At 39.7% G+C, this 126,135-nt stretch overlaps 1 protein-coding gene across 3 annotated transcripts; it reads right to left on the bottom strand.

Annotated features, from left to right (window-relative positions):
* Positions 1–28,619: 28,619 nt before the first annotated feature.
* Positions 28,620–103,334, bottom strand: znf385a (zinc finger protein 385A). 3 transcript variants are annotated; one of them, XM_053642850.1, is made up of 8 exons: positions 102,318–103,334; positions 60,808–60,953; positions 48,919–49,029; positions 41,283–41,454; positions 32,749–33,072; positions 30,056–30,234; positions 29,530–29,622; positions 28,620–29,026 (listed from the first exon to the last, which is right to left on the bottom strand). In XM_053642850.1, exons 1-8 carry the CDS (start codon positions 102,325–102,327, stop codon positions 28,787–28,789), a joined length of 1,275 nt encoding a protein of 424 aa, XP_053498825.1. In that variant the 5' UTR covers positions 102,328–103,334; the 3' UTR covers positions 28,620–28,786. The 3 variants fall into 3 exon arrangements, with proteins under 3 accessions (XP_053498825.1, XP_053498827.1, XP_053498826.1); XM_053642852.1 differs by lacking the exons at positions 60,808–60,953; positions 102,318–103,334 and adding an exon at positions 53,753–54,128; XM_053642851.1 differs by lacking the exons at positions 60,808–60,953; positions 102,318–103,334 and adding an exon at positions 53,137–53,709.
* Between the last annotated feature and the right edge of the window lie 22,801 nt (positions 103,335–126,135).

Below are 126,135 nucleotides of genomic sequence, written 5' to 3' on the forward strand. Positions count from 1 at the left end.
CAAAGAAATATCATTTATTGTCAGATAGTGCATGTTAATTAAGGTAAGAACTAATAACTTGCTCTTATAGGAATATTATCAGTGACAGGGTGATGTGATAAGGTTAATTATTTTTCTTCTGCAGTACATCCTGATATGTTTTTTCCCCTCTTATATCACAGAAATTTTCCAACAACTACATTTTTCATAATTGAAAAAAATGACCCATGCATTTTGCTCATTTACTGTATATTTTACGTTTAATGTTGTAGAATGTCATGTTAGTTCCTGTTGTCACTTATGTTATAAGAGCTATAAACAATCATTCCCTTACCAGCCTCTCTTTTATCTTTTTACTGAAGCTAATAAGATTTTTTAAAAAATGCAGCTTATCACACTGGAGACTGCTTCCGAAAATGTTAAATAAATGTTTAAAAAAAAATTAATTTAGGCGGTGTATGTGCCATACAAGTCATGATGTAAATTGTTACTATAGAAACCATAACATATCAGAACGTATGCATTAATGTAAATCTTGCAACTATTGCCAGAGCTGCTGTTATAGAAAATGATACCACAGTGCAGTTGAATGCTCAAGCCTGATTGGTCAGAACATGTGCATTATTTTTGTAAAACAGCATGGCTCATACAATAGTTCCACAGTAGTTACCGGCTTGTTTGTCATGCATCATCACCCTCTACCAGCATGCACTGCCTCCACAACATGAGAATACATTTTCTCAGGAATATTTTCCCCCTTTTTAGTTCAACCCATGAGTCCTTTATAGTAATAAAAGTTGTAAATATTGCATAAAGTGATAAAAAATAAAATAAAATAATTAAGTACACTGCATGAAAATTGCATATTAGCAAGTGGAAATATCTTGAATATTGACAATTTAATTTCCAATATTTCCTATAATAACATTACAATGAAGCAAATATAAAATTATTAAACCTATTTGTAGACGTTTTTTTTTTTTTTACTCATTTCATGCTTTACATTTTCTCCTTCTGTTAGTGGATAATTTTGCTTCTTTCTTAAAATAAATGCTTAAAATTAGCAAAATGATCTTCTGATAGCGTATTTCAGGGTTAAAATAAATTAAATGTCAAGTAAGATTTGGTTTATTGTAATCTTATTATAGGAAATACTAGATAAATGTGACTATTATCATGATATTTCCACTTGCTAACATTTTTTTTTTTTTTGCAGTATTTAGAAATGTTGGAAAACGATAATAGCATTTAAAACAGACAGGAACATAAGGGTTATTAAAAGCCAGAGCAGCGTGGTGCCCATGTCACAGCATGCGTGGACAGGCTTCTGCAGGACAGCAGGGGATTGATGGCAAGTGAAGCCCGAGGTGTGATGCAACGTGTAAGAGAACGTGTCAAATGGGGAGGGGAGCTCACTGAGTGACATGGGGATGCTCTGAGAGTTGCGTGCTGCTCTCTGTTTTCAGCAGTCACACGAGGCCAAAAATAAAGCCAATGAGAAGAAGCCCAGTCCTCCCCACTGTAAGAGAAACTTCAGACACTCTCCTTGCTAATTGGATTAATTGCTTGTGATGCGCTGAGGGACTTCTCAGAGACTCTGTTTGGCTTGTGATAGGTTGGGCTTTTGACAAATTACAGCAACTGAAGATTCTGGAGACAAGACCAGATACCAGATCTTTACTTCTTGAGTGCTTGCATAGCATGCATATATCTCGTAACTGGTCAATGTGTCGGCTTATGCACATTAGAGATGGTAAAATATGGGAAAAAGTGGGTTAAGAACTTTAACAAAACAAGTGAGACCTACTGTAAATGTCCTTAATTTAGAGCATACACACACTGTTCTCTGAACAACCCTGAAAAAAATCTGACAAAGTAGAATACACACAAGGCAGAAGACCTTTAAAACAGTGTTCAGTAAGGAATAAAAAACAACCGGGTGGTCTTCAGTTTACTTCACATGAGGAATAGATCCAGGTGGATCCTGGGAACACTGGGCATGAGGCAGGACTACACCATGGATGGACACCAGGCCCTTGCAGAGCAGCATACACATACTCTTTCACATCTAGTGGCAATTTAAAGTTGACAATTCACTTACTGGCATGTTTTTGGGAGTTGGAAGAAAATCCACACAGACAGCAACCCAAGCTCACAATACCTAAAATAACAATAGCATACCTAAAAATAATTTAAAGCACAACATATATAACTGTTACACACGCTTGCTTCATGCAAACAGTTTTCCAGAGAGGAGTTCTTTCAGGAGTTCTTCAGAGACTCTCAGTGGCATGTGGTGTTGGTTGGATGCCAAGTTTGTTCCAGAAACAGCTCAGTTGTGTTCAGGTTGCATAACTGTACAGCAAAGCATGTGATAGCTTTCACCCTTCCCAGTTAGTGCGAAATAAAGGGAAAAAAAGGCACTAGCAGTGTATGTTTTTCAACCTTTATTTCTCATCAGTTATAGGCCCTCTTCAAACTTGGTATTAATATCGTTCTAAAGGGGCCATATGAGACAGAGTACCATGTACGCTATGTATTGTATGTTTCTCAAATGCATTTACACATGACTATATTTCATGACTACAAGATTTGGCAAATCTGCTGAAAGCATCCTGAGGTCAATTCAGAATCACTCTTAAAAATACTAGCCCAATACCAACAATCAAACAAAGTGCATATGTCTACAGCCATCATACAGCATTTTCTAAAACAAACCAACAGGCAGTTAGTTTGGCCAATAAAAGCAATGCTCAAACAGTCAGAGGAAACCTGGCAACACTGGAGACTGCATCAGGATGCATTAGCGTTCACACTACAAATATACTGTGGCTAAATGCGTCACATAATACCAGATCTGAACACCACCTTATACTAATATAAAACCCTTGATGTCTCTTGTGTGTTAATTCAGAATTAATAGCATTGTCATTTACAAAACTATTAACATTGTTTACTCTTCTCTGGTATTTACAGTATGTGGTCTTGGAGAAGAGGTGTTTCTTTAAGGCAATCTCAAATACCGTAATATCTCTGGGATATTATGTATTCCACTCACTGCTTTCTGCCATCCACACTATGTCATGTGACAGGATTCAATCTGTGGATGCTAGAAAAAAAACACCACTCCAGTTTTGATTTGGCTCTTCAGAAACCTATCAGAAACTGACACAGCTCTTCTTCCAACATTTCCAATTTATTGTCTCTGGAAATAGTGCTGTGATGTTATTGGGTGTGCATTTTAATCATTTGCCCCTTGTCTTTTAAAGAGGTAATCAGTCTGTTTCTCCATGTTTTGTCTGTTTTTCTTCATCTCCATCCAGGCTAGCATTTTATTTTGAGAACCACTGCCCAGAACTCTTGGCAGAACTCCTGTCAACTTCTTGAGCCATTTGTCCAAGTAGGTGGGTTAATGTTAGGAGGCAAAACAGGGATGGAGTGAAATGTTCCTGCCAGTAAAGATTTATCATTTATCTTTTTAAGATCATTACAGTGTTTCACAGTGTAAGTGATTTATTTGCATTTTAAAAAGTATGATTAGAAGTACAATATGAGCCTATGACAGCTCCAGTATGAGTAAAATATGAGTCTACGATAGCTCCCACCACTCACATGCTCTCTCGAGACACGGCATGAGTCGTTGTTTGTTACTTGTATGTGTTCTCAAGGCTAATACAAGAAAATCTATATGTGTATGTATTAAGGTGAGATGAGATGAGGCCCCCTAAGGGCTGCTGGTTTCTGAATTTTCTCCTTTCTTGAGTGAGCTGGTTCTGGTCAGGCACTGTTCCTGTCTACTGGCGTGAATCCACTGGGGATGAGAGTCAGTGAGTACGGACGTCCGAGTGACGGCTATCACTGTTGGGGGAGGTCCAAAGGTGGCTTCTCCAACCTTCTTGGTGTTGGGGCTTTTCACTAGTATTGTATCACCTGGGACAAAAGGGGAGTAGGTTTCTCTGCAGGTAAAGGGAGAGAAGCAAAGACATTACCATGCACATTATTACATTTTTTTCAATTAACGTTTGAGTGTAATCGACGACTATCACGCCTGTAAAAGAAACACCAGGGTTAGCTTTAGTGGGTTGGAACTGGTTTGCCCATTATGATTTCAAAAGGAGATGATTGAGACTTTGGATTGGGCGTCATGGAAAGGATATGAAGAGAGGGTGAGCCCTCTTTTGCAGCCCACTTAGCCATCTCTTCCGCCCAAACAATTACCAACCTGCACAAATGGTGCAACGATGCTTAACTTAGCATGAGCATCAGAGTTATGAGAGTTAGAGGGCATGATGGTTGTGGAATCAGCTGTACTTCCTGAATAATTGTCAGTTTGAGTGATATCACTGATTTAGACTGACCACTTCTACCCAGGTCTAATGATTTACATACAGAACAAATAACACACAACATGGACAACATACAACAAAGACAGAACACAACAAAGACAGCAGGAAGGTGCAGAGTGGCGGTAAAGTATGCTCAAACAGAAAGAGGAACAGAGACAAAGAAAGCAATAGTGTGTGTGACCGAGATGGACTCAGTTTATCCTCCTATTTCAAAATTCTTTGAAAATAGGATTATACTATTTATATTTACAATAATGCAGAGAGAAACACTACTCTAGTGCCGGAGCCAAATCCACCAATTTCAAAATTCTTTGAAAATAGGGTTATACTATTTATTAAAGATTCAACTAACAGTTGCTTCCAATTGCTTCCATAGAACACCACGGAATATTTATGCAACACATGTAGTACGATTTGGATACATGAGATATCTACTTCAAGGCAGAGCAAACAAATTAAATTTATTCTTAGCTCTCAGTAGATATCCTGGAACGAGCCTCCAGAAAACTGTTAAGATTTGATCATCTTTTGCTTACGATTTTTAAGAAAATAGAAAACGAAAATACACAAAAAATATTGGCACCCTTGCCCCGCCATACACTTTCCACACCAAGGCCTTGTGCGAGTTTGTCAAATAACATACAGACACACAAAATTCAAATGGCAAGATCTCTGATTTATTCAAAGAAAGGCAGCGTATATATCATGCTTGACACACAACAGAGACAATGGGTTAACTATTGACTGGCTAGGCGGAAGGGCTTATTTGCATAAAACAGGAAGCATATAAACGTAAGACAGGAACAACTCCATATATGGTTTTCAGGAAGTCAAAGGAATATGAGCAAATGTTATTCAGGAAGGTATGTAAATGCATGCAAATGGTATTCGGGGAGACAAAGGAATGCGCAAATGGTGAGGGGCTTTATCTGTCTGTACCTGGTTGAGACTGGTTTCGTGCAGTGGTGGAAGAGTAAGGGTATGTTTACATGACAACGATGTACTAAAAACGGAAGTTTTTCTTCTGCCTTTTTGAAAAGTTTCGCGTACAGACGACAACGTTGTCAAAACGATCCCCGTTCACATGGATCCGTGTAAATGACTAAAACCGCTGTATTATGCATGCCAGGCCAGTAGTTGGCGATATCACGTTGTAAAGAAACACTACGCGCCTGCACACATAAGCATTCATGTCAACATGTCTGATATTTTGATCTGGGCAAGACCTAAAACCACGTACAAGTAAATGGGGGAGCTGTGGATTTTCTGGATAAAAAGTACAACAATGTTTACATTTCTCAAACAATTTCAATGGTTTATGATCTACGTAGAGTTACTTAGAATCTCGATAGTTAGACTTGGAAAATTATAGATGTCAAGCATAGATGCTTGTCAAGCATAGATGTGGCTTATTTTTCTTGGTTAATAAATGCTGAGACATCCCTAATGTAATGTAATATAATGTAATGTACATGAAATGTGCATAAAGGATTTTTCATTGTGGAAATAGATTTTTCTGTCTTCAATCCCATCATTTAGCTTTTCTTGTGCTCGAGGTCAGAATTCTGTTAACAAAGCTTAATCATTTTTAGATACTGAAAAAAAAAAAAATAGTGAGGCACTGGCAGTCAGTCTGCTTTCTATATTTTATTAGCAATAAAAGGATACAGATATTCTCCAAAACAGACAGTTACAAAGTTAATTATATGATTTTGAATACCCTTCATCGGCATAGATATGGGTTAATAATGTAACAAATGCGTCTCCGCTGGTCGTAGTAGTGATGCAGTAAATCTACACTTTGCTGGAGAAGCATCAATAAACTCAAAATCTTGAGCGGCACAAACAGTCCTGTAGTTTTGAATGTCTCGTGCATTGTTTTGAAGTACTCATGTGCATTCCTATAGACTGAACACATAATACAAAGGGGAAAAGCTGCAACAGAGAGGGAAGAGTGTTCACAGAAAACTATGATAGTGAAAATAAATTAAGATGAATAAGGGCATTCAAAATAGGTTGAATCTGGATCAGTTAAGGTACATGCACACAGCTTTACCCATATCAAAGTTTCTACTAATACATCTGTTCAAATAACTGTTTCTGTTAAGGACATGCACTGATAGAGAAGAGCTCCCATTGGTTGCAGTCTGTAGGTATTGGCCAATCACGAAAGTCAACATTGTGCAATCAAACGCAGGATATCCCCACTACGCTTAGGTACGGAACTCACTTTTGTAGGCTTTCGAGTGAATAAAAGATAGAAACCCTCTTCATGTCCCAAAAAAAATGTAGCCGGTTTAAACTGGAACTCTGTCCCCCCTTGAAATGGACCCCCCACCCATTGGACCCCACCAATTTCCAGCCCTGATTATAAATTGATAAATAAATCATAATCTTTGCAACTAACACTAACCAGCTAGCTAAGATAAACTAACTTGACAGAATTTGCTAGAGGTTTTTAAATAATAATAACTGTTCATAGTCTTCATAACTAACACTAACGAGCTAGCTAACATGACCTCACCTGACAGAAGTTATATTCATAATATGATCTCACAGTCATTGTTAATGCTAGCTGACATCTCCTTGAATCTATGAGAGGATTTTTTTCAAGTAATATTCATAAATGAATATCATCTTTACTTCTAGAACTAGCTACAATTTTAACATACCGTGGGCTAACAAGAGGGTTTAGAATAACTCTTAAAATTCAATTATTACATTACTCAGACTTGTCCAAGGAGTTGTTTAGCACTTCATCTCCCGTGTCATGCGTAATTACACCCTTCAGGTTGTTCACACTAAACAATTTCTCACCTTACTTGCTATTCTTTGCTTCATTTTAGCATCTGCTACTTTAGGCTATGTATATATGTAGGATTGATTAACACAAAGACAGTGATTGTAAGAGTAAATTAATCTTCTCTTCTGCTCAGGAACCAGGCATAGAGACAATAGCTAGCAGCGATCTGGTGCTCTAAAAATGCACTTGACCTGAAGGAGAGAGATGCTAGCACTAGCCTATGCACTGTCATGTCCCCTGAGTAGCCTTATGTCTCATTGGAAAGTAGATAATAAGCATGTGTAAGTAGTTACTTAACCCGTGTTTTCTGTCACACATCACTAGTTCATTTTGAAAGTCTCCTACACTCTTTGAAACATCGTAATGTTTTACTTTTACAATGCCGTAAACACGCAAGTTGGACCATGCTGCATTCTGAAAAAAGAAATGTAGTTTGTATGTGCGTGGGAGAATGTAAAGGCTTCCAGGGAGCCTCAAAAGAAGCTGAAATGTGTTTGAGAGGCAATCTCAGCACTTACTGAAGAGGCATGGATTAAATCTCTTTGTCCAGTGATGTGCACTATCCTTCTACTGCATTTAGTTTCCTTTTAGAAAATGTTCAGCTCACATTTGCACAGCCATTGTATTATGTGTTTTAATGGAATTTGTCATTTAAAAAAATATTTTTAGGTCAGAACCCAGGGACCCAAGTTGTTGTGGTGTGGGTGGGTGAAAGGTTTGAAATGGATGAAAGGATTTTTTTTTTACACCTTGATGGGTTTTTGAGCAAAACAGTAATTATTTAATGCTCTGCATATACAGTTTGAGGCTTGAATAACTTGCACCAGAGACCCTAGAATTAGTGAAGGTACAGTTACATAAAATTCCTTCTTCATGAATGTCCAGGTAAGCAACTAAAGGCAACAACAGTTACCCTTTAATGCTTAAATATTATTGATTAGTTTAGGCTATAAATAAGACAATTTGAGGGTTATATTTTGTTTCCTCGTGCCGCTTCATGTTACCACTTCTGAGTAGTGCCACAGACTCTGAACTGATTAGACGTCTGTTTTGAACTTAAAGAGGGGAGAGTAAACATACTTTTCTGAAAGCAAGTGCAAATTTTCTCCTTTCTGAACTAATATCTTTTTAATATACACACATAAATGTATTGGACAACTAGGGGGGCACAGTGGCTTAGTGGTAAGCAAGATTGTCTCGCATTTCCTGGGTCAGAGGTTTAATTTCCTCCTCTGCCCTGCATGCACGGTGCTTGCATACTCTCCCCGTGCTTTGGGGGTTTCCTCTAGGTACTCTGGTTTCCTCTCCCCAGTCCAAAGACACGTGTTGTAGGCGTGCATTGATTGTCATTTCTAAATTGTCTTTGGTGTGTGAATGGGTGTGTGATTGTGTGCGCAATTGTGCCCTGCATTGGGCTGGCACTCTGTCCAGGGTGTCCCTCACCTTGTGCCTGAGTTCCCTGGGATAGGCTCCAGGCTGCCCCCATGACCCTGTGTAGGATAAGCAATACAGAAAATGGATGGATAGATGGATGGTATGTGACAAATGACTACAGAAGACTAGAAAACAAGAGCCACTGATCTGTGGCCAATCTTTTCATACATTCATCAACTTGTTCAGTCCACTGAAACTTCCTGATTCTACATCTGGGCCACTGTGTGCCAGTTTCATTGACAGCCTCTGCCCTAGGGCTGTCCTCAGTTAAGGTTTACTTATTTTCCACAAACTCCAATAGTTTAGTGCTCCAATAGAAGCTACCTTGTAGAAACAGTTACTGTTTCTGTAGCCCATTTACAGCCTATTACAGATTAATTCTCAAAATCAACAGATGTTTATGCATATAATGTTTCAATTTAAGTGTTCATACACCACGGACAAAATCATACACGAAGTTTATGGAAATGCTAGCATTTTGTAACAGGTGATTCGCCAAGAATGATATGAATGACATTACTTGAAATGAATCTTTTTGCATCTTTATTGATGGAGTCACATTACTGGCTTCACATTTCTCCATTTTATACACGTCTGCTTGGTCCCGCTGACCTCTCTCCCTGGCAGTGCTTTCCTCAGCACTGATCAGAAATGTTTAAGGGAAATTGCAGCATCAGAGGGATCATGATGGGCCAAGCAATAGCAGGAAAAGAGATTGGAGAGGATTTAACTTATGCGTTTGCTGATTGCAATGGAGAGAGCAATCTTTACCTCGTTGGGATTTTTTCCTCTCATTTCTCCCTCTCTTTTCTCTTTGTGTGGATCCATCATAATGCTGAAATTGGACACTACTTGGCATGTATGATATACTACATATAAGTCTGGGACTGACTTACACCAATGATATGACCTACAGCAAAGATATCTACCTATCAGGTCTTGATTTATTTAAAAAAATCTGAAGCCTAAGGGTTTAATGTGTCTTTAAGAGTGATGAGTATGTGTATTTACAGGTGTTATGGGCAGATTCTGAGTAAACAGTAATGCATGTGATGCATTATCATGTCCAAACACTACTTCTACAGGGGCATAGGCCATGGGTGTAAAGGTAATTTCAAAAGCAATAATGTAGCTCTTCCTTACTAATCCCCCTTGACATTTCTGCCTTTTCTTTCCATTTTCTGAGGAAGACAAAAGAAACTGAAGTCTATTAAAGACATTATTCATGTGGCTCCCAGTGCTGCAGGTCCATTATACCCAAATAGGTAAGGTTATTGCTTCTATGGCATTTTGGAGATGATCCTTAATGGATTTTGACATAGCTCCTCCTAAAGCTATGTGCTTAAATTATTTCATTTAGGATGTCTGGCAATGCCAATAGTGATATTGGGTTAAAGTGGACACTTTTAAATTACTCCAGAATAAGAGTAGGCTTACCTATCTTATATTAGTTCAGAATATGAGCTTTCATTACAAAATGGTTTTCCAGTTGTTTAAACATAAAGACTAGACCTTGAGGCAAGGTTATCAAACTCTTACAAAAATCAAACACACAGTTTTCAACATTTAATACACCTGCTTTTAATAATCTCATGAGTGTCTCATGTGTGCAAATGAATCACTATTACCAGTTGACTGCTCATGTATACAAACTGTAACTGGATTGTTTAGTTTGCAACCAGATAATGAAAACGGGATTTGACCAAAACTGAGATTTTCCACCAATAATATACTTTGACAAGGCTATTTAACAAAAACACAACATACACTCACTGTCCACCTTAATGGGAACACCTGTACACGTACTTAATTGTGCAGTTATCCAATCAGCCAATCATGTGGTAGCAGCACAATGCATAAACTCATGCAGATCATACAGGTCAAGAGCTTCAGTTAATGGTCAGACCAAACATCAAAATGGGGAAAAAGGTCTGCACTTATATAGCGGTTCTACAAAGCACTTTACACTGTTTCTCATTCACACACACACACTAATGACAGCAGAGCTACCATGCAAGGCGCTAGATTGCCATCAGGAGCAACTTGAGGTTCAGTGTCTTGCGCAAGGACACGGCGGCATTCAGAAACACGTGTGCCAGGAATTGAACCGCCAACCCTACGATTACTCGACAACCTGCTTTATCACCTGAGCCACAGCTGTCCCATCTCTGTTATCTCTTCTTTATCTGCTATCTCTATCTTTAACTGCAACAAACTTTGTAACTTTTGTTTTTCACACCATTCACAGAATGGTGTGAAAAACAAAAACATGATAAGAGAGGTCAGAGGAAAATGGCCAGATTAGTTCAAGCTGCCAAGGAATGATATAGTAACTAAAATAATTACTTTTTACAACTGTGGGGAGCATCTCAGAATGCACAATACATCAAATCTTGAGGTTGATGGGCTACAACAGCAGAAGACCACACTGGGTTCTACTCCTGTCAGCCAAGAACAAGAATCTGAGGCTATCATGGGCACGGACTCACCCAAACTACACAACTGAAGATTAGGGGGAAAAAATCACCTGGTCTTCAACTGTCCAGTTTTGTTGAGTCCGTGCCCATTCTAGCCTCAGGTTCTTGTTCTTGGCTGACAGAAGTGGAGCCCAATGTGGTCTTCTGCTGTTGTAACCCATCAACCTCAGTTGTAAAGAGTAATTAGTTGACTTACTGTAGACTTCTTGTCAGCTCAGACCATTTTGGTCATTCTCCATTCTGATGTTTGATGTGAACATTAAGTGAAGCTCTTGACAACCCCCCCCCCCCCACCCCCCCCACACACACACACAAAATCTTGCCTTAGATGTTATCTTGCGATGATAGCGTGCTGGCTAAAAGGCCAGTTTAAACAGTAACATATTATATGTCAAAATATTTTCGATGTTCCTGATCTGTCATGTCACCATCAAAGCAGAAACTAGGCAGCTGAAACCTCGAAAAAGGCCAGGTGACATTATTTCACTCTTCAACTGTCCAATTTTGGTGAGCCTATGCCACATGTTACCTCAGATTCATGTTCTTGACTGACAGGAGTGGACACCAATGTGGATTACAGACCCCAAATATAGACCCCTCAATGTTTGTTGTGTATTCTGTGATGCTTTTCTGCTCACCAGGGTTGTAAAGAGTGGTTATTTGAGTTAATGTAGCTTTCCTGTCAGCTCAAACCAGTCTGGCCATTCTCCTCTGACCTCTCTCATTAACAAGGCATTTCCACCCATAAAACTGTTTCATCTGTTAAATCTGAAAACAGATTTACTTCTTGTGTTCAATTTAAGCCATATCATGGAATGCACTTTCACACATTGCTCAAATAATCATATGAAAAATTTATGATCACATAAGAAATCTATGTGATTTGTCGATAGTTTGTTTTCTGTGCTTGAAGACGATGTTTCTTAACCTCTGAACACAGAATGTATATGATTTTTGGTGTTAAGTAATGGATGCTTCAAGTATTCAAGGAAGGAGGAAAAGACAAATGTGAAGCTGGATGTAAGCCAAGGTCAGAAGGAAGCTGCTAAAGGAGAAAAAGCAATGGTGCCCATTAATATTCACTTGTTTGCGCGTGCTCAATTTGAATTCAGAATAAAATATGCTCAGGTTATTGACATAGACATGGTTTGAACTTGTGGCAGCAAACAAGCCAAAGAACCAAATAATTATGAACTGTGTACACTTTATTCACAATACATAAGGTAAAAAGCATCTAGTTATCTGAACTGCAATTGAATTGCAAATGTTATAACAGGCTTGGATTCACCAAACATGCTTTCTTTTGCTTGTGCACAAACAATGTTTGTCTATTTGATTGTATCCATATAACTTATTTGCAAACGTCAGAAAATCTAGGTACAACCATTGGCCAAAATTATGCACCTACATAATATTATGTAGATTATATTAGCAGCCACATTCTGTATATCCTACATGTCATTTTAGCTAAAAACAGCCAATTTAAATGCTTTCATGCTATCAGGTAATTTGTATAGATATTCATTAAAAAGTAAAATGTTTCTGTGTGTTATACGAAGAGTTACCTCACCTGTTAAACTTTTGAACAATAACTTGTTTATTTACATAGTACAATATAAAAAGACTTTATAGCGTTTGACTAAGTAATTGTAAGGCTGATATAGGCTCATATTAAAGCTTTCTTGTTTGCTTGGCTGTAACTCTGTGGGGATTTTATATATTTATTTAAACATTTTAATGTTCCTGACCTGATAAAGTGTTGTGTTTCAGTTGCTGGGCTATTCTGCATGAGGGCCAGTCAATGTATTACTAGGAATAGTTTCATAGCATATTAACCTTTAAATAAGCACACTGGGTATAATTCAGATAGCTAAAACAATAAACAGCAATGTTATCATGGTAAAATAAAAAATTATTTGAATCTCTCAAGCGCTCTAGACAAACAGGTGTACGAGAGAGTCTCATTAAGCCGTCTGTGCATACATCATATAATGACCAAATGTAATCTCAATCTGTTTTCCATTTGCTCACTAACCGAGTTAAATGATCAATTAGTCTCATGGAGATGGACTAGTGGATGATCTCCTCTGCATTACTTCATATAACAATGAACAGAGTGAGATAAGATGACAACTCTAATTCATCATCAAATCTTTCATAACCCATCCTCTAACATATTAATGAACCATTTCGTACATTTAAAATATGTATGTGTGTAAATGTTTGCATGTGAGTCAGAAAAGGGAGGAAATGGCAGTCTCTAACGATGTGTACTTAAGTGTGTGTGTGTACACTGCACTTAAGATAGTCTACAATTCATACAGTGACGATCATGAACCATTCTCAACAACATGTCAAATTATATTTATCTATCTTCCAACATCATAAAATGTATCAGCACGGACCACATAAACTGAAATTTCAATTATAATAGGACTAAAGTTGAGTTGCTAAACATCAACAACCACAAACTGCCTACATATTGTTTCAAATTACTTTTTTAAACACAACAGCAGCTTTAAATTCTAGAATCTGATTGGTCAGAAAAAAAACTGATTAATTTTCTATAATATCAGCTCGGCCAATAGTTCCATATCACAGGTTTATATTATGCACTCACTGTAATATAAATTTTTTTCTATAGTAACACATCATTCTAAGGAACATGTATGATGGATACTCCATATAATCTAAGAATAATAATTGTATAAATATTTCATACAGTGGGGGAAATAAGTATTGAACACGTCGACATTTTTTTCAGTAAATATATTTCCAATGAGGCTATTCACATGAAATTTTTACCAGACATCAGTATCGAGAAATCAGGAAATATAAAGCCTTCACACCATTAAAGTCTAAAAATGAAGTTATGTGTAATAAAGAGGAATGACACACATATTTTAAAGAACAAAATATTACTTGAAAGAAAAACTCAAGAAAGAAACAATTACAGATACTTAAAAAAACAGACTTAAGTGCAGTGACAAACTTACAGTACTTCCTGTTTCTAGTAAAGCCACACAAACATGTTCTATCCCTGATTATATACCATACATAGTATATGAACAAGTTTCTCACATTGTCCCAATGTAGTACATGTACATTAGCTAAAGGACAAGGGTTAGGGTTAGGGTTAACTCTAACCCTAGGTTACTCTACACAAATACCTTACACATCATTTAATGTAATTATATTATGTGTTTGATAAATGCATCAATTTACTACTCCAAATAAGTAAACAAACAAATAAAACATTACTGCAAATGCTGTAATTGTACTTACTACTGACTGTTTCCTTAAAACAAAAATGATCAAATAAAACAATGCTGTTAACATAATAAGCCGAATTTAAAACTTTAAAAGAGAAAACATTAAGCCTTTTTTTTAATGGGAAGACCCTTTTTCTGCATTTCTGTTACATGCAGATGTGTTCTATTTAAGTATCAGTTGAACTACAGCATCAATCTTGCATAAAATAAAAAATATATGCTTGTTGATTTCGATTTTAAATATGCATGACAGATGGATGGATGAAACAGACCTCATTTACTGTGAAGAAGCGGTCATAAAGTCACGTTTGTGTGAAGAAAAACATGTTTCTGTCACGTATCTCAGTTTTAATCACATAAACTTCTTAATGTCATTTTAAAAAGCTGTTTTCATTTTGTCATGTTTGTCAGCCTCTAAGCAGAAAACTTAGAGTAATCTTTCGCCCACATATTTACCAGAGGTGCTGGCTTTCAGATGAGTGTTCAACCTTTCAGCAGGAGATGTTGGGTGGAGCCAGTGATTAAATATTGATTAATGATCCCTTCATGAAACTGTTTTTTTTTAATTATTATTATTTAAAACTGGACAGTAATTTCCAGTGATATCTGATGTTTTAAGTAAGTTCTAGTTCTGTTGAGTCATCACAGATATTATGGTTAGAAAATCACATCTATCCATCCACACTGTCCCTGCTTGCTCGAATGCCAGCGCATCAGTCCTTTGTAGCCGAGCCAGAGCAGTTCTTTGTTTGCTAATAAATAGTTTGCTTTCATATGACGGGCTGACTCATCTGATGCGTTAACTGTGTAAATATTTTGTGTGTCAGTGAATAGTTTTTTTTTTGTTGGTTTGTTTATTACTATCCATCGATCCATCCATCCTCTATACCGCTTATCCTTTTCAGGGTCAGGGGGAACCTGGAGCCTATCCCAGGGAGCATCGGGCACAAGGCGGGGTACACCCTGGACAGGGTGCCAATCCATCGCAGTGCACAATCACATACACATTCACACACCCATTCATACAGACACTTTAGACTTGCCAATCAGCCTACCATGCATGTCTTTGGACTCGGGGAGGAACCCGGAGTACCCGGAGGAAACCCCCGCAGCACGGGGAGAACATGCAAACTCCACACACACAGGGCCATGGTGGGAATCGAACCCGACCCGACCCTGGAGGTGTGAGGCGAACGTGCTAACCACTAAGTCACCGTGTGCCCCTGTTTATTACTATAGTATATGTAATAATACAAGATCATAATGTATGTCTGGCAGTGAGTGAAATCTGTTACATGTTGCTGTGGCTGAATTCTGACAAAAAACAACAACAAAAAAAGCCAAAAACATTTTGGCCAAAGTTGAGTTTCTCAGCCATTTATTTGACTTGACAACTCTACTTAAAACCAGTAAATGTATAAATGTTTGTAAAATACTTGCTCGAATGCCAGTATGTTTGTTCTTCATAGGCAAGCAAGAACAGTTCTCTTGTTAATAATATTTGTTTACATACTGACTGACTCCTCTGAGAGCATGGAAATGGGAAAGGGAAAGAACTGTTAGCGTCCCACTGTGGTGCTTCTTGTGCAAGAGTGTTTGTGTGAAGAGTTCGGCTTAATTATCAGTGTGAGGAGTTCGCACTTGAACCCGTCGGCATGTATTGTTCAGTCACAGCAACCTGAAGAGACTAAGTGAGAATCTCTCTTCTTATTCTACTATTAGAGACACAAGAACACGTGAGAGTGTTCTGAGCTAATACTGAGCTAATGCTCTGATCCAGCCAAAAAAAAAGAAGGCTTTCTGCTGTGTGAGAAGAGACACGGTGTTAAAACCATTCCCATTTCCACCTGATTGTTATATAAACCATCACACAGTGCACAGATTTGAACATGGTGTATTTTGTTTTTTATCAAGATGCTTGTTGAATGTGTTCATTAATTTTTTTGGCCTGCACGCAATGGCCACTTGAGGCACAATATGTTCATCATGAAGTATGCAACACGTGCAACACGTGCATCATGAGGCATGCACGTTTGTCTGAAAATTTGTAGGCTAACCTTAAGCTATTATCATCATTTCCCTTGGGGAAAATCACATACATTTCACATGATCATATGTTTTTCTTATGTGAGTAATATGTAATATATATGTATGTAAGCATGCAACATTGTGTGAATAATAAATCCACATCTCCTACACTATGTGGCCAAAAGTTTGTGGACACCTCTCCACTAGATTTTGGCATGTAGCTGTGGGGATTTATGCTAATTCAGCCACAAGTGCATTAGTGAGGTTAGGCACTGATGTCCGGTGAGGAGGCCTTGGGCACAGTCATATTCCAGTTCATCCCTAAGATGTTCAGTGGGGTTGAGATCAGGGTTCTGTGCAGGACACTCGAGTTCTTCCACTCCAACCTAGGCAAACTATGTCTTCATGGAGCTTGCTGTGTGCACAAGGGCACCATCATGCTGGAACTGGTTTGGGCCTCTTAGTTCCAGTGAAGGGAAACTGTAATGCTATGACATACAAAGACATTCTAGACAATTGTGTGCTTCCAACTTGTGTGTGCTTTCAACTTGTGTGTGCCAACAGTTTGGGGAAGACCCACATATGGGTGTGAGGTTCAGGTGTCCACAAATTTTTGCCCATATACTGTACATATGAAAATAAATGCATAATGTGTAACAAAAAAAATCATGTGTGAAAAATTAATCATGCATAAAAACCACATCAGATAAACAAACTATGTGAAAAGTGGATAATCTCAATGTACTACTGTATACTACGGAAAATCTGCTGCAGATTTGCACCTAAGAACTGCTGCTGTAATTATAAAGACTGTCCTTTGCTCATCCCCAGGTTCTGTTCATACAGAAAATCCTTTCACACTTTGTACTGTTTGTCTTTACTTTTCTACAACAGGCTATTGTAATGATTTATAATCTCTCCATCCCATGTCACACAGAAAATGATGAGTTCCCTTTTGAGTCTGGCTCCTCTCAGAGTTTCTTCCTCACGTCGTCTCAGTGAATTTTCACTTCCATTGTCGCCTCTGGCTTGCTCATTATGGATCTAAATCTACATCGAGATTTCTGTAAAGCTGCGTTGTGACCATGTCCATTGTTAAAAGCGCTATACGACCAAAATGTAATTGAACTGAAAATTGAACGTGGAGATACTGAATGCTACACAACATCTGAGGCGCTGCTGAAGTCACAAAGCAGTCAGTGCACACGTCTATAGTCTGCGCTCTAATGCCAGAGTGGATGTCAGTCTGTGGCAGACAGGCTAGAGAAGGGCAGGTCATAGGACACAGCACCAGATTTTGTTTGTACATCAGGGAGATGATGTACTTTACCTTATTCACCTATCCAATCAAAATCTGCATACAGCTGCATGGTGTTGCATTGAGTGCTGCATCTGGCATAATGACGGCACGATTAGAGGACGACTGACACATTTGATATGCATATTACTTAGTGAAGCAATACATGCAAATGTAATTGCATGCCTCAGCGACACAATGGAGTTTAATATCTAGAATATGAATTTAAAAAAACAAAGCCAACATGAGCCACAAGGTACTGATTTCCTGGCGTTTATTTTACTTGGAGTGATTTGAATGGACGGCGATTATCATTTAATCTCATCTTAAATTAATTATCATGACATGATTACATTTGCGATGGCATGTTCATTCCTCATGGATGTGTCATGGTGTGAAAACACCCCTTCCCTTCTTATTCGCTGCCAAAAGGCATGTATTTGACAAGCATGTAAGACTATTAATAAGCAGAATATCTACTGGATAACAGTATGATTCAGTGAAATATGTAACGTGTCAAGTCAGAAACTGCTCTTGCATCTTGTCCCAGTAATAGTCTGAATATTGGTTGAGCCTTAAAATGTCTGATGAATGTTTACATGCATTTGGCAGCTAATGGAGCTCTCCATTTTGTAAGGGTGAAGCCTGAACCTTTCAGCCACTTTTCCACTTCATGAGATGTAGTAATACTGACGTGTTAGTATTATTATTCCTCGTCTCTACCCCATCTTGTCTATTTCACTCTCAAGCAGATGAGACTTGGTAAACAGGGTATATGTGAGCTTCAACACAGTGCTACTTTAATTTTGTCCCTCCATCAGACTCTTTTCAGAATATGTGCTCATAGCCTCAAGGCATGTACAACCCCAATTCCGAAAAAGTTGGGACAGCATGGAAAATGAAAGTAAAAAAAAAATTTATTCACCCTGTACTATATTGAAAACACATTATTAACACATTATTTGATTTTTTTACTTTATGAATTTAATTAAAAATTTTAAAATATAAACTCATTTCAAATCTGATGACTGCAACACACTCTAAAAAAAAAAGTTGGGGCAGTTGACTTTTTACCACTGTGTAACATCACCTTTTCTTTAATAACCTTTTCTTTAATTAAGCGTTTGGGTGCTGAAGAGGTTTAGCAAGCGGAATTTTCCCCCATTCATCCATTATGCATTTCTTCAGCTGTGTAATTGTATGGGGCCTTCATTGCCTTATTTTGTACTTCATAATGCGCCACATATTCTTAATCGGAGACAGGTCAGGACTGTCTCACGTCCTTGAACCGTTACAAAAAATGGCTCCCTTGTGCAAGGAATTGTGGTCAATATTAGCGGAAAAAGTGTCCATGGATCCACACACCAATCTACCGGAAATAGTAGACCATCCGGGTACCTTTTTGGATACTCATTTCAACATACTAGGATTTGGGACACACTAATTCTAATCTCAGATATTATATAGGACAGATAGTAGGCTCATTGAGACAGAGCAGCGGTCTCAATATAAAGGCACCTGTTCATGGAAGACTCCAGGGTGTATTAGAGACCATCAGCATTACCTAAATAACCTGTGTCATAAAGACCAATGAGTTGCCAAACCAATCTAGGACAAAGTTCCGGAAAAGTATCAGTCAGGGTTTGGTTATGAAAAATATCGCAAACTGTGAACGTTCCATGGATTAACCAGAGAACAAACCAAGTGGCCAAAGGTCAACTCTGAAGAAGCCACCTTACAATAGAACACACATCAAAATGTAATTCATTTAAATGTTTGTGCATCTCTTATGTGATATCGGCATGTCAGTGGTTTGTGCTGAATTCATTTATATTCTTGATAGAAGCTGTACTCAATATTGGTAATTATAATATTTTTAAACAATGAATTATCGTTATCTACTGTAATATCCTATTAAACAGGTTATAGACAAATATTTTCACACATATAGCTCAATTCTCTCTAGTAGATCTTGTTGTACTGAAAGCACAGTGTTATGTGAAATCCACCAGGTAGAACCACATTTATGCACAAAATGTAGCTGTGAGTTGGCTTTAGAAATGCAGCCCACTGACTGGAAGCATTAGTCACTTATACTATCTTTTACAAAAAAAAGTACTGAACCTTACCTTGAACTACCTTAACAACAGTGGAAAATAAAAACAGATAACAGCATGGCCATGGGTCAGCGTTCTGGTTGTGAGAGAGAGTAAGGCTATTTAACAATGTACAGATATGCTACAGACATATCGTCTCCTAGCAATTTCCCCCAGAGAAATTTCTTACAGACATAAAGAAAATTCAGCCATGCTGAATAAAGTAAGGTTGATTGGATTCTCACAGCTCTTGTGAAGGGGGTTATCGATGATAGCACACACTGCTGCGTATTGGGAAAATTGCTATACTTTGTGTATGTTACATTTTTTAATTATGTATTTCTCACATCCTACTATCATTTTGAAAATATTATGTGATTACATCTGATCACTGCATCACTACAGTGCTGAACACAACTCATTTCAACATATTGTTATAGTTAGAAAAAAAAAAAACTGGTGTGATGTGGCCCAATGCAGAGCCATAATCAGCATGCACTGAAATATTTATTTCTTCTTATACCATTGCAACTAGCACAATTTTTTTTTATTAAAGAAAACATGGTACTTTTTATCCAAGCATAGTTATATTTGTGGAAGTTCCTGTTATCACTTACATTATAAGAGCTATAAACTGCCATTCCCTCACCAAGTTGCCTCATGAAGTTGACAAACTGTATCTTGTCATATTACCAAGAAACTGCAAAGCCCTCTGTCCTGAAAACTTTCCTGTTTTGGAAACGGTAAAGAAACAGCTGACTGTTACAACGCTCTACCACTGGAGATATATTCCATCCATCCATTTTCCGTGCTGCTTACCCTACAGCCTGGAGCCTATCCCAGGAAATTAAGGGTACAAGGTGGGAGACATCCTGGACGAGGTGCCAACCCAATTGCAGGGCACAATTGCACACACACATGACACATGACACACAAATGCCAATCAGCCTACAACACATGTCTTTGGACTTGGAGAGGAAACCCCTGAAGAACAGGGAGAACGTGCAAACTCCACGAGAAACAGAGCAGAGGTTGGATTAAAACCCCCAACATGGGATGTGTGAGGCAAACGTGCTAACCACTAAGCCGCCGTACCCCTAAACTCCTTCCAAAAATGCTAAATAAATGTCTCCTCACAGCAATCCTTACCACATCAAAGACAACACACATTTTTAAAATCTGTTTACATGGAACGTCCACCATACAAATCCAAAACTGGTTTAAGATGTTACTATAGAAACAATAATGTATTTGAAAAAGAGCATTAATATAAACTTATGATTTGGCTTACTGCCAGCAATACTGTCCAGGTTTCTATGTAAAATGTATCAACACCTTCTGACCAATCAGATTTGAGAATTCAACAGTGCTGTGGTATAACGCAGCGTGATATGTCAGTTAAGTTCACGCTGTCCTTGAGTGAACTTGGATGAATGACGCTATGTTTTTGTACCACTAAGGTCACTTTGTATTTTTACAGTTATTGACACAGGCACTTTTGCTATGCACAATAGAACAGCCCTTCTCTAGCCTGTCCATCATTGGAAAAGGACCAACACAGGAGCATCACTGAACAGAATAAAGGTCAGTGTTGCTGTGGTTTTCAAACACTGTACACACACTGGCCACTATTAGATACATATAGTATCTTGGTGGTGCACAGATAATCTTCCTCTAGCCCATCAGTGTCATTTTCTGACCACAGAAATCTTTTTTTATCTGACATTTCGGTCACTAGTCTGTCTCATTCTAGCAGTGACACTGATGTGTTTTAATACACCACACACACTACAATGTTACTTACTCAGCAGCGATCCTACATTGGTCCTATCCACTAATGGACCAAGTAAAGGAAGAGCTGATAAACTGTGCATAACAACAAATGGACTACAGTAACTGTATACATACTAAATGCTCCTACATGGCTGTAGTACATGATATAACAAGCTAATATATTGTGTATGGGTCTGTGTGTGTGTGTGTGTGTGTGTGTGTGTGTGTGTGTGTGTGTGTTGTGCCCTCATCCTTGTCCCTTTCAAAACTTAGAAATGAGCTACATCAGACCCTTGATGATACTTTGGGAAACAAAAATGCTCTTTAAGCCATTAGTAGTGTTTGTGGTGTGTATCACACTCGTGAAGTGTGTCATAGTGTGCCAAAGTAGTGGTGCGCCTAAAATCCCACTCTCATCATCATCATGTCCTACAATTCCTCTTACAGCTTGGAACCAAGCGAAAACCAAATGGATCATGGTACAACACAACACATCCCTGCTGGAAAAAAAACCCAAAACAAAACAAAAACAAAAACTATAGAAACCATCACAGTAATTCTAATAGTTCCCACTACAAATAAAATTACAAACTAACAGCTAACCATTAAAACCATTACCATTACTGGTCCTTAACGATATCCACTAGACTTTACACGCCACCAATAGAGGCAACAAATTACCAGTAGAGACCCACAGGGACCATTACAGTTTCCATTAAAAACAATAGAATTCCCATTATAATCATTAAAACCATTACAAATACTATGAGGGTTTCTATTTTTTTTTTTTTTCAACAGGGATTTGTAAACTTCTTCAGATGTATTGCGGCCTGTTCATATCAAGGCAGAACACACATCTTCACATTATAAAGAATATTATTATGCAAATAACAACTTTAGAAACAACCATTGCAGCCTAAATGTTTTCTGCAGCTCTTGCTCTTCTTATGAAGTGGAAAATCTAATCAAACAGCAATGTGGTGAGTGTGAAACCATTCCTAATTTCCTGTCAGAAGGAACAAACCAAGTTTCTAAAGTTTCTAAAGCTTTCATTGTCAAAAACTATTCATTTTGGTGGCACTTCAGTGAGGGACCGGCGCGACACCGCCATCTTGTGGTAGCATATAAGCTTACCATTATTGCCAGAAAAATAAGTTGTGCTTGCGCGCCCCCTAGAGATTAATTAGCGGAATGAGGCAATTGTGTTCTTATATTAAACGTATTAGTTGATATTTAACACTTGTCTAATCAAGTGTCTTTCCTTTTCGTCATTTCGCGGGTTATACTGAGTCTGAGAAGGAAATTACCTCATATTTATTCCCCTGTGAAACAGGAAGTCATGGTTGAACAGTTTCCTGTTCCTAGTCACCCAGGTGTACTAAAAAGTGTAAAATATCAGTGGGAATATACTTTTATAAATATATTTTTCACATATGAATTAATAGGGGTGCCAATAATTGTTGCACACCTATATTTAACAAAGATTTTTATATAGAACCTGTGTTTTGTTTGCAATTGTTTGATATCCATGAAAGCAGAGTATTTTTGTGATTTTTTTTTTTTTTTGTGACTTTTAAAGATCAAAAGGTTATCTAATAAAGACAATTTTTCACAGGCTTCTTTGCTCATATTTACCAAGGGTGCCAATATTAGTGGAGGGCACTGTATTTGTATACCACTTTTACCAATAGACCTTGAATAAAGCATCTTAAAAGAAATACGGATGCAAGTTTAGGTCCCTAATCAGCACCTCAGAGGTGACAGTGTCAAGGAAAATCTTTTGAGGAAGAAACCTTGAAGGGAACCAGACTCAGAAGATAAGTTTCACATCCTGTTCTGGGTGACAGTGAATAGCGGCATTATAAATCATCCACTTCTGCAACTGTTTTCAGTAAATGGGGTCTGATCACAGAAGCAGTTGATTCAGCTGAGATTATCCACTGACGTTTGTAGTCTTACATTTGGGAGTTTTGGGGGCGGGAATGGGGGGGTGTGGGTTGGTAAGTGTAAATATTTAGGGTATCCATGTGGGAGCATCAACAGAGTTTAATCATCACTGATCAAAATATGATTATCAGACACACCTGAACTCCCTCAATACTCACCATGGATGGGAAACTGATTTTAGACAATATCTAATAGTATAATCAAAATGGCTACAGTAATAATTGTACACTTTTTCAGTCAAAGAAGAACTCATAATGAATTAAAGCAGACTCATTGAATTTAGGTTTAATAGTCTTTATTGATTTATAGACATTTTGTTCCTGTGGTAACTCCAGGTTTCTTTTAATATCAATAGTAGTTTCCATAAAGTTCTGTGTTTCATTTAAATTACATCTATAGTATTTCACTCACATAGGCTATGCATTTATTGGTTGATCTCTTTATTGCAAAAACAAGAGTAGCCGGTATGGATTGAATATTGCTACGTTTAACCATACATACTCTTCTGTCCCTTTGACAAATTCAAAAATATCTTTATTGGCAAGACGAGGTTTGACCAAAAGCTTCTCAGGGTTTCCCTTATCTCTGCTCCTGGAGAGGCTTAGGGTAGAATAAGGCTACGGCTAAAACACACTTCATCACTAACATTACACCCGCCCTGAAAGACTGCATGAATCTACCAAAGGACTCCAGACATTTATGTACACTGACGATGCTCGTTCTGGGGATGACTATAGGATGAACATGTTCTTTACAGAGTTCACAGATGAATCTAAGTGTGTCTGTATCATGCGTGTGGACTGTGTTGGGAAATGAATCGCCGTTACTCCGTGGAGTTTGCAGCCTGACATGGCATCGCTGAAGCTTCTGTGTGAGTGGTGCTTACTGCAGATCAGTGAGCACCATGGGCAGCTGTGGTCTGATACAAGTCGTCCAGTCCAGCTTGACTGATTTCTGTCTGATATACACACAACGCTAGAAGATACACACTGACAAGAACTATAGCACCCTTGCTAGTGCCACACTAATGAGAAAAAAAAATCTCCAAATGGAGGTCACTTTAATCAAAGCACAATGGTGGATGCTAACATTTGTTAGCATTTCTGTAATGGCATTATCATGATAATGACACTGTACTTACTAAACCTGCTGACCACACACACAAAATGCAACAGTGGAATCTTGAAACTTAGCTACATATGCTATGCAAACGATATGGCTGACTATATATTATTTTCACTCAGATTTCCTGTATTTTGTGCCCCTATCAAAGATTTATAATGACCTTTTTTATGTGAAGGGTGAGTGAGAGTCCATCACAACCCTTCCTGCTGCACTGAGAAGGCCAACATCGCCGTGGACGAACACAAATTCCCATCAGCAGGCACACACGAATCAGTTTACAGAACCCTGTACATTTGGTTTATGCTCATCTAGAGCAAGTCACATAATTCGATTGCTTATTGCATTGCAAATATCCAAACAGTATGACATTTTAGCGCATCACTCATCAATGGAAGGGCTTTAGGTGTGTCCGTCAGTACCTTATGCAAAATCCCTCCAATGTTATGAAGGTCTTGCTTTCTAAATGAATATTTCTGTTTCCCCACATACAGTGAGTAGGCCATGTCCCCATTGAATTTCATCCCATGGTTCTCTACCTAAAAAAATATTTTTTGGGTGTATTTCCCCCCCCCCCCCCACTACAGTCTTCACATCACTAATTATAATAATCAACAAAACAGTGTTTTATGAAAATGAAAAAAAATATATATTATAATAATAACCACAACGACAAAACAATAACAATTAATCAACCGTAGTAAAAGAATAGAAATTATATGCATTGCATGGCTTTAGATTCAAGACAGGAAGTTCAGACCGAAGAATGGGAGAACAGTCTCATCCCCTTGCAACGTCACTGTGATCCTGTGGCTTCTTCCTGTTTAGTTATTATTCGTTCCATTTTTTTTTTTTTTTTGTTATTTCCCTGCCACTCTCTCTCCTCCTCAAATTTCCTCCACCCTTCGCAGGGACAGGTGATAGAGTCCAGGATTGATTTTAGCCAGGATGCAGGAGGAAATATTAGAGAAAGATGAGGGTTCATATTGATGGCCTTTCTGTTGATGTTGCATAACTTGTGTACATATGAGAGAGAGAGAGAGAGAGAGAGAGAGAGAGTGGATGGACACAGGAGACTGTGTGAGTCCAAACCTTTGCTCATATTGCAGGGGTGCCCATATATTTTTGGGAGCAGGATAGGGTAAAATAACATATGCAATAATGCAATTAATGAACCTGCTCGATTAGCCCTATTAGATTCCCATTTCGTTTAGGTGATCGTCTTAATCAGTGAGATTTATATACCTACTGCTGTGAAAGTGAAGCATTTTCATTCACTCATTATATTCATTATATTCATCCTTCATAGGAACTGATTTCTGGCAAATGAGATACACACAATTTTCTCTGAGCTGAGAACAGCAGCGGCTCGTGACCATAGAATTAGGTGGGGCAGGACAACATTAATAACAACACAGCCTCAAACTTAATTAAGTTGATAGTATATCACACTTGACTTGATTCCTATCAGCTGTGTTTGATACAGCAGGTGTGTTTCCTGTGGGCGAGATGAACATAACAGCATTAATCAGGTTTGTCAGGTTTCAGCAACATTTCCAGCTGACCTACCTCTTAGAATCCACATAAAATATATATGTGGATATTTCATACATTTCCTATTTATGTGACTTAAATTTTGTGTGATTCTGTGCACCGTATGGTATTGCTGTCTGTATTTATTGTTCGTATTTACTTTTAGTCCTCGTCAATGTATATGTCTACTACATGTTGCACAGTAGTTTCCTAAAGGAACTGTGTTTCGTTTTTACCATGCGATGTGCTAAAAATGACAATTAAGCTGACTTTGACTTTAAAGGCTTGAAGCTAGCCCAAAATATTCAGCATATTCAACATTTTCCTTAATTTTTTCAAATCTTTGCATGGGAAGCAAGGTCACCGTGGATGTACCGCAACCCCATTATCTCCCCTGTCTGCTGTTCCTCCCCCGAGATGAGGCAGCATGATTCCTTCCCCAATGGGCCTTTATTAGCACTTCTTTCAGTTCCCATTTTGATCACTAGGTGCAGTAATAAATCTATCGTAGCGGTTCTTAACATGGGGGTCACAGAAAGCAGTAACAGGGAGGTCACAGAAAAACTTTTGTTTTAAATGATTGTACACAGTGGTTCACACAGAAGCCACTGGCAGGGTTTTGGATATCTGTGCACGCCGAATAACAAGAACTGAGTGGCATGGCATTGAAAAAAACTCTCCCATTTGCATCAACCTATCTCTGTTAGGCTTTCTTTTCAGTGCTGGTGTACCCGAAGAACAAGTATAGAGCCAGATGAACATAGTTTTCATCTTTTCCTCAGCCCTATTGAGCCAGGACTGGACCGCCTCGCATCCTATCAAAGCCCAACCTTCCCACTGAGTGAGCAATCCGAAACATTGGGGGGTGGTCGCAAAACGCTGTCATTCTTAAAAGTGGGTCTCACTCGCTAAAAGGTTAAGAACCGCTGTTCTATGGAAACTAAGTGGGGAAGAGAATGTGTTGCCCCATGATTGCGCAACATCTAGAAAGGTGGCTTAAGTCTATTTAATAGCAATGATTTTTTAAATCATTAGTCACTCAAAAGATGTAATTAGTATTTCAATGGAATGGAGTTGTGAATGAGAAACATTAACAGTTCTTAAATGGCTGATTATATAATTGGACCTGCCCCACCTGGCCCTATGGACAAGCCACCACAGATTCAGTAGTCATTTTGCCAGCATACCTGCATTTACTTTCTATTTTTTGTCTCTTTGGTGACACCATGTTTACCTGAAACATTAGTATTGTTAATGTAGACCTGCAGAAATAACCATATAAATATTACAAAGAGGGAAAAGAAGAGATGATTTTTAGAGAAGTTTTTAGATTCATATTTACACAGTAGTGACACCCAGTGGTCAAAGCAAGAATGTCACCCTTAAAAGTAGTTTATTAAGCCAATTTATTTACGCCTTAATAGACTCCATAGGAAGGATGCAGTTTGGACACCCCTGTTATATTGTCTTTCTCGCAAAGAACCCACACCATCCAGCTAATACCATCATCATTGGGTCTACTAACAGCTATACCATCTTCTCTATAAACATTTTTTTCATTTATGTGATACTACCAATGTCAGCCAACTTGGAAGTTCTGGACTATGCTACACTACACAAGAATAAATAAATATCTACTGGTCTTCCTTTAGGAACTGAGGGTTGATTTCTGCTAAACAGCAGATCATCAGCTTATGTCTTCCTCTAACTTCTGGAGAGAAGTTGAAAGTTGGCGGATTTTATTTTCCCCTCAGGAAACGTTTAGATGTTAGTGTTCATTCTGAATCCAAACTGTAGTACCACTTAGTGTTGTGAGTATGTTTCCCCACACTGCCATGAAACCAGATTGCCTTGTAGTCACACGCACACACAGACATGACATCCCCTCTGGTCGTTATTCTCACTTTTCGTTGAATACCGTAGTTCTTCCGAGGGTCCGATCTAAGTACATTATGCAGAGCAGCTTCTCCACACTGGAAAGAGGGCAGAACTTCATAGGACATGGATTGATTAAAAAGGAGATCACTGGAAGGAGCTATCCTACAGACAGAATGGGTTTCTCTTGTTGTTGTTTTTCCAAGATGCATAGGACTGAGGACACGCCGAACATGACAGAAACTACTCGTACTGTACACAGTACAGTACAGTACTCGTACTGTACACAGTACGGTACATAGTATATATGGAAACAGCTAGAAGTAGTAGTCTTTTAGTATGTGTGCCGGCCTGGGCATGTTACATGTTACACAACTCTCCAACAGTTTGTTTCTTACATCCAGGTCCTATGTTACTGCTTCTGTCTCACTCTCTGTGTGTGCGTGTGTGTGTGTGTCTGTGTGTGTGTGTGAGACAAGAAGGGAAAGATGAATGCTGAGCTGAAGTAATACTATATACTGTCTTTCTATTCATTGCTAATCACTCACTCAGTCACTCCACAGAAAAGAGAAGGGTAGGGCACAGGAGAGAAGGAATAAAACTCTTGTCCAATCTTTTCCCTTTGTTGTCCTCCATTTCCTTTTGTTCAAGTTTTTTTCTCCTCCGTCTTTATAATCGAGCAGTTGGTGGATGAGTTAATTCTAGTCATTGCTGTGCAGTTTGCTATTTATTTTTCTACTTGATTACTTCACAGTGTGCTTTTGGAGATGCTGCTCCTGGCTGGCTGAAGTGGACAAGGGTGTGTCAGTAGGGTGAGAAAAGAATGGGCCCGTGTGAGGTGCGGATTGGCCCTGGGGCCGGTCTCAGTATAGCATGGCTAAGGTGCGAGGCCTGTAAGAGATGATGATGATGATGATGATGAGGGTGTGGGGCGGGAGCTGCGGCGCGGAGAGCTAGCGGATTGGACGAGGCGGCAGCTGCCATAGCTGCAGCTACAGCCAGAGGACTGGGCAGGAGGCCAGCACCCAGCGCTTTGGTGAGATCCTGAGGAAAGGACAGAGAAGGACAATTATGCAACACGGCTGAATTTGACATGCACTTAGCAAACTTCATCAATAAATCTGACCGTATCCTTGCTTACCCTTTTAATGTGCCAAAGCAGAACTACGGCTTGTTAGACCAACCAATAAATCTGACATATAATACCAAAGTTACAGTGGATTTATGCTGTGTATAAATAGATACAAAAGGGTTGCAACCTCACAACATACTCTGTGAGTATATACTCTGTAAGAAATGATAATTAGAACAGTCAGGGTGACTTTGAGAATAAAACCTGTCTTCAACAGGTCTTCTCTAAATCCAGTCCTACTGCCAAGTGTATTTTCCTAGTATTAATTTCCTTTAAGACCCCTGATCCAGCTTATTCAGTTATTCACTAGCTTCCAAATATAAGAGCCAGGTGTGTTGGAATGAAGTGCATAAGAGTGACTTGTCCTGAATTGGGATTGGTGTTAAAACATGTAGGTAGTTCTGTAAGAGCTCACCGTGAGGTCTGCACCCCTGTGCTTTTTGTGTCGGCTAAGGAGTGGGTTGGGCTTCCCTGCTACTCCATCTCGGTGTCTTCGACTTGATATGTGCTAGGGATTCAAACACATACAGTCATCAATAGAGTACCTCAAATGTTTGATGCCTCACGTAAAAGTATGAGTTATTTTAACTGTCACGATATGGAGAGGCAGAGACGGATGCATGGGCAGATTTAAAGTTTAGTAAAGAACAAAACAAAAGACAAAGCAATACATATGAGGCGGGAGAGCATAATGTGACAACAGAGGACAAACAAAGCAAGACAAAGAGTGCGGTGCAAACAGTGACTATATAGTATAGACACACAGGTGATCGCTAACAGGAATAAAGATCAGATGCAGGTGGTCATGTGACTGTGATGCAGAGGTGCAGTGGCTGCTGGGAACTGAGGTTCAGAGTTGGATTCATGGATTCTCTGTGTTAATAACTACAAATGAATGAATGGGCTGCTCTCCTTAGACTTCACTAGGCTGTTTGTCTCACCTGTTTGAGCTGCAGTTCTGAATTGACCCGCACGTTGCAGATCTCACAGTGGAAGGTGCGTTCCTGAGTGTTCGGGTCTGCGGGCCCACTCTCTCCACTGGGCTTGGGCCCCAGACGAGGATACGCCTTAATGGGACCCAGTCCGCTCCGGGCCTCCAGAATGGTTTTGTGTTTGGTGCCTGAGGGACATAGAACAAAAGATAAGACAGTTGCTATGGAATAAATAATTCTGTTAACTCAGGTGAAATGAAGATATATTAGCGGAATAAGACCTGGGGCTATAATGTCATGACTCAGACGAACACAATCTGTTTTATGACCCTAAACGTTTCACTCTGTGGAAGGAAACGTCAGGGAATGACAGGGATTTGGACTGCTTCATGTTTCTGGTTTAATTCAACACAGGCGTAAATTATAATGCTCGACCTGGCCACTAGGGGGCACTGTGCTAATGACTATTAGTTGGAAAAATGGATTGACAGAAGTTTATGATTAACAATGCCAATCTATATCATCACTGCTGTTGTAAACAAAATTCTTCAGATTTCTGAAAACAGTTCAAGACTACACTATTTTGCCAAGTACTAACTTCATCAACTTCCATTGTGGTGTTTAGTAAAGCATAACACATGGATGAGTCTCAAAAACATAGCTAAAACTAGCCTTTTAGACAAACAGTGTACTATAACCACATTTAAAATCATGACATATAAAACCACCAAGTCCCATCAGGAAGCCACCGTCAGGACCTGCCATCAAGAAGTCTCATACTGACCGAGAGTTTACCTTTAACCTCCTGATTCCTGAGCGATGTGTGTGTAGAGTTTAGGCTATAGTAAGGGGCTACGTATAAGGGTTAAAGGGAAGGCTTGAGATCAGAGTAAATGATCTAGAGCGCGCTGGCCAAACATTGCATTTTAATGTTTGTTTACGCCTCGGCCCCACTTTGGACAGACAATAAGATTTGCCTGTCTCTTTGTCTGCAACTATAACAAACAGATGGGATGAGTGTGGTCAGCAAACTAAGTACACCAGCAGAGCTGTCACAATGAGTACACACAGCTCTTCCCCGCTTCTTGGATTTATTTTTTATTTTTTTTCCTCCACTTTGCTGTAAAACATGTGCTTTTATTTTTGGGCCTCACTAGCTTTCTGGGATTTGCTTGATGAAATAGTTGTGTAACTTCCAGATTCCTTAATTATTCCCTCTCATCCCCGCGATATCATTCCAATCAATCTGCAAAGTTTGTTTTAAAAGCCTGTTCATGTGTGCACAGAAAGTTAGAGCATGTGCAACTTGCGCTACATTTCCAAGAAACATTTGTATCTTTTAAAAAGGTATCAAACAAGGTCCATACAAAAGTTGATTCAGGTGATTAAAATGATGTGGAAATTGTAATAATGGTTTAAGAGCCTGCTTATTTAACTAGCGTGGCATGTTGTCTGCTCTTGTCAACCTACCAAAACAGCCATCTAGTTTTAATGCACTTTAAACTGCTGGCTCATGCATGAACAGATGAAGTCATGAATACACAAACAGATGTAGCCATATGCTGCACTGTCTTTAAAAAGAACAATTTGTAACTTTTGTGTCTTTCAAGGAAGTCATATATCAGCACTCTTCTCTGTCCTAAAAGAATGAATGTCCTGGCTGTGCAAACAGCTGAGTCACTGGCTGTCTTTAAACATTGAAAACCTACCTCTTCATTAAGCACTTAAAAGAGCACTATCCATCTATCCATCCATCCATTTTGTGTGCCGCTTATCATGCACAGGGTCGCTGGGAGCCTGGAGCCTATCCCAGGAGACTCAGGGCGCAAGGCGGGGGACACCCTGGACAGGGTGCCAACCCATCGCAGGGCACAATCACACACACATTCACACACATAACCTATTGAATTACCATATGTTTCTGTAAGCAGTCATGTAAGTCATAAATGTAAATGTTAGAATGTTTTTTTTGTTTGTTTGTTTGTATGTTTTTATTTTGTTAGGAAAAGGGTCATAGCTGAGCAGTGACGTTCTAACGTGAAGATCCATTGCGTGGCACTTTTTAGGGTGTCTTTGAAATTACATGATTATAACTAGAACATATATAGGTCTCGATTTAGGCCTAGAATTACTGCACATTTAAAGAAAAGTCCCATTTTTGGACTGACTACAAAGCCCTGCTGGTCCTCTTTCATCACCATCACACACACCAAACACAAAAAAAAGTTAACATATAGTAATAAAACGCACAAATAAGGTTTTGCGTCAGCTCTGGGGTATTGTGATGGAGCTTAGTCGTGCGTAAATCACAAACAAGCAAGTGAAAGCTCTCCAAGAGAGACCTAGCAACTATCTGATTTTAGCCCTCTAAACAGTCGTTTGTAATTGGTAGTGTAGCTCTGCAACTCAGTCAAGTGTGTATAGCCTTGAGAGCACATTTCTGTGGCTCAAAGTGCAAGTTAAACCATGCATTTTTCAGAAAGTGATTTTTTAAAGTGCTTTTTAAAAAAATAATAATAATTATGTTGTCAGCATGGCAGGCATGTAGGTTCTCGGCAAACATGTAGCAACATGTTTTTTTTAAAAAAAACCCTCTATAATGCATTTTTGGTGCATTAATTATTCCTGACATGTTCTGCTGTGTAGATGTAGAAGCTTGTGATGTAGAAGGTGTAGCAGCTCGGATTTGTGGAAACGCTCACCTTTGTTGTGAGCCTCCAGCTGAGAGAGAGAGTTGACGGCCACTTTGCACAGCGAGCAGTACAGCAGTTTCTTGGCTTTGTCCTCCTCCGTCTCTCCGTTAGCAGGAGTAACTGCGGTCACTCCCGGTGCTCCAGCTGGCTCCGGGTTTGAAGACCCACAACCGGGCGAGGCACTGCTTACAGGTTGGGGAAGAGGAGTGGCAGGGCTTGGCATGAGGGCAGCAGTAGAGGGGCCAGGGGAGTCCGGAGTAGAGGGTGCTGACACAGGCGCAGGCCCCTGCGCTACCACAGGCCTGCTCAGCTGTGACACGAGCTGCGTCTCTTCTATAAAACAAAACGGCAATGATACAACACATTATTACAGGCACTGTTTGTTCTTAGTTTTTTTTTTTTGCTTTTCGGACGATAAAAATAGTGGATTGGAATGTAAGTGTTTCAAGTCTGCACCTCAGGAATCCTTTTGCCTTATTTTGCTTTTAAACATCAGGCTGAAGTGAGGTTGAGTGGTGAATTCATTGCCAAGTAGTGTATGCTACAAAGTTTATGGGGCATAAAAATAGTTTGTAAAAATACCAGGCCATGAACTTAAGTGGTTAAAAGTTACATGAAACGTGAACATAAAATGCTCTTTTGAATTTATACAAGAAAATAAGACAGGTCCTGACAGAGTTAATATGATTATTTATCTTCCCTATTATTTGGGTGGAGAACAATGCTACATATGCACATTTACACACACATGCATGTTTGTCTTACTAACTTTGCAAGGACCTTCCATCGAACTATCCATTTTCCATACCACAGGGTCACAGGGAGCCTGGAGCCTCACCCAGGGAACTTGGGGCACAAGGCGGGGGACACCTTGGACAGGGTGCCAACCCATCGCAGGGCACAATCAAACACACACTCACACACTACGGACAATTTTGAAATGCCAATCAGGCTACAACGCATGTCTTTTGACTGGGGGAGGAAACCGGAGTACCCGGAGGAAACCCCTGAAGCACAGGGAGGATATGCAAACTCCACGCACATAGGGCAGAGGCAGGAATCGAACCCCCAACCCTGGAAATTCAAGGCAAACATGAAAACTTCTAAGCCACCGTGTAAGGACCTTCCACAAATACTAATGGAAACATATTAAAGAAAACATATGGGATCATGCACACACACACACACACACACACACACACACACACACACACACACACACACACACGGTTCTCTGAGTAATGCATTTGGAATTCACTCAGATTTAGGAGGAGTGCAATGAAAACCAGCTAAATTTAGGTGGAGACCCCATGTATTTGGGTGGGAGAGCATTACAGAGAAACACATTTAAGTTAAAAGTTCCAGATTTTAAGGGTTCCCCTAGACAGATAAACCAATGAACACTGTAGTGAATGCTTGTCACATACTGTACACTTTTAGGGGGGAAAAGGTTCAGTACCTCTACAAGAGTAGAAAGGAAAACAAATTTGTTTTGGGACAAAATCAATCCCAGATTATGGTTTTGGACTGAATGTGCAATTGTGCATTATGCGATGGAGAGGAATTTTTCCTGCTTACATTATTGGATTATTTTGAAGCTATGTGACAATCATAATCAAATACAGGCTCTGTCTTTCCCTATGTGTTAGGCTGCACCTTACATAAGAGATGGGTTTTATGTAGTGGAAACGTTCAGGCTGAATACGGAAATCTCTTTTTTTTATTTTTTTATTTGTGGTTTCAAGTCCAAGATGACAGGTGGAAGAGCAATATCATGATGGAAATCCATAGGCTTCATCCTGGAAGCCCCCCAAAGTCTGCTCCCCACACCCTCCCCCCATCATGCCTCACAATTCACAGATCAAATATGGACGTGCGTCTTCCAGTGTCAGCTTTCTTTCAGAACATCACAAGTGCTCTGGTGGTACACGCAGGATGTTTGAGTGACCCATTACTTGCAGAAGGGGGGGGGTGGATAAATGACTCTATCTACACAAACACCACTGTGCACTGTCAGCACACTGAAGAAGTGAATACATGGAAAGATTTATGCTTTTTAATGAGCTCCATGTTACAGTAGGTGTGGCTTTAAAAAAAAAAGTCACAGAATTCCCACTGTAACTTTACACTCCTAGGATTGCTCTCACATCATTCATCAACTGTAGTTACATAATCTCACAAATGCGCACAAAACACGATCTGTTATGCTACATTTCTAAGCTCTGGGTTAAAAGAAACATTAGTGTGAGTGGGTGGTGAGATACTGCGGTAACCGCAGTGTGCAAGTGGTTTGGGTCGAACGAGGTGAAGAGACCCGCTTAATGCTCAACCACTGCTATTTATCACCATCATCATCATTTTTATCATTTGCATGCTCACTATATCAAGTGCCCTTCTTCTGCCATTAGTGCATTCTACTGTAAGCTGATGATTCACTCTTTTACAGTGTTTATATTTCAGATTGAAATGAGACAAGGTATCGAATAGATCGGCATCATCAAACTACACCTTAAATATTTCAAGACTGGCTTCAAAGGCTTAGAAATACTCTAATTCTCTAATGTGTGGGTAATTGATCACACAAATAAGAACCTAAAATGTTTCTTAGCAGTATATTCCCATGTTTCTAGCATGTTTTTCAGGTTTTACGGCAGCAGACACAGAACTGTGTGTGTGTGTGTGTGTGTGTGTGTGTTTGTGTGTCAGGTGAAGTGCAGGGCCGGTGCAGACATGGCTGAGCCTCACAGGTGGATCAGGTGTTGAAGAGGTCAGATAGGATCGAGGGCCAGTCGCCTGCCATCCCACTTTCCCCCCACCCATCATTTATCATGCATGAGCTCTGAAACCACTAAGCCCATACGAGCTCTGAGACTGATTAATTATAGAGAGGGCTACGTTTACTCACACACTCTCTTTTTCTCTCTGGCTGGCTCTCTCTCCAAACAGTGAGTCAAAAAAATGTACACCTCAAATGAAAAATGTCATTTTTATAAACTCAAGATGTTCTGCCGCTGTAGCTTCAGTCCTGGATTATGATTTATTTATTTTTTTTAAACATCCAAAGAGATTTAGAGGAGATTACAGATATGTGAACTAACCAGAGATATGTGGTTATGTTTGGAAATGAAACGGAAACTGCTCTTTCCATTTTCTATATTCAGCTTCAAAGCAGTTACAAATTCTGTGTCCATACAAACTATTGTCTGGGAGTCGAAAAGATGTGGAGTGGTTTTAAAGCATGCAGTCCAGGCTGGTTTTAGTGCAGCCCTTCATTAGAAAGGGAGGGACTGACGGAGAGAAAGCCAAAGGAAGTAAACAGAGGGTCTGGAGAACAATCTCCCACGTTTACATCCCCCAAGCCCCGGGATGGCCTCGTCCCCAGAGCCTCGGGCTAATACAGAATCCAGGAAACGAGCTCTATTTCTTGTGGAGAATTAATCAATTGGCTGTCCTTACAGCAAGCTGAAACTGTACACCTGTGCAGGCTAAGAGGTGATGCCACGGATCTTTGTATTGTTTTTCCAAGTTCTCCAAGAGGCAGCTCCAGTGATGCATGCAAGCCAACCTTTAATAAATAATAACAAGTCGAGCACCGTCGCATATCGGCAGTTCTCATGAACGTGTGGGAGTTTTCCACATTCTCTCCAACATGAGCCCCCACCTAAGTTACACACACACAAATTAGGCGTGTAATGCAAGGCTACAATCTGGATCTGTTTAGTACTCCAAATATCCTTATCCGCATTTGGATTTACACTTGAAATGGGCGTGGCCTAAACCTGCAAGCTTGTTTTTAACGAACCCTATGACTATAAGGCGGCCAAAAACACTAGAAAACCCAGAAACAGAAATTCCAGCATTGTCAGCATGATGTGTGAATTCTGGCTCTGACATCACTTGAGTTCATAACATTTTTAAACGTTTTTTTTCTTATATATATATATATCTGACTGCTGGGTTGTGCCCACATGAAACTTTTTTTTGTTGCTTCCTGTGGGATCCCTGTGCGGATGCACACCTCTAGGTTCAACCAGATGCCTTTCCGTGCCTTAAACATCTCTGACAACAATTAATGCACCTCCTATTTCTATCTTTTTAGAGCACATTACTTCCCTCTATCACAAAATCAAACACACATTCAGGCTGTGGTGTAACATAATGCAATAAAAACCTCACCAAAATTTGAAGCGCAGCATAAATCTTCCAAATTCTTGTGGCATATGAAACACACCACAATACCCAGAGTGAACCCAAATCTAAACCCAAATAAAAGTTTTGCCACATTACAAAAACACACTGGAATTAAGCAGAAGAAACCTCAGGGAACTCTGAAGTACTAGATAATTCTTTTAAACTGTTATGGCACACGCAAACACCATTATTCTTTTCTACCCCTAGATACAGTGCTTCAAGCAGCCAGATGGGATTGCAGCTGTTGACTCCTTTTGGGTTGTCAGCTCTGTGGATGCTCCATTGTGAAACCGATATTAAGGGAATGCTGCTAGAAGACTGATGGGAGATATGAGCTAGCAGGGAATGCACTGGAATTCTCTAAATGAGTGTGTGCTAGGGCAGAGGGTCATAGGATGGAGGTTTGGATGGAAAAAGGCATTCTTTCACATGTATCTGGTTACACATTTAGATCATAGCTGGCTTGTTTTGGCTCTCTCATGCTGGAACTCATCCTGTCCTGGCCCTTATGAATGTGTAAGCAAATCCCTCGGTGAGACATGGCTATACTGTCCCTCTGTTCTGTCCCGTCTTTTTTAACCCTACCCTATCAGAGCTTAGCTAAAGAAAACATCATGAAATGTAGGATTCCTATTCTGTCTCTACACTTCCAACTCGTGAAAGTATGTACATGAAAATGTGAACGTCTGTCTCTCTGGGCCTCTCAGATTATAACTGTATAGCGACATCCAGAGAAAACTGAAAAGGACAGTCTTTGGAAAATCCAGCTTTGTGTGCTTCCCACTTTCCTAATGGTTTGATCCAACCTTGGGTTTGTCAGGATGAGTTAATGGAAAGAGAACGCTGAAGAGGGAATGGTAGTGTCACCCTCTTTCATCCCTCTCCACAGCTCTTTATCCTCCCATCTCAACCTGCTGTCTGAATCATCTGCCCACATTTAATCACTTTTGATTAGACAAAGATCAGCTGTGATGTTTCTGCTCTGCTATGCCGCTGGCCTCTTCTGCAAGCTAATCCCCTTAGACTTGTGAAATCCCTGTTCGTTTATGGCGGTCTGGGGGAGTTAGTGGTTCACCCACAATCTCCCAGTCACATAGCATTACTATCTTTCTTTCTCACTATTCCCCAAGTGCTGCCAGCTTGAGCCCTCAGAATCCAACAGTTTATTTTGAATGAAAGACAAATTGCCTTCTAATACCTGGCCCCACCACCTACAACATTGTAAGCTCATCAGCTGCTTCCACTTAATAGAGATGCAAAACAACTGCCATGCATTGAAGCAACATGCAAAGTCACAGCATTCATGTGAGATTGACCTTTAAATCGGGATCAATATTTGAGGCCTTGGCCCTAGACTTCAGGACCACAACTGAAGATTCCCAAGCTCTGTCCATGATATTAGCAGCATGGTTATACAGGCTTAAGTTGAGGACTTTGGCGCTTGGCCCTATAACTGACCTGTCAACCCTAGTGCTCTTTTTTTTTGTTGCTCTTTTTGAAATGCAAAGGTCAAAGAACACACTTGAAGGAGCTAGAACACATAATGGAAAGGTTTATACTATTTTTTCCGTTTGAAACCCTGAATCATTTGCTTAGCACACAGGGTTCTAGGTGATTCACATGAATCTTTATTAGTTGTAATGAGTACTGGCAATTGACATGCAAGGAATACATGATGTTTTTAACATAATCGAATACAGACATGGAAAAGGACCCATAAGTTCAACCTGACCGACTAGAGCAGCAGGTGATGATTTAGTGGATTCAGTATGTGCAAGGATGGACAGCTAGAAAGAATTACAATGCTGCATACAAAAAACTCTCCAAAAAAAATCGCTCACATTTCAACAGTTACAAAAAAATTCCAATGCAATTTGGCCACATAAGACTTCTTCCATTGATATACACTGACTGGCCACTTTCATAGGAACGACTGTACACCTGCACATTCATCCATCCATCTCAGAACTCTGGGCATAATGCGAGGGGGACACCCTGGATGTGGCGCCAACCCATCACAGGGCACAATCGCACACACATTCATACACTATGGACAATTTGGAAATGCCAATCAGCCTACAATGCATGTCTTTGGACTGGGGAGGAAACCGGAGTACCCAGAGGAAAATTCCAGAAGCATGGGAAGAACAAGCTCCACACACACAGAGGAGGCAGGATTTGAACCCCCAACCCTGTAAGTGTGAGGCAAGCATGCTAACCACTAAGCCACCATGACCCAACCCCACAAATTTAATGTAAGCATAAAAATGATGCAGATACAGATTAAGAGTTTCAGTTCATGTTCACATCATACTTCAGAATAGGGAGAAACTGTGACCTGAATAACTTTGACCGTGGCATGGTTGTTAGTGCCAGACAGGCTGGTTTGAGTATTTCAGTAACTGCTGATCTCCTGGGATTTTCTTGCACAACAGTCTTTAGAGTTTACACAGAGTTTATTCTGACTGAAGTAGACAATGAGTGTATTTTAGTTGCTAAGATTTGTCAAAAAAGTACCTTTGTATGAAATAGGACAGGTTATCCAGAGATATACCATTTAAACACTGGGTGTGTTTTATTTTTTTTCTTTCGATAGTTAAGGGTTTATAGTTTCCTAATGGGATTTTCGATTATACACTTTAGGAAACACTATGTCCTTAAAGATTCTTGATGTGGTTCTAATAAAAAGGTGTCTCTGTTAAATTACAGTGCTGTGAAAAAGTGTTCTTATTTCTTCTGTTTTTGTGCATATCTTATGAATTGTTACAGAAATTAAAACAAAGATAACACAAAGGCAACCTGAGTAAACACAAAATACAGTTTTTAAATGAGAATGTTATTTACTGAAGCAAAAAAGTTATCCAATACCAACTGGGCCTGTGTGAAATTGTATTTGACCCCGTAGTTACTAATTCCCCAAATGTAGGAAATCCATGGGGTTCAGCTGGATGAGACACAACCAGGCCTGATTACTGCAAACCCTGTTCAATCAAATCAACACTTAAATAGAACTTTTTCAACAGCATTAAGTTGGTTAAAAGGTCTTACCAAGTAACACACTATGACAAAGTTGAAAGAAATCCCAAAAATGATGAGGAAGAAGGTGATTGAAATACATGAGTTACAAAGGGTTCGAAAGATATTTCAAAGGCTCTGGGACTCCAAAGAACCACACTGAGAGCCATTATCTCCAAATGGAAAAACACTGTAGTGAACCTTCCCAGAAGTGGCCGACCTTCCAAAATTCCTCCAAGAGCACAGCGACGAATCATCCAGGAAGTCACAAAAGAGCCAAGGACACCAACAAAGTAATTACAGGCCTCTCTTACATCAATAAAGGTCACTGTTCATGACTCCACTATCAGATAGACACTGGGGAACAATGGCATCCATGGAAGAGTGGCGAGGTGAAAACCACTGCTAACCCAGAAGAACATTAAGGCTTGTCTGAATTTTGCCAAAATACACCTTGATGATCCTCAGATCTTTTGGGAGAATGTTCTGTGGACTAATGAGTCAAAAGACAGTTGGAAGACAGTGGTGGTGGAAGTGTAATGGTATGGTGATACTTTGCTGCTTCAGGACTTAGGAAACTTGCAATAATTGAGGGAAACATGAATTCTGCTCTCTACCAGAAAATCCTAAAGGAGAATATCTGGTCTTCAGTCCATAAGTTGAAACTCAAGCGCAACTAGATTCTGCAGCAAGATAGTGATCCAATGCATAGGAGTAAGTCCTAGCCCTAGAAGTAAGTAAAAGCCTGATCTTCAGTTATTGGAAGCATTTGGGTGCAGTTATTGATGCTAAAGGTGGCACAACTAGATTTAAAGTATAAGGGGGCAATTAGTTTTTCATATGGGTGATAGGTGTTGGATTACTTTTTTTGCTTCAATAAAATAAATAAATAAATAAAACTGTATTGTGTGTTTACTCAGGTTGCCTTTGTTTTATATTGTATTATTATTTGAAGACTAGTTGAAGATCTAAAACTATTTAGTATGATATATACACAAAAACAGAAGAAATCAGGATGGGGCAAATACTTTTTTCACAGCACTGTACATGTCATTGAAACTGAGTTAAACATCTGATCTAAGTAAGAATTTGTATTAGTTTTGATAAATGAATTCTGGAAGTTTACTGCGATGCACTGGTATCCCATTCAGGGTGTATTCTGTTCTCATGCCCAGTGTTCCCAGGATCAGCTCCAGATCCACCAGACTCTGATCAGTATAAATCAGTTACTGAAGATTAATCAATGAATGAAATTTTGGTCTTAGGTTCAGACCTTTGAATCTTACTATATGCTTTGTTAATTTTGCTACGCAGAGTGTGCAGACTGTAATCATCACCTGTTTTGCTGGAGTCAGTCTCTGTATTGGACGTCAGGGCTCCTGGGGGTGATGGGGAGGAAGTGGGGCCAGGGGGAGGCTTGTCACTTTCCTGTGGACGAGTCTTAGAGGTCTCAATGCCTTTCACTCTCCTGGCATGGCGGTTCCCCTTATAGTGGGCCTCTGCCTGACTCTGAAATGAAAAAGAAGTTTTAAACTAGTGCTGTTGGCCCAGTGTTGTCCACAAAAACTCAGAGCCAAACTTGGATTTGTTCTATTCAATTTTCTAAAAGTATGCATATTTTTCCTTCACTTAACTGGCTTATACCTTAGGACTGAAATACTGCAATGTAAAAATAAACACTAAGGACTGACAAATGCTCATTAACAAAGCAACCTTTTCATTATACAAGGAAAAAACACAGCAGTGACCGTCATGATGTCATACTACTATTACACAGTAAACCAACTTGGTCACAATGAGCATAATGAACACTTCCTAAGTAAGGCCTGTCAGTGCTGTGGGTTCCGTTCTTTATCCATAAGGAACTAGAGAGTTCCAGTCTGCACTAGCAAACCATCTGCACACATACAGTTGATCTTCTTGTAAGCATCAGTGGTCCTAGTACTGAACTTTGTGGATCACCTATATCTGATGCAGGTCCTGCAAATATATATATAGTTAAGTGGCTAGAATTAAATTACTGGTGCTGAGTGAACCATGCATACAGAAATGAAATTAGGAACAGGGATACACACAAACATCTGTTCCATTTTTGGATGGATTATTTTTCAGAATATAGAAGACATTGACTAAACACACAATGTCTAGAAATCAAATATTCATGAGTCCACATGAGAAAAAAAATGTCCACTGCCATACATTTCAGCGTGAACAGAGTAAACCTGGAAGTACAAGTAGTCTGTGTGTTCTCTGGAACCTTATTCTGCTTTTATTTTTTTTTTTACATATGATAAATATGGGTTCAACATATGCAGAAATACAATTTGGGTGGTTAAATTATACTTAAATTGCAGCACCTGGAAAATTCTGCTGTTTTTTTCTAGCCACCATGTCATCCTCCTTTACCGTCACCCTCTTGCTATTTTTTAAAAAAAAGCACATAGTGAACTATATTAGGTACTAACAGCAATCTTTACACTATGCTTCTTGCTACTAGTTACCCAATAATTACTGATGCACAAAAATTTCAGCCACAGAATGAAAAGCATTATTAGCCAAAAAAATAATAAACGTCCTCTCGCACTGAACTGCTTTTATTTCCAGCAAATTTCTTAACATGTGTAAATATTTGTATTCACATAAATAGATTCAACAACTGAGACATAAACTGAACAAGTTTCACAGGCATTTGAGGAACAGAAATGGAAAAATGAGTCCCTGAACATGGGGGGGCGGGGGAGGGGGGCAATATTAAAAGGAACAGTCAGTATCTGGTGGCCTCCAGCTGCTTTAAGTACTACAGCGCATCTCATCCTCATGGACTGCACCAGATTGGTCAGTTCTTGCTGTGAGATGTTCCTCCACTCTTCCACCGAGGCATTTGCAAGTTCTCGAACACGTCTGGGGGGACACGTTACATGTAATTTTCCACTGCAAGGACGATCAGCTGTCCTTCTTGTCTCCCTGTAGCACTGTCTTAGGCGTCTTACATTACAGACATTGCAGTTTATTGCTCTGGCCACATCTGCAGTCCTCATGCCTAATTTAAACCCTTTCCAATAAAGATCCGTAAAGCTTATTAGGCTTTTATAAAATGATCCTTAAAATACAGTCTCCTGAAAAAAGGGACGTTTTCTGTTTTTTTGCTGAGTATATATATATATATATATATATATATATATATATATATACATATATATACAGTGGCTAGCATGAAATTACTGATGCTGAGTGAGCCATGCATACAGAAATGAAATTAGGAACAGGGATAAACACAAACATCCATTCCATTTTATTCCATATATATATATATATATATATATATATATATATATATATATATATGGACATTTTGTGCTCCTTCATGTTCAGAAGCAATATAATCTCTCATATGTGGAATGGTACACACCAGTCCATCATCCTGCTGACTTGACCTCTGGTGGGGATGCAGGTTGGATGTTTCCAGAAATACACATTTAGAAACTGTCATCTGTGGTAAATGTCCTCGTTATGGAGGAGAGGAGTGGTCACCGTGATCCACACACATGCATTACCTAATAGTAGCTTAAAGCGTTAAACACAGTCCATCACTGAAAGCAGCCTATTTGGATAGAACTAGTCGTTATTAGTCGGAAGATTGTCCGGCTGTCACTCTCCTACAAGAATGGAGAGCTGATGACAGCTGCCACTGGCACTGAAATACACAGTGAGAAAGAACGCCTGGCACTGGAGCACAGAGAACATACTGAAGCAGCGAAGCAAACATTGTAGAAGTGAGATTTGGGAAATGGCGACAGAGAAAGTCCTAACATGATCCCATCTCTGTGACAACATCACACAAATACATATTGGGGTGAAATTGGGCCAGCTCTCCCTGTCCATGCTGGCAGCATGTGGCCCGTAATTGGTGATGACGGAGCCGTATATAGCTGGTAGTCTGTAATCAAAGCCCTTTGAGGCACATAAGGGGTTGTCTGTCCAAAGACGTGAGATCAGATTTGAGGTCGCAGAGGCGGAGTAGGCAGGTCACTGCTTAGGTAGCTCGGATATATGGGATCAAGGAGGACTTGCAGAGTCTATCCTTTTGAATGGCACAAGCGGATGCTCACGTGCTCTGAACCCTCCACCAGGAGGCTTACAATGTGGCTTGCAAATAACATACCAAGGTTTAAGTGTTGAGTATATGTTAAGGGCAGACATATGGGTTAAAGTCATGGAGAGGAAAAATAATACCCGATGAACTGATAACTGATCGGAGACCAAACAGAGTGGAAATAAACACATATTCAAATAGATGGTGTATGTCATTACAATGTTTGGGCATGTTAGGCCCCAATTTACCAAAATATCCCAATAAAGAGTACTAATTTGCACGTACAATCAGATAAATCGCACTCGCGTTTAATGGGTGAGCTGCTTGTGCTTGAGTTGTTCTCTCAGAAGAGCAAACTGAAACTAGCCACATTTGTATTTGTAACCACATGTCAAGTATAACACAGTGAGACCTGGTCACAATACAAGAATGAGGTCAGAGGAGAATGAGCAGACTGGATCGAGCTGACAGGAAGGCTATGGCAACTCAAATAAGCACTCTCTACAACCACGATGAGCAGAAAAGCATCTCAGAACGCCCAACACACCAACCTTGAACCTTGAGGCGGATGGGCTACAACAGCAGGTCTGCAGGTGTTCCAATTAAAGTGATTGGTGAGAGTATAAATATAATAACAATTCCCGCCAGGATTTTGCGATTGTATGATCGCAGAAATGAATGCAAAATCAGGAAACTCTGCAATGTACGGTAGCGCTTGCAATTTTTGAAAATTACTGCAGATTTTCCACAGATTTGGGCCATGTGACATCATCACAACATGCATTGAACCAAAGTCCTCTTCGATTCACGTGTGTTGAGCATGAGTATAGTCAAACGTCTCATTTCACAAGTTCAAGTCTTTTTCCGCAAAGAAAGCACAAAAAACTTTGCAAACTGCATTACAAATTTTCAACAAAAAAAACAGCAACAGCAAAATCAAGCATTTTTGATTGCAACAAGCACAAACAACTCTGCGAAATCCTCTAGGGAATGACTAACAACTTTTGTGAATCGTTATGATTATTCTGAGATACTAAGACTGATCGACTCATTTTTAAGACGTAGTAATTTTGACCTCAAATGGCTTAAACTTAATACCTACCCTTCGGTTGTATCAACTTGTGCATGCAATTCTTGCACCCAAAGTGACGTTGAGGCTGCTGTAAAACACATTACAGGTACCAAACGAATCTATTTTTATTGACACTGCTCTGTATTTTGCACTTTAATCTTGAGACTCCTCAAACCTAAAAGCCTAAGATGCACCACCAAGTTACATAAGGTTGGCTGAAGGTAAAATTTAAAGAAAATGTGAAAGCAATATGGAGCTCATGGTGCTGAATGAAAACAACCTTCCAACAACATTTCTTTCAAAGGACTAATAAAGGCAAACTCCCACAGTGAACAATACAATAGCAGAGTACTGTTTCTCACAAAACCAGGTGTGGGCAAAATGATAGATGCAATTGCAAAAAAAATAAATACTTTTTTTTTAATTAAAAAAAAGTAAAGAAAGAAATTAACCCCCCCCCCCCCCAAAAAAAAAAACATGGCAATGAGTGTGGCAAAAGGGGGAGCAGCAGTCACACATTTTGCAGCTCTGATTTAAAGCTCTGCATATTTTAAAGAGGTGATCTTAAGCTCCAGCAGTGATAGAGAGAGCTCAGGCCCAACGACTGACCGAGCCACAGAGGAGTGCGAATGCAGGAGGAGGGAACAACATGCATTCAACCCTATCTTGCAGCAAAAAGTAGCACAAAGCAATGACATCACTCCTGCAGCGCAGCAAGGTTATACGTCCACCTCACGTGACACACGCAGGGACGCGGGGACACTGCGAACTGCTGCCTACGACAGCACAGCAACGCAGCATCACAAAGCTCCCAGCTTCTGGTTTGATGAATGCAGAGCGTGATAAATGCTGGCAGCCAATCTGCAGCTGCTCTGTTACCACAGAACAGGGATTAGAAATATACAGATCCATAATGAAGCATGAAATGATGGTGGTATGGGGTGGATGGAGGACGGGTTTTTAAGGAATCAGCATGATGCTGTCTTCGGGAGAAACTGCTGCATTCACTCACGCAGGGATTGTAATATGATCTTTCTAAAAGTGGTATTGCAAAATGCAGCAAATAAATAGGCAGGAAATCTGTAATCCTGAATGACTGATGCAGCTGAGTTTTAACTGATACCTCATCCCAATGTCTTTTTCCTGCTGATTGATTAGCAATCTGTCTCTATCTACTGTCTGTACCAAGAAAACATGGCTCTTTTTGATAAGCATGCATCACGAATACTTTATATACACAATATACATTGGAATACATATTATTCCAATTTATACATAATACATTATGGAATACATATTATTCCAATTCCATATTAGTAATATTCCTACTAAAAATGGTTATACGATCATTGAACCTATTTCTAGAGACTATTTCTGTGTAATCTTACCAAGGCAGATTTGTTTAATTCAGAAAATTGAGCTTCTTTCTAGAAATTGGTGAAGCAGGGGTTCTGAAATACAATAAATAAACAAATAAATAAATATTGCAGACTCCTTGAGCACAGATTTATTTTATGAACAAAGTATTCAAATACTAGGCATATTATTTAAATGTGTAATATACTATATTAATTATTTCTTTCTGAACTTTTTACTCACAGTTTAATTAAAATTGTCATTAGATTCCAGTTGTAATAATTTTGATAATGGTGGGTTGTTGTTTGCACCATTGTAACAAAATGAACAAATTAGACCCCCTGGCTACGCTTCGGCCCACCTTAAGAGCCACAGGCTTAAACAAAGTAAAATAACACAATACACAATATGTTCACCTGATAACTACAATTAAAACTGATTAGTATGTCTATAAATAGGTTTCATATTTTTGCAGTAGGGGTAGAGACTTTTACAAATCTGGACAGCTGCTGGTATCAGAGATACACACTAAAAAGTGTACTTCTTCATCTTTTATTATTGGGAATGTGTCAATCTTTCCAAGCATGCTTGCAGTATGTATGCAGTATCAAGCTGGATCGACTACAAGGCTACGAGCTGGGCTATAAGCACAGAGCTTCTTCAGACAACACAGGTCAATATGGAATTCGCACCTAAGACAACTACAATGATGCGTCTGGACCAACAAAGCAAATGAAGCCCAGAAAGAGTATAAATAATCATTACGTGTCAAATGGGACCTATGTTTAGCCGCACAAGATCCTAAAATAAATGTCACCCCAATATAAAAATATGTTGTTATGTCTTTATCTTAACGCCAGCTGGACAGGCTTAGTGTGCCTCCCTGTAAATCATTTGTTACTGCTTTGACCCAGCAGCTTAACAGGCCTCCGAAGGCAAGACTAGAATTCTCGGGCTTGCCCTCATCTCTCCATGTCTGTGGCTTGGGCTCAAAGTGAGCTCTGCATCTGTTGAGTGGACGCTTAAGATTACAGCCTTCCTCCAAGAACAACATATTCTACCCATGATTATAGTGTTGCTCAATAGAAATAGCGCAGGATTGCAGGACACTCCCAGACTTCGCTCTAACTAACCTCATGCACTGTGCACTCCTTATCACAGTTACCATCTGAAGGCAGTGGTGAAATCTTCCAGGATCTGGTTTCTATTAACACGGACAATCGTTGCAGTGCTATTGTAGTGAACAAGTGAAAAAAAACAACAACATTTGAACAGTTTTTAAAAGAATTTAGCAGGGGTGAAAAAACCTCTAGCACAGGCCCCTGGGACAAGCATACTTCATGTCTGGGCTATTAGTTTTTTATTTGAAGTTGCTTAATGGACAAGTAGGTTCAACAACCAGAGAAAGAAAATAAACCCTATTTGCTCCTGAGTTTTGCAAAGCAGAAGTTTTCATTTGGTATGTATTTTTGCACTTAACCTGCTACACCACGATGCTGTAACTAACTCGAGCGAGCTTCCGAATCCCACCACCTGCTGCAGTACTCACATCAGCTGTGTCGTAATCCGTCTGTTTTTATGCACAGATGGCAGACAATCTTTTCAGAATTAGGAACACACGGATATGGAAGCACTGACTACACCGAGCAAAATAAAGTCTTCCACAAAGCTGTCATAGTTGTCAACAAAGTCATCTCATGGTTAAACAAATCGACAAAAAATGAAGACACAAACCAGACAAAAATCTTATTCTACTTTAGATTAGAGGACAGCACCACAGTTCATAGCAGAAATATTCAACAGTGACATACATTAGAAACTTTATCAGGGAGAGGATAAAGACTATGCCTGTGTAGTCATCCCATCCTGGGGAATGCATACTCCCATTCATTTCCCTCAGTCTGTATTAATGCACTTAACTAGCTAACTAGCTCACCATACATCATTACATTATATTAGCTCTCACTTTTTTAACCAGTTAATGAATTTTTGCCTCTTTTTGAGAAAAGGGAGGTGTGTAATAGACCATAATATATTATTCTTGTGTTCATTTATTTTTTTTACTTTTTGTATTAGATTAATTTTAACCAACATCATATGCTGGAAGAACATGACTGCCTGTAAGACATAAGATCTTAATCATGTCTGCAAACTGATACAGAGTTTACGAATCTCTTTGAAATCCAGCACAGATTTCACATTCTGAGCCTCCACGCCAATAACAAAACAGCATGCGGATACACAGTACATTTGCACAGAGGTGGAGCTGCTGTGTTCTTCTGGATCTAAATGTGGTTTCAGTAGAATTAATCACATTTTCAAACATAATATTCGTATTTTTTTTTTTTTTTTTTTTTTTTTTTGTAGCTACCACATTGTTTGTTATGAACACAAACATCCAAACAGAATGTCCAAAAAGTGACCAGCTAGAGCGACTGCTTAGATACTGCACCTCTGAGTTGAATCGAATCTGGCAGACATTACAGGAGATGATGGGCCGCTTGGTCTTAACCAGTGGGACGCCGAAGGTGTGGTTGATCACCGCCTTCTGAACAGGATCCATCTGGAAAAGACAGAGAGAAAGAAAAGAGAGAGAGAGAGAGAGAGAGAGAGAGAGAGAGAGAGAGAGAAGTGAAACAGCTGTTGTAGGCAGAAACCATATCTATAAGGCACAGTCCTATTAATCATGTTGATGGAGAAGTCTGAATGGCCCTCAGGCTAGAGATCACCAGAGAGAGATAGAGATAGGGTTAGGGACAGTAAAGGATCAGGACACTGTACGTAGCACACTGCACGTATTAAATGTAACAAGTTATACTTTTACAGAGCATCAACGACTTAGCTAATTACTCAACATGACCCTACTTATTTCCTGATATAACTGAGTGGATTCCCTGCCATGGCTTTGTAGTTAATTAGCAAATTAGCAATTAGAATTCACACCAAATCCAATGTGTTGATTTTCAGGCGTGAATTCCACCACAAAGCAAACATAATATTTCAGGAAATTACTGATAATACTGCATTATTCATGTATTAATGGAATTTCAGGAAACATGCTAAATTCCTTTACCAAGAGGTGGGTTTTCTCCTGGAACCAGTCAGCACAGGCTTTACAAAATTTGAATAGGATCACACCTTTGTCAGACGCTCTCTAATGGAGGTGTATATTATGACATCACGCTAATAGATTTCATGAGGTACCCATCTTCCTGGAAACTGGTTGGCTTGAAAAAGTCATGTCTGCTTCAAAATCAGCTCCGAGCACATACAAAAATGATTAATTTTATAATATTGTCTAGCAATTTTTCTCTCTCTATTTTAGCTGCTAATTCCCACACCAAAGCCAGCCCTCCCTATCATACAACAGCTATCAAGGTGAGAGGACGAAGACTAACTCGTGCTTCCTAGTCCTTCCTAGTCCCAAACTCGTGATCTATTGACAATGGGCATGATGATGAACACTTTACTTTAGCACCGATTTTCATTACGGTACACATTTCAAATGGTACACAGTTCTCCTTGAGGTATGATTTCTAGAAAATGAACAGCACATTTTGTACAGCATTTAGCATCGTATAAATATCTATGGTCTGAGACCGCCATAAGGCTAAAATGCTGTTACATAGGATTTAGTTTGTGTGGATACAGCAAATAGAACAGTACAGTTTCTAATGGTGTAATGCTGCACTTTTATTTAGAAGCACTGCTTATACTAAACATTTCAACACACAATAAGAACATGCTTACTTTACACAAGGCACTTTTTTAACATTTCAAAACACATTTTGTTGGAACTTCTAGGATCAACCGGCTCTGACAGGCATGTCTATGAAAGCCTCCCTTGGCTGGATGAGAGAGGAAAGGCCGCAACGAATAGTCGCCAACTCAAACAAAAACAGTTTGAAACTCCTCATGGGTGTGGTATCCAGGCAACCGTTGATAAAAAAGTAAATACTCAGTGGAGTTAAGACATAGAGCAAGTTATGATGGTGCAGGCAAACACCATGTGAAGAGTAACAGACCAACATCATCAGATTGCTCTTATCTCAGTACTCATCCCAAACTCATCCACATAATGCACAGTCTATAACAGTGCAGCAGACGAATGCTGGATTAGTCACTATGGCTGCAGTGTCACGAATCTCCAAGGAATTAACTGCAGGCGGCAGTCAGTTGGTTAATCCGAACACCTCAAGCCAGAGCATGGCAACAAAACGGATATAATAGTCAGCTCCAATCAGCTCAGGAAACAGACGACAGTCTTTGGAACAGTGTACAGAAAGACACCAATGCTGGAATGTAGAGCTGGTCAATATATCATACTTGATACTGTGATGTACTGACATCATGATACGTTTTTCCTAAGTGTCATCATTATCATCAGGTTTCAAAGCCGGACATTAAAAACTATTTATGTGCCAGTTGTTTCTATGGTTACATGGTATACCGGTGCAATGGTAGTATCACAATTTTAAAGCTTCAAAATACTATCGATGTCACTGTATTTTTCAAACAGTAGTATCATTGTACCATAAGTAATGTTGTCTGTGCGGCAGTTAATACTATTTTCGCTAAAACGCCACAAAACTCTGCTTTTGCTGAATACACAAAGGTTAGTGACATATCATTTAACACAAATTCTTTACCTTAATCTTTAAAGATGTCCTTTTTGCTAAAAAGTATGCGAACATTGCGCTAACCGCTGTGTGTAAATACTAAAATTAGCCATGTTTGCTAGTAAGCGAGCTAACGTTCCCAATTTTTCGGAGTTCGTTTCCAGATCCAGTTATTTATTCCTAATGTTGTGTTCATTCTTAGTACTCTGAGGACAATTTTCATTTGCATGATTTCATTACTCTAGGGATCAATCGATGAAATATGTGGCACATTTAATTAGTTGCTTGACAATTGTATGATTGTTCTTGAGTTTTTCCAATAGCCCGTTATTGATTTTCATTAATAAAGTGAAAATTCAGTTTGTCTGTTTTCATTTATATCTATGTATTTCTGTAAATTTGGTACATTTTGTAAATTCAAATTATGAATTAACACAATATTGCATGGTATCATGATACTACTTGGTACTTCAGCTGGTATAGTATCGTAAGATATGTTTATGGTATCGTGACAACCCTAGTTGTGTCATTGTTCCCTGCTTTCTTTCATGCAGTACTCAAAATTGTATAAATGCTGGACAAAAATCCCTGAACCTACTGAACCTAGTGTTCCTTTGCTAGCAAAACCTCAGCAAAATTATACATTATGATACAATGTATCATGAAGTTGTCTTTGTGACGATATTTTGGAATGATATTTTTGCCATATAGCCCACCCCTACTGCAAAAGCCTCTCATTAGCCCCAGATTAGTTATAGGGCACTGAAGCTTTTTAAAGTCCACTCAAAGCACTTTAAAACCACGCACATGATGAATTAATAGCAAACAGATTCCTAAATGTCAAACTGCCACTGCTCCAGCCCAAATTCCAGGGAGTCGTCCCACAGAGCCCTGACAATCAGAACAAAAATAGCTATGAGTGGACTCCTACAGTACATCTCCTATAGTACGTCATTTTCACTGAGTGTAGAGGACAGAGCTATCAGGCCATATGGCATAAATCAAGAGGAATGATCTCACTAAAATAACAGTCCACTCTTGGTTAATAAGTAATGCTAATATCTTACATATACTACTATAGAAGAAGTAAGATCAATTATTAATCTTGACACTTAATGCCCTTAGAACCCATCTTCCAGACGACTACTACTCATTCTCATAACTTCATGAATTACCTTTTCGTTTTACTGTAGTTAGTGAATAATTCATAGTAATGACTAAATAATATGAGGTGAATAACTGACTGAGCCCTTTACAGGATACAGTACTGTTACTAAGGATTTTTATTCCGTCATTTCTCATTCTGAATATGAAATTTTACTTACTTTATTGTTATTGATTTTCACTCTGTTCCACACTCACATGGACAAAACTGAATCAGGTGAGCATTTCCATTTAAAAAATAATGAAAACAAGATCATTTTACTGTATATAAATCTAAGATAAATCATAACACAATAAAAATGAGTGATAAAAGAAATCTGCCGTTCTTATCAGAGGTGGGATAAGTGATTTGCTGTATCTCTCAGCCCTCGATCTACAAGTACAGTAATGAAGTAGTATTCCAAGTATTTTCCATTCTTATCATTTTTGTGGCACCTGACAGTGTCTGTGTCTACACTGTACACATCAACCCTGTGACCCACTGGGCAGCAAGACACTTAACATCTGTGCTGTCGACACAGTAAGCCGGACACAGAATCTGCTATCTCCCCATGTACGGGGAGAAAACACATTCTAGTCTATTGGGCAGTAATCCATCACACACACACACACACACACACACACACACACACACATACACACACACACACACACAAAACTCGGACCACTTGTCAAAACCACTTTAATTAAACAATGGCATGTGGCTCTCATAAACACACACATTCCACACACAAGGGACAAGTGAAACCCCTTCACCGCTCTCTCTGGTAAATATTTATTTCTCTAAGGATATCAGACATGCACTAATTGACCCTAAGGAATATTCCAGCTATATCAACAGACAGCTATACAGAAAAATCACCTCTCTCTCTGCCCGAGACACTCACCTTTCTGTCCTCAGCACACACAGCCACATCGGTCTCCATGTGTGGGTTTGTGTGTGTTAGCTTGTAGGAAGGGGTGTGTAAAGAGAGTGAATATCTTATCCAGAAGCGATCCACCTGATTTTCCCACACTCACTTATTCTAACATACACCAGTCCAAAGGCTACACACACCCTCCAGTGTTTACAGATCATTTAGTGTTTACAGATCATCATGAGTCTGTTTGTCCTTTTCTTCCTGTATTCTGTCCACACTCTGAGCAGTAGTGTTATGATATATCATTTTCTCTCTCTCCTGTTTTTCTCTCTTGATGTGAGCCTTCTGGCATCTGATGCTTCTCTCTCTCTCTCTCTCTCTCTCTCTCTCTCTCTCTCTCTCTCTCTCTGCCTCTTTCTTACTTCTTCCTCCCCCTTCCTCACTCTCTCTCACTTATTAATAGCCTCGCTCAATGTTCTTTTTATTTTTCTCTTTCCCTGACCAACTTCCTTCCATCTCTCTGTCTCACATATAAGCACTCATTTACATTCACATTCTCTCTCTCTCTCTCTCTCTCTCTCTCTCTCTCTCTCTCTCTCTCTCTCTCACACACACACACACACACACACACACACATACTCACTCAAACTGTCCAGATGCAGAGGAAATGTCATGCAGTCTTCCCCCTCTCTCCTTTTCCCTCCTGTCACTCTCTTTTTCTCTATTCTTCTCTCTTTCAGAGTGTCCGTCTTTCCTCTACACCCCCACTGTATCAGCGCACGACTCCACACAGCTTGCCGGATTTACTCCTCCCCCAGATCCCTCATAGTGACTCAAACTCTCACACTAAATACATCCCAAACTTGAGATCTCAAGCAGCTGCAACTCCGCCTCAATCAGAGGAAAATGTGAAGACCATAAAGCCTTATGGTTCAACTCTCTGAATGTTATTCTTTACCAAAAATGTCAATGTCATGAGTGGAACAATCTCTGTTACCATAAGATACAATGAGATTGTGGCAGGATCATACTTAAACAGGTCATCGATATAGTTAACGTAAATCATAGTGAAAATATGGAAATATTCTGAAGTGTTTTGTGTGGCTTATACCACAGTAATTTGGCAATACTAACAGTTTTTTTTTTTAAATGTATTAAAGAAATCCTACCATTTATCCATTTACATTTTACTGTATACAGTTTAATGTTGTGGAATTTCACACACATTAAGCAACACCTTACAATACAGTTCTTTAATTAATCAGTCCATACAGGATTTCACAGAGTTTTTTTTTCATGATCGTTGCAGCCATTTTTTTGTGCTTTTTTGCAGAAAACTACTTGGTGAAATTGCAATTGCACTAAATTGTTTTGCGCGGTCTTTCACAGTGATATTTGTTTGTAAATGAAACCTTTTAGCTGTACTCATGTTCGACGCACATGAATCGATCAGGGCTTTGTCTGAATGCGCGTTGTGAGGTGTCGCCTTGGCCCAAACCTGCGGAAAATCTGTGGTAATTTTGAAAAATTGCAAGCTCCCCACAAATATTGCAGAGTTTGCTTGAATTTGTGTTCATTTCTGTGATTGCAAAATCCTGGAGGGACTGATTAATGCTTAAGTGCTTACTAGCTTAAGTGTTATTGTAGTAGTTCTTCAATAATTACTATGCTAAAAACAGTCGATCATTCACCGGCCACTTTTCTTGTCTCCCTTGTAGTTAACAAGACACACACACACACACACACACACACAGAGAGAGAGAGAGAGAGAGAGAGAGATTTTCATTTTACCAGGAAACCACAAAGCCCAATATCTTACAACATTACAGTGAGGGAAAAAAGTATTTGATCCCCTGCTGATTTTGTATGTTTACCCACTGACAAAGAAATGATCAGTCTATAACTTTAATGGTAGATTTATTTGAACAGTGAGAGACAGAATAACAACAAAAAAATCCAGAAAAACGCATGTCAAAAATGTTATAAATTGATTTGCATTTTAATGAGGGAAATAAGTATTTGACCCCTCTGCAAAACATGACTTAGTACTTGGTTTAAAAACCCTTGTTGGCAATCACAGAGGTCAGACGTTTCTTGTAGTTGGCCACCAGGTTTGCACACATCTCAGGAGGGATTTTGTCCCACTCCTCTTTGCAGATCTTCTCCAAATCATTAAGGTTTCGAGGCTGACGTTTGGCAACTCGAACCTTCAGCTCTCTCCACAGATTTTCTATGGGATTAAGGTCTGGAGACTGCCTAGGTCACTCCAGGACCTTAATGTGCTTCTTCTTGAGCCACTCCTTTGTTGCCTTGGCCATGTGTTTTGGGTCATTGTCATGCTGGAATATCCATCCACGACCCATTTTCAATGCCCTGTCTGAGGGAAGGAGGTTTTCACCCAAGATTTGACGGTACATGGCCCCGTCCATCGTCCCTTTGATGCGGTGAAGTTGTCCTGTCCCCTTAGCAGAAAAAAAACCCCAAAGCATAATGTTTCCACCTCCATGTTTGACGGTGGGGATGGTGTTCCAGGGGTCATAGGCAGCATTCCTCCTCCTCCAAACACGGCGAGTTGAGTTGATGCCAAAGAGCTCCATTTTGGTCTCATCTGACCTCAACGCTTTCACCCAGTTGTCCTCAGAATCATTCAGATGTTCATTGGCAAACTTCAGACGGGCATGTATATGTGCTTTCTTGAGCAGCGGACCTTGCGCGCGCTGCAGGATTTCAGTCCTTCACGGCGTAGTGTGTTACCAATTGTTTTCTTGGTGACTATGGTCCCAGCTGCCTTGAGATCATTGACAAGATCCTCCCGTGTAGTTCTGGGCTGATTCCTCACTGTTCTCATGATCAATGCAACTCCACGAGGTGAGATCTTGCATGGAGCCCCAGGCCGAGGGAGATTGACAGTTCTTTTGTGCTTCTTCCATTTGCGAATAATCGCACCAACTGTTGTCCCCTTCTCACCAAGCTGCTTGGCAATGGTCTTGTAGCCCATTCCAGACTTGTGTAGGTCTACAATCTTGTCCCTGACATCCTTGGAGAGCTCTTTGGTCTTGGCCATGGTGGAGAGTTTGGAATATGACTGATTGATTGCTTCTGTGGACAGGTGTCTTTTATACAGGTAACAAACTGATATTAGGAGCACTCCCTTTAAGAGTGTGCTCCTAATCTCAGCTCGTTACCTGTATAAAAGACACCTGGGAGCCGGAAATCTTTCTGATTGAGAGGGGGTCAAATACTTTTTTCCCTCATTAAAATGCAAATTAATTTATAAAATTTTTGACATGCGTTTTTCTGGATTTTTTTGTTGTTATTCTGTCTCTCACTGTTCAAATACAACTACCATTATAATTATAGACTGATCATTTCTTTGTCAGTGGGCAAACATACAAAATCAGCAGGGGATCAAATACTTTTTTCCCTCACTGTACGTCTGACTCTGATACTGGAGACTCCTCCAATAAATGCTAAATAAATATCTCCTTAAAGAAAACTTCATGATATCAAGGATTAATTATGTATATAATCTGTTTATGTGGTGCAGCTTCAGTGCTGTCCCTGTGTGAGTTGGTCCTACAGAAACAATAACACAGAACAAGCACATTAATACAAACCTGTTATTTGCCTACTGTCAGACCAGTCAGAGCTGCTATTAGAGAAACTTAAACAACAACCTTCTGACCACTCAGAATTGAGAATTTAACGGTGCTTTGGTATAACCTACCCAGTCTCACAGAAAAAAAATTGCTCAAATGAGAATTACTGCAAAGTTTCAGGCACATACGATTCTCATTATCCATGCGTTCACATGGAAATGCGACGCAGTAACATGGGTATTTTCAAATGCAGAAAGTCTCTGTAATCTCTGTAGCCTATAGAATTCACAGGTTTCCATATACCTTGCTGGGGGTATGATGGTTTAGAGATTAGCACATTTGCTTGGGGGTTGGATTCCCGCCTCTGCCCTGTGTGTGTGGAGTTTGCATGTTCTCCCCATGCTTTAGGAGTTTCCTCTGGGTACTCCGGTTTCCTCCCCTAGTCCAGAGACATGCGTTGTAGGCTGATTGGCATTTCTAAATTGTCCATAATGTGTGAACGAGTGTGAGTGTGTGTGCGATTGTGCTCTGTGATGGGTTGGCACCCCATCTAGGGCATCCTGGCTGTCTGCCTCGTGCCCCGTGTTCCTTGGGATAGTCTCCAGGATCCCCATGTTGTGTGTATGATAAGCAGCACAGAAAATGGATGGATGGATGGATGGATGAACGAAAGCCTGATTTTGTTTGCAGAGGAGAAGCTTCATGAGCCTAAAATTTCCACGTGAATTGTTAATATGTTGCATATTGCATATTGATCAAGTTAAGTTGTTTTTATTGTCATTCTTCTATATAGCTTGTGTACATTGGAATGAAATGTCATTTCTCCAATAGTGTAGTGGTAGCGGTGTTTGTGGCATAACTAGGTGCTGATAATAAGTTGCATGTAAACTTATTTTGTGTGAGGTTGGGCTAGGTACATCATAGTTAACTTTGAGTAGAACCGTAAAATCATGGTAGTATCAAACCCTAGCTCCCATTGTATGCCATAATAAAATGATTGGAAACTATGCTGAAATTGTGTGGGGATTATTTTGAAGGGATAATATTCCCCTCTTACACGTCAGTCTGGAACAGATGTAGGTGTTAATGTGGAATATTTGAGCTACGTATGTGTTCTTGTGCAGAAACCATGATTCCTAGAACACGCAGCAGGTGAACAGTGACAAGTCAACATACAACGTTGGTGACTCACTGAGAGGAAATTCCTGATTCTGCAGCGTAAGTGTGTGCCAGACATTCAAACTGTAAACCCCTACGCTACAGCCAGCTGGGGTAAATTAAGCAGGCACGTCACCACCCATGAGCACATCCATTCAGACAAGCAGGTACATGGCAAATCACATGAACGTTACATTAAGGATCTTGTATGTAGCAGTCACTTGTCTGTTAAGTCTACAAGACCAGATCTGATTTAAATTGAAGTGTATAACAATGGCAAATGCTGTTAACTTAGGCTTGTGCATTGTGGAGACTAAAGTGAACTCAGCCAGAATGACTCCAGCATGGTGTTTTATGTGTCAGCATAATTAATTTAACCTGTTTAACAGTTACAGGAGAACCTCCTAAAGAACAGCCTGTTTCTTTTCAGTGGGGGGCTCCATCAAGTGGACGCTAAACACAGAGATTTCTCGACAGCTGTTTACAGATTCCTTCCCTGTCCCCAAGCCAGGAAGGACAGGAGAGCTAAATATTTCATGCAGATCACAGTTTTAACAGACATAACACTGGTTTGAACTTCATTCTGCTATTACAGCTGTATTTCTATATCTGTGACAAAAAACAAAAAGATGTCACAATTTATTATTCACTTATTCAGCTTAAAGCATATGTTTAGTACCTACTAGGAAGTTATCAGTAACTACAGTTAAAAAAAAAAAAAAAAATTCTGGCAAATTATGTAGTTAAAGGTGCATAAGGTAAGAGTTTGCATGCTACCTAGAGTTAGCATTAGCAAAGACTGCCATGACCACTTTCAAGCACAATCGGACATTCAGCTGCTTGAAAGCCAAGAAATAACACAATAAGCACGGAATTCGGCTCATGCTGATTTATGAGAAAGGTCTAGAGTGTCTTTTGTAATCTTGTTTTTCTTCGTAATGTGCTCTCATAAGAGTTATGCTCCAGTATTTGCATTATTAGTATAGTAAGCCACATGATAAGCCATTCAGCTGCATAAAGACCAAATTATAACACTATGAAGACCTGAAATTCAGCTCACACTGATTCATCAGAATGATCAAGAGTGCCTTTGCTCTTCTGTTTTGCTGTATATATATATATATATATATATATATATATATATATATATATATATATATATATATATATATATGTAATTGATCAGTTATGTAAAGCCGGCCTTTATCCTTTATACATGTTGCGTTTACTTTGCTAATTATATACCCAGCGTCATCCCTGTCTCCATTAATAAATGATTGCATTATAGAAGAGCACTGCCGGTGTTTATTTTGGTTTTACTGCGTTTCTTGTCATTACGTTTTTTGAAGCACATGTTATTTTTACTTGCTGTAAAGTATCTGTCTTTGCTGGGTGCTTATCAGCATATTTTTCTCTCTTCGAACTTACTGAGTTAGGGTGGCTTGAAGGGGCACTGGGGAGTGTCTATGAAAAGAGACTGATGTACACAAAAACAAGCAGGCTGTCCCGACCCACAGTTTTCCAAATGCGTTTTCTGAGTGACTTTTATTGTATGAAAACCATTTACTATTGCACCGTTAAGAGAGGAACTGACTGATGGGCCAGCTGAGAGTTTATAAGAGGTTAGAGATAAAATCTTAAGCTAACAAAGGCCTTGTGTTTGCATTTCACTGTATAATAGTGTCTTGCACAATCTATCCTTCTTATATTTCAGGATTCCAGTGCTATTTTATTGAACTGCTAACTGCTGCAATCCTCAAGATAACGTCCAGGTGTGCTGTCCTGTCCATTAAAAACCCAGGTCATGAAATTCTTATAAATTCCATTAGGTAATGTGCCGACACTGCAGTGTGCTTTCAGCAGTGTCCTAGAGGGGAGGTCAGTCCGTCCTTCCAGCCTCTCCAACACCCCCATCTGCTGGGCAGCAGGCACATCTCCCTCATCAGCCTCACCCAGCATGTACCACTACACACTAACCCATGGATCAGGAACAACAGATTTATGGGCTGATTTCAAAGGTCAGACTGCTACAGTGTACACATGCCCATCCCTGAACTTGCTTGAACAAAAATGGCAACTTGAAAAGAACAAAGTTACAACTAAGTCTGCACACAGAATAAAAAAGAAATTTCATGTGATTCTACGATGTTTGAATGTAACAAATGTGGTCAAAACCATCATTTAATTGAAAAAAACATTAGAGCTAAATTTTTGCCAACAACTGCAGCTACAAAAAATACATATGCATAACTCATCTAACTGAATCCTAGCTATTTAAAATTAAAACATCACTTGGCTAAAATATCATTTAAAGGATTTGGAAGAACTGAGGGCAATTTGCTTTAATGATCTGGCACAGAAACTGTATTTTCCCTCTATCTGCGCTCTCATACATAGCCAAAGGGCACAGCAAATTTTACACTGGCAATAACTGTGAGCAAACATCTAAACCAACATTAGAACTACAAGTCAAAGTTGGCTTCGACACACGAATAAAAGCAGGTGTCTTTTTTTAACATGTTCTTTCAAATGCACCCTGTAAACTAGGAAGAGTTCTGAATGAGCAAAACTGCTAGCATTGGAAACTGAAATGATTAGCCATAAATCACCTTGTGTTTATTCATGGCCCAGGGCAAATCAATGAGATCAGCCAAAGCAAACAACCAGCAGACATTTGCAAAGGGTGCATGTGGCAAAACATCTTTATCTGGCATGTTAGTATGATTAAAGCATGGTGTTCTAATACACTCTGTCAGAGGATGTGTGTGGTGAATCAGACACCTTGGCTGGTTGATCAGACTCAACGAGCTCAATTTATCTAATCTGATCTTTATAAAGATCAATTTATCTATTGATATGATGTGTGGGTGTCGATGAGGCTTTACCATTGGGAAATTACCAAAGAGTCCAAAAGGAGTAGGACAAAGTTGTCTTTACTCACTGTGTTAAAATTGTGGAAGAGTCCAACACTGTGAGGCGGGGGTGTCTCCATGGGGAACTGCAGGAAGGGCTTCATGTCCAGATGAGGCTGGATCATTGTGGGGGTCCGCAAAAATGTGGGGACTGCCCCTGTTCTGTTGATACTTCCTGTATAAAAATAAAGGCAAAAGATTTTTTTGATAATATAATCATTGTTTGATTGTGAACAGGTCTGTCGAGGACTAACAAAGAGTCTGAAACAAGGCCAGACTTTTGCTAGTATTTAAGGTATAGTTTAGGGTTGAAACACAATATCACTGTCTGTAACTGTATCTGTTTATTGCTCCATATATATTGCTGGATGTGGCCCAACTGAGACAGGCACATGAATATTTTTTTAAATCCTAATGCTCTGAAACAGCCCTGTCTCACTAAGCCTCTCTCTTTGTCATCTTCCTCCTTCTTCCGCTCTCTTCTGCCCCTTCTCTCCTGTCCTCACTCCGTCTCTTTCCTTTAATCCCCTGCCACCAGTGCAACCTTGTGGATGAGGCTCTGAAATGAGCTGCTCTTCAAAATGCATCTTTAGCAAGTAGTTACTTAAAGCTGCTTAATTTTCACAGTTGGATTTTCCTCGCTTCCAGTTCCCAGAAGACCTCTTTTCTTCTTGTCTAGGGCTCTCTCTTTCATCTCCACCTCTCTATTTCTCCCAGACATTTTCTCCAGTTCTTTTTCAAGTCTGTTTGTCAGCCTCTTTTTTTGATTCTGCAGTGCACTTCTCAGATGGGTTTCTCAGCAAGAGCCATCAGCAGGTTGGGCCTGCTGTGAATGCTTCTGTCACTGAGGGCTGCTGACAGGATGTTATGAGAGGAGAGGGAAAAACTGGTCGAAAAGAGGAGAGAGAAGAGATGAGAGAGAGTTTGAAGAGAAAAATGTGTTTGATGCCGTTCATTTTCAGGTCGTGCTCATGTGCACATCTTGCTCCTTTTCTACGTTGGCACCTCAGGCACAAATAATCTTTTGCTTCATTAAGTGATAGTGAGTGTGCAGACCTGCAGGACTTCCTAATGGCAGGTCAGGACACAAACAGCCCATGAGAAAGGAGACGGAACATCAGTGGTGGAAATAGAAATAGAAAGCAAAAGAAAGAACATCTACTTGGTGATAAAACACTGGTGATCTGGTTCTGGTGTTTCTAAAAGGGTGGAACTCCTTGGTGCATCCTGTTCCTTTACACCTAGGCAGTAGCTTCATGGGTGCTGAAACCACTGTGTGGCTTATTGCTTACTCAAAATGACACTATACAACAGTTAGATTGAAGCAATAAGCCATGAGATCATCCAATTCATGACGAGATTGAGGTGTGTGTTGTTGGTTGGGGGATTACATTTGAGGTACATTTCTCTTGCTAAAGCTAAATGCAAAAAAAAAAAAAAATCCAGTTGTCACCAAGTTTGTGGAGATCTACCTTCCTGAAGACTTTAGCTCTAACCATAATTGTGCCCAACTGACCAGCTAAACATTGCCTTAAGAAGTTCTTGATCAACTAAAACAGGTGTGTTAGATTTTGGATTGGATATGAAACCTACAGGAAAGTAGATCTCAAGGAAGAGGGTTGGTGACATCTTTAGGACATCTTTATGTCATAGGATAACATTTTTGTTAGTTCTGTAGTCAAAGCCAACTCCAAGAACAAGTCTTAAAGGGGTCAAGGCCGAGTCAAGATTGAGTCCAAATGAAAGCAAGACAGATCAAGATTGAGACTAAAAACCATTCAATCCTTTTCAAGGTCCATCTTTTTACTTCATACATACACTGCATCAATGATTAGGTTGTGTCTCCAAGAATAAGGAATTATTTCTTGTCAAACGTTGTGCATGCAGAAAGAAAAGGCCCAAGGCCCTTAAGAAGTCCAAGTACAAATGGCAATAAATCAAAGGCATGTTCAAGTCATTACAGAAAACATCTTGATTCCTAGACTTGATTCCTGTGTATGAATAACTTTGAGTGGTAAAATATGTTCTTAAAGTCAAAAGTACAACCTCTGACTTTGTAAAATCATCCAAGAATGGCATTATTTTTATTCATTAGTAAACTGTCACATCTGATTATGGCACTGAGGAAACCCGCTTGCAAAGATGTTCTTTAGCGCTACAAACCAGCATGATCACCAGCAGGTGTAGCAGAGGAGACATTTTTACAGCTCACATAACTGTTCTGCATAAGAGACCACTGCACTGTGGGGCCCTAGCGTCAAAGTGTTTACACCACATACATGGCAGCATGCACTACATTTATAAATATTAGAAACATAGAGGATATCAGACCCTTTGCATACCAGCTGTGAAGCAGTATAGCTATTGTTAGAGAGAGAGAGAGAGAGAGAGAGAGAAGGAGAGACATAGATGTAGAAAGAAATACCTGAGAAGGCAGGGAGTGAAGCAAAGTGGTGGAAAAGGGAGGTGTGTGTGCATGTGCGTGTGTGGTTGTCCTTACAGTCTTGAGAGTCATAATGTGTTTGACAGTGCACCACAGCCAGAGTGTATAAATCAGGTCCCGGCTGCTTACTCGCCCTAGTGTATAATTACATCATTAAAATGAAAGCACCCTTTCGAGACCTGGTTCTCACTATAAATCACATTCATACGTGTCCTTTCAGGCATGTGTGAGAGAATATATACAGAGTTTGTTTACATGCAATATAATGTATCTGTACATATGCAAACTTAAAATAAACTAGTGCGTAATGTCATGATTGGTGGATTTGGATTTAATCATCAGCAGCATCGCATACAATAACAAAAACACACATAATTAGTTAGCCCAGATCAAGGGCTTATACATACATAACTCAAACAAGAGTGCTGATTAGCCATCGAAGCACTGTCAGATGCTCTGCTGAAAGACAAACAGACTTGATGATGGTACTGTGGTCTTAACAACCTCATCAAACCCCCACAGAGCACACCAGCTATGCTGTAGTGGCTCAAGATCTAAAGTCTCTCCTAGCTGGCCCGGAGAACCTGATCAGGGCTGTGGGGTGAATGATGGACACGGCTGTCTGGGGAGACAGGGAGGGGGACAGTGCGGGTTTTGGAAGTCGATAAAACCTTGTGACATGCCAGGAATCCTGCAACACATGCAGAGGGCCATAATCACGCCTTTTAAACAACCCACAGTGCAGGGACTGTGCCAGTGACCACAATATTACAGCCAACAGAGAGTGAGTGTATACGAATAACAACATGGCAAGAGGAAGCGGCTGTAATGTGAATGTTTGAAAGCATTGGAAGGAGGATGTAGAGGCTGAGTGTGAATAATAGAGGGTTGGGATTTGTAAAGGGGTGGTGCTGAGGTTTTATAAATAGACAGAAGTGCACCAGAAGATCATGGTTGCAGGAAAGCAATTGACCAAACTCAAATAACTCTGTTTAGCCCTGATAAATAGAGGATCATACATTTCTCTAATAATAATCTTCTTTGGTGCATTTGTTATTTGCACTGATCTTGTGAAGCAGGAAATGGGATGAACACATTTTAAAGACCATCATGGAAGTAGCTGAGTAAAATGGTGAGATTTCTGATATTGTTCAGGTTTTTAAAAAACAATGAACAAATCATTCATATTCATATGGGTCTTTTGAGATTTTTCTCAATTACTGACCAACTGTCTCGGTTCTGAGGATTCAGTGGTTCAAATCAGTGTCTTCAGGGGCAACAAAGCACCAAATAATCTGTCCAGGTTTTTAGACAAGTGGTGGCAATGGAAGGCGGCAAGATCAGAGTAATGAGTGGCACCAGCAAGTTGTACTATATGGCCAAAGGTTTGTGAACACCTGACCATCAAATCTATATGTGGGCCTTTCCCAATGTGTTGCCACAAATTTTGAAGAACACAATTGTCTAGAATTCTGTGTATGCTGTAGCATTAAGATTTCCCTTCACTGGAACTAAGGGGACCAAACCGGTTCCAGCAAGACAATGCATCTGTGCACAAAGTGAGATCCATAAAGATATGGTTTGCCAAGGATGGAGTGGAAAATTTTGAGTGGCCTGCACAAAGCCCTGACCTCATCCCTACTGAACACCTTTGGGATGAACTAGAATGCCCACTACAATTCATGCCTTCTCACATGATATCATTGCCTGACCTCACTAATGTTCTTGTGGCTAAATGATGAGAAATCCCCACAGCCATGCTCTAAAATCTAGTCGAAAACGTTCACAGAAGTTAAAAGGAGATCAACTCCATATTAATTGTCATTGTTTTGGAATTGGACATCCAACAAGCATATATGGTATACATCACCTCTGGCTTGCTCATTAGGGACACATTCATACATTTAAAATCTATATTCTGAATTTATATATTCTGTAAAGCCGCTTTGGGACAGTGTCCACTGTTAAAAGCACTATAAAAAATAAAACTCAATTGAATTGAATATGAGTTTGTGTCATGTATCAAGAAACTCTGGACTCCAGTTCCCATCAGCCACTGCACTGCACTAGCTGTCACATGACCACCTGCACCTGATTCACGTTTTGTTAATGAGCACTCGTGTGTATATATAGTCATTGTCTGCACTGTTTGCTTGTCTTTCGTTGTCCTAGACTCTTGTCGTTTATGTCTCGGTGTTTTGTTTCATGCCACAGTGTTATACCAAGTTGTCTTAGTGTCTTTGTCTCATAGTACATTTGTTTAAATAAATGTCATTATCTGCACTTGCTTCTGCCTCAACCTCGATACGTGACAGAACGAAAGACCCATTATCAGAAGCAGCAGATCACCAAGATGGACGCCTGGTTTGCAGCATATGAGGAGTGGTATAGAGGACTATTGGAGCAGGGAAGAAGGACAGATGAACTACTCGCTCAGAATGACCGCATGCTCGGGCTGCCGCGGCGGGACAGACCATGCACCAGGTCACCACCAGCAATGCTCACAAAAGACTACGCCATGCCACGCCGACAGGAGGGGGAGTCTGTGGTCGGGGCTGAGACCAACTCCCACCCTCTCTCCCCTATTATGGCTCTCGCTCAGCCTTCATGTTCAGTGGAGGACGTCGCTCTGCCTCCACGTTCCGTGAGAGACATCGCTCCATCTCCTACCGGACTCAAGGATTCCCCACTGTTCAGCTACCCCAAAGTCGCTCAGCCTCCCTGTTCAGCTGTGGACGTCGCTCAGCCATCCTGTTCAGCTGAGGTCGTCAATTAGCCTTCCTGTTCAGTTGAGGTCGTCGCTCAGCCTCCCTGCTCAGCTGAGGTCGTCGCTCTGCCTCCCTGCTCAGCTGAGGTCGTCGCTCAGCCTCCCTGTTCAGCTGTGGACATCGCTCAGCCTCCCTGGTCAGCTGTGGACGTCGCTCAGCCTTCCTGTTCGGTTGAGGTCGTCGCTCCGCCCCCCTGCGCGGCCGAGGTCGTCGCTCCGCCCCCCTTCACGGCCGAGGCTTCGCTCCACCCCCCTGCACGGCCGAGGTTGTCGCTCTGCCCCCCTGCTCGGCCGAGGTCGTCGCTCCGCCTCCCTGCTCGGCCGAGGTCGTCGCTCCGCCTCCCTGCTCGGCCGAGGTCGTTGCTCCGCTGTCCAGCTCCGCCGAGGACGTCGCTCCGCTTCCCTGCACCGACGAGGACGTCGCCCCGCTTTCATGTTCTGCCGAGGACATCGCCGCGCTTTCCTGTTCTGCCGAGGAAGTATCTCTGCCTCCCTGTGCCGTTGTGGAAGACGCTCGGCCTCCTGGTTTTGCTGGGGACATTTTGCCCAGGGGGCCAGGACCACCAGATGGAGGACGTATAATTTTGGGCGCTCTGGGAGTAGCGCCCTTCGGGGAGGGTTCTGTTATGTATCAAGAAACTCTGGACTCCAGTTCCCATCAGCCACTGCACTGCACTAGCTGTCACATGACCACCTGCACCTGATTCACGTTTTATTAATGAGCACTCGTGTGTGTATATATAGTCATTGTCTGCACTGTTTGCTTGTCTTTCGTTGTCCTAGACTCTTGTCGTTTATGTCTCGGTGTTTTGTTTCATGCCACAGTGTTATACCAAGTTGTCTTAGTGTCTTTGTCTCATAGTACGTTTGTTTAAATAAATGTCATTATCTGCACTTGCTTCTGCCTCAACCTCGATACGTGACAGTTTGACGGTCCGGTGTCATACAATTGGCCATATACTGTACATAAAGGGCTAAATTGCATTAAATATTTTGCTTGCTCCTTAGCACAAAAATGAATGGCTACATAATGAGGTTACTATATAGATCCATAATACTGAAGAAATTTGGTCTAATTATCTACAATGTTGATTTAAAGCAAAAGTCCACCCTGACCCATAGGGGACAACAAGCAGGTTTCAGTGTGAGCTCCTAAAAGCAAATATATAAGAGCTTTTTTATTATACACCATGTTCCAGGACATCCATCTATCCATCCATTTTCTGTACCACTTATCCACAGTGTCACGGGGAGCCTGGAGCCTATCCCAGGGGACTCAGGGCACAAGGCAGGGGACACCCTGAACAGGGTGCCAACTCATCGCAGGGCACAATCACACACATTCACACACTACAGATAATTTGGAAATGCCAATCAGCCTACAATGCATGTTTTTGGAATGGGGAGGAAAGTGGAGTACCTGGAGGAAGCCCCCAAAGCACAGATAGAACATACAAACTCCCGGAGGTGTGAGGCAAACGTGCTAACCACTCAAAGCTATAAAATGCAATGCAGCTATATGACACACTTGAGTCATGGTAGAGATTTGGTTCGGCTAGACTGCGATCTACAAGATGTCAAGCATGATGGTGTTAAAGGCAGTATTAGCATCAAAGTTGAAGCTTTGGAACCTGATCTGTTTGAGCAGAGTGTATAGATGAGGAGGTGATAGAGCTGGACAGTCTAAAGGACTAAAGCACTGCTGCATTACTCTCTTTAGGTAGAAATGAAAAATGGGCTAATCCTGCTGCCACCAGTATCAGCAGGTAGACGAGCAGCATCGTAGGTAATGTAGGAAACCCTTAACCAAAATGAAATAGACCAACATGTTGATGATAAAAAAAAATTCTATGCAGAATTTTATTACAAAATAAAACTTGAAGATCACATTAATTGTAATAATTAACATGAAAATTGTTCGTGTGGATTTTTCCTTTAAGTCTGTCAGAACTGAATGTTAAAGTTGGGATAGCAAGATAGGTGACAAGATTCAGTTTAATCGTGGCAGCTTCTATTTGCCCACATTTTGCCATGCCTCATACTCCAGGACTGCAGCGCCAGACCTGGCCATGCCATTCTCCAAACAAATCATTATTTGAATAGCTTTGTTCTGCTGGAATCTGGGAGATGTACTCCCCAAACACTTACTTGTGCTGCTGCATTCTCTCTCTTTGTCTCCCTTCACCTTAGAGACAAAGAGCTGTGCAAGAAGGGCTCAATAGAAAATAAGAACAACAAATGAGAGATGAGAGAGAATGATAAGAAACAAAAGGAAATGGGAAAGGAGGATGGGAGAATTGCTTTCTTTGGAAGAATATAGATACCAGATGTCCCCCCCAGGTGAGCATCCATAAGAGAGCGAAAGAGAGAGATATCCCATGCCTTAAATGGCTGACTTCTGATGGGGCAATCCTCGGTTGTGAGTTCTGTAATGCCGTAGGGTGTCTCTTTTCTCATTTTGGGGTTCCAGTGGCTGCACACTAGTATCCTCTATGAGCCATTAAACACCTATTGGTAAAGTCGCTTACAAAACCGCTTGTGTTATTAGCTAGGAAAAATCACAGCAGATGCTTTGTTGAGAGAAAAGAATTTTGAGCAGCAACAATGATGAACAGAAAGATATAAAATAAATATACAGTATCATGGTTGAAATGGACATAGGACAAATGGCATACAGTAAATAATTAAACCTAGTACCTGATTTCATCTATAGCCTATAGCCTATATCATTTGATATGGATGTCATTTTAATTTGCTGAAGTGATCGTCTACTATTTCTTTTTGGCACATAGGGATAGCGAATGACTCTCGTCTCCATTTGAAATCTGAATCAAAACGACAAATATTTCACAAGCTTTTGCCCAAGCATTTGAGTGAGTAATGACACAGCGACTTTATGATGCTGCGTTCCAAATGTTTAGTTTTTTCACCCATTCACCCTTCAAAAAATCTAGCACAGTACAGGTTCCCCTTTGGTTGATATCATCTAATTGTGGACTTGATGGAAAACCACAGGGCTCAGGGCACCATTTTCGATGGGATTATGGGTCTTTCAGTGTAATATTCCCCTGACAGTTTCAAATTCCTCTGTCAGGAAATAGAGTTTGCTAAGGACACTTCTCATAAAGAGTAGGGGTGTCCTGGTGAAATTCCCCCATTGGCCCTTCTCTATCATAGCCCCGTAATAATCCCCATCTCTGAATTCAACATCACTCTCTCATCTCCACTAGGAGCTGGTGTGTGGTGGGTGTTCGGGCGCATTATGGCTGCCGTCGCATCATCCAGGTGGATGCTACACACTAGTGGTTGTTGAGGAGATCCCCCTCACCCCCCACTATGTAAATCACTTTGAGTGTCTAGAAAAGCGCTGTATAAATGTCACTGTATCTAACTAACTTTGCTCAAACACCCAGCAGTTGCAGCTTGGCAGTTCTGAAATTTTAACTCATGACCTTCCAATCAGCAGTCCAATGCCTTAACCACTGAGCTTCAACTGCCCTAGATGTCCCACTATGACCAGGTGCTATGCAGATTCTGCAGGCACAAGCGTGACTGGAAGCCAGAGTACAGTTGCCAGTCCCTCCACAGAAACTGCTGTTTGCCCGACATGCTTGTCTTTTCAGGCGAAATTTCACGACGCAGCAATCACCTTAAGTGTGAGATCAGAGTTAAGAGAGTTGCAGAAAACATAGTCTAGATACACATATTTGTAATGGTCAATTACTCAAGAAGAACAATTGTCCTGACTAATTAGTGGCTAAAATATTTATCAGATGAAGAAAATCACGACTTGATTGTACAGTCCAAGCCCAAATGCATTTTGTATTACTCATCAATAAATGGAATTGTAACATAAGAGAAAGGCCACACTTGAACCTCCACCTTTCTTCCTAACTAATGTCCTAGAAGTTTTCATCTATCTGTTTCAAAGATCACAAAGTGACAAAGATTACATACCCACCCATACTATGCAACAACTCCTACCCAAGAAGCTTTAGTGGCAGTTCCACAATCTCTATTAATATCATTTAGTTGAGGCTTTGGTCTGCACTCTCAAATGCCTAGTTGAAGAAATATGCGTTAACCCCATACTGAACATTAATTATTTATTAATTATTATTAATTAACATTATTATTATTTATTAATTAATTATGGTCACAGCTGTGCTGTTTGGAGATGATTCCTGGTGAGAAAATGGTATTCTGAGAACGTCTTCAGCATGCTTGCATCATTGGAGAAGAACAAAGCTAAAATGATGGCTATACGGTACTCCAGTCAAACAGCTGAAGAGAGGAACATTAGGAGGGAATTATGTAGGGCCAGGAAAAAGGCTATAATTACTGGTGCAGTAAACTACAGTAGGCAGGTGACACCCCTCTCACTGTTCAAGTGAGCACTTTAATTTATGCAGGAACATTTGGTGCATGTTTGAGGAGGCAATCAGCAAGGGGAAAGATGCGTTCGCTCATCATCATTATTTTACCACAGAATACACAATGGCTGTCTCTTCTGACAGCTTAATTATTAAAAGATGGGACTCTGAACTGTGATATTCTTAATTATTATTTCACGAGTTCACCGAGTTTTTTTTTTTTTCTTTTGAGATTGTTACATCCAAAGATGCTTGATTTTGCTGCAGGTTTTTCCCAAATTTATCCAAATTTGCAAAAAATTCCACTTTTTTTCGGAAAAATACTTGAATCGGCGAAATTCACTGTCTTTCGCAGTGATTGTATGTTGGTAAATGAGACCTTTCATGTTTGATGCACGTAAAGGGAAAAGGGCTTTGGCTGAATGTGCTTTGTGATGTCATCACTTGGCTCAAATCTGTGGAAAATCAGCAGTAATTTTGAAAGATTTCAAGCTCCTGCGAATACTACAGTGTTTCCTTGATTTTGCGTTCATTTCTGTGATGGCAAAATCACAAAATCCTGGAGGGACTGATTATTAGAGTGTGAGCAAACATGAGTGGGACCTGTGGTACAATTGTAACACCTGTTATAACTGTAGATCATGCTTCAGAGGTGTTTCAGACTGTTACGAAAAGCAGAGAAATGCTTTATAATCATTTAGATCTCATTCACCTGCTCATTAATATCCATGTCCTTTCAGGTCTCCCATCTTTTACAAAAACTAACACAGCAAATTGAAGGCAACAGCAGATCTGCTTCATGGACGCGACTCTATGCTTTTTCTACGCCACTCTTTCTCTCATGTCTGTGTCCGTTCTGTGCTCAGCTGTGGCTCAGGCTGGAGAAATAACTCATTCATTTAGCCAGTTTAGGTCTAATTAGCAGAGCATCAGCAGAGCTCTGTTTTGTATTCTATCACCGTCTCTGCACAGAGGTAGAGGAGAGACAGAACCTTCACCTGACTGCCAAGACCATACATCATCCAAATAAACCCTCCAGAATAAACCCCACTGCTGTGTCGTAGTCACATACATCTCCCAAAAACACACTGCATGAGCTGAACCCGGATATTGTCTTTCAGCTTTCACCTGCATGTATACAGGTGCATCTCAAAAAATTTTTATATCGTGGAAAAGTTCATTTTTTCTGTAATTTAATTCAAAAAATGGAACTTTCATATATTCTAGATTCATTACACATAATATTTCAAGCCTTTTTTTGTTTGTTTGTTTTAATCTTGATGACAATGACTTACAGCTCATGGAAATCAAAAATCCAGTATCTCAAAATATTAGAATAAAGAATTTATAATACAGAACAGAAATGTCTCAGTGTCGCATTTCTAGTGTCAAGCCACTCCTGAACCTATCCTGAGACAACGTCAGAAGCGTCTTACCTGGGGAGAAACAAAACTGGACTGTTGCTCAGTGATCCAAAGTCCTCTTTTCAGATGAAAGTAAATTTTGCATTTCATTTGGAAATCAAGGTGCCAGAGTCTGAAGGAAGAGTGGAGAGGAACAGAATCCAAGTTGCTTGAAGTCCAGTGTGAAGTTTCCACAGTCAGTGATGATTTGGGTTGCCATGTCATCTGCTGGTGTTGGTCCACTGTGTTTTCTCAAGTCGAGAGTCAATGCAGCGTCTACCAGGAGATTTTAGAGCACTTCATGCTTCCATCTGCTGACAAGCTTTATGGAGATGCTGATTTCCTTTTCCAGCAGGACTTGAACCTGCCCACAGTGACAAAACTACTAGTAACTGGTTTGCTGACCATGGCATTACTGTGCTTGATTGGCCAGCCGACTCGCCTGACCCGAACCCCATAGAGAATCTACGAGAGACACCAGACCCAACAATACAGACGAGCTGAAGGCCGCTATCAAAGCAACCTGGGCTTCCAGAACACTTCAGCAATGCCTCAGGCTGATCGCCTCCATGCCAAGCCACATTGATGCAATAATACCTGCAAAAGGATTAAAGCCCCGACCGAGTATCGAGTGCATAAATTAACATACTTTTCAGAATGTCGACATTTCTGTATTATAAAGTCTTTCTTCTAATATTTTGAGATACTGGATTTTTGATTTCTGTGAGCTGTAAACCGTAATCATCAAGATTAAAACAAAAAAAGGCTTTGAAATATTTCACTTTACGTGTAATGAATCTAGAATATATGAAACTTCCACTTTTGGAATTAAATTACAGAAATGGTTTGAAAATGAACTTTTCCACAATATTCTAATTTTTTTAGATGCACCTGTACTGCTGCTTCATGCTGCATTCCTTGGTTGCACATTTACTGCAGCACATCTGTTATGAGTGTGTGGGTCAACAGCAGATAAACTAATGCAGGCAGTCCCATTACCTCACTGCCAGCACATAAAAGCCATGCCAGGTCTCTAGAGAAAGTTCCTCATTAAAGATGTACATTTAATTAGCATGAATCAGAAAGCGAAGCTCATCCTCAAACCCGCAAATGTGCGGCTAGGTCCAGAAAACATTAATGACCATTAAAAATAATAACAGAAGCATTAAGCAATGTTTGCTGAAATAATTTTTCATGTACACAGTGAGACAGTTGTTGGATTGCAGTTACTGATGTGAATAAACATCTTGAAATGGTCATAACCCTAACCCACAATGACTGTCCTGACTGTTTCTGTTATATCGACTATGTTAGTCATGTGACATGATTAAGCCAATTGTATAATTACGAATATTATTATGTGTATAATAATGAATCATTACTGTACTCTTTCATTTGTTTTGCTTCCAGAAGATTCTTTCTAAATATGCTTGGTTTTTGAGTGTAAATTATCGAACATCATTCTGCAGTTTCTTATCCCAAGTAACTTCAAATGATAATGAAGGTTTTGTCAAATTTATTATGGTGTTATGCATTTGATAACTTTTGAACTATACAGTAAAATAAATTCCACTTACCCCCTCAGTGCATATTTATTTTATGAATATATAATATTGAATATTCAAACATTAGACTTATTATTAAAGGAATATTCTAGAAAATATTTAAGGTACCCCGGATTTCATTTTGAATCAATAATCTGTGTAAAATAATAAATAGTTTGATGTGTTTTAATTAATTATTTCATACCTAAGAAGCTTCTTAATTTAAACTAGCAAACCTGTCAAGATATACCATAGCCATTATGTTCATCACGTACATTAAACAGTTAACTAACTGGTTATCAAGCAGTGGCTGCCACTAAAAGTTTCCAGGTACCACGTTTACAGAAGCACTGAGAAAGCCTATAAGGTGCTGAGAAAAGTAAATGGTTTTTAACCGGTCAATTGTAGCTCTTTTTATATTTGTTACTGCTAGAATTTTCTTAAATTTTTAAATACGTTTTATTTTAAGTTTCAGTCTCAATAAAGTTTTAATGCTTTATTTTAAAGTCATCATTCAGTAATAAAAGAGTAGCGTCTTGAGAAAAAACATGGCAATAAAATTAAAAATCATATTTGTTACCCTATCCTAAAATCTTTGCACACCTGGACAGTCTCATAACATGTGCATTAGCGTATCGGAAGTGTCTAGACTCTAACCAGTCATTTTAGAATGTCTAAGCAATGCTGTGGGATTAGATCTTAGCCTATATCATTATCCGGCCTTGATCTCAGCTCACGTGCATAAACTGGATCTAAATATATTTTCAGTGTGAGAAAAAGACAACTTTAAGTCTGTCATAAAAAGACGATAATAGTTTGAGGCATCCAAAATGTCCAAAACAGTCCTAGCATTAGCTTATGATTAATTTACTAATCTTTGTACTAAAGTTGCTCTACATTTGAATTCAATACAAGTCACTTGGCTTTTAATGTCTTCTACAGTTTCCAAAGACTGACACATTGGGTATAAATTCGATCCCTGGATGTTCTTTACCTAGACAATAGGGAGAGACACCTTCTCTCCAGGGCTTAAAAATAAATCTAGGTTGTGTACACTAGATTTTAGAAAAAAACTGTGCTTGTCTATTCTTGTATGCATACGTTTGGCATTTGCTGGTGCCACTATAGTTTCACTGTGGAACTGAGAATAAATCTGACTACACCTGAGTGGGAGAAAAAATCTGAATCTGAAAGAAATATCTGAAAGTGAAAGTATATAGTTAGTTATTAGATGTTGTAAATTTAAGAAACAGATTATTATGTGAATATCAAACACTTTCTGTGTCAAACTTTTTTTTTATGTTATTGCAATTCAACCAATTGTGAGTATGGTCTTTACTGCCCATGCAGTGTTCAGAGACACAACACAGCACTATTAAAAATCTAATCACAATATTTCTGATTTTAAGTTCACGAATTATTTGACTTGGCCTGTTTTTTGTTTTTTTTTTTCAATTTTTTTTTATTTTTATGAATGCATCAACATAAATCAACATCATATGTATCTACAGATTTTGTTTGTTTTATACACTATATGGCCAAAGGTTTGTGGATACCTGACCATCGCACCCATTAGTGCTTTAGAGTATCCCATTCCAGATTTATTTTCTTTGTACTGTTATAATAACCTCCACTCTTCTGGGAAGGCTTTGCACTAGATTTTGGAGCGTGCATGGCTGTGGGGATTTTTAATCATTCAGCAGCAAGAGCATTATTGAATTTAGGTACTGATGTCAGGTGTGGAGGCCTGGGGTGCAGTCAGCGTTCCAGTTCATCCCAAAAGTGTTCAGTGCAGATGAGGTCAGGGCTATGTGCAGCCCACTCGAGTTTTTCTACTCCAACCTTGGCAAACCATGTTTTTATGGAGCTCGCTTTGTGCACGGGGTTTTGTCATGCTGGAACAGGTTTGGACCTCTTAGTTCCAGTGAAGGGAAATTGTGATTTTATGGCAACAGTTTGGGGAAGAGCAACATACGGCTGTGATGGTAAAGTGTCCACAAACTTTTGGCCATATAGTGTATCTTCTGCAATAGTGCACCAGCAGAAAAAGAGCTAATTTTAGGTATCCAAACATTCAACAAATAAATGTTGCAGAGAAATATTTGAATGTTATTAAAGAAAGTAACATTTTAATTAACAGGCCACTTTTCTTTGAGACAAACATAATTAAGGCTGTCTTGCATACGAGTCTTGTGTACGTTTTATACATTCTATGATTGTACCTAAATGAAAGATAATTTCATTAGCTTTGCATTACAGAATTTCTGTACAGTATAGTATGTTGATATTGTGCTCTGTAAGTTCATCTGATTGAGTATGGTATGGTTTGTAATAGGAAGACTTGTTATTGGTTGTTTGGGCTAATTACATCCTGTTGACTAATTATGGAGTGCTTTTCATCAAGCTAAATATTCATGTGATGATGCTTTGGTACTTAAGATTTGTGGGAAGTTTGTGTGTTTCTTTTGTTTGTTTGTTTCACATCCTATTAAATTCATCTTTTGGCAATGCTTGACTATTGTGCAGTTGTTTTCTGTTTACAGGACTCAATGAAGAAGCAAAGTGTCTTTTGTCCACAAGGAGGTGCTAGCATAATTTCTTCTACTTGGCCAGAATATAAATAACTGCAGTTCTCCCTTGCGTTTATCACTTTTCATGCTTAATCAGTTTGTTTCCCCCGTCCTAATGTATGGCTCCTGTTTCCCTGTTGTTTAAATTGCTAAAAACGTTTAAAAGCAGATAATATTTCACGAGTACACGGTAAACCTCTAGAGTCAGGTTCTGTAGTTCATGATGAATTATTCCAGATGAAGCAGCGTCTTCTGTAAATGGTTTGCTCCCTCTTAAACATAATTTCATATGTGAGTTCCACGTGAACCGAGTTCACTGCCTGCAGGTAAGTGAATGGGTTTGATAATGAATTGGGAGGCCTGAAGCGCAGATGAGAGCAGAATGAGTCTCAGCATGTTTGACTTTAATCTGAGCACAAATCCATGTTAAAGGGTTTCTTCCGTGTGTGTGTGTGTGAGACAGAGAGAGAGAGAAAGAGAGAGAGAGAGAGAGAGAGAGAGAGCAAAAGGTAGAGAATGAGATATACAATGTGTGTCTGTGCACACTGACAGACCAGTAAATTAAAATGTCACCACAAATTATACACCTACATGAGATGCAGCATCACAATGTCTCCAACATAATTCACCAGTGCTGTAATTTCTCTATTTTATATCTTGATTTAATGCCTTTTGGGATATATATTGGATTATGGTTGGGGCATAAATACTTGATGAACGGTGGTGCATTGGTTTCCTGCCGCAGATTTTAGATTTGATATATGTTAAATAATCATGTTCTTCATACATTCCTTCACACAAAGAAAATCAACAAAACATAGAGACACAAATAAATAGGTTTTGTAAAATGGACAGAGCGATCTGCTGCAGCTTACATTCTCAAACCAAACCCTAGTGTTTTTGCTGAAAGCAGAGGCAGCAATAACATCCCTGCAAAACATCAAGCAGATCCTTTACCATCAGACTAAATTTCCTGGGTTTGTCAAGTACTCAAAAAGACAAGGACATATAAAAACACAGAGATGCTGTTTTCAAACAGGACGGCTGAAAACACCCAAATGTGGGTGGATGAAATAATATATAAAGTGTGCAGAATATGTGTGTAATGACACCCTGCAGAGATAATAACATGACTGAAAGTCAAAAGTCCCCAAAAGGACTGAGGCTTGATCTTGTAAGTAGGTGAATCCAGGCTGTGAGGCTTTAATTACCAGTCTGTCTCTCTGTTGAAAAAAAGTGCTGAGTCTGTCGCCTGGCTTACAGGCCACCTGCACACAAGCTTTAGGAAGCTGCCCTAAGCTAAGCAAGGTTTAGAAGTTTACAGGTGCTTTCCACGTCTCTGTAGCCCTCGTGTCGTACGCACTCATAGCCTCTGTTTGTGTTTGCCAAGCATAGAAGCAGATGCATACCTTGATCATTTGATAAATCTGCTACGAGTTGCACAGTCGAGGCCACCTTGAGAGTACATATGCCTCACTGGCCACGAGTGTGGAGCAACGTTGGTGGCATTTGCGTTAATTCTAGAAGATTCTTTAAATACAGTTTATACGGATGGATTCTTTAATGTTGTACCACGTCCAAAAGTCTTGAAATAAAGGACTCAAGCAAAGTATCTTCTTTAGCATAATGTCGCCTTTGATTATATCATTTTAACTCAGGAATTTGGAGCAAAGCCTGCATCCTGAAATAGGCACTCATACAGACTAGAAACAAGTCCTCACAAGAAGGTATGGAGACTTGAAACATGCTCTGATGATCAGATACAGTTTTAGCAGTGAATCCTTTGTTAAACATTTAGCATTTGGTGAGAACACGCATTAATGTCAAGTCAGATCTGGCACCAAGCATAATTCTACTCTGGTTTTCATTGGCAGATTTGGACATGTGAGAACAGGCGGGTTTAACAATAAGTGGCCAAGAGCTGAAATATAATTATTCATGCAACGAGGCTCAACATGGAGGTTTTAAACACAGCGTTGTATAGCCAGGGGGTCTGTGGTTTTATGGTTTTATTATTTTTTTTAACATGATCACAATTAACTTCTAGGAAATTTGATGTACTTGTATTATATTATTATTATATAATAATATTACTATTATATAACTGTTGTACATATGAGGCTCATAATAATATTATGAGAATGAATATAATTATACACAGATCTGTATGACAGATATAAATAACGTCGTCTTGAATTCAAATTTTAAAAAAAATTCTCCCTCCAGGATTTTGCGATTTTGCTATCGCAGAAATGAATGCAAAATTCAAGAGTTCGCAATAATTTTTCTAAATTACCGCAGATTTGGGTCAAGACGCATCATGTGACATCATCACAATGCGCATTCAGCCAAAGTGCTCATGCTCACGTGCGTCAAGCATGAGTACAGCTAAAAGGTTTACCACTAAAAAAACATCATCGTTCAAAACAATTTTGTTCGATTGCAATTTCGCCAATTCAAGTAGTCGTCCACAAAAAAGCACACAAAAAAAACTCAGCAGACTGCATCGCAAATTTTTTTAAAAAGACTGCTGCAAAATCAAAAATTTTTGGCTGCAACTATCACAAAAAAACTCCTCAATATTTTGTAAGGATTGGCATGTATTGTATAAGTAAGTCTGAGTGTGAGTTCATACATGTACACACCAGTTTCATATTTCATTGCCTCAAGGTACCAGTATGTATTATAGTGAATACCTTTATTGTGCAGGTGCCATGATATAACTGTTCAAGAACAGGCCACAGATCCAAACACATACTACAGGGCTATGAAAACAATTAGGCTGCATTAACTTACTGCATTATCTCACTCTTCCATACTTCCTACTCTCTACCCCCTTCTTTACAGTTAATGGTAGCCTTAACTTTCAGTCATTATTTCAGCATTTACTCTCTACGTTCCAAATGATCTGAGTTTGGCAGCCGGACAGCTTGGCTGGTAAGATTATCTGCTCTTAGCCACTGCATGTTTTTAGCTGTAGGGCTCATCTGATTGACTCAGTGAAGCCTGGAAGCTGCTGTGAAGCTCATGGCGTTTCACTGACTGTGAAATGAGAATGATCCATTGCAGAAAGAACGTTTCAATCATTACGGCAACTCGATAGAGATGGCACCCAGCATTTTTTTTTTTAATCTTACACAGGGACAAATCTTTAGTGTAGCTGCTAGGTTCAACAACAAAGAAAGAAATAAAACCTTACTTCTGTTTCACTTAAGCAAAATAAAAGTTAGTGTGTATGTTTAAACAACATGCTTTATGGTGGTGCAATAAACCTTGATGATGTAACTAGAGCACATGCTTCCACGCTGCACTATACACACCGGTTGAATGGATTCCTAGGTGGATTAATTAGCATGCATGGATAACAGTCTTCTCAGAATCAGGAACAAACAGGCATGTGCGAACACAGAACAAAATAAACACCTAGCACAACAGGCATGCACCTCATAGTTCAACAGAAAATCAATATATAGTATATTAATGCACTTAACTGGCTAGCTAGCTCATTATCAGTGTCGGTTAGTTACTCAAAAAAACGTAATGCACTACAGATTACTAATTGCTACTTTAAAATTGTAATCCAAATTACATTACTGATTATTGCGTGTAAAAATTAATCAGATTATTAATTACGTTACTTTCACATTACTTTCAAAACCTATCAAAGGAAGGAAAAAAGAAGAAAAAGTTGGATTTATTATAAAACTTGCCTCGGGTATTGTCACTGTTTGTAGGAATACCGGACCGATAAAATATAAAACTTTTATATCTAGGCTAGTTTGGTGTTGCTAGCCAAGGGGAGGCACAGCTAAGCTATCATTGTATGGGTTGCAAAGTACATTATCCTTCCTTATGCTCTGCTCATATTATGTTAATGTAAACTGGAACTCATATAGACGTGTACACATGTTGTTTTCCTGCTCAGCATGAGAGGATGTTACTGACTGTGAGCTAGCGTTTGGCAGAATTAAGAGCTGTCAGACAATAAGACACGAGTATTTCTTGCCTCTGTTCACTGAAGATATAAAATTACAGCCGGTCTTCTTTTACTGACGTTCAGTTACGTGGTGGCAAACTGCTCCAAGTGGAGAATTATTCGGGGCTATAATCTAAAATGGGTGGGGTTATTTTTCTTTTGAAATCAGTAAGATTCTACTTAGATTAAGTCATTTTCCCAGGCAGGTACAACTCTCTTGGGTACTTATCTTTGAACTTAATTCTTCTCCAAATAAATGTATAATTTGGAATAACACGCACACACACACACACACACACACACACACACACACACACACACACACACACACATACATACATACATACATAAAACTTAGTTTTTTTCAAGAATGGGTTGATTGTTAAACAGTTATTTAATGAAAATGGGCACCTGAATACCTACGTAAAATTTCTTCAACGGTATAATATCCCAATAATCCCTAAAGAATACTGTATAGTGTTTGATGCTATACCGCCTGGTTTAAAGTGTCTGTTTAAAGGAAATGTGTATAAGGAGACTGTGAGTATTAGACCTGATGTTGCAATTAAAGGAGTGACTATTACTGATAGAAGATGTAATAATTACTTTATTAGGAAGTTACTAACAGAATACAGCCCAATATCTTCTAAAACATACTGGCATTCTAAATTTGAGTGCTTTAACTGGAAATATGCATGGTTGCTGCCTAAAACATATTGCATAACAAATAAGGTGAGAGAAGTACATTTTAAAATACTTCATCTGGTGTAGAATGTTAAAAGACTTTTTCTTAGCTTTTGTACTGATGTAGATGTTAAATGTGATTTCTGTGGGACTGAGAAAGAAAGTGTTTATTGTGTTTATAGCAAAATGTTTTGGATAGATTTGGAAGGCTTCCTTTGTAAATGCTTAGACATGAAAGTTTACTTTTCTGAAAAATATGTTTGTTTGTTTGTTTTTTATTTTAAAAGGCAAAGATTACCCAACTTTTTGTTATTTCAGATAGATATGAATAATTATATTGAGTTACTACTTGGGTTGAAAAATAGTCAAGCAAAACGTACTAGGTCTCTATGTGAAGCTTTTACGCTATTGTATTATGATCTCATACCTGTTCCTTTTTCTGTGGGTTTTTTTTTCTTTTCTTTTTTTTTTTAAACATTATTATTATTATTACTATTGTTATTATTTATATATATTATACTGTATCGTCTCTTTTTCTATTTGTTGTAGTCTTATTCAATTTTTTTTATACTATATTTTGGAAATGACTGGCATGTAATGTGGCTGGCATTTAAATGAAAAAATAAATAAATAAAGTTTTCTTACTATTGTTTTCTTAATATTTTAATTTCTTAATATTGTTTTCTTAACAATAATGTAACATCATGTTATTGACATCAGTAACTGTAATCAAATTACATCAATTTTTAAATGCAATGCTTTACATTACTGTGTTTATTTACCGTGTTGATTACAGTAACGCGTTTTACCCAACTCTGCTGCAATGTTATTACATTGCATTAACTACTGCTTTTTAGTCTGGTCAGTTAGCTTTCCAGGCAACCAGTGGAATTTTTACTTGCTCAGTGGGCTAGATAAAAATGTATGATTTTTCTACCTCGGTTACAGATTGTGGATTAGCCCTGCACTCTCTAATCCTACTCCTGCTTGCTTCAAACCCTGTGTCCCAACAAGGCCATTCTTGACTTTCTATTCCCTGCAAAAGAGACAGAAACATTCCATCCTTGATCACTGCTGTGGAACAGAACCACTCCTTCAACCCCTTCTTCCACCTGGCCAAGATCCGCCTGCAGGCTTTTCTCATCTCTCCAACCTCCACCCTCCCCCAATCGTCTCTCCTAACTTCTAAAAGTAAGGAGTGCACGCCCAGACAAAACAATGACCATCCTTTCTTTCCCACCCACCTCCTGAAAGCCTCCTGCCCTCAGGTATGAAATCCTATCACTCAGCACAAATAGCTGGACTACCCAAATTCATCTAAGAGGCGGCGACAGAGGGCTATGAGATTCCTTTACAGATAACAGTTAGCGCCACAGGTAACACAATCCCCTCCAGCTCTGCCTATAAGTACTTTCTGGAAGCCTGAGTGTCCAACATTGTTGAGCAGGAAAAAAAAAAGGAATAAAAAGTCAAATTTGAAGAAAGTCAACATAATCCACAGTACAACATTAGGTTGAAAAGGTGTGTCTTTATTTTGAGTATCAGCATGTCTTTTATTAATATGTAGCTGGTTGACAAATGAATCCTTGGCCCAAGATGCCACACTGTGTACTGTATACGTGCGTACTCTCTTAGCTTGAGTCCAATCTTGCTAAGTGCACTGGGCCATTTGAATGTCACTTGTCCTTGGTATATGACTACAAATGACAAGCCAGTTTTATACTGCATCCAAGAGTGAGGGCATTTTATGTTGTTGTTTTTTTCTGTACACAAAAATCTTGCTATAATAATACAGAACAAAGATTATATGGGAGAGACAAATCAGATAATCAAGAGGCAGAGAGAGATACTGAGGTAAAAACATTTCTGCGTAATGCAAAAAAAAAATATGCTGAGGGATTTTTGTGTGTGGGTGTGTGGGTGTGTGTGTGTGTGTATGTGTGTATGTGTTTGGATTTGCATTCAGTGCGAATAAACACACAGAGCCAATCTAGGTTGGACTTGAAACACGTCTTTGAAAGTAAGCGCCCCAAAGCCAGCATGTAAGATAAAGGATCCAGAGCAGACTGGGAATCCTTGCTTGCCTGGCAGAAAGTTATACTTCAGCAGAGCTCTGTCACTTCATATAGCTGAGGGGGAATACAGTTAGCACATGTGAGCCTCGAGTTTGCGTTTCACTTCCATTAAGACATGGCTCTTAGCAGAAGCCAATAGTCTATAAATAGACCTTCCCTATGCTTCTTCATACCCTCTAAAAAAAAAAAAAACAGATCCACAACCCCTACGAGGATAAGGTTCTCATTTAAACTTGAGTGTATATGCATTCTGTTTCTCTCTGCCCCCCCACACACACACATACCGAACCAAGACAAATTCAACTGCAGTAGTGCATGCAACATTTTATACATGCATGCTCGCACACTCGTTACATAAGCTGACTTTGTGTACCGTTTGAAGAAAAAAAAAATTTAAAAAAAGGGTGATGGGAAGCTCCACAGGGATAGGACAGGAAGGACAAGATAGAGATCGAACACTGAGTTTGCACGCTGTCTTTGTTTACATCCAGACCCAGTCACACGCTTAATTTCTCTTCTCCTCTCCCCTTTCTTCGTCTCAAGCAGGTCTCCTAAGAGCAGTGGAAATTAGAGTTTGACGAGGAGAGAGCAGTGAAGTGATGCAGATTCCCTCATTGTTATAGGATTTCTTTTTTAATGAGTGCACTGCCCTCCCTCTCCTGTACAAATGCCTGATTGAATGTGGCATTGTATTAGCATGTAAAACAGTCAGGACTTCATCTGTGAACCGCTGACTGGCAGCTGATATCATCTGAGTAATTGCTCAGTACTGGAGACAGAGAGGAGAGCATACAGTCACTTATAGTTAGAAAATAAACAAAAATAAAAACAACACATACATGAAATAGGTATTTCTTAAAGCCATAGTTTGTGTCTTTGTATAGGAGAGTAGTGAATTCTTGGTTTTCCATTTTAGCGATGGCATGTTGCCATAGACAAGGTGACAAGGTGGTCTAGTTACCAAGCTTACTAAGCTTGGACCCTGTAGAGCATAACAGACACACTGAAACAGCTCTCTTGACAAATACTGCATGATTGTTGTTGCCTCCACGACTAGCTTCACACACACACACACACACACACACACACACACACACCTGGCTCTCTGCGTCAGCTCTGCAGCAGTGCTCACTGCCTGCCTGCATATCCGGACCCCCCCATTCTTTTCGTTCAAACTCTTCATCCTTTCTGCGTCACTACCCCCACCACCACCACCATCACCACCCCTTTTCAGTTCCCTGCACTCTTTCTCTAACTCTATCTTTGAGCCTCTGCAGTAAATGATGATTGAGCAAACATGCTAAAAAGAAGGGCTGCAGAAAAGATGGTTATCCTTCGTCCACGTGCCCTGCATCCCATATCAGCCCTCCCTCTTTTCTTCTTCTTCTTCATGCTCTCCATCACCGTCCTCTCCCCTTCACTCGACAAGCCTCTCACTTCTCTTACTCTTCTCTTACTCATGTCTTCTCTCCATAACCCCTAATAATGGACTAATAACCTTTTTGCTGTGTTCATTGGTGCCTGATCTTGTGCATCAGCTGGCTCAGTTGGAGCTCTCTGAGAGGTGTGAGGGAAAGCAGTAAAGACCAATCCATCCTACCTGCTTCCAATTCATCCAGTCATTGTACCAAAAACTGATACCAGCCAAACCATTCTAAACCAGTCCGACCCAATCCAAGCATCCTTCTCCTTTCCAACCCAATCAAGCCAAACTACCCAAAACCCACCCTAATTAAACTATTCTACCTAATCTAATCAAATCTACTCATCGTGTCCTAGTCTAATCCAAGCCAACCATCCTACCCTGAACCAACTCCAGTCTAACGTTCCTTAACTAGTCCAATACAATACAAGCATCCTACTCCTTTCTGACCCAGTCTATCCATCCTACCTGAATCCCAAGACAGTCTAACCTAGTACTTCCAAATGTATTAATCCTATACCAGTCTAATCAAATCCAACCACACTACCTGGAACCAACCCACAATCTACATTTCCTGCATGAGTCTAACGCATCCTACCTCAAATGAACTCCAGCCAAACCATCTTAACCACTTCAACCCAAATAATCATCCTACCCTAGTCCAATTCGGTCCAAAATCCTACCCAGTCCAATCGAATTCGGCCATCCCTCATGGGGAAATTAAAGTGTTAAAGTAAGAATTGTAAGGAAGAAAAAGAAATTAATATAAATATGACAGTAGCCATATCTTAATATAATAAGTATGCAGGTCAGTGGACTAGAAATGTTACAAAAACTAAAACTAAAACTGAAAACAAATGGATTTCTTTTATATTAACGTTATTCAACGTCAACAAAAATGCAAACAAATATGGTTAATAATGTTATTTATTCATTCCATTGTGGTTTTAAAAAAGTATAGCCTAAACCTAAAGATTTTTCCAGTAGGCCAAAATTCCTGTACAGAATTTGTCACTGCCTGCAGCAGCATAATCAGAAATTGTGCAACAAGTACTAGTGCAGTATATCAGAGGATTGTCTGTGTGCAAAAATAAAGCAGCATGACGTATATATTAAATGACTGCTATATCAGTCCAGTCTTATCTGGAAAGGGCCAGTGTGGGTGCAGGTTTTCATTCCAGCCAAGATTAAACAGGTGGAATCAGGTTTGGCTTCAGCTTGATTGGAATGAAAACCTGCACCCACACAAGCCCTTTCCAGATAAAATTGGACACACCTGAGCTAGAATGCAAACAGTTAGTGCAATATACCTGATTATTGTCCATACCTCCATCCATCCATCCATTTTTCTATACATCTAATCCTACACAGTGTCTAGGGGGAGCCTGGAGCCTAGCCCAACTCTGGGCACAAGGCAGGGGACACCTTGGATGTGGTGCCAATCCATCGCACAATAGCACACACATTTACATTTACACACTACAGACAATTTGGAAATGCCAATCAGCCTACAACACATGTCTTTGCATTGGGGTAGGAAACCAGAGTACCCAGAGGAAACCCCCGAAGCATAGGGAGAACATGCATCTCCTTGGACACATGATGGGACTCAAACCCCCAACCCCGGAGATGCAAAGCAAACATGCTAACCGCTAAGCTACTGTGTCTCCCATTGTCCATACTTATAAAGTAAAAAAAAAATAAGCATTAACATTGCTTAAAACTACACTAAGAATTTCCTTTGTCATTTTTGAGTGGCATTGAAGTAAGTTGTAGAGTGTTAAAGAGTGTGATCGTCATAGTGGAATGCTTTAGTGGTGGAGTGGCCACTGCATGCAAATTGTTACCTCAGGGTTTGGGTTTTTTTTTTTAAAGTATATCTAATTCATTATGTTTAGGTTTTACTCTTCTACCCCAATCCAATCATTCTACCCCAGTCTAACCTTATCCAATATTTTCCTCCAAGTGCAATCCAACAATTCTACTATTCTTCTAATCTAATTAAATTATCCTACCCCTATCCAACCATTCTGCCAAGGTCCAACCTATTCCAACAATCCTACATCAGACCAGGTAAACAATGCTACGCCATGCAGGTAGCTGTGTGAATAGAGGCTAATATAAACTCTTCCTCGGGTCCAGAATGTAAATACGGGTACATATCCAGTGCTCTGGTAATTTGATCTTCCTATAATCAGAAGGGGAGGGATGGAGGAAACATGTATGCTTTGTCTCAGAGGACATTCAGTGTTCTGGGTAATGTGTCGAATTGTATCATTTCATGAAAAGATTTGGTGTTAACTTATGAACAGTACTCAAGCAGTTTTGGTATAACTTCCCCTTGATGATTCCGGGCACATCTGACAGATTATAGAAGATCCATGTGCTAGTTTTTTTTGCTTTTGAAGCACATGCACATGTAATGTGGTCACAGCATTTGAAAGCTCTACTCTGCAGCCTTCACTTTACATCTCCCTGCATGGCCTTGATATAGTCCTTGATGCAAGATTGATAGGTGATAGGCAGACAACAGCCGTCCATCTCTCTCTCTATCTCTCTCTCTATCTCTCTCTCGCTCGCTCGCTCTCTCTCTCCCCTTTTCTACACTCATTTAAACACAAAAATCAATAATTCTTTACATTAAGCATGCATTAAGTGTAGAGAGCCAAATATTTTACACACTGATGCAAGAATCCTTTTCACACTGTAACAGTGCCATACTGTACCTGATACACTGCTCTTTATATAAACATTTACATGTTTATAATAAGTACTAATCTTTAATATAAAAAAAAATACATTTCTCTTCATTAGGGCATGTATGTTCTATGAATTGTGTCTCATGATTAATAATTGGCCTCAGCTAGAGAGAACTAGCGATTTTTTCAGCCAATTTAGTTTTCAAAATACAAACAAACTAGTGGACTAATTTAACCCTTTCTAGCAGTACACTGGCATTCCAATCGATTTATCGGACAAATAAAATCACTGCTGAACACGGGCACCCCCAAAACAGGCACAAATTACATGTTTTTGCCTCTAGTAAAAAAGAGTTAAACTACCATATCCTTGACCAGGTAGGTAGGATGAATCAAATAGACCTTCATTCATATCCGATCACTCACTCAAATGAAAGTAAACAATCTCCTGCTCGTGTGATAATTTTGTTTGCATCTTGTGGGATCCCGGTCCCATGCACACCTCTAATCTAAACCGCAAGATTTCTGGCAAGCTTACTAAAAAAAAAATTGTGTATGTCCTATTTGTATCTGTATCCACATTATCTGTTCAGTCCGAATAATTAATTCGATTCGGTTACATCCCAACTCTCAAACCAGTTCACTAAGCTTGTCTGAAAGATCAGTTCATCTTCTATACCTATGCTACTCTTCTCAGCACTTGTGGAACCAGTTGGTGTTTCTATTCAATGAATATCAATATACACTTTTGGTCACAAGCGACATATATCGGAGACATTTATTCCTCTCTCCCTCTTTCTGTTTTTCCTATTACTTCTTTGTCTTTTGCTTGTTCACCATCTCGTCTTCATCTATCAGAAAGCTATTTTGAGATTCTATTCTGGAGCAGCAAAACAGACAGTTTATTTAATCTCAGGGGTCATCCAGATGGGTGGGCTGGATGGTTGGCTTTACTTGGTCATCAAAATTCAAGATGTCTCCATGCTGGAAGACTAGGACATCTAGTGAAATTAGCCTAATAACCAGACAGATGTGCATAGCCAGCAGGCAGGAGATAGGATTTGAAAAGTGTGCTCTCTTGCAAAGTGATGGAATGCAATTCTGCAGCACTATTATTTCAGCATAGGGCAGAGGGATAGACAGACATGACACACTGGTGAGAGGGACTTCAAATCAACACAACCCCCTTTCTGGTTTCATTTCAGCCATCTTTCTTCTGGCTTTCTCCTCCTCCTCTTCGACCTCCTCCTCCTCTCTCTGCCCTCCCTCCACAGATCTACCCATGTCTGTGATTGTGGCACTACTGGGTAGTCAGTTGGAAAATTCACTGATTGTTTCTGACAAAAAAAATAAAAGAGAGAAAGAGAGTGATAAGAGAAATAAGAAAAGAAAAATAATGTAAGTGAGAATGGCACATCAATGCCAGAAAGGATAGAGGGCGCATATTTGAAAAGAGACAATTTGAGAGGTCACTGATTTTGAAAGATGAAGACGGTGGCAAGATGTAAGAGGCTCATGTGCATGCTGTTCAAACAATATGACCTGATGGCAATCCCCTGAAGTGAGCCGAGACCATGCTACATTTACTCCCACTACCTCTAGAAATAAATGAATCTTTGATAAGCACATGCTCATTTCCTTGTATCATTACAGTATCAAAAAAAAGTCAAATCTAGCTGATTCAATTCCCCCAAAATATGAAAAACAAAAACCAAACCAAAGTAGGAGCCTAATTTAAAACACCACGACCCTGACCAGGTAGATACAGTACTAAGGATGAATGAATGAACACTGTACATCCATGGTAAATAACATTTACAATGTACATCATGTTAATTCACATTTGCCCGATCACTTGCATGAACATAAAAACCTCTTGCTTATGCATTTTCTTTTTTTGTTGAGTCAGTCGCAATACACACCACTGGTCTTAACCAGATGCCCTGTGAACTTTTCTGACAATAAAAATATTTTTTTTTCCAAAAATAAAGAAAGAAAGAAATACATAAATACACAAATACGTAAATAGTTCACTTCCTATTCATATCTGTATTAGTATATTTTGTACATGTTTATATACATCAGGCGGTAAATTAGCTAAAGGTCTTGTTTTGCATTATTATTACGACTGACACTGTTTTCTCCCCTCTCTCTCTCTCTCTCACTAGTGTATAAGGCCCCATGCTGTGAAGGTCATCCTCCTAACAGCTATGGATTACATAGCCATGCAAACTCAGGCAAAATTGGATACTGTCCTTGAGGGGAGGTTTGTCTGATACGTCCACCTCCAGCGAAGGTGATAAGACCCAGCCAAGCCATGTGAAGGTGTATGATAGTCACTCATCATGTGTCCTCTTGATGCTGTTCGTTTTTTCTTCTTTCCACTGTTGCTAGCTGTTAATGCTGTGGTCCACATAGATGCTGAGAAAACACACCACCACTCTTGAGGAAGTGTCTTCAACTTTCAAGATGAAGTAGATTAACTACATCCCAGAGCTGTGACTGAAATAGGCTCAAACACAACAGCGGTACTTCACAAAGCTGTTGGATGAGTCATTCCAATCCCGTACCATTCAGAGTCGATACTCTCTCTCTCTCGCTCGCTCTCTCTCTCTCTCTCTCTGCCTGATATCAAAGTCCAGCCTCAGCACCGCAATAATACCCCACATCACTGGGCATTCATCATCCCAATTTTCTGTCCTTTATAGTCAAAGACACACTCATCACCTTTCATCACTGGGCAAAGAACAAGGGGCACTTATTTTGGTCTCTAGTGGGATTGGGGGTTATATAAATAACCCCCGAGAGTCTCCCAGTGGCACAGATGACATGGTGCAGCTGGGTGTTGATCTGGTTTGTGGTTAAAGGAGATCAAGTTGGCGGAAGAGAGCTAGTCTAGGTCAGATTTTGTAAGATGTCCACTGCCTGCTGTGACCTTAATTTGTTCTGCCTCGAGTCGATGGCCTGCCGGGCTGCTGATGCACGTCGAGGGCACAAATGTACAGCTTGGATGGCAGATGTCTCCAAGGGTGTGTGTATTGTAACTTTGTTTTAACGTGTTTGTGTGTCCAAAATGAGAGAGCAGCCTAAATGGATGTGACAGAAAGAGAGATAGGAGTGGAAGAAGCAGAGGCAGAGGGGTGAGAAACAAGAGCAGGATCCATCTCGCACAGCTAATGCTTTTTAATGAAGATGTGTGGCACTGTCTGTGCTGTGATTATTGGGGTGCTGCAGAGCCAAATCACTCCTTTCACCCAGGACAGAAATACTTACATATGGATATAAAAGCACAACAGCAGCCATGGTACAGCACTAGCTTAGATTTTTAGTTACATTTATTCCTTTCGAAGACAATTTTTAGTTGCTATACAATAAATTCATGCACTGCCCAGTTAATTAGGAACATCTACACACTTGCTCATTCATGAGTATCTAATCATGTAGAAAAAGATTCTTCAAATTTTCAGCTATGCAGTTTAGGTGAGCTTGTAGCCTCAGATTAATGTTCTTGGCTCACAGGAATGGAAACCGATGTGATCGTCTGCTGTTTTAGCCCATTCACCTCAATTGTTTTGCAAGTAATGCAATCTGAGATGTTTTTCTGCTCACCATGGTGAGTAAAGAGTGGTTACTTGAATTACCATAGCCTTCTTTGCCGTAGCTTGAACCGGTCTGGCCATTCACCTCTGGTCTCTGTAATCAAGGGCTTTCCAATCACAGAACTTCCTCTCATTGGATGTTTTTTGTTTTTCACACTATTCTATGCAAACTCCAGAGAGTGTTGTGTATGAAAATCAGCAGTTTCTAAAATACCCAAACCAGCCCATCTGGCAGCCAAATCCATGCCATGATCAAAATCTGTGTCTGAGATCACATTTTTCCCCATTCTGATGTTTAATGTGATCATTAACTGAAGTTATCGACCTGTATTTATATGAAAGTATGCATGAACCACATGATAATTGCATGAATGTGCAATTAAAATGGTCAGTAAGTGTATATAAAACCTTTTCTTAGTTTTGAAAATTTAGAGATCATTATTCATGCTTTAATTACATCTAGATTGGACTATTGCAACTCTCTCATTGCAGGACAACCGTCCCACTACTGTCCCACCAACAGCTTGTGCAGAATGCTGCAGCCAGGCTACTGACTGGCCAAAACTCCTGTGTTCTTATTTCTTCAATGGCTGCCATTTCAGTTCAGGATTGATTTTATTATTTGTTTTTAAAGCAGTACATAACTTGGCTCACATTATATTATATTACAGATCTCATTATATTACCGATCTCCTAAGCCGTTATATTTCATCTAGGCTTTTGAGGTTTACAAATCAAATGTTGTTGGCTGCCCCTCGGTCTAAGCAAAAGTCAACGGGTGATTGGGCATTCTCTGTACTAATGGAATAATCTCCCCCTTTATATTCGCTTGGCCCCATCAGTGGAGATTTTTAAGTCTGAGCTGAAAACACATCTTTATACTTGCTGGCATTTAAAGTGAAGGAACGCTGAGTACTTGAGATATTTGTTCTGATATTGATCGCGCTTTGTATATGCAATTCTTCTTGGAGTTTGTAGTGCTGTTGATGTGTGTGTGTGTGTGTGTTGGTGTTTGTCATGTTTTTCGATTTCCTGGTTTGGTCAACTCTGTTGTTTTTAAATGTGCTACATCAATCAGTTGAGTCGATTGAGATTTGAGTATATGATGTATGATATACGTTGAAGAAAAGTGGTGAACACTTCGATTCGCTGCGCGCCTTTTTTCATAAACGTCTGTTGTTGAGATTAGTAAGACGCAACAGGAGTTTATGGCTCAGAGCATGTTTAGTTTATCTCAGCTCACAGAGCTGCTCATCACCTCCATTTTACAAGCTAATTTTATGGAAATGGCTTGTTTTCTTTTCCAAGCATCAGTTTTGTTACTTTTCATCATGAAATTCGCCAAATGTGTTAAGTGCCACCATGTGCTTCTCAATGAGAATGTGTCGTGCATAAACAAGCGACGCAGACAGCAGATATACATCCCAGCAGGTTTGATAAACGCTTTGCTAAAACATCTAGGAGCTTTGTGAACGCAGGAGACAAAAGAGATATGGCCTATAAAACGATGAGATGGAAAACTCTTTCAGTTCATGGTTGTGTTTACTCCATTTACACTCCGTTTTACCCAAGTTGGCCCAATCAGGCTGACAGGATGAAATTCCACATTGTCTTTAGAGCATTCTCAATTTTCTTAGTCAGAGAGATGCAAACCGTTCCAGTTTGTCCAATTTTTCTTTTTTTCCTTTGGACAACTGGAAACATAATTTCCTGCTTTCATCAAAGTAAATTTGTAGAAAGAGTGGATAGTGTAGTACTTTTCCTGGTTCATTTCCTGCTCTATCATTTTAAATATAGATTCAATTTCATGCATCATCTTTGCTAGTGATGCATACGATGATGATTTAGACACATCTGTATGTTTTGAATATTTATGGACTAATATCTCCTTTTATACTGTACTGTTTATTGAGTGACATGTAAGGAATAAAACACAATGAGGTAGTGTGATGGTGTATCCTGAAGTGTTTTACTGCTCTTATGCCACAGCAACTTGTCAGAGAATGCAACTTTTTATTTTATTCATTAATAACATTTCATACGTTTTAATCATTTATAGCTACATTTAAAGTCGTGGAACATCCGCATGACGTTTTCCTTTGCTAAATAACAACATGTTTTTAAATCAGGTTGTTATTATTAGGAATAAATGATTAGATTACATTACATTTGCTGAAATAATACTGTGCCTTTATTGGTCACATTAATAAACTGTATAAGCCAATTTACAATAAATAAATATGGCACAACAGTACAGAACCCAACAGATGTGCGTTAAAACATGTGAATGGAGATTTAATACACCAAAGTCAATAATCCCTGATGTGTAATGTTAGTTACTTAGTAAAATGTAAGATTATTTCTGGTCATGTCTCTGCGTGGTTCTTGAAACACTGCCCTGTACAGTGATCCATGCTTATTGACCTTTAAACTGCAGAGGATTGTGGAATAATTTCTTGGTGCACCAGTGCACCTGACTAGCCCTGTCAGCCTGGAGCACCTCTTAGTCCTCCTACACACACACACACACACACACACACACACACACACACACACACACACACACACACACACACACACACACACACCCTCTCCCTCTCCTCAGGGCTGGGGCAGGTCTCAGCACGGCCCCTCACATCCTCTGTTCTAAGCCAGCAGTGCAAGGGAGGAGATATGGGGGAAGCGGGAAGGAGTGGGGGACAGGTGTGCATACCAGACTCTTGTAACAGGTCCACCATACCGATGCCGAAAAAGCTACCTGCTAGCCAACCCATTTTTCTGGCAGAGGTTCAGAGAGAGCTCAATGCTAATTCATGCCATCAACTTCAGCAGCAGCACTCACAGAGTTGAGGGCAGGTCTGAGCCTAACCCTCATAACTCACTCGGTAAATCAGCCTATATGTACAGCATCGTCTTAATCTTTTAAACTTTATTTTCAGATTTAACAGTCCTAGAAGGTTTTGTGCACATTTTGTTGTGTAATGTAGTGTAGCCTGAAACGGAAACAAAGACGACAATACCGAGTCATGGTCTCAGAAGTAAAAGGAGGGTAATGCCTGATCACTCTTCTGCCTCGCTCTCTTATTAGAGGTTTATTCAGAGAGCTACTGGCTCTCTTGTAAGCATGAGTCAGACTGTGTATAATTCAGAATTGCTTTGGAGTCATGCAGGCTTGGAGAGATATTTTGCATATTCATTAACCAAATGCACACAACATACAAGATGTACAATGTTGCTCATGTGAACAATGTTCTGCTCTATAATATCTCTTCCTCTCTTCCTGGTTCTTTGCCTGTCTTCCCTTCTTGCATAGCCACATGCAGTGACCTTGCAGGGTTTCAATGTGAATTGATTTTTTCCCCTTTTTCTTTGCTGCAAAATCTTATCCTGATGCCATCAGGACACAACAAAATTCCAGTTGCTCTTCAGAAACACAGAGCAATTTTCAGATTTCCTTGTATGCGAATGTGATCTATTATTTCCCCAAATTTCACTGCCATAATTTATTCCGCCATTCTGTCCTGTCAGCTGTTTGGTCTGAAATCACTAATAAATATGTCTGACTGCTTTGCCAATACACTTCTGTGTTTATCATCCGCCGAGATTAGCACATTTCATAACCGTCCTCCTGAAACCGTCCTCCTTTCGGTCAGTGACTCACAGGCGCTGCTGATACGTTTGTTTACTGAGCTATTCGACAGAAAGCAAACACAGCGTCCTTTTTCCAGACCGAACACTGCACACGCGCAAACAATAGTGTGTGTACATACAACAATACACAACTGTGCACTCTCGCAGTAAATTCTCCATGTGATTTGATCCCACTGAGGATGTGGCTCTTTGGCTGCTCTATTGGACACCTGGCACTCATACAGACTACACTTAAAGCATTAAAGACCTCATGCAGGCAGGACAGGCACAATACTTGGCCTCTGTGTCTGTGTGTGTGTGTGTGTGTGTGTGTGTGTATGGTGTAGAAACCTTTCAGTGCTGCATTAAAGCAAGCACTCCCAGTCCTCACACATTGTGTAACACATTCCTTGCTCCCAAAGCTCCACTTATAGCTATTTCATTAGCGTCTATTACATCTACTATTGACAAGTGTCTAACACCCAGACAACAGTCTGGCATAATCTGCGAGATGATGTGTGAGACAGTACAGTGTGAAGATTACAGTAAGAAGTCAAAGGTTTAGTTCTAAAGGCCTACAATATGGTATTCAGACAGTTCCAGAAGTATTGACAAATCTTCCTACAATAGAAGCAATACAAGCAATACATCCATCTTCTGTACCGCTTATCCTGCACAGGGAGCCTGGAGCCTATCCCAGGTCACTCGGGGCACGAGGCAGGGGACACCCTGGACAGTGTCAATCGCACACACCATGGGCGTGGCATTTGGAAATACCAATCAGCCTACAATGCATGTTTTTTGACTAGTGTAGGAAACCAGAACAAAGCCCCAAGGAGAACATGCAAACTCTGCCACACAGGGTGGTGGAATCGAACCCCCTTCCCTGGAGGTGCTAGGTAAATATGCTAACCACTAAACAGAGTGCCATGAAATGTGGGCACGCAAAGATATTTGTGAGTATGGAGCTCTGAAGTAGGTGTGCAGAAAGACTATTGCATGTTAGAAAGAGCAATTCAGTTCTGCGAGCACTGAGCACTGAGAAACCTGCTTCCTTTACCCTTCTTTTAGACTCTACACTTTTTTTCAGGATTCAGGCTGCAATACATGGTCCTGTGCACAGTTGCACACATTTTTAAAGACCACGCTCACTGATGCACTCAGGTCAGCCTCCCTCATGCGCTCTGCGAGATCTTAAACATCAAACTCAGCATGATCAAATCATTGCTAGCAGCACACAACAGCAACCAATATTAACAGAGTAAATATTTATGTATCAGTATCGGTAGTGACAGGCATAAAAAAAAAAAAAAAACGTGTGCTTGTACTCATGTTTGGTCTGAAAACGTTCTCTTTTATTGCTCACAACTCACACTTACAGCACAGTAACAAACATAAGGGAGAAACTGGCGGGGGTGATGACAAACTCAAACAGCTTTCATAAAAATGGTAAACACAAGCAAACCCAAAATAAAATGCTGCTATAACATGTACTGTAGAAATAAAAAAAAATAAGCAACACATTACTACACTAACAAAGAACATTTAGTCCAATAAAACCAAGACAGTAAACATAAAAATAGCAAGGATACCATGGAGGATCATGGGTATGCAAATTAGCCTCACTCATAGAAATACAGTGATGCTACAATATTTATTTTATAAATTAAACATTTTACTCAGCGAATCGATTTTTTTTTTTCTTTCAGTCAACATGAGAAATTACTTTGCTTTCCTGGAATAAAATTATTCACCTAAGACTTTTTTTAATCATATTATTTTCCAGTCATAAAAATATTGTCACCTTTTGCAAACGATCTTGAAAATAAATTCCAAGCTAGTGTCCTCCTTTTTACAATGACCATACATTGCACTACAGGAACCAGAGTGTTGCCAATAGCCATTACCTATTTTCCTAGATGTACAGTATAAAAACCTTTGACTTGACTTCGGTGTGAAGTTGCTGTCATAACTCACATCTAAGTCAAGTCCATTTAAATGTAATTTGGGGACTTGCACCACTGGAGAATACTGAAGTATACTGTCGTATGAGTAACATCCATCCATGCATTTTCCATACCGCTTATCCTTTACAGGGTCATGGGGGGGGCCTGAAGCCTATCCCAGGGAACTCGGGGCACAAAGCGGAGGACACCCTGGACAGGGTACCAACCCATCGCAGAGCACAATCGCACACACATTCAAACACTACGGACAATTTGGAAATGCCAATCAGCCTACAACAAATATCTTTGGACTGGAAACCAGAGTACTGGAGGAAACCCCCAAAGCATGGGGAGAACATGCAAACTCTGAGGACACAGGGCGGAGTCGGAATTCGAACCCCCAACCCCCCCAGAGGTGTGAGGCTTGTGACTGCAAAATTGACTCCAAATCACACAAGCACACACACATACAGTATGTTTAGGATAGTAAACATGCTTTTTCTCCCTCTTTTATCTTTTAGGCTAATTTATTCCCTCATATTCGCTGCATTGACAGATTGATTATGGAGCAAATGAGCGATTGTTTGTATGAATGTTATGCTGACATTAATAACAGGTCATAGAACAAGAACGAAAGTCTACAGTAATTTATTCCATCCTGAAACAGGAACTTGAAGCCCACCTTGGGTGAGCTGCATATTAAACCAAGCCAATGTGCATGAATATGATAAGCAAATGCAAATGCAAAATAAATAAATAAAATATGTATTATGCAGTATTATGCAGTAAGGGAAAGCAAACTCCATTATCTTCAGATCTTGCTGTGGAAAAGTTAAACATACGATATACGTAATTCTGCATTAGGTATAGCTGAGAAGATAACGTCAGAGATTAATACACAACAGAAACGCTTCTAATATGCATCTTTTGCTTCCCGGAGTGTAATCTGAATAATGCTATTTGAGGATTTGTGTGGTTTGTGCCAGATTAAAAAAAAAATTATGAATGTAAGAATGGTCTATATCCGTGTTAAAGTTGAGTTGAGGGTCTGCTATGGCAGGCTGCCCTGCCATGTAGATGAGTATGCTGAGCTTTAGTCAGGTTTAGTGAGCAGAATTCATAATTGCTGTGTCAGTCTTAAACACAGAAGGGACAGAGGGAAGGAAGGCAAAAAAGCTTACAGAACAAAAAGCTCACTTTTGTTTCTTTCTCGACTGACCTCCACAGAGAGCTGATGGTGTAGAGAGAGAGAGAGAGAGAGAGAGAAAGGCTGAAAGAGAGTGGGTAAGAAAACAGCAGGGTAGAAGGACAGATTTGGAAGAGAATTATGATAGATAGGCAAGCAGACAAGCAACAGGCGTTACAGAGACAGATATGTCTGCAATGAACATAAAATATCTGAGACAAACAGACAGAAAGACAGATAACACTGATAATATCAGATGACCCTGGGCATTGTGCCTAAATGCAACAAACAGCAAATGCGCTCTCAAGAGCAAAGTAGCTGACTCTTTATTTAAAAGTTAGATTCAGCCGATCGCTGACCCAGTCCTTCCTATCTGCAAAATTACATGGTGGAACTTCTTTCATTCTGCGTGAGAAGAGCATTCTCAGAACAGCAACACTGCTGGAATTTTTAAACACCTCAGTATAATTGAGACACTGATGAAGAGCTGGACCATCCATGATGAAGAGTTCCCTGGAGCCTATCCCAGGGAACTCTGGGGACAAGATGGGGTGCCAACCCATCGCAAGGCACAATCACACACTATGGACAATTTGGAATCAGATGACAATGTATGTCTTTGGATTGGAGGAAGGAAACTGGAGTACCTGGAGGAAACCCCCTAAGCACGGGGAGAGAGTGAAACCTCTGTGGACACAGGGTGGAGGCAGGATTTGATTCCCCAAACCCAGCCAACGTGCCCGCAACCAGTGATCAAAAAAATTCTTCCATCCATCCATCCCTCCATTTTCTATACTGTTTATCCTTCAGGGTCGCGGGGAACCTGGAGCACATCCAAGGGAGCATGGAGCACAAGGTGGGGTACATCCTGAACAGGGTACCCATCCTTCGCAGAGCATACTCACATACACATTCACACACCCATTCATACACTTTGGACATGCCAGTCAGCCTACCCTGCACGTCTTTGGACTGGGGGAGGAAACCGGAGTACCCGGAGGAAACCCCCGGAGCACGGAGAGAACATCCAAACTCCGCACAATCCAGGCAGCAGTGGGAATCGAATCCCCAACCCTGGCAGTGCGCCCAAGAACTATTCCAGTGTTCAATCAAATTTATTCCAGTCACTTAAAATTCCTTGCTTACAAAAGTCCAGATAAGCAAGTAACACAACTGAAAAAAGCAACGACGGTTAGCTTTTAATGCTTAACCAGTAGTGATTAGCACTGTGAAACAAAACATAACATTTCGACGTGGTTATGTTTTGTTTCATAGTGATGCCCATTGTTACTACTTTTGACTAGCGCCATGGACTCTAAACTGATAAGACATCTATTTTGAATTTACTGTAACATAGGGAATAAATGCACATTTCTCCATCCAATTATCTTTAAACATTGTAAATCTGAGTAGAACTACAGCCATATTTTCAAACCCATATTGGCTCTGCTATAGTATTTTTTCGAGTTTGACCCATACAAATACAGGCTGTCCCAAAAGTCTCCATACATTGGGGACTTTGTTTGCCATCCACTTCTCGGTTGGTCTGCAACACTTCCAGTCTTTTTGAATTTGTTAATAAGTGTCTTTTGTGGTGTGCTGGTCATGTTTCCTGTTAAAGTCCATCGCAACCTTGTCCAGCCTGATCCAGCCATGGGAAGGATTTCAATGCGTCAAAGGCATTGTTTAAGGCTATCTGAAAAAAAAAAAATCCTATAATATAAATGAAGTATGAAAAATGTTGGAAGACATTTTGCTTTAAAAAGTGTTCATTTCCCCCAAACTTTTGGGACACGCTGTACTTTGCTGGGTCTGCATCTAGACTGCAGTCCACCAGAGGCTAGAGGATGACAACAAATTCTTAATGTATAAAGATTAGCTCTAATCTCTATCTGTTCACCTAGAAGATGATCAAATACAGCGGCTTGCATGCGAACACCAGTAACACACTACCATATTTTTATTACTGCTATACTTGGAATAATTCACCACCCACCCACATATATCTCTCCCGTGGTGGCCCTGTCACGGTTGCTTTCCACTGATTTATGAGGAAGAGGGACAATGATAAATCGTTCACATATGGTCAACAGTCAGTAAGTGTATACTTACAAATTGACCTAAAGGAAGATTTGTATGATCAAATGACCTGTGATTGATATAGCTAAGACGTAGCTAATAAACTGTCAACCCAGTGAGTCTGGATGTGAGTAAGAAAAGACAACGTGAGAGATACAGGGAGTGAGACAGTTTTCCATGAAACCCACACTGCAGTGAATTTAAGTCCCTTTTTATCAAACTTGACACTCTCATTCTAATCAACCAGGCCAACTCTTTCATCCTGCTCATTTTTCAGAGACAGCTAGAAAAACAGAAAAATGAGTATGATAGCGAAATGGAGAAGAGGGGAGGGAATAAGAAGTGGATTTATTCAAGGTCATTTACAATGCATGCAGACGATGAACACACACACGCAAACACATTATTTCATATAATCGATGATGTGAAAAGAGACAGTATTTAAGAAATTCATTGCAATATCCCAGCACACCGTTAGACCGTGTGTGTGTGTGTGTGTGTGTGTGTGTGTGTGTGTGTGTGTGTGAGGTCATTTGTATTTAGTGGAGTGTGAAAAGGCACAGCGGAGGAGATCTGACTGCGTCGGCATTCTAAAGGTCATCGCAATGACAAGAGCCTCTGAGGGAATAGCAGCGTGCCAAAGCGTCAAGCAAACAGCAGAACATAAATCACAAAGGCAGGAACAAAGAGGGTACAAATTCAGATAAGGAGCACATCACTTTTCGGTGATGGAATCTTTAAATATTAGAATGCCCCTGTGTCAAATCGGTCACATCAATCAGAAAATCCCATGCAATATAACTGAAATGCATTATATATTGTACGTATATGAGTGTGTGTGTGTGTGTGTGTGTGTGTGTGTGTGTGTGTGTTAGCTAAACGCAAATTATACAGTATCACCTAGTCTGGAGTAAAAATAAGTGTGAGATGCAGTGAGAAGCAATGCTGAGTGATTAGACTGTAGGAGGACAGCTGTTATTAGAGGGTTAATGATGCTATTAACACATCTTTCTAGTCACTAATGCCTGGCGGTGTGTGGAGTGGATCTGCACTCGTCTGCGAGTTAAATGAGGCTGAAAACAGGTTCTGCATCCAAGCATCAAGAGCAAAAAACACACAAAATCCAAATAGGTGGCTGCATGTTTTAACAAAGCCAATTCTGGCCCTTGACAGAACATGTTAAGCGTCACAGAAATCCTGCTAGAGTGTTGCGTCCAGTTCAACACATGTGCACACATAAACATGGCACAAGAACCCGCCATTACTGAACATACACCTGAACTAAACGCCGAGTAAAACTTCAATAAAAGTGTGATAATCTCAGTCTCAAACGCACCACATCACAGACCCTATAATCATTAGAGTCGGCTCTCTGAAAATCATGCCCTGCGGAAAGTATCGGCGTCACTGCTGAATTAGCCCAGGCATGCATGAAGTAAAGCGGCTTGCACCGGTGCAGACACACAGAGGAACAAAGCCAGTACATAACAACACATTGAACCAACATAGACTCACACAGGCCTACACAAACCACAAACACACCCAGACCTGTGTCAAGTGAAGAAATAAAACTTTTTTCTTTTTTTTAATAAAGAAACAAAAATAATCTACAAATGAGATCATTTTATTTAAAGACGCTAAACAAGTTCTTAAGTTACAGTACTGCTTCAGATCAATAACCTTACAGGTTTACTGTATATGCAGTGCTGTGTGGATGAAATATATATGAAGAAGAATCCACTCAGTAACTGCTCTGCAGTGTAATACAGTATATAAAGTTTACAGGGATAAAAAAAAAAAAACTGTTTCAGCAAAGTGCTTCTGAATCATTTATATACAGACAAGTGACAAATTAAAGGAAAAACCTCCATAAAGTAAAAGACAGTAAGGTGTTGGGCCACCAAAACAGCTTCAAGTTCAAGTGTACTGAAGGATCAACACTGTTCTTCCAAACGCTATTTGGTGGAGTGCGCTGTCTATCCTTTTGCTCCAAAATCTACCATAGGTGTTCACTTGGATTGAGATCTGGTGACTGTGAAGGCCATAGCATATGATTTGCATAATTATTATGCATGTTTTATGCAAGAGAATGACTTGGTGAGTTGGAGTTCACTCTGATGGTGCAAGCTGGACTTCCATACACATCTCAGCTTACAAATCAGGTGGAAACTTCTAGCATCTCTTTCTCACTCAACCACTCCATAGGAATATTCCTCCTCTCTCAATCAGATTGCTAAACACAAGTACTTCTTAGCTTTTACCAAGGTGTAGGATAATCTAGATAGATAGACTAGCCTCCTCATTTATCCTCAAGCCTGAGTTTCCCATTGTAAAAATTAACAATCTGACCAGAATTCATTTTGTTAGCTCACTGGTTCCTCTCCATTCCCCTTCCCCCACCGGCTTCTGGGAAAATTGCATTCTGTTGTGTCTAAATTCATATGGAAAAACAAACGTCTCAGTCTTAAACTCTCCACTTTGCAGAGGAGAAGGGAAGATGGTGGATTGGCTGTCCCCAACTTCGGATTTTACTGCTGTTCATTTTATGCTTAGACCAGCCTATGATTAACGACGTAGGACCTTATTTCATTCCAGCATTTCAGTAATGTACATACACTGACTTGTCATATTAGTAGCAACTGGATTAGCTATACCTAATAAACTGTCAATCATTTTATGTACATATAAAGTACAAAGTATATACTGAATAAGCAGTTTTAGTGTAATGAACATAAGACTAGTAACAATGCAACTCTGTGAATAAAGAATGTCATTTTAAATCGGTATGAAGCCTTAAATACGACATGACATGACGCACAATTTTTGGGGCTACTCCAAAATTCAACTAATAATGAAGGGCATTTCTTTGCCATTTTTAAATTTGTGGCCAGACAACACACTCTCCAAATTTTAGCAAATGAACCATGACCTTTACTGCCAGAACACATTCACCCTAAAGATAACAGCCCAGAGGCCATGCACCCTGCAAGTCTTATCACACACTCTAGAGTTATAAAATCAGACAGTGAAAGAGTGTATGTGTGTGTGTGTGAGTCATGGATGTCTGCGTTTAAACTGTGAAAGGATTTGAAGCATTCAATAAAGATGTCGAACCTTGATAAAACACCCAGAGAAAACTTACCCAAAATCATCCTGACAAACTCGGACGGCTTCTTCACCTCTGTGTTCTGTGACGCTCCTGGAGAACCTGATTCCAAATTCTTCTCTGCGCTCCTCTTCTCCTCTCCTCTCCTCTCCGAAAAAAAAGAGGCAGATCAAGCAGCAAACACTATCTGAGTGCTGAGAGCATAGCTGCAGTCCATCGTGTGTCCCTTGTCTTGTGCCTGCTCTGTCCAGGTGAACAGTGGAGAGGAGGAAGAGGAGGAGGAGGAGGAGAAGAGGTGGTAGTAATTTTGGGGGTGGGGGTTGTTAGAGGTCCTCTGCTCCTCTCAGGTGAGACAGAGGGCAGTTAGTTAGACGTCGGGGAGGGGCATTTGGGAAGGTGGCGAGGACACAGCAGAGATCCAGTCAGTGAGTGAGTTACATCCAGGGAAGTCGAAGCAGGACGGATAAAGTGTCCCTACAGACGGCTGATTAGCTATTTCCCTTCAACAGAGCCATTCATCAGAGAGTGTGGACAAAATGCCTTAGTAACACTGTCAAGCTGGTGCCTGCTCTGCTTTGCTCTGCTCTGCTCTGCTCAGATTCCCCCTCTCTCTCGCTCTCTCTCTCTCTCACTCTCTTTCTCTCTTTCTCCCTCCTTCTTGTTTTGGGGTTGGGTTTAACCTAAAGGCACCTTACATGCCTGTACGCCGATTGGTAGCCTTCCCAGCCAATCGGAAAGGCAGCAGCCGCTTGTCATTCCTCAGAATGGGAAGCATGCAGGAGACAGTATTGGACCCAGAACGCTACCGTTCCCCTCTCCTTGTTTCTCCCTCCATCTCATCCTGCATCTCCTTCCCTCTGTTTCACCAGCTCATCATCGGACTGTTTATGCCAGTCAGGGCAACTCACAGAACCCCCTTCGTGCTACTCTCATTCATCTGCCAGATTGCTCCCTCCCTCTTCTCTGCCTCCATGTGACACTAGACTTGTAAAGGGGATTACCTTCCATTCCCTGTCCATATCTCGTTCTCTAGCTCTGTAGCTGCATCATTGTGTGCAGGATTACAGTTCCTGCTCCTAAGTCTTTCAGCTTGTAGATGAATTTTTGGGAGAGGTGTGTGGGGGGGAGGGGTGACAGAGTGCTGGAGGAAAACAAGAGATGGAATAGAAGGTGACAGGGCAGAGGAGCTGGAAGAGATTAAGCTAAATTCAAACTGACAGAGGAATGAGGAGACATGGAACGATGAGAGAAAAGACTTGGGGGAATTAAACAGAAAAAATGTAAAGAAACAAGCAGCAGGGAAAGACAGGAAGACAAACATAAGTAAGATGCATAGCAATTAGCTGCAGTAGCTCAATTTAATGATTTTTTAAACATGTTGATTGGATTGAATGGTGCTCATGAATCTCTGTAAATAGACCATCTATGATAAGCATTGGCACTTAGAGGACAGATACTCCCTCAAAGCTATGCACACGTATAAAAAGACGTATACAAATATCAGCCGGAAGATGGGGAAAATTGTCTTTTCTTTAGTGTCTCATTTCTCAGTATTCACCCCTTCTCCTTTTCCTTGTCTCAGGCTTGAGCAGTGAGTCAGTGAGTAGTGAAGGGAATACTAAAGAGGCCAGCTGACACTCATAATAGCCCAGTACACAGCACATAAGGGCGAGAGAAATAGAGACAGAGGGAGAAAGAGAGAGAGAGAGAAAAGGCACAGCCATTGTGTGTGCATTACAGTATGTCTACTAACATAACAACATAATAGCACGTCTATACAAGTAAACACACACGCTCAAAACACGTGTACACAGATGCACACCCACCTGTGCATACATGCTGTCATCTGATGCCAGACATTGCTCATACTGTACACTATCACCTGCATAACAGCATTGTTTCGAGGGCAAATGTCAGCTCCAGAGAATGCGACTTATAATAAAGCTCTCCAACAGATCTTTAAATGAGCGTGCACCCACGGTTCTGGGATTTATTAACTGCTCTTTATCAGGGCTTTGACAAAAGCATGTGTCATAGCAGTTTGGATCACCCTTTCCACCTCCTGCAATCATCCACAGCTGCTTCAGCCCAGGCTGCAACAGGAGAGCAACAGGGAGCTATGTGTATATAAATCGGATTAGCCTTTACATTAAACGTTCAGTTATTTCGTTATCTTTCTGCCTAATAACTTTGACACTGCGAAAAGGAAAGTGTTCAGGTTAAAGAAATACTACTGATACTACATAAATTACTACATTTTTCAGCCTAATCTTTAATCATAGCATCTGTAATCAATACATTTCCCTATACCAGGGATCGACAACTGGTGATCCACGGTCTGGATGTGGACCCAGCAAGTATTTCAGAGGATCAAACCGAGCACTGAAAAAATACTAATCAGTGTGGGGAAAAGTGACTGTAGTTCATAGACTCCAGTTTCCTAAAGATGAACTATTGAAGTTTCTGTAGCAGAGCATCTGTTGCAGCTTGTTGAGGCCAATCACAGGCATTTATACAAATTACTTATAATTCAGCTTATCAAGTTTTCACACATTATTTACCCTCTCAGAGTAGTTGTTTTGCTAAAAAAAAAAACAAAAAAAAAAACAAGGATTTTAATACAGACAGGTATGTGTTTATTCTCCACTTCAAGTCCAAAATAAGTAGATGTCTTATCTGTTCAGAGTCCATTGTTCTATTCAGAAGTGGTGCAACGTGAAGCACTAATGCAAAACAAAACATAACCACTTCACGTTGTCTTAATTATAGCTTGAACTAATAATCAATAGTTAAACATTAAAAGGTAGCTTCTGCTCAATTTCAGTCACTGTTAGATGCTTATCTGGTCCTTTGTAAGTGCATCCTGGTGCCATCTCTTCCCCAGATAAACCACACACACACACACACACACACACACACACACACGGTCGTCCACATGATGTAAAAGAAAACATGATTCATCAGACCGGTCCACCTTCTTCCATAGCTCCATGGTCCAATTCTGATGCCCATTGTAGGCACTTTCAGCGGTAGACAGAAGGCAGCATGGGCACTCTGAACAGTTTGGGGCTACGCAGCCCCATACACATCAAGCTGCGATGCACTGTGTGTTCTGATATCTTTCTATCATAGCATTAACTTTTTCAGCAATTTGTGTTATAGTAACTCTTTTGTGGGGTCAGACCAGACGGGCTAGCCTCCGCTTCCGCACGCTTCAGTGAGCCTTGGTGGTCCATCACCCTGTCACCAGTTCACCTTCCTTGTATCACTTCTTGTAGGTACTAACCACTGCATACCGGGAACACCTCACAAGACCTGCTGTTATAGGAGATCCAGTCGTCTAGCCATCACAATTGTCAAAGTCACTCAGATCCTTACGCTTGCCCATTTTTCCTGCTTCCAACACATCAACTTCAAGAACCAAACGTTCACTTACTGTCTAAAATTTATTAAGTTCTAGCTACAGATCATATACTGATCAACCCTAGCAAAAACCACTGACAGGTGAAGTGAATAACATTGATTATCTCCTTACACAGGCACCTGTCAGCGGTTTTTGTTATAGTCGATCAGTATATGATCTGTAGCGATAACTTCACAAATTTTAGTCAAATACTCCTGCCATATAGTGCAAAAAGAATGGAAACTTCATATTTTCTCAAAACTCACTCAGTGTTTAAGCCTAAGTGTAGTCCAAAACACAGTTATATAATGCATATTCAAAACTACAACTGCAAACAATAAAGGATTATGAGACATGAGAGAATGTCTTATCAAAGCTGTACTTATATAGAGCATTTATCCAACTGTCCAGCCATGGGGTGATGTAATAAAAGTAATTCCAGTTACTTACTTTTTTCCAGTAAGCTTTTGTGGAATCTGTGTGCCATCAGGTCACAACTGAGGCACTTAAATGTTTATTTTACACTGAGTTACACTGACTACGGATTCTTTCATCTCTGAATCAACTAATCATACAGACTCCGACCTTAAATTACAAAGACCTTTGACTGAAGAATATATTAAAGTGTTGTGTAAAGTATATGTTTTGCAAAAATGTCTATTGATCCCTCCAACAATTGCCCTTAGTAAATTCGGATTCCGCAAGGTTGTTTTTTTTTTTTTGTTTGTTTGTTTGTTTTTTAACAGTGAAGGGAAATGTGTTGCCATTATAATCTGAGCTAATTATACATACACTACAGATATGGTAGACTGAGATTCAGTTGAAAAGGCTGGCGTATTCCTTTAATCAGTTCCAAAATGAAATACAATTTCTCAAACAACATTACATCATTCTTAAATAATATAAGTTTAAAAATAAGCGTGGCTGTGTTTACTGAAAGCTGTAGTAGAGGGTTGTACTGATAATAATTTGATAATAAACTTTATTTATAGAGTACTTTTCACACACATGGTAGCTGAAAGTGCTGTCTAATCAAGTAGTAAAAAATTAAATGATAATAAATGTAAAAAAAAAAAATTAATAAAATATGTCAAATAAAACTATACATAACAAAACAGTTGGGGTTCTTTTCATTAAACGCCAAATTAAAAAAAGATGTGTTTCTAACTGAGTCAATATCAGGTGTTGGGCTGCACTTATGTTTAATTTTTAGAGAAAAATACGTTTTCAATGAGATTTCATTCTTTTCTCTCTATCTATGGTAATCATACGTAAACTACTGATGCGGCGGACAGATATTAAATTATAAAACACTTAAGTATTCCTTTAAGTGTCTTGAGAAACAGCACAATGGCTAACGCACTACATCTACTATATTATTCCTAGCAATCCAGTCAAGTCAACTAGCCGTAGTCAGGATTCGAACAGGTGACCCGCAAGTTAAATCAAAAAGTATTGTTTTAAATCGTTTTCTGATAGTTTTGCTACTTTTTCACTAACGCAGGTGATCTATGAACAATAGGTCATTTTCCACCCCCGCAGAAAGACACAAAAACGCTATCAGATACCCTCGACTTTAGCTAGCCTCTCTGTTTGCTCTCTTTAGGTGCAGAAAGGCAGGTGTGCTGAAAGTCGATTGTGTCATCAGTGTGTTTGTGTGTGTGTGCGCGGGTGTGTGTGTGTGTGTGTGTGTGTGTGTTGGGGAGGGTTAAGGAGGGGGAGCTGATATGTGTCAGCAGCAGTGGCGATCATGTTTCCTCATTAGTTGTGTTGGTATCAATAATTCAGTACTGGGCCTTGTTGAGCTCAATGGGCCGATTGCTAATGTGCTGTCTACCCGCTGGGGCTTTGGACCCAGCAGGACTTTAATGGATGTCATGATGAGAGGGTGAAATCCAAGAACAGGGATCTTCTGTCACCCCTTGGCGCGGTGCGCGTGCGTGTGTGTGTATGTGTGTGTACGTGTGTGTGTGTGTTGAGATGGCAGATATGGTCACAGAGTGACCATCGATGGACAGGTGTGAGGATGGGAGGATTAATCAGAGAAGGCGGAGGAGGAAGTCTCTTCCATGCCTGTGTAACTGTTCATTATTTTGGCCATTGTGTATTTGACAGCGGTGTGTTGCTGCACTTTACTGTCACCAAACCTCTGTGTTAAATACTATTGTACTTCATAGAGAATCTGGACGTTTGAAGACTGGAAAAACATTGTCTAGTATTTTTCCAATATTCACCTGTCCAGTTTCATTGAGCCTGTGTCCGCTGTATCTTCAGATTCCTGAGAAGTGGAACCTGGTGTGTTATACTGCTGTTGAAGCCCATCCGCTTCAAGGTTCCAAGTGTTGTGCATTCTGAGATGCTTTTCTGCTTACCGCAATTAAGAGTAAAGAGTGGTTATTTGAGTTACCATAGCCTTCCTGTCAGGACGAACCAACAACCATGTCAAAGTCAATGAGATCACATTTTGTCCCCATTCTGAATTTTGAATTCTGAATCCTGGACATATCTGCGTGGTTTTATTCATTGCACTGCTGCCATATTATTCGCTGACTGGACAAATGCATGAATATTACTAACCTAGCAGACAGACAAAACTGAGGATTGTTAAGTAGGCTGGACCCGAGGATAGCTACAAATGCATATTGTAGTCACACAGAGATTAATTAATTGGCTTAGTGGTTAGCATGTTTGCCTCACACCTCTGGGGTTGGGGGGTTCAAATCCCGCCTCTGCTCCTTGTGGACCAAGTTTGAATGTTCTCCCTATGCTTTGGGGGTTTCTTCGAAGTACTCCAGTTTCCTCACTCATTCCAAATACATGCATTGTAGGCTGATTGGCATTTCCAAATTGTCCATAGTGTGTGAATATGTGTGTGATTGTGCCTTGCGATGGTTTGGCACCCCGTCCACGGTGTCCCCCTGTGTTGTACCCTGAGTTCCCTGGGGTAGATTCCAGGTTCCCCCGTGATCCTGTGTAGTATATGCGATATGGAAAAAGGGTTGGATGGGATGGAAAACTATTTTGTTTCTATATATGGCTAAACAATTGTGCATGACCATCATTGAGCAAAGTAGTAAAGATCATAATTTTAGCCATATTCCTCTGGTTCCTGGTTCCTCTCAAGGATTCATCTCAAGGAGATGTCTCTTGTGAAAAGCGCTATACAACTCAAATTGAATTGAAAAATTGAGCGGTACATGTGCCTTGTTAGCTGGTTAACACGATCATTTGTTTTTACCTTGAGTGTTGTGCTTTATTTCCCACATCCCATCATCTAGAATGTTCTTATTATCTCCGTTTCTGTAGAATCAGTAGTCCATGAAAATCGCTTGGGATTAATTATGATCACAAATACAGTCTCAGAGTATATTATTATGGAGATATTAATAGCTAGAAGTTAGAACAGCACTTGAAAATCCCAAGTCTGGTTCGCACATACTGAATAGTCTTAGCAGGCTATGCCAAACAACAGCAGCCTGGGAGCAGAGTGGTAATCTGAAGACAGAGAGGAACAAAGTCAGGTGTTACTGTTGTGATCCTTGCCACCAGTAGAAAAGAGGGAGAGAGAGAGAGAGAGAGAGAGAGAGAGAGAGAGAGGGAGGGAGAGCCGGAGAGCGAGTATATTGTATGTCCACTAAAAAATAAAAGCCTTGTGCCAGGCTGAAGCTGCACTGCGACACAAGGGAAAGGACCTTCACTCATGTTCCTGAGTTCTCACCATCTGCAACTACACTGATATAATGTGCTCTGATGTGATGCTTTAATAATGGTGTGACACTGCTACCCTCTGCAGGTACACTCGAGGTAAACACACACACCACTGCCATTTTCTTAATGTAATAAAATAGTGGATATGTCAAAGTTATATATGCAGTGACCAAAAAAAAGTGGAAAACCTTATACAGTATCTCACAAAAGTGAGTACACCCCTCACATTTTTGTAAATATTTGATGATATCTTTTCATGTGACAATACTGAAGAAATGACACTTTGCTACAATGTAAAGTAGTGAGTGTACAGCTTGTGTAACAGTGTAAATTTGCTGTCCCCTCAAAATAACTCAACACACAGCCATTAATGTCTAAACCGCTGGCAACAAAAGTGAGTACATCCCTAAGTGAAAATGTCCAAATTGGGCCCAATTAGTCATTTTCCCTCCCCGGTGTCATGTGACTTGTTAGTGTTACAAGGTCTCAGGTGTGAATGGGGAGCAGGTGTGTTAAATTTGGTGTCATCGCTCTCACACTCCCTCATACTGGTCACTGGAAGTTCAACATGGGACCTCATGGCAAAGAACTCTCTGAGGATCTGAAAAAAAGAATTGTTGCTCTACATAAAGATGGCCTACGCCAGGGGTTCCCAAACTTTTCCAGGGCAAGGCCCCCCAAATGGCATTAACATTTGACCGAGGCCCCCGTTTTGCAAGATATCTTTTAAAACACACTAAAAATACAGACTTCTGAATATATCCCCCTTTTTTTTATTATTAATAATTACATCTTACATCTTTACATTACATTACATTAGGAATTGATTGTGTGTTTGGTTGTCTGAGAGCGAGAAAGAGAAAACACACTAGTGGGAGGGATGGGCTTGGTGGCTCCGACCAAATTGTTGAGGCCCCCCGGGCGCCCCCTGGCGGCCCCCAAGGGAGCGGCCCCCACTTTGAAAACCACTGGCCTAGGCTATAAGAAGATTGCCAAGACCCTGACACTGAGCTGCAGCACGGTGGCCAAGACCATACAGCGGTTTAACAGGACAGGTTCCACTCAGAACAGGCCTTGCCATGGTCGACCAAAGAAGTTGAGTGCACGTGCTCAGCGTCATATCCAGAGGTTGTCTTTGGGAAATAGACGTATGAGTGCTGCCAGCATTGCTGCAGAGGTTGAAGGGGTGGGGGGTCAGCCTGTCAGTGCTCAGACCATACGCCGCACACTGCATCAAATTGGTCTGCATGGCAGACATCCCAGAAGGAAGCCTCTTCTAAAGTTGATGCACAAGAAAGCCCACAAACAGTTTGCTGAAGAACCATGTCCTGTGGTCTGATGAGACAGATAAACTTATTTGGTTTAGATGGTGTCAAGCGTGTGTGGCCAGGTGAGGAGTACAAAGACAAGTGTGTCTTGCCTACAGTCAAGCACGGTGATGGGAGCGTCATGGTCTGGGGCTGCATGAGTGCTGCCGGCACTGGGGAGCTACAGTTCATTGAGGGAACCATGAATCCCAACATGTACTGTGACATACTGAAGCAGAGCATGATCCCCTCCCTTCGGAGACTGGGCCGCAGGGCAGTATTCCAGCATGACAACGTCTTTTGCCTTGCTAAAGAAGCTGAGGGTGAAGGTGATGGACTGGCCAAGCATGTCTCCAGACCTAAACCTTATTGAGCATCTGTGGGGCATCCTCAAATGGAAGGTGGAGGAGCACAAGGTCTCTAACATCCATCAGCTCCGTGATGTCGTCATGGAGGAGTGGAAGAGGACTCCAGTGGCAACCTGTGAAGCTCTGGTGAACTCCATGCCCAAGAGGGTTAAGGCAGTGCTGGAAAATAATGGTGGCCACACAAAATATTGACACTTTGGGCCCAATTTCAACAATTTCACTTAGGGGTGTACTCACTTTTGCTGCCTGCGTTTTAGACATTAATGGCTGTGTGTTGAGTTATTTTGAGGGGACAGCAAATTTACACTTTTATACAAGCCGTACACTGACTACTTTACATTGTAAATTGTACATAAATATTTACAAAAATGTGAGGGGTGTACTCACTTTTGTGAGATACTGTATCTACCTAGAGTCCCCTCCGAAGCTATAGGAATGGCAAGGCCTTTGAGATGAATATGAGAAGAGAGTTTAGAATTTCAGCTTTTATTTCCTGGTGTTTATATGTAGACATGTTAAACGGCACTGAACGTAGCACATTTGTATTAGACCACCCAATTTGTAGGCAAGCAAAAATATTGGAACACGTGACCGACATGCGTTTCTTGTTACCCAGGTGTGTCCTATTAGATTGATTGTTTAAACAATAAATAGTTCTGAACATCTACTCTTGCTTTTATCCTTCAGTTTCACCTGTGAAGACTGCATTTGTTGATAAGCCAAGCTCAAGATCAGAGCGCTGTCTATGGGAGAAAACCAAGCCATTTTGAAACTGAGAAAAGAGGGAAAATTGATCAGAGGCATTGCACAAACATTGGGCATAGCCAATACAACAATTTTGAATGTCCTGAAAAAGAAAGAAACCACTGATGTACTGAGCAACAGACACTGAATGGGTCAGCCAAGGAAAACATCAACAGCTGACGACAGAAACATTGTGAGAGTTTTTAAGAAACCCCCCCAAAAAACACCAGTCAGTGACATCACCAACAACCTCCACAGTTTCAGAGGGGACTGTATGTGTCAGTATTATGACTGATAATGTATGACTCTGTTCCAGCATATCTGATCTATTATATACTATATCTTCTTTGTCTATCATAATAATACTCTTAAATTCTCACACATGGTTTCTATCCAGATGCCTAATGTTATTGTTGTGATCTCTAACAATTAGCTACAATCAACAGTTAATAAAATGGTACCATGGTAAATGGTTTACATTAAGTTTCCAATAGCTGACATAAATTCATGCATTATTTGCATAGTACAAATACTGTAAAATGTACTATCAGCTACTGTATATAGAGTAAATATTTATAGCAATAGTATATAGTAATATACTGTAATAGTATATAATAATATACTGTAAATTGAAAATAAAATATTATCCACTACATTTGCTCATTCTGGATGATGCTTTTACCCAAAGTTACTTAATTAGCTTTGTTAAATTTAAGTAGCTTTGTTAAACCTAAATTCGTACACTATGTTCCTAAATGTTGATACCTGACTGGCATCAACTCTTGCTTCCTGGTGTAAATATTGGAACTTTTGACAGTACATGTACTGTATGCTGAATATAGTGGTGTTCCTTACTATGGTGTAAGCAGCAAGAAATGTTATGTTGTGTGAGACATCAAGATGACAGGCCATGTGCTGAAAAATATCACTGTGCCCACATGGTCTTAACACATCCTGGCTATTTCGGGATTTTTGCTCCTTGTAAAGGGCACCAATTACCACAAGAATTATGGTTTATTTATATATCTGTTTTTAGACGTTGTGGACAGCTCCCTCCACCACCATCCACCATCCAGTGCAAGTGGAGAACCACAGACGCAGTAAGCTTGGAGTGACTCCAGGCTAGAAATCAAGTCCAACTGCATACTGACATGGCCATGCGAGCGCCCACCTGTCTGGACATAAACCAGACTTGGAAATGGGATAATAATTGGCATGGATAACAAAACAGTTTGTATAAGCAGTTTTACTGGTTTAACTTGTGTGTTCAGGGTAGTATTTGTACTTTTGAGTATAACGTCACTCTCAACTGCTTAGTCGTATAGGCTACTCTTACAAAGGGTTCTTTAAGAATTCTTTGATAGTTAAAGGTTCACAGCTTTCTGTAAACACTTCTTGATAGGAAAACCCTCTGATGTAGGGTGCAGTGTGGAACCCAGTGATGGATTCTTTGGCTTTTCCAATTTTATAGGAACACCTGTACACCTGCTCATTTATGCAGTTTTCTGATTAGCCAATCATGTGGCAGCCGCACACTGCATAAAATCATGCAGATGGTGGGAAAAACAAAAATACATCCTGTGAGTGGAGGGTGTGCAGGCTGAAACACCTTGTTGAGGAGATTGACCCGACTGTCTGAACTCACAGGAAGTCTATAGTACCTCAAATAATCACTCTTTACAATCATGGTTAGTAGAAAAGCATCTCAGAATGCACAGGACATCAAACCATGAGGTGGATGGGCTACAGGTTCCACTTCTATCAGCCAGTAACAAGGATCTGAGGGTACAGACCCACCCAAACTGGGCAGTTGAAGACCAGCTGGGTTTTTTTTTTCTTTTTTTTTCTTCCAATTCTTCAACTGTCCAGTTTGGGTGAGAATATATATTCTTTGAATGTAGTCACTTGTGTCCAATATTTCTCATCTCTTCTCGTCTCTTTTGATCAAATAAAAATAAGATTTATCTATTTGATGAATTTTAACCTTGGAAGTGTATTCAAGTGTTTATTTCTATAAAGAAGCAACATTTTAAAAAATTTTAACAATCTTGAAATTAGAAGGTATAGAAATAGACTCAATAAGCTTATATTTGTTCTACATCACTGTTCTATCATGAGTAAGGAATAAAGCATATGGGGGCATGCTGTTATAGGACAATTATTAACGACCGTGTGGTTTGATGTTGCCTAACACAGCAGTTACTGTTACTGTTACCATCCTGTAGTTGATTATTTTCCAATAACAACATTTTCCAAAGTGTTTTACTTCTCTTATATCACAGCAACGATCATCATGGTTTATGTATTAATAAACAACATGTTATACTTTTAATTTGTTAAAAGATAATGTTCAAAACATTTTTCAAAATAGGAACAAAGATAGTTCCCATTATCATTTATGTTATAGCAGTGATAAACAGTAGTTAACTCACCAGCCTCTCTTTTGTTTTCCCTCTCTCTCTCCTGAAACCTCAAAATGCAACATTCTCCATGATTAGACTTTCCTGTGGTGGAAAACCTAAAGTTACAGCTTTACCTCTGACAAAGTGCTGACACTGGAGACTGCTTCAAAAACAATCTCTTCACAGAAGACTTTAATAAATTATATTTTTTTAAAAAATACATTTATAATCTGTTTATTACTACACTTTCATTATGTGCTGCATTTGCTATACGAGTCCCTATGGATATAAAACAATTAATTTCATTTGAAATACAGCTGATAAGATAAGATAACTTTGGGGGAAAAGCGTCTGCCAAATTAATCACCTGCTTTTACACAGATCCTTCCTATAAACTCCTAAGGCTAACAATTTTTTTATATATATAGAAACCACAAACCTGCTGCCAGATCAGTGTAAACAGATATCCTGAATTAACACTACAACACCTTCCACTTAACCAAACATCCAGGCAGTCATAACAGGTTTTGTGCTCTCACAGCACTGAGAAAAACTGGACTGTGCTGTGGAAGATAGCCAGCAGATTAACTCTAGAAGGATTCCCTGTCTGGCCTGCATCTGCCTGAATAGCAGAATGGAAACGAATGCATGGAAGATTAAACACGAGCACTGGTTTGGACTGTCACCCAGATGCTGGATACATTATCTTATATCTAAGGGCTGAGGATTGTGTAATCAACTGACAATGTTTTTCATCACCATGTCCATCATTATTATCACTCGCATTCTGTCTCTCTTTCTCTCTCTGATATTCTTTCCGGCATTTATTAGCTAAAAAGCTTTATACCGTGCTATTTGACTCAAGTTATTTTTATTCTATATTGTATCAAACATTATTGCTGTATATAAATTTCTGAAGAATTTCATTTGAATTGTCAGATATCACAAGTACATGCTAAACAAGATAGTCAACAAATGCCCTGGAAAGCAGGGCAACAAATGCCCTGTAAAAACTTCCAGTCCATACAGGATTTTGCACACTGTAAAACCGGATAAGTTCATTTAACTCAAAAAATGTGAGGAAACTAATTGCCTCAAAAATTTTAAGTTGATAAATCAATTTCTTTAAGCCAAATACACTTAAATATAACAAGTTTGAGTTCAATTGTTGTTATATTTAAGTCTATTTGGCTTGAAGAAATTGATTCATCAACGTAAAATTTTGAGGTAATTAGCTTCCTCACATTTTTTGAGTTAAATGAACTATCCGGTTTTACAGTGCAGAGGTTTTTTGGGGGGGGGTTGTTTCAGCCAAAAATACTTCATTTTGCTGCAGCTCTTTAAAAAAAAAAAAAAAAAAATTGCGATGCAAATTGCAGAGTTTTTTGTACTTATTTGTGGAAAACTACTCAAATTGGTGAACTTGCAAAGTCTTTTACAGTGATGTTTGTTGGTAAATGAGACCTTTTAGCTGTACTCATGTTTGACGCACGTGAATCGAAGAGAGCTACATTGACTACATTGAACATTGACTGAATGCACGTTGTAATGAGGTCACATGATGCATCTTGGTCCGAATCTGCAAAAATCTGCAGTAATTAAAAAAAAAATTGCAAGCTCCTTTGAATATTGCAGAGTTTTCACTTAATTTTGCGTTAATTTTTGCAAAACCGCAAAACCGCGAAATCTGGAGGGACTGTATTTCTAAGTCGCATATGGACATTTTTGGCTGCTGTTTTCACTTGCAGCATATGTAAAGGGTTAAAGTCAGATATAGTGTTGTACATAACACTACATAAACATTATCATTTTGGAGCTCTACTGTAGATATAACTGATGTAGAACATTTTCCAAAGCAGCACCTGAAAGAGGAATGCCATGGTCATCTACTACAAATTCCTTACTGGCAAGTAATAAGTTATAACTTTCAGATTCAACTACAGCTCCCTGGTGTCGTCGACTGCCAGACCACAGTCCTGATGTGGACCCAGGTGGATCAAACAAAGCACTTGAAAACTTCAGACGCAAAGCAGATCAACACGAAAAAACTGGCTGTAGTACCAGAAATCTGTTGTTGTGGTTTGTCCAATCACATGTATTTATGAAAATTATGTAGCTAAAGGCAGCTCACTGAGAAATTAATGAGGCACTTTCATAGATTTTTCATTTTATTTACCCCGTCTTGTCTTATTAGCATTTAAAGATGATTGGGCAGAGAAGTATGCATTTATTCTCTGCTTCAAGTTGAAAACACTCTGTTCAGAGTCCATGGCTTTAGTCAAGTTGACCTGTCTTGTTTATAGCTATGAACTTATCACTAGTGATTAAGCATTAAGGTAAATGTTCTCCCTATTCAGTCATTTCAGTTGCTTACCCGGACCTTTATAACAAGGAATTTTATGTAACAGGACCTTCGCAAATTTTTATTTGCCTCAGCTATACACCATTCATGCATGTGATGTACGTTTCACAACTGCATGCTAGGGCTCGTCTTGATCCCTCACTCGTAAAGCGACTCTGAGGGTTCTGTGCAATGAAAAGGCCTAGTGTATGTTCGATGTGCTCCGGCATGTATCATTGGTCGATCAGCAGTAGCATGTGTTCTGGCATGGATATGGTGAATGTAGAGTCTGCACTAAAAGTCAGAGGAGGGGCCGGGCCCTGCCTTCATCTCTGAATCCATCACTAGAATTAAAGAGTGTGAAATCTGAATGTTTAAAATGTAAGAAATGCATAAAGTATACGTTTTCATGCAAAATGACAAATATGCAACGTTGGATAGAAACATTTCTGCCTAGTTTACTTAGTTAATGGCTCAGTTACATATACAGTATGTGAGTGTAATTGTCATTACAAAGAACTTATAGGAGAACCCATTATATTATAACTAAGACGTTTTATTCTTAAGTAATCAATTCTGCTATTTCTCTTGCCCAACAAATAAATGTATATGTAACTAACTAAATCAATAAATAAATGCATATACAGATTTGGAATTTTTTTTTTTTTTTTTTTAAACAACTTTAAAAGATTAAACGATCTTCCTTAGACCTTTTTTTTTTTTTGCATTTAACACATAATAAATCTGTATTTTAATAATTTGACATCTTAATGCTTTGCCTATATAAGATTTCCTTGTGATATTCCAGAAACTTTTTTTTTTTTAAATAAATTGCCATTGTGTTCATTTTGCCCTTGAAAAGCACAGAGTCAGTACGTCTGGCACATGAGGATCAGTTTGCATGATCACACTAAAATTAGAATATTGATCAGGAACGGATAGATACTGTACGCACGTTTCCTCTGCAACAACAGGAAAACTGAATGAGGTTTTATATTATCATGATGTGAAAGTCACATGAAACATTTTGTTCCGGGGCCTCTGAATGTGTAGCCTCCGAGTCTCTTCTGAGTCTGAGAATGTTGATGTTGACTGTCACTCTCTCACACACAGACACTAATTTCACACATTCGGAAGAAGACAGAGAAACTCCTCATGCCTCTAAGACTATTCATTTCTATGAGATACATTGCATTATGGAAACACACACACACAATCACACGCACGAACTATAAGACTGGCTCAACGATTGCCAACGGATATCCCTGCATATAAATATTTTATTATTATTATTATTATTATTATTGATTTAATTTTTATTGTTATATTATAGAGAGCACAGTGGCTTAATTGTTAGCACGTTCGCCTCACAGCTCACAGCTGAGGTTTCGATTACCGCTACTGCCCTGTGTGTGCGGAGTTTGCATGTTCTCCCCGTGCAGTGGGGGTTTCCTCCGGGTACTCCGGTTTCCTCCCCCAGTCCAAAGACATGCATGGTGGAATGAATGGCATGTCCAAAGAGTCCGTAGTGTATGAATGGGTGTGTGAATGTGTATGTGAGTGTGCCCAGCGATGGATTGGCACCCTGTCCAGGGTGTACCCCACCCTGTGCCCTATGCCCACTTGGATAGGCTCCAGGTTCCCCACAACCCAGTAGGATAAGCGGTATAGAAAATGGACAGATTGTTATTTTGTCATGGACACGGTGGCTGAGTGTTTATATATTAAACACTAAGTTTTTATATATTAAACGGCCAAGTCAGCATGGACTAGAACCATTTAATTTTCATGAGACAATTTAAGTCAAGTAATAAACACCTATCAATGTCTCTGGTCAGTCAGTGATCACTTGGACACACACACACACACACACACACACACACAAACGCACACACTTAAACACATCCTAAGAGTAATATTTGAATTCTCTTCATCATGCTATATGTGCAGATGTGCACAAGGATTATGAATCAAGCAGCTTCATCAATCACACACACACACACACACACACACACACACACACACACATACACACACATAAACGCACGCACACACACTTTAATGACCTCTTGGGTCAAACTCAAATCACTATTAGCCAGATGAACAGCTGTGTGTGAGGTTAAGCTGACCGCAGATGTGAGGGTAAAAAAGGAAGCAAGCTTTCTCAAAAAGCTGCTCTCTGATGGTAATCCAGGTCAGAGATGGATTTGTTCAGGCCACAGGACAGCGAGTGCTGTAAACTCATAATGCCTATCATGTTACCTACTATCTGTTTATGTCTTACATGATGTTTTGCTTACATCCTCACATAAACACTTCTAAAAATAATTTCATTTTGACATGTGTATTAGGAACATACTGTAAATAAGGATTGTTAGGAAGAATTCATCACTAAACAGCTGTTTCATCAGTAATTGTAATGTGGATTTTTTTATATATATAAAACACACTACTAAATCCTACTTACTTTTTTTATTTATTTAGTAATAAACAGTATAAACCTTATATAGGCCTATCGACTTTATACGCCATTATCCTGGAAATAAACGGATGTCCTTACCTGAGCCCCACATTAAACTCTCTTCCTCTGCTTCTTCCTTTCCTATTTCTCACATCTGCAGCAAATTCTGCATAGAAGTCCTTTCTGTCATGAACAACGGTGATTCCCAATGATACCTTGCAGCACCCTGATAAAGAACTACAACTGACTGAGACACAGGATGGTCCTCATGGGTTACCTCCAAGTGAAAGCCAGGCTCTATCTTACACACAGCAGGTTGTGTTTGCAGAGACACACAGGCCATGCGGTGGAAAAAAAGAAGAAAAAAAAACAAGCAAACACATCGCCCCCTTGCGTCCCTCCCTTTGGCCCTCTTCTTGATCTCACCAGACTGAGAATACAGAACAAGTGCAACAGATTCCAGAAGCTAATCACAGCAGACCCTTAATAAGTGAGGACAACTGTGCCTGCAGAGAAGAGGGGGGGAAGAGATAGATGGGGAGCAAGTGATAGGGTGAGAGAGCAAGGCGGAGTGAGAGAGGCTGTAGAGTCAAGTGTCAATGATATAAGAGATATATACAGAGACATACAGTACATGGAGGCCAAGAGACATAATTTGAGCAGAGGGGACATGGCAACACTGCAGTGCCTACACAGGTTTAAATCTTTCTTCTTAACCCATATGTTAAAAGAGCTCTAAATAACACGTTATGCATTACGCACAATATATATATCTTTACAGAAAGGCATTCAAGTTTATATCCAGGTTTATATTGCATTTATAATACATATATATATAATACATTTCAGCATCAATACAAAAGAAATTCAGCCCCAATTTAATAAGTGCATTATGTTTAGCCATAGACGCACTTCATCCTGGTCACGGAACTCGTTCGTATTTAGGAGCGTCTAGCATAGCTAATTTGCATGTTTTCGGACTGTGTGGAGAAAACCAGAGAACCCAGAGGAAACCCACACACGAACACATTGCCACACTGACAGTAACCTGAGCTCAGGTTCAAACCCAGGACTGTGGAGTTGTGAGACAGCAACGTGACTTGTTGCACTACTGTGCCACATAGTTTACACGTTTATAAACGTTTTGTACGTTGTAATATGTTGCAAAGTTGCAACGCTTCTTGATAATTTCTCTAGTATAATTAATTTATTAAAGAACAAAAAAAAAAAACAAGCCAGGTATTGTAATGCACTATGCAAAGTGGGACTGGCTTTCGTTACTATTAGTGATATAAGATGTGATGAATGCAACATGTTAATGTTAACAACGCATAATGCTTAATAAAGATACTTACAAAGTGTAATGTGTTTTCATAAGTGCATGAAAGCATTATAACAGGATATGAATGTTTCATAGATAACTGTGTCCATAGTTGTACATTTTAATTTTTTTAAGAGTGTACTTATCAGTGGTTGTCCTACTGTCCCATATCCACTGTCATGTATTCTGATCTGTCATTAACGCACATGTAGAATTCTTTTTTTTTTTTTTTAAATACCATTTTTATCTTATCATCATTTTACGCATTACAAACACTATTGATGGAAATGTCTGTGGATCTTCTTTAGTGGCTTATCGTTTATTTTATCCTCTATTTCCCATTTAGTAAACTCATTTTTGTTTTAGTTTGTTAGCCTGAATATAACCTCGAATCTTTGTTCTACTATCAAAGTTAAGTCAAGCCCGTAAAGTTTCACAGTGGAAATGTGGCTCCAATTTTTTACAAAGATTTCAAATTGGCACAGCATATACTGTACATGTATACTTCTTAGAGCACAACTCTTCTTAGAGAAGAGCACATGTGCTGGGAAAACAAATCCTGAGGTCTCTATTTCTATTAACATATAGAAATCCATGAAGTTTCCACCTGCTGTTGCAAGCCACCAGGAATAAGCATGACATCCACAGTAGCACAGCCAATGGTCACATACTCCCACTCAACATCTAAGACACATCAACAAGGATTAGTAGAGGTCCAAAATGAATGTGCCAAATGTCAAACCTAATATGACACACTAGACCGACTAAGTGACGTAAACCACCCGCGGTGCGTACACTCATCAGTAGGCATAAAAAAAAAAAGAAATGGCCACACCATCAACATTTCACAAATCAATGTCTTCGATGAAAAATTTCTATACAAACTCTAGTTAAGGAAGCTTCCAAACCACACATTAATATGGTAGCCCACACACTATGCATGACTTTCCTGGAGAAGGGCACAGGGCTGTATTTTGGGCCAGTAAGCACATTTCAGCAGCCGGGTGCAGGGAGGGATAGAGTTACAGGAACACAGTGGCAGTCCTGTGCCTTCTCTGAGTCTGCCAAACAAAAACAGATTCCAAAAGTTAACAGCATAAACCTGCCAGCCACTCCCAGAGACAGTGCGTTATTCTGATATTGTCTGATTGTGACAGGATTCAAGATTGTATTATTGCCGCACAACAGTGTTGGTGGTAATTGGGTACAGCTCGACAGTCAACAATGAACTACACAATAAAGTGCAATACTGTTTCAGAAAGTGCACATTTGAGCGCAAATGCTGGAGTATTACATATACACCATAAGCTTCGGCCAATTTCAGCCAAACATTACCGCCAACAAATTGTTAATATCATGTTGGAATGATCATAATCATATATTAAGTCATGACTTGTATTAAACTTTGTATTAATATTAAGAAATGACTGTCACTGCAATGACACAGTTGCACAAATAGAGTAATTTTGTGCGCTTTGATAACAGATGCATGTCCTGTTTTAAATTAAATACGCCGTATTTAGTGTGTGTCTCATAAAAGGAAACGACAGTCACAAAACCACAGTGTCCATTCTGTTTTGTTAGTCCCAATTAATTATTAGTCAAGTTTAATCTCAATTTCTAGTCGTAAATTTGAAATTTTTGAGTAGCATGCGCACGCTGGAAACAGAATCCCCGTCTGTCGTTCAGTACTCGATTTCTCCAGCAGAGGGATGCATTTGGTTTCTATCGTGTTATGACACGGTTAGTAAAATTAATAACTTTTGTTTTGTCATAACCGTCTATGACTACGTTTACATGGATAGCAGTAATCTAATTATTGACTTTATTCTGAATAAGACAATATTCTGATTAAGGTGTTTACATGAGTCGCTTTTAGAATATTCCTTTCATGTTCCTGTTTTACATGTTGTAGAACATAAATCGATTAACGGCACACGTCATTACGTCCCCACGCCACGCCGTCCGACGTTCCCTCCAGAATTTTTTTGCGTACATTTCGACATACAGTTGGTATTCGTTATGGTACCGTATACGGTTCTGGGTGTTTTTATTTTTAATTTTGAGAAAGCTTCAAGTGCAATTAATTATTTGTCATGCTATACGTGCAAATAGACGACTGTTGAAGCCGTGGGCTGCGTCCCAAACCGCGTACTTACCTACTATACAGTAGCCGAAATACGTGTATTTAACCTACTATATAGTAGGTAAGTATGCGGATTGGGACCCAGCCGTGATCTCTTGTTTGCCATCAGATGGTTGAGCACTGCCGTATGTGTACGTGTCCTGTCACAAAATGCGGTGAAAACTCCCACACGACGTTAATAGTGTGATTAAGGTGTGTACATCGATAATGCGACTAAAACAGGAATACTCCATATGTCTTTTTTAGTCGATTTGTGTTTACTTCGAGTATGACTTTAATCGGATTAAGGTCATCAATAATCACTGTTTACATGGTAGTTTCTTAATCAGAGTATCGTCTTAATCGGATTAATATCGGATTATTGTTGTCCATGTAAACGTACTGTATAATAACACAAAGTAAAACCTATTTACTCAAAACACTTGTAATGCAATTCAGCAGGTAGTTGTTGAGTACAACACTGAGTATGGTTCGCTTGTAGGTTACTTTATTTAGAGTTCATTTGTTGTGTTCACATATGCACAAATAATGAGTCTTGGATCTGAGATCACATTGGAGCACTGAAATGGACCAAGTGTGAACATCTGACCCAATGAGGTCTTACACAGTTTTATTCAACTCTGACTAGTGCAGTCTCAGTGCTGTGAAGTGGACGTAAGCCAGACTGAAAGGATTCAAAGAGATCATAAGACCTTAAGTAGGAGAGAATCTGAGAAGCAACCACTTTCTCCAATATTTTAGCCAAGAAAGGTAGATTAGAAATTGGGCGGAAGTTTTTTAAGATCTGAGGGTTTCCAAGCTAGGCTTTTTTAAAACTGGAATGACAGCAGTAGTTTTGAGTTCTGAAGGGATAAATCCAGGACTAAATATTCTATTGATGAGGTGGGAAATAGGCACTGAGATAACAGGCAGGCAAAGCTTAAGTAAGGCAGTGGGGTCAGGATCAAGCTGACAGGAAGTAGAATTAGATTTACTAATTAACTCAGAAACAGCAGATGGAGTAGTGGGAATGAAATCAGTAAAGGTATCTATCTGGCTATGAGTATGAAAATCCTGTAGCGAGTCTGAAGGGACACTTGATCAAAAGAGTTTGTAAATAGAATCAAGCTTATTTTGAAAGGAGTTAAGGAACGACTGACAGAGTTCAGAAGTGGCAGAAATTAGGGGGACAGGAGAATTCATGAGTTTATTAACAGTAGAGAAGTATGGAGCCCCTAAAGGGACATGATGGTGGAAAAAAAAAATTGGGAAAAAAATCCTTTCCTTATAAAACTGCACTAATTCTACCTGAGACTACTTTTTTTTTTTTATAAGGCAAACGGTGATCACACCAAATATTGCCTTTGTTTCATTTATTACTGTATACTGCTCTTTACAGTATTTTTGCTAATGTAGAAACATTTAATTTCAGTATTTTTGAAGGCAACTTTGCTCTACAGCTCTTCTTTGCATGTGCCTAAGACTTCTGCACAGTACTGTATATATATTGCAGCATCACTGTGCTGCTGTAGTGACCCCCAATTGACGTAACTGTGATTCTCTGTGCCATCCTCGTTTAATGTAAATGTTGTTCTGTTAGATTTAGTGTTTTATGCTAGTGTATAAATGCAGTTCGGTGCTTATTTGTGTTTTTTCGGCATGTTCTTTTGTGCTCGTGGTTTCTAACTGCCTGGCCTGTTACTGTGTGAGCTGCCAGTAAAAGAGCGAGTTGTTTTTTTTTTTTTTTTTCAACGCTTCCCTGGTCTAGCTTCTTCTTTGCTGACAAGACCATATGAATGTCAGATACATAAATGTATAATGAACAGCAAGGTCAACTGATTTGTTTCAGTTTTTATTTCCTGGTATGAAAGATGTGCTAAATTGCATAGAACGTAGCACATCTTGTATCAGACCAACCAATTTATAGGCGAGCACAAATACTGGAACATGTGACTGACAGGTGTTTCTTGTTACCCAGGTGTGTCCTGTTACATTGATTGTTTAAACAATAGATAGCTCTGAATATCTACTCTTGGTTTTAGCCTTCAGTTTCACCTGTGAAGACTGCATTTGATGTTCAAAAGGATAAGCCAACATGAAGATCAGAGAGCTGTCTACGGGAAAAAAGCAAGCCATTTTGAAGCTGAGAAAAGAGGGAGAATCAATCAGAGGCACTGCACAAACATTGGGCATAACCAATACAACGATTTGACATTTTTAAACCACTGGTGTACTGAGCAACACGCACCGAATGGGTCGGACAAGAAAAAAAACAACAGCTGATGACAGAAACATCTAGACGTAAACACCAGGAAATAAAAGCTGAAATCCTAAACTCTCATCTCATATCCATCTTTTGTCTTTGGTGTATAGCACAAACAAATGAATTGGCCTTGCCATTCCAATAGTTTCAGAGAGGACTGTAAGTTGTATTACAAACCGAGTTGTTTTTGCTCTTGAAGTTTAACTCATTTACACATGACTTACTTAGATTTTGAGCAGTATTACCAAGCAAATTGTATGAGGGATAACGTAGGATGAATGGCAGTGTACACTGTTAAACAACATGTACACACAGTATTTGAAATGAAATCATTCCATTGCTGATAGATTTGTACATATACTCAAACTTAACACATGAAAAAAGGTCTTCTCCTGCACACCTTTAGTAATAGCCTCTCCCTGGTTGAGCTGGGTGAACAGAACTGAACGCTGAGCCACACCGTTATCAAGCTTTGGATCTTCGTCTGTGAACGGAGATGGTGGAGGAGGAGGAGGAGGAGGTGGAGGGCAGGGAGTAGCAGGTTCAGCTGTGAACAGGGATGAAGGAGCTACAGGACCCTGTAAAAACACTGCAGCAATTAGCTACTGAGAACTAGGTTTAGTGAATATCTTCAGAACTGGGTGTTTTCTGGATTTTTCTTTATTCTCTAACTGTAACTTGTACACTAATCAATATGATGCCTACAGGCTCAGTAAAGGATTCTAAACATGTTTGGTTTGTGGCTGTAAAAACAGTGAAACACATGATAAAAGGGAGTAGGCTTTATAAATCGCCCTGGCATAAAAGGTGTGCCTGCTACATGTTGACAGTCCTGTAGGTGGCGTAAAAGGCAACACTTTGGATTGTACCTCTGACCTAAATGTGAAACTCACACACCTGCCATAATAATTTATGAGTAATTTTATCATGAGTACTATGAATACTATTCCTGAGTAACATCATTGCTATTGTTACAGAAAATGTGAAGTTACTTTCAAATTTATTTATTTTTTGCCATAAGTATTTGTAGTTCAATTTGCAGCCAATGTCATATGTGGACTTCCTTCTGAGATTAATAAAGTTATCTATCTATCTATCTATCTATCTATCTATCTGTCTGTCTATTTATCTATGGGTCACAATGTCTAAATGAGAAAAAAATAATCAAAAACTATTATGTCTCATAATAATGTATCATATTAGCTGAAATAATGATCTAATAATAAATATGTTGTCAAGTAAATGTATTTTGGGTTCAGACTTGGTATTAAAGCACACCTATTATGGTTTTGAAATGTGCCTAATTTTGTTTCAGAGGTCTCATACAATAGATTTACATGCATCCAAGGTCAAAAAACACTTTAATGTGCTCATCATTTAAATTGCAGCGTTAACATTTTTCCACCCAGCG

The sequence above is a fragment of the Ictalurus furcatus genome, chromosome 15 (genome assembly GCF_023375685.1).
Source record: "Ictalurus furcatus strain D&B chromosome 15, Billie_1.0, whole genome shotgun sequence".
NCBI classification, from domain to species: Eukaryota; Metazoa; Chordata; class Actinopteri; order Siluriformes; family Ictaluridae; genus Ictalurus; species Ictalurus furcatus.

Bases quoted from the DNA above. Each gene is read 5' to 3' on its own strand.
- znf385a (XM_053642850.1), bottom strand. The intron at 49,030-60,807 runs GTGAGTAAAGAC...TGTCTTTTCCAG, and splicing joins TCTTCCACAATTTTAACACA to ATGGATCCTGTTCAGAAGGC. The intron at 29,623-30,055 runs GTGAGACAAACA...TTGAATCCCTAG, and splicing joins CAGAACTGCAGCTCAAACAG to CACATATCAAGTCGAAGACA.